This window comes from Eutrigla gurnardus (assembly GCF_963514095.1).
Source record: "Eutrigla gurnardus genome assembly, chromosome: 11".
Classification (NCBI taxonomy): domain Eukaryota; kingdom Metazoa; phylum Chordata; class Actinopteri; order Perciformes; family Triglidae; genus Eutrigla; species Eutrigla gurnardus.
The window spans coordinates 16111591-16244683 of record NC_139925.1 but is presented as its reverse complement, the minus strand read 5'-3'; the positions used below and the strand labels follow the sequence as shown (position 1 = coordinate 16244683).

Below are 133093 nucleotides of genomic sequence, written 5' to 3'. Positions count from 1 at the left end.
TGTACGAGGGTTTGAGATACTGCTAAATGGTCCAAGAAGCACTTTTTTAACGGCATAATGAGGTCTTTAAAGTCAGACTGAAAAAAGAAAGAAATGTCTGGACTGCTCAGAAGTGTAATGAAGGTGGTTCTTTGGTTGGGAACACATTCGTTACACAAAAAAGAAGAAAGGTCCACGTCACTGTTTTGGCAAAGAGTTGTCTGGGCCAAGCCCTCCTCTTCTGTCGACCTGTCACTGTAATAGTCCAAGAGAATAGAGTTGAAAGACAATGTCTACATTTGGATCACAAGTAGCCAGTTTACAAGCTAATTTTAAACCAATAAAAAGCTAAATAGCCATCACACAATAGCTCCAAGATAGCATTTACCTCATTTGCTTTCTTCACATGCGCTGTTTACCTGCTTTCATACAGAGCCCACTCAAAGGTGATTGGTCAATACTACTCGGGCTACAAATCAGAACACTTCCAGTACAATCTTGTCCCGTTGCATTCACATCCGTTTATAGAGATTAGCCTCCCTTCAAAGTTGTTCGTCACATCCAGCCTCATCGTTGTAACACCCAGCAGTTACAGAGAAACTTGATTATTAATTTAAAGTAATGTTTATGTTCGCCTGATGAATGTAAATCCAATATTCAATTTCCTAAAAAACAGCTATGTGCTGCGACCCCATGACAGTGGCGACAATGAACCAGAAGTAATAAAACCACTACATGTTAAAAACGCTCATGACAGAGGATCACACACCCACGTACAAGTGTTGGAGAGGTGCTGACCATTGAAGTAGAGGTGTGAACATTATTAAATTATTAAATATGTTTTTGTGTCATGGCTATTATTGTGTGACTATTTTTCTTCCAACCAATAAACAAGAACTGTTAAAGACTTTTATTCCCCACACTAAAGTCATCATTTCCTCATGGTTCGAAACACAGCCAATGACATCATGCTGCCTGGCAACAAATAAGTTATTTTGGAACTAACGTCCTCCACGGCATTAAACCAGACACATAGAAACAAGGCAAAAGTTGTCAAAGACGTGCTTGACATTCTTTGATTTCCCTGCATGCCGTGGCTAGTCTTCACTCATTTCCAGAGTGTTTTTGTAAAAGTGTCCTTGACCTTCTATATCCCCCGTCAGGTGGCCTGTGTGTGTGTGTGTGTGTGTGTGTTGCACTCAAGAGGGTCTCCATCAAACGTTGGTTTGTATCTTAATCATTATAATGAAGACTGCTGCCGCACTGGTAGAGCTGTTATGTCATTTTGCCATATAACATGGTGAGAAGCTTATCATGGTCCATATTGGTTTACACTAAACCAGCACACTGAAAGAGTTCCTTTGTCAAATTGTGACAGAGTCCTGTGTGTGATGTAAATGGAAAATGGGCCTGCATTTCTATAGTGCTTTTATAGTCTTTTCAGCCACTCAAGGCGCTTTACACTACATTCACTTACCCATTCACACACATTTACACGCCGATGGCAGAGGAGCCGCCTGCCCATCAGGCTCTAATCCAATCTAACTCATTCGCACACATTCACACGCCGACGCCTTCAGGGGCAATTTGGGGTATATGTATATAGTTGTATATGAGGACTGGAGGAGCTTGAAATCGAACCACCGATCTTCCAATTGGAGGAGCCACACAACCACCTGGTGCGGGGTGTGATATCTCTGCTGAGATCCTTGAGGCATGCCTGGTTTGGGAATCAGAGCATGACCTTTTAATCCAACTGGTTTTTAAAGTGTTTCATTGCAGCTTTGCTGCTGCCTATTGGTGGATCATTTAGCTGATTGATTTGAATCTTGTGGAACAAACTCCACAGTAGAGGGTCAGAGAGTAGATTTGCTTTAACTTTCCCAATATGTATTCAGTCCCTCTGAATGAGCTCTGTACATTAGAACCTGTGTACTTAAGCAGACAACTTTTGCGGATACAGCATCTTGATTTTATAATTTGAGCGACTCCTTGTTGTGTTAGATTTGCACATATTTTTCGTTGGGAGCAGCTGCCATGGCAAGGAGAGAATTCTTCCAGCCTCTGCTTTGCGGCATGCAGACAAGGTTGAAAACATACGGCTGGAGCAGCAAGCTGATGAGCCTGTTGAATTAACAACCTGGCACATTATGGGTATTGGCCACATGATCATCATCCTTCTGTTTGCACTTCTTTCTGGTATCAAGGGACTTTCCATTCTTTGTGTAATTTCTTCGGGTTTCGATCTATTCATTTTGTTGTTACGTTTAATCTTTGATGTTAATAATTTCAATGATTTATGTGAGAGGTTTTTCCCTGGTTGGGCACCCAACAGCTTCAGGGGAGGATCAGTGAGTGGAAGTGGGGGAGAATTACATCCGTTTTACAGTAATTTTCAAAGAAGATGTAGAATGGACACATAGACTATCCTAAATGTGTGTAAATGTGACCTTCTGACCTTTCCACCACCCTGAGTTTCTCCATACACGGACCTCTGTGGACTCTTTTGAAATTAATTTGTGATACATGAAGAACAAACTTAATTCATGACAGCATGTCATTCACAGTGCAGTTTCAATGCATTGAATAAAACGGTCTTGTTGTTTTGGGAGTCATTCAAATCCTGTCGTTTAGGTGTGAGGATGTTGGCGTTGGGTATAAATTGTGAGTGGTGAAATAGTCCAATATATATTCCAGAATTAATTGAAATAAAAAAATGTTCTGCTTATCACATACGCTACAACCCCATATGCAAAGCAACCTTACATGAACATGAGTGAGCACTATCTTTCAAACAAAACATAAGTCTCATGTCACATTTTCTTTTTTTTTATCTCATCCCATCTCTGCTGCCATTCCCCTTCGTGTCTGCCCTAAAAGACGAGGCAACAGCATGACAAATCACCTTCGAATTTCATCCTCGTCAGAGTTACGGCTCTCTCAGACAGATGGATAGAGGACGGCGGGGAGGCTGCGGAGCCTGTAGGCACTTGTCAGAAAGCAAACAGCGTTGTGAGTTACGACCGGACGGTTTGTCTCTCTGAGTGAAGGATTATCTCCATACGATGACACACTCATAAACAGTGCTGAGGTGCTGCAATCGATCTTAGATGCAGTGCCCTCTCAAATGAGGATACTGGGTGAGAGGAGGATTTACGCGGCTAATAATAGAGTAAACTAGATATATTTCCAGAGAAGGAATTCTGCACGTGGACTATTTATAATTACAGGACCCTATGATGTATCCCTTGTGGTTTAACGCCAAACCAGGCTTGGACTACCGGCACACCGCTGACCAGGCTGCACAGGAACACACACACACACATATATAAAGATAGTGTCATCTTTACACTCTCCTTTAGACTGCTGACAAATATCAGAGAAGGACATGATGTGTGTGTCTGTGTGTGTGTTGAGAGGAGGGAGTGGTGGCTGAAATAGGCACAAGGGACTTTATATTGATGATTTTATTTAGTATCACTGTGCCCATTGCAACAGCGTGATACTGCTGTTCCTTATTGAGTAGTGAGTCCGTCAGCTAAGGAATTACAGACTTAATCGCAGCACACAAATAAATGTAATAAAAACATATTGCTTTTCATGCCTGTTCATAACTTCATGGCAGAAATAGGTTCTTATAAATAAAGTTGTATGCAATGCTGTGTTGGAATCAACTGAAAATAGTATGTTGGTCAAGGTTTGGTAAAGACTATAGTTTTGCTTAGATGTTAATAAATAAATAATGAGGTAAACATGTCCTGTCTTCTGGCTTCAATTCGCTGCTTAACTTTCCAATATTTGATCACAAACACATCAATTTCACAAGTTTCTCAAAATGTTTTTGCTATTGCAAAATTAGTTTTTCCAGTAACCAGGGTTGCTTAGTTCAGGCAGAAAGGCCCAAAACCAAGAAAAAAAAGCATTTTTTAGATTAAGCCAGCTTTGTGTGATGGAACAAAGAAAGACAAAGACACCGGATATCTTGAACGTCATGTACAAAAATCTCACACACAGTAAAAGAATTGCCTTTTAACTGAGTACTTTATCTACAACAACCGTGACAGCACCATTACGTTCCTGTTAATAATTCCTTCAATCGTGTCACGGTCTTTCCTTCAAACACATTTACTGCTGGATGTAAAAAGTATTGTGCAGTAAAAGGTCTCCATCCAAAACAGTTTCCCATTTTACTGTCTATTTCAGTCACAAGGTCAGTTTCAAAAATAGCTCACAGCTTTGAATTCACTGTCAGAGAAACTGAAAAGTCAGAGGTGTACAGTGCGGGTGCAAATGTCTGAGTGGCAGCTCAGTTTCCATTTTAAAGCTCTAAAGTAAAGCAAAAAAGTAAAATGGAAAACAATGCTGTCTCTAGCATCGACTTGGGAAATAATGCACAAATGTGTCTTTCTGTTAAAGAGTTGTACAATTATAGGAAAAACACTTTCTGAGCTAGCCCTCACACAAGCAAAACTTATGCTGTTCAGAGAAGAAAATGAATTCTTGAGGAAAGCTTTTCTTGCATTACTCACCTGCAGTCCAAATTGTTCTGAATGTTAAGTAATGTTAAGGTGAAGATGCATGTGTAAGGGAGTAAGTAGTTTGTAAGTGTAAAATTGTACATATTATATAGCTATGTTGTTGCATATGTAGTTTCTTTTTCCATTTAGTGTAATATCTTTAAATGTTATTTTATTTGCTTTATTGACTGCAATACTCTGATTCTGATAGTTTGGGATGTTTTGATAAAGTGTAGTTTTGTTGGTGTTAAACAACGGCTTCAATTCATCAAGACTTTTTATTGTTTTTTGTTAGTCTTCGTCCACCGTGGAGGCATGCAAGACGTTTTATTCAAGGATTCAAGGAACGGGGTGAGAAATTGATATTCTGATGTTCATTTTGTGGATGAAGTATTGCTTTAAACACAAGTTTGTTAAGTGTTCATAATTATTTTTGACATAGACATGTTACTATCCGATGCCTTACATTATCTGCATTACTGCTTGTAGATCTGCATGTTGCCATTTTTATTCTACTTCATACAGTCATCTCATCAATTTACAAAAAAAAAAAAAAACGTCATTTGTCATCACTGTCGGAACATGTACTGTACATCGCTATGAGAAGTGTCATAGTTTGACAGCAAACAGCAGGTCTAAAAGCACCTGGCATGACGTTACCTGCTGCCGGCTCTCAGTCAAACTGTCAGGCATCCCGCTGACCTTTGACCTTGATCTGTGATTGGCTGCACTGCAGTGAGAGGATGTTTCAAAGTGTGACTATTTATTTCCCAACCACCATGAACCTGTCTCCTCACAGTGATATCACCCTGCATTTCTGTGGCCACAAGCCCGGTCTGATGACACGCAACAGAAGACAGTCTATATTTGAGAAAATGAATCACTCCGAGGTCAATAGAAAGTAAAAACTGCTTTACAAAAAAGGACATCAATGTGTGTGCGCTATCCTTCTGCAACTGATCACCACCAAATTTATTTCTCTAAAATTACATTCATATTTGTATAATTCCTCAGAGTTTACTAGCCGTTTAAAGAAAGAGAACATTACAATTTAGCTCTATAAAGTAAGTAGGCTGATTTTGGGACAGTTTTCAAATACAAATCTATTTACAATTTTGTTTAGGAAACAGCTGAATGTTGTTGAGCTGAGTCTTTGCTTTTGTTATTAAATGCTTCAGTTAAATTTGCAGCCTATATTTTCTGATTTGTTGTTTGTTGTGTCTTTGCGATATAATTTGGTGTCATGATTGTTAATGACATCATTCTCAGCTGGACTGGATGGAACGTACCAACAGAGTAAACTTCTTAAATTACTCCAAGCATAGTTGTATATCTGTAAAATGAAAAGTTGAAACAGTTTCTAGTTATGGTGATCAATAATATCATGCTGATTGTTTAGGGCAAGTTAACAGTCAGACAATCAGAAACAAAACCTCACTTTAATAAGACTAACCAAACTGTCCATCGGTATGCCACGTTGCCCGTGTTCATTGCTGTGGTGGGTTGTGTATCGTAGGTTAAAGGTGATCCAGATGTAGCTCTGCGGCACATGAGTTTCAGGGATATCGTTCATCCCATTAAATTCAGGCAGCCTCACAAGTGTGAGGCAGAGTGACACCTCTTACCTCACCCCCATCTCTACATGGTGACATAGTGAAGCCGGCAGCACTCCTAACTGGGCAGGGGTGGTGGTGGGAGGGACTGGGTATAGAGATGGAGATGGGGGGTCTCGGTAGCACTGAACGTGCCAAATGAGCACATGAAGACAGTAATGTGATCTGAGTTGAGTGACGGGACCGTTATTATTTCTGCAGGGGTTTGACAGGGCTATATAAGCAGAGGCAGGGGCTCCGGCTGCAGACAGAAGAGACAGACAGAGACACTGACCATCACAGCAGAAGACCAGCGGACTTAACTTGACGCCCATTTACCAACAGTGCTATTAAACTACTTCACATCAAGGACAAGGATGGGACTTCACAGTGTTGAGGAACTGGTAAGATCTCCTGCTTAAATGTAAATGATAGTAATTATAATGAGCAATGCGCCTGAAAAACACATGAAAAACATTTAAAATTAGGAAACTTAAGAGTTATTTTTTTAATTGAAATGATTGCATTATTTTCTCACTAAGATTTAATTCTTAAAGGTTTAAAGATGTTTTGAACCAAGAAAATTTTCTTTGAGAAGATGAGTTCCTCACATACAGTACAACGATGTAGAATTGTATGGAAAATAATGATATTGATGATCCACTATGAACCGATTATGCTTAGAATAAGTTGATTGTGGACTCTGCTTTTAAAGCGATTATTTCCATATTGTTGTCGTTTACATGTAAGTCATGTATCAGTTCCTGTGACTTTCTCGATCTGTCTTACTACTCAACATTGGACATCATGGAAAACAAATCGATAGTGCTGCGAGAACAAATAAAACAGGACTGAAGTGAGACTTTTGGATGTGACTTCAGAACACCTGGAAACGAAAACCAGCTAATCAGGACCCATAATCTGTAAAATCAACTCAGAATTACCTCAATTATAAACGCATATTAAATCACTTAATGTCATTGCTTATTTATCTTTTACTTTGAAAAGCTTAGGGGATGGGCTCTTTAATTACAACTTAAAAGTTCTTATAAAGATAAGAATCTCATTCATTTCTTTCACACACCATTGTCGTTGGCACACATTTCCCTTTAATATCTTCCCTAAAGATTAAAAGATAAACAGACAGATTCACACAGGCTATAATCAGTTTGAATGATTACATGAGCAATAATTGGACATTTAAACGGAACATAAAAGGTTGTAACACATTAAGAGCAGAAGCATGTTCGGGTGTGTGTGTGTGTTGGATCTTTGTGTGTTTACATTCCACGGTAGCAGCAGGACGTGGCTCTACTGCTGAATGCTGAGAGCAGCTCATGTGTTTAACACAAAACAACCTGAACTTAGATGAAGACATGAGTGTGGGAACCTTTTTTTCTCAAACTCATTTTCAAAACTGTATAGGCTTTCCCTAACTCAAAGTGCAAAGAAGTTCACTGAACTTTCAAAGAACAACATGCTCACAATCTCACAGTCTTTGTGTAGCCTACTCTGAAGAGACGGCTGCATCATTTTATATCTGGTTCCATTCAGGTCTCATGTGTAGCCTACCTGTGTAACAATTCAGGCTTAACATCTCCATCTTCTCTCTCCCTTAGGTGTCCGGTAAGAGGTCAGAGGGCCGAGAGGGGGACGACTTTCAAGGGGGCGTGTACGAGGCGGCTGTCAATCAAGAGAAGCAGGATGGCCGCAGGTCCCACAGGGAGCTGGTGGGCGGCGGTCTGTCAGAGGAGAGCGACAGTGGCAGCGAACAGGAAGAAGTCAGTGTGGCAGCCCTCAATGTAAGAACACATAAAACAAATACCTGCTGTCACCAGTGATTATAAGTGGTAAAACACTAATTATTATGTTATTACTGGATCAATATTATTGATACATTAGCCTGTAACAAGAAGCTACATGCATTTAGAGTAAAACATTCCATATGAGTACCTGTAGAGGGAGGGAGGAGGAAGAAATGAACACAATAAAAGCACAAGTGCTTAAAATGTGTTACATTCCCCCACTAAGTAGTTAGTTATAGTTAGTTACATTGGCATGTCTGACCCACATGGACTTGCAGGCAGATGTTTGTCTCTGGTACTTCCTGTGAGTTTGTCTCTTGGTCCATGCTGCCACCTAAAGGCACTGGGAGTGTAACGCATCTTTCTTCATCACTATATACTGAGGTATATACTCAGTGAAACTCATGATTAATTTGATAAAATTAGTTTGAACATTTATCAGAGAAGAAATCTTATCTGTTAGGTCACTTTCAGTATCGTATTAAGTTAAGTTGTCAGCGTGAATCATTGCTACATATTTCTTTGTGATCATTCATTATGAAGAAACCATTAAGGACCAAAGTTCAGCTGAATGAATGGATCATAATGGAGATTTAAAAAAAGAGAAATAAAAGAAGAGTACTATTTTTAGTACAATTGTTAGGTTGTGGATCTCAGCCTGGATATTTCCATTATGTACTCATACTTGATTTCAGCTGGTAATAACGTACTTTACTCAATCCCATTAATCTAAAGTTCCTTCTGTCCTTGTTGTTGTGTGCTGAAGCCCTCTGTCTTGTCTCTGCCCTGTCAGATGGATAAAAGTGGCAGGCTGAAGTTGGAGACTGTGGACGACCTATTCAACATCCTGCAGCTGAGGAAGAGGAGAAGGGAGAGGAAGGCTCCCATCCATAAGAAACAACAGCCAGAGCCTGAGACCGTGGTAAGATTATATTCTTTGTTTTAATGAGCGATATCTCATTTACCAACTCTGCAAACAATAATTTCACTTCATCTTTTATAAGAGGAACATGCTTTTATGCTTATTATTATATTATTATTTTGTTCGGGGTATGTATTTTATTTATAACCAAAATTATACAGTTTAGACAGTGGCCATCTCTGTGTAAATGATCACTGAGGCTTTAACCGACCCATGTGCACTGTTCCTTTACATGCAGTTTACATGTATTCCTTTGCCTTGCAGCCAGCGACTGTAGATGACCAACTGTTTCTGACAGCAGCCATGGAGAACAAACTGCCTGTGGTGGAGAAGTACCTGGCTGATGGAGGAAACCCCAATGCAGCCGACCATGTGAGTGTCACAGTAATGTCTGTGTTTAAGGGTAGAAACAGGCTGAATGTGTACAAATCACAACATGTCATCAAACTTTCATGAAAACATTCTTGAGGCAGCCGAGGCTACTGATACAAATAGTATGAAACAGAACCATTATATAGGTGTATGGAACTCTTTTAAAGGATGTATGTAATAATATTTAATTACACTTTATGTTTTGCTGTCTTAAAGAGTAAAGAAACTGTTTTTGATCTATTAAATGTCCAGTTCCAGAGAACAGCGCTGCACAAAGCCTCGTTTAAAGGACATGTGGAGGTCATGAAAAGACTCCTGGAGGCTGGAGCTGCCATCGAGAGAAAAGACAAGGTGAGAGATTTAAAACTTTCATCTGAAATCTCTTATATACCACACACACACACACACACACACACACACTCACACTGTCAGTCTAAGAGTTCGATGTGTGTGTGTGCTTTTCAGCTAGAGGCCACAGCAGTCCACTGGGCGTGCAGAGGAGGCAGCCTGCCGGCCCTGCAGCTCCTCCTCGACCAGGGATCCAAGTTCACCTACAGAGACAAGGTTGGTACACACACACACACTGGGTTGGCAATGTGCTGGTAAACGAAATCCCTTACTCTGGCAGCATCTGGTGGTGGAGATATTAAAAAAAAAAAACCTGGGTCTGATGATTTATATCTTCACTAGTGCACAGAAATAATCCATATTGGGCCTTTTATCTTTAAGTGACATTTGTAGGCATTTTTCCTGTATGAGAAAACTGAAACCCTCTCCTCTCCTCAGTTGAACAGCACTCCTCTTCATGTTGCTGTGCGGACGGGACACTGCGAGTGTGCCGAGCATCTAATTCACTGTGGAGCAGACGTCAACGCCAAAGACAGAGTAAGGACTCAGACTTGACACAAGGCAGAGCTCAGTTATTTACTTCTGTTAAATCGTTCACATGAAGTTTGAGCTCAGCAGATACTTATGCTGAATATCCGGTTTCCTCCCCAACTGAAGGACGGAGACACGCCCATGCACGATGCTGTGAGAATAAACAGATTCAAGATGATTAAACTGTTGATGATGTACGGGGCAAGTCTCAACACCAAAAACTGTGTAAGTACTGAGCAATCACTTGGCATAGCTCCCCTAACCCTCTGAAACTAAGTCACTAACTAAGTCCATTAGCCTTTTGAACGCTCATGTTTTCCATTAAACTTTCTATGGATAATCAATGGTCCCTTGAAGCCCTTCACATTATAGAGTGTACAAGAAGTAGCCGTATTTTTAAACAGTTACTGTTAATGTCAAGTACCAGTTTTTACAGTCCTGTTAATTCACTTCCTTTATATCTTCCTGTGCAGGATGGCAAAACTCCCCTGGAGACCCTGTATTCATGGCAGAACGGTGCCAAAAGTCTCCTGTGTAACTTCAGCCAGGAGACGTCCAACGAGTAGAACCCACCACATTCCAGTCAAAGCCAGAATCAGTCATGAGACTCAGCCACAGTATACACTGGCTTATCAGGAAAAAATGTCTATTTTTCTAGCCATTCTAGTCATTTCCAAGGTTTGGTTCATGACGCATGCAAGTTTAGCAAGGCTGTGCCAAGTGTTTTACCTTTTGACTGACAGATATCAACGCCCTATTATTATGAAAGCCGAAGTTATTTGGGCCGTTTGTGCTCTGCCAAATACATAATGGCACAACAGTCCAAGTCATTAAGTTGATTTCCTGTCATTGTTTGCCAGGAAAACATTTTCTCGCCTTACTTGTTCATCAGGAGGAAACCAAAAGGAGCCTTTGATCAGCAATGTGAATTCTAATCAGGTCGTTAATAATAGATAAATTGATCGCCAAATATTGCAGGACAATGTCTCGGCTAGCAACGTGAAGCTATTATTCTTTATTTTTTTCTTAATTTTTACTTTACTTAGCTGAATTGATGTCACCAATACTGCATCGAGAAGATGGATTTATTGATTAATGAAAACTGTCAGCAATCGATTCATTGGGTATGATTGATTTGGTTTATATCTGTACCATATACTAAATAACCGAGTGACTGTTATGCTGTAGTTGTTTTGATTATTTGTTTATGGTTAGATTTGAACAAATTATAAACCATTAGAATTATTGATTTTCATTTAATTAAGTAATGGGAACTGGGACATAGTGATTTTGTTTCTACATCACCTGGTTTCCTCACAGTCCCATTGGATCAACAATCTGTGGATTGATTCCAGTTTAAAACTGAAGTATTTCTTTGTGTATCGAGTTCAACATCTCGAGCTCAAGCTCAGTGTGAAAAGAAATGGGAGGAGCTGAGCCTTCCTTTTGCTGGCACATTTTGTGTTTTTATACTTAAACATTCAAAGGTGTTTAACCAAGTGTTTTGGTCCTACGCATTATAAGATTTAGATACGAGAAAGGGTGAAGAAAGTTTTTGGATCAGGATTGGAAGAATCTCTCCACGTACACTTGCTTTTTTGATGTTGGTGATTGACACTTTGCATATACTATATTTAGTTTCTCTGGAGAAGAGCAAATACCTAGACTGCAGAACTACACCAGGCATTTCCCCCTGCAGCATTAAGATTTAAGTTGCAGTCTATTCAACTGGGTTCCAAACAACGTATCAAAGGAGATACAAAAGGTGACACAGGCAACCATTGTGACCCTGACATCCCAGCTGCTGGCCCTTTTTTTTTATGTCTGAGGAATGTAGTTGCTCCTCTTTCCAGACAGACACACAGACACAGACGCACACACACACACGCACACACTTACAGAGAGAGTGTGCTAGGGAAGACGATGAAAGTCAGTGTTGGTTAAGAGGATGTTTAACAGGTGTTTATGTGGATAGGTGACAGGTTATCAGATTTATTTATTCTTATTATTAAAAATGTTTGTACATGTTGCCTTATATTTATGGATTGGTGTAAATAAACTAATTTTGAATTTAAACTTTCTTTTATTTTGAAAGAGAGAGAGAGAGAGAGAGAGCGAGAGAGAGAGAGAGAGAGAGAGATCTAATGTACAGAGTGAACACAGTTAGCCAACATGGCTACCAAAATAAACTATGTTCTCACTAAGATCTCCATTTTCCATTTCCTCACTTAGGCCAAGTAATATGAGATAATTGTGTGATTTTAAAACAATCAATCATGTGTGCTCTCGGTTTAAACTTGTGGAGTGAAAGGGCAAGAGACCGAGCCTGTGTTGTAAATGTCATTATAAATGTAGATTTTTTTTACACAGAGAGCATTAATTACCTACTACCTACCTACTAATTAAGTCATTTAATTAGCTTTTTTCTCTCCTTATGCTCTTCATGTGTACAAGTTGAAAGACAAAGCAACAGCAAGTCTTTGGAATGCTCACACTGGAAGGGCAACATTTCCAGCCACCAGAGTCAGTGTTGGTTAACAGGAAGTTCAGGTGTTTATGTGGATAGGTGACAGGTTATCAGATTTGTTTATTCTTATTGTTAAAGATGTTTGTACATGTGTGATGTAGCATAGCCAGAGAGTCAATGATAGAACAGTCAAAACAGCCGATCGAGCTGAAAATTGGGGATGAGTCTGCGATACCAGCTTACTAACCCCAAGAACGACCGTTTGGTAGTGGTGAAGCTTGTAGATATAAAAATGATTAGAAGTTAATCACACTGGAAATTGTAGGTTTCATAAATTACATGTCTCATAATCATGGAGGCTTTTTACAATCATGTAGGTTTTCCATAATCATGTATGTTTTATAATCATGTAATGTGTTTGATATTAATCTATCCTGTCATCCTCAGACAGCGGCTGGAAAGTCACAATCAGCAAAGGCACTGCCATGAGACACTTATTGTAGAGCACAGACGCAGCCGAATAGAGGAAGTTCATGAACTTATACACTTTCCATGAACGCATTTAATCGCATTAGAGGAACAAAAACAGCAGACGCTTACACACATGAAGTCATCAATTATAAGTTGCCTGAGACAGACAGGGGAAGACATATGATGTGTGGTAGACGCGCATTAGTATTTTCGTTGCAGAAATACCAGTCTGAGCCAGACAGGGGGGGGGGCACATAATGTATGGTAGACGCGCATTAGTGTTTTCTTTGCAGGACCCGAGGATGGAGAGGATGAAGTCAGCGAGCAGGGAGAGGCCTCAACTCTCGGGACTCTCACTGCATCCATCATCTCAAAGACCAAAAGAGGAACCTCTCGGAGGAGGGAGCATCAATTCAATAATACACATCTGCACGCATAAGCATGACACATAAGCCCTGCCTTTGTAACAATATATAGTCTGGAGCAGACAGAATAGGACCAGAACATTTTGCCTCTGGTACCGAGCACTGTGTTGCACACAGCAGCTCTTAGCTAGAGAAGAAATTTTCTCCAGACGTCTGTTCATCTGATGTCCATCTGCAAATAAATGCCTGCAGTAATGGCGCACTAAAGAACCAACGACTCCGCTGTCTTCGTGATCCTCCTGCAGAATCTGAACAACGCAATATAGACTCTGTGAGGTCCTTCTGATTGACTAACTTGTGAACAAAATTCCTACAAGCTCTTTGGGTGTTTGGTAGTGGTGAAGCTGCAAACGCCTCGACTTTCCCCACCTGAGGACGAATGCTGCCTCCACCAATCACATACCCCAGGTACTGAACCTCAGGCTTGGCAATGTGGCACTTCCTGCCATTGATGGTGAGCCCAGCACCCTTGATGCATTGATAACCATCGGCCAGATGCTGCACATGCTCATCCCAGGTCCGGCTGAAAATGACGATGTCATTTATGTAGGCAGCTGCATAGTCCTCTGCTCCTCTCAACATTTCATCCACCAACCTTTGAAAAGTTGCTGGGGCTCCGTGTAACCCAAAGGGCATCATTCTAAATCTATACAGGCCACTTGGTACTCTGAAAGTTGTCAAGTCTTTGGAAGAGTCTGTTAATGGTACTTGTCAATATCCTTTGCACAAATCAAGAGTCGTTAGGAAATTTACATCTCCTAAGTGCTCAACCAGTTCGTCGACTCTAGGCATAGGATACGGATCAAACGCTGACACTGCATTCAACTTTGAGAAATTCACACAAAATCTCAACTTTGGGTAATCCTTCATAGGGACTAACACCACTGGGCTGCACCACTCACTGCGGGAAGGCTCGATCCCAGTAGCAAGCATCTCCTGCACTTCCTGCTTCAACTCCGAAACAAGTCTGGCTGGAATGCAGCAGTTGGTGTCCCTAATTGGCTGCTGTTCTGGGACATGAAGACGGATCTGATGTTGAATAAGGTGTGTTTGACCTGGTTTCAAACTGAATAGTTCTCTTACCATGTGGGCCTGCACCTCCTGGCATTCATCTGATGTAAGATGACTTAAGATTTGACAGATCAGTCAGTTATTTTACATTTCTTTGGTAGTGTCGGCATTTTCTTCACTGCCCTCTACCAGCCTGGAGCCACCACTGCCAGCATCAATGATAGAACGGCAGATTTCTTAGGTTCCAGTGAGTGCCATGTTTATTTACAGTGTTTGCAACCAAATACATGTGTAAATGATACAAAAGTAATAAAAAAGTAAAAAGTAAAAAAAAATTAAATACCAAAAAATCTAATTTCACCAAGTGTTTATGGCAGCACGGCCTAGTGATGCCTTGACTTGCGTTGAGAAGTCGGGGCGTGCATCAAGTACTTCGTCTCCGCCCCGAGCGATGCTCCGTGCCAAGATCTGACGTTGCGTGTGACAGTCGAGGCCTCATCTCGGGTTACTGCTCCGCGGTATGGGTTTACAATTTCGACATTTCGACTATAAAGATGCTTCGTACACAAATACAAACTTGTGGGTTTTTGTCAGTAGTTGGAGACAGTTTGATCGTATTTGGTTGTGTAGAAGAAAATGTGTTACCTTACATTTCTTATTTGTTCCTCATATAATGTTCCTTCCTCTCGGGAACATCAAATGTCCTGCTGAGCTGTTTCTATTGAATTTAACCCTTGCCGTCTTGATGAAAAGACTCTTTGTTCTTTCCCTCTTCCTGAACTGTCTCCGTAACATTTGTCTCAAATACATGGATCAAGGCCCGATGAGTGACCCCTGTAGTGATATCGTCTAGCTCTCCCGAGAACAGTTACACCTTGTAGACATCAACAGATGTCTCTTCCTCTGCAGAGAGACATGTGTTGAATCAATGCAAATCCACTCATGACGCCGTCCCTTTTGTTTTCCCGAATGTTCTGCATAAATCCACCTCGGCCAGGCCATTCGGGAGACTGGATCTTCATGGATACACTGTGAATTTCTTTTCTCCACTGTCAGTGATTAAACCTCATTTGAACCAGCTAAAGAATTGGACCTGAAGAGTTTTCTTCTACAGTTGTTTGCGGCATCTCTTTGCGACTCATTAGTACTAAGGAGTTTAGTAAGACGAGAAAGTTCTCACCTCCCTTGGAACATTTTGAGCAAATTTTTCCCAATAAGGTTTGGCTATTCACATCTGCCATTCATTTTGAAGTTTGGTAAGTAGTAGGCCTAGTCTTATATAATGTAATGTGGTCTTTTGTATTGGTTGTTTTTGTCTGTATAGGTGCTTGGATACAATAATAACACCTCTTCTATGTTGAGGCATTACCGTGCTCTTCATGAGAGAAAGGAGACACCCTCAAAAACTGCTGGGACTTGTACAGATGTGGTCTTGGTCATTTTTCTAGGGGTGATGCATTAGCCTATAGGCAGTAGTAAGCAGTAACTTAATGGAGCAGCCCTCTTATATATAAGAGGGCTGCTCCATTAAGTTACTGCTTCACTTCACTTCACTTCAATTGTTTTGTGTCTTTTGCCCAGCTTCCAGGAAAAGGGAACTGGATGATGCCTTGGTGGACATGGTAGTGAAGGATTACCGGCCTTTTACTGTGGTCAATGACCAAGGATTCAGGGGGTTGGTCAAATTGCTTGACCCTACATATGTTCTGCCCACCAGACAGGTAGGCTTGTATACTGTATTATTATGCTATCATTCATAAACCTACATTAAATATCACTTCAAATGTCATGCGAAAATGTGTTCTTGTTTTCACAGGCTTGAAATGCCATGGTGGAGCAACGATACAAACAAGGCAAAAGGGAGGCCAAGGCACGTTTTCTGCAGGCTACTGCTGTCAGCCTTGCATCTGACATGTGGACTTCATTGAGCATGGAGGCCTATCTGGCAGTGACCTGCCATTATATTGTGGATGGTGTGATGAACACCGCGCTGCTAGGGGTTCAGCACTTCCCTAATTGCCATACAGCCTGTAAATTGGCTGAAGCTAAGGGTGCCATTATGGAGAAGTGGGGCATTAGGCACAAGGTGTGTATTCCAGCGCCTGAGCCTTTGGTACAGTGTGGGAGTGGGCATAGTGGATCCAGATGGCATGGCAGACAAGGTGGTCATGGACATAGTGGATCCGGGGAGCATGGTAGAAAGTGGGGTGGGAGTGGGCATAGTGGATCCGGAAGGCATGGCAGATACTGCAGTTGGGCCAGGCAGTGGTGGTGATTGTGACACTGACTGTACAGAGGAGGAGGAAGAGGGGGAAATATTCTCCTTTATGTTTGGCTCACCCATGTTGCCGCTAGTGGGTCTTGAATCCATTCATAAATGGGATGAAAGATTAGCAACACATCCACCAGCGAATGGCGGAGCTAGAGAAAAGTGAAATGCATGTGCCCTTCTGTAACTTTCCACTTTGTGCAACCCAGTCATAGATGACCTGGAAAGAGAGAAGACACTTTCCATTGTTTTATATTCATTGCATCCATGTCAGACCATATCAAAGAATACCAAACATATTCTTTTGGACTGATGAGAAAATTTTACGTTTATAGTAAATAAATAAATACGTCATAACAAGACCTAGTTTGGATAACAATTGATTTATGGATTTTTTGGAAGCTTAAAATGCCATTTTTTCATAACATTCATAGCAGTTCTTATAAAAAGGATAATCTTCCATCATTACTTTTTGTAACTGTACAACTTGTGGACCTGGTGCTTTCTTTTTAACCCAGGTTAAAAGGTTAGAATATTAGCTACAATACACAATACTTGCAATGGTGATAAGATAAAAAATGCAATCTTTTTTTTTTAACCCATGCAGGATAAGAAATTCCCTCTCTAAGCATGGTGTCAAATCAACAAATGAAAATCTTCAACTCCAATCAGTGCATAGATTTAAACACAGCCCATATACGTTGAGGAATACAATTTTATTCTTGAATTTTCACACAAATGAACAAGCCCAAAGATGCTTACCACTGCCCAGCAACCTGAGTAAATGTCCTCAGCATCTCAGAAAGGATTGAGATGCTTGTTTTGGGTCAAGGCAGTGTTTATAAAAAGGGAGGAACCGTTCTCCCGTGGATGCAGGCAGAAGGTTAACAATCTCGCCGGGGCCTCCATTCATTTGAATGAATAACATTCATGACACCAACTCATATATTTGATTAACTTTATCTTCACACTTCACTAACTTCACATCTTAACAGCTTGTGCTAATCATTGGCTCTGATGCCTCAGTCTGAGCGTCATTTTCCTTTAATATTTTCAATCTCATTATATTCTGTGGCTCCATTTGTTGGTGTTATTGGTTGTGGTGAGTGCTTCGTCTTCACTTTGAGCACATCCCACTTCTCGGCAAGCAGGCCTTTGTTGAAAACCACAGAGGCCAGGAAGGAGAATAACAAGATGGCAGCAATGGCAGATAGCATGGACATGGTCCTAACTGGAGAGAACTGAACATAAACCCCATCCTCAAGAGTGCATCCTGGGAAGTGTATGACTGGTGCTAACCCCAGTGATGGATCTCCACTGAGCAGTCTGAACACAGTTCCCACTAAGCAGCCCATAAAAGCCCCGTAACCATTGGAGATGTTGAAGAAGAGGACGCAGACGAGTTGAGGGAAGATTATGACGTTGCACACTTCAGCAGAAATGAACAAGAACGTTAAGATGCTGTATTTCAGGTTGGTGAGTGATGTACCTACTAAGCCCACTACCAACACAGAAGCTCGGATAACCCACTGAATCTCTCTGTCTGATGCCTGAAGAAGAAAACAGAGCAGAAGTCTTCTTCAGGTTCACAGCAAATGATTGAGACTGTCCCTCATACCATGTTATTCCATTGATACTCTCTTGTAGGCCTACTACGTTTCATAAGAAACACTACACCTTCCAAAAGCAGAGTATAACAGTCAATTGTCTTTTTTTCTGACGTACTAAATTGAAAGAAAACGTGCAGTTTTCACCTGAGGTCTCAGGATATTCTTGTATATGTTGGAGGTGAAGACAGAAGCTGCAGAAAGCAGATAAGAGTCAGCCGATGACATCACAGCTGCAGCCACACATCCAGTACCGATAATGGAGACAAAGGACGGGGTGAGATACTGTAGGACGATGGGCAGAACTAAAGCTGATTCCCCACGTTCATATGGAGTCGGAGAACCATAGGAAGTCAAGTTCCAGTCTGAGGCATAGACACAAAGGAAGGAAAGATTACATTAGCTGATGTGATCTTTTAGCCAAGACACAACATTCGAATCACTACAAGCAGAAATAATGACCGAAAGAGCTTCAAATATCGATATGATATATGAGATAACCCTGGGCATCAGACCCATTGTATGAGGGTCGGACAAGTCCCATCCAATTTTTAAAATCCTTACTTTGGACCCCCCACTTTTTCCGTGTCAAAAGTCAGCACATCGACAGATCCACTCGATGCTATTTTCAGTAAATTGTCAAATCCACCTCCTCATTAAGAGTAAGCTTGAAATCCCTTAAATTCCATTATTTACATTTCACTTCCCTTCCTAACTTGTATTCCATTTAGCTTTTTCATTGGTAGTTCCCAAACCATTGAAAAATTCCATAACACGTTTTCGCTGCTTCCTGTCTGATTCCATGTCAGATCTCAATGAGAAGCCACACAGACCACCGCTAATGATGCCTTACCACAAGCTTGGTATTAACCTAAATGTTGTTTTTTTTTTTGTTGGCCTGTTGCTGATAGACTTGATTTTCTACTCTTACAAAGTCTCTGGCTGACAGCAGCCTCACTTTTCCACAGACATTCATTTGAAAAAATGAAATTGCATGCCTAGATCCTCTGAAAAGAATCAGTTTATGTAGTTTTAGCTTTTTACTATTGAAATATGAGATCTGACAGGGCTCAACCACTTTCTCCGGATATAGAATTACAAAATATACCCATATTTTTTTCTTATGCTTTAGCCAGATAAAAGAATCAAACCACATGTTAAAATGTATCAGAATACACGGAATGACATCTATTATTGTTAAATTGTCCCAGCCCCTTTTTTTGGCTTCCAACACCCATGGAGAAAACCAAAATCATAAATTAAACACAATTAAAAGATCAGAATATCAGATTTCACAGTTTAGCACCATATGTAGACGCTGGTCATACCCGTGGATGCAGCAACTGCACCAAACAGTATTGGTGGTATCCAAAATACAAGTATGAAGAAAGCAGCAACACAGCAAGTGAGCTTGGCTGTGGATGAGGAAGAAGCTGACAAGGTCTTCTGGTGAATGCACGGACATCCCAGACTCCCCAGTGCCTTAATAATAAAACCATTGGTAAGTTAATTCAGTCACTAATGTGGCATCCCCATGGGGTAAATGCTGCAACTAAAGTCAGACGATGGTTAGTTTCTCCTATATATATAACTTTATTTCACAGACTCCAAGTCCAACAATTGACTCAAACAAGAAAACATAGACAAACAATATAGACAGCACACATTCTGTCCACACACAAACTAAAAACAGTACAGTTGTTTAGACCAGTATTTCCAAAACATGGAATTGTATTTCGTGTCACTCTGAGTTGGGTCAGTCATAGACATTATAATTCCATTTTTTGATCGATACAGTCTGCAGATAAATTTATAAATAAAATTTCTTAACAAAGCATTGAATGTGGGGACATTACTGGACACAAACAAATGGCTGGCACTTTCCCACCGTGGATACTTTAGCAAGATACGAAGGGCGTCATTATACGCAACCTTGATCTTGTTCATCTTACCTTTACTATAATTGCACCAGAGGTGTGCTGTATATAATGGTGTACAATAGGCTCTAAAGAGAGCAATTTTAACATCCTTTGAGCACATGTGAAATTTACGAGCGATCATGTTTGCTTGCGCATACAGTTTACAGCATTGCCGTTGCCGACATCATCATCACAGAGATCATCTCGAATAATATGTCCCAGGTATTTAATCTTGGTGACAACATTGAGTGACTGCTCAGACAGACAAAAAGAGGGAAACTTTCGCTTTTGGTCCTCCTTAGTTCTAGCTATCATAACCACACTCTTTTTGGGATTAAATTTGATATCGTATTGCACACCATATTCAGTACACACTCTCAATAGTTTCTGTAAACCAGCACTATAGGGTGACAGAACGACTAAGTCGTCCGCATACATCAAATGATTGATGAGCCGATTCCCCACCATACATCCAGTCTTGCATTTTTGTAGTCTCTGTGACAGACCATCCATATACAGATTAAAAAGGACCGGTGACAATATCCCCCCCTGTCTAACTCCATTGGTGACAGGAAAGCTGGGTGACACCGCCTTGCCCCATCTGACCTTCATGGTTTGTTTAGTGTACCAATAGTACAAAATACGTATCAAATAGGGGGGGACCCCTCGCTCTTGTAACACAGTGAATAACTTGCCGTGGTTGATACGGTCAAAAGCTGTAGTTGCATCTAGAAAACACATAAACACTGTTGTATTGTTTATTATTATTATTCGGAAGATGGCAAATGACTCTGCTGTCCTGACATTGGTCGGGAGTTCGTTCCACCACTGAGGCGCCAGAACAGAGAAGAGTCTGGACTTTGCTGAGCGATATTTGTTTGATTTCAGCGATGGTGGTACCAGCCGGCCAGCTGAAGTAGAGGAGCGGAGTGCTCGCTTCGGGGCATGAGGTTTGACCAGTGTTTGAAGGTAGGCAGGTGCCGTTCCATTGATGGCCCTGAAGGCCAGTGTCATCGTCTTGAATTGGATGCGTGCTGCAACAGGGAGCCAGTGGAGGTCACGGAGGAGGGGGGTCACGTGGGAGAATTTGGGTAGATTGAAGATAAGGCGTGCTGCAGTGTTCTGGATACGCTGCAATGGTTTAATCGCATAGGCCGGGAGTCCGGCCAGTAGAGAGTTGCAGTAGTCAAGGCGGGAGATGACCAGTGCTTGGACCAAGAGCTGCGTTGCATCCTTTGTGAGGAAGGTCCGAATCCTGCGGATATTGTAGAGGGCAAATCTGCAGGATCGGGCCACAGCAGTGATGTTGGGGGTGCAGGATAGTTGGTCATTGAGGATTACACCCAGGTTCCTCGCAGTTGAGGAAGGACATACTGTGATGCCCTCAACAGTGACCGACAGGTCCATGCAAGGGCAATCTTTCCCTGGGATGAAGAGGAGTTCGGTTTTATTCAGGTTAAGCTTGAGGTGATGTGCAGTTGTCCAGACAGAGATGTCAGCCAGACAGTCCGAGATGCGAGTTGCAATGTGAGCGTCAGAGGACGGGGGAAAAGAGAGGAACAGCTGGGTGTCATCAGCGTAGCAATGGTAGGAGAATCCATGCGATGTGATAACAGAACCTAGAGATCTGGTGTATAGTGAGAACAGAAGCGGTCCTAATACTGAGCCTTGAGGGACACCCGTGTCCAGAGAGCAGGGTTTGGACATAGAGCCATTCCATGTGACCTGAAAGGTGCGGTTTGTCAGGTATGATGTAAACCAGGTGAGAGCAGAGTCGGTTATGCCAAGTTCAGCCAGAGTGGAGAGGATATTCTGAGAGCTTTGCCCAGTCTATTTTTCCACAGTCCTGCTTATCAGAGCTGGTCAGCTCTGGTAAACTCTCCAGATCTAGTGTTATGGAGACTGGGATATGGTCTGCTACAGTTAGCTTGTACAAAATCATAGCATATACAGTGATCGAGCCAAGATGTTGTATGCCAGGCTTCACTAATATATGTATAGCTGTCTGTTGGTAGCAAGATTTTACTAGAAAGCATTAATTTACAGTCATGACAAAACTCAGTCAAATGCTGCCCGAATAGGGACTTATCATCAGACACATCGGCATTCATATCACCCATGACAAAAACACATGTACATTCACTGTCTTTAATAAAAGAGCTAATGAAAGCTAGTCTGTTAAGATATTCATTTTCATTCTGGTAAGATTCATAGGGAGTATAAACATTTAGAATAATAAAGGTGTTCCTCTCATGTGCAACTTTAACTGCAATTGCCCAATCAACCTCAAGCCGAATCACAGAGATCAGTGGGTCATATTTCTTATGCCACAGAATGGCCCCCCCCCCTGGTATTCTGCCACGCAATATGCCCATACTTAAATCCGTTGTTGACTCCCCAACCCCATAGAAGTCATTGTGCACAGAGTTAAGTTTGTCCAGCTCTTGTTTGGGTAGCATAGTCTCTTGTATATGTGGCGAGGTGGAGTGGTGAGTTGTGGTGTGTGGTTGCCAACAACGCCACCTGGGGAGTTTCGCCCCAGGAAATAGTTACTGTTTTTTTTATAAAAATGAAAAAGGTCACGCAGGCTCGAATCACCACAGGGGAGAGTTCAGGTATCAAAAGAATAATAATTTATTGTCACAATATTATTTCTATAAAACTTCAATAGTTGCCAAAATATTTCACATTCACAAAAGACTGGGCCAAAGAAAGGGGAATGGACCGGGCTGGGCCAGCCACGGCGACCCTAAACCAAACCAAGGGGAAGGAGAAACAAACCAAGAAAATAATATCACCCGTGACACTGCATACACACGCAATGGAGAAGTGAAGAAGCCACCACCAGGGATTGGGCCGCCGCGCTGGACTACAGCACCTGTCCACAGGGAGAGAGGGAAAAATTAAGATGGCCACAGTCTAGCTGACCTCCCCACACACACACCAAAAACAATTAGAGATTATTTATCATACAAAACCAAATTAAACATAATGAAGTCTTCTTAAAATATCCAAATACAAATTAGAGGAAAACAATTAAACAATTATCAAACCCGCCCCCCCCAAAAAAGGAAAACAAGAAAAACAAAGAAATAAATTGTTAAATGTCTCCGAGGTCACTATCGTCGGCAACAACCATCATTTAATCAAAACCATGTAATCGAGCCAAACAAAACAGCAGCAAACATCATGGTGGCCGATGACCGGAACACACCAGGACGCAGGATAGTGTGCAGAACTAGGAGAGTGGGGGCTGCTGGTTACAGCGCCCCGCTGTAAAGCAAGAGAGAGACAGTGTCACAACTAGCGCAATGATGTAAAACTGCAACAGCAGACAATTAGAGCAGCCTACCTCTGAGCTCTACTGCACCCAACACGCGCCCACCAGAACCGCTCGCTCCCTCCGGCTCACCGCCGCTCCGAGCACTGCAACGGAGCGGGAGGATGAAGCCCCAGGGCCAATAAAAGTAAAACACCAAACAATAACTAACACGGCATGCTTACCTTAGTGATATGACGGGGAGACTCGGGCATGCACGCCAGCCCACTCACCGAACGCGCCGCACAGCAGAGGCCGAGAGGGAGAACAGCGACCAAACACACCTGTCCCAATCACACACACAGCGTCGCTCCACCAGCTCGCCGCCGCTCCGAGCACTGCAACGGAGCGAAAGGATGAGGCCTCAGACCCAATAACAGCAAACACAAACCAGCAAATACGCAGAATTCCTACCTTAATGATACGACGGGAAGACACAAACAAGCACGCCGGCCAGCTCACCGGACGCACCGCACAGCAGAAGCAGAGAGGGAAAATGTCGACCAACACAGCTGTTTTAATCACCTAACAGTGCCGTCCCCCCATTAACCTGCGCCAGGCTGACACAGCGCCATGCAGTGACCAGGAGGGAGATAACTCACCCGGTCACATATACATAAAATATCAAACCTCTCAAAGAGTGTGTCAATAACAATACGTCGCGCCTTATCCCCAGCCCCTTGTCCAAGACGCAGGCCACGCGAGTTGTATGCCACGACTTTCATAGTTCATTCAAACAGTTCATTGCTCGTTTACCTCCCTTACTGGAGACATAGTGATCTTAGCTGGCCCGGTTGCATTAGCCTTCTGTAGTTCATAATACCGCCGGACCAGAGCCCCCTCGGGCCAGAGCTCAGGAGTGTACATTTCATTAATGTCCTTACACTCTGCGGTCACTTTAAAAGAGCTAAACCGGCTACGGACACTGACAATTTTCTGGCAGGTGACATCTCTACTGAGCTTCGATTTAAGATACTCAGAGAGCGTCTCTGCATCCAGATCTGGGGAGAATCTTGTAGCAAAGACACTCACCATTTTAGTCTTTATAACTTTTATGGTACTCACAGCTCCAGTGCCAATGATGATAGATATAGGTCCAGCTCTCTTTCTTCCAGTGACATCAGATCCTGCAGTAGTATTCTGTATCTTCTGCCGCGGCCGACTTTTTTTCACAACTTTACTCCACCGCGGAGAGCACAAGTATTGATGTATACATTTACATCAATACTTGTTCAAGATAAGAGGCTCTGCCTATAACATGTCTGATTCTTTATAAACCCCTAAAACCAGTCCACTATTAAATATAATATTTAATATAATTCAGAAGATATCTATCAATACTGGAGTTAATTGGTTTTCATATACAACGCACTGTTGCTTTCTTACAAAGAACAAGAAATCATCAATCATTATCCAGGTCTTTTCCAGCCGCGGTGTACCAATCCAGGGAGCGTGTAAGGTGTTGTTCATCAATGTCTGACGAATGTCCGAGCAGTTAGGGCTCATCAAAGCAAAGGGAAGACAGAGCCACTGCAGAGACAAATACAAATGTAAATGATGAACACTCCATTTTTAAGATGTACTTAGCAGTTGGGTAAGAATGTTCCCAATAAACCCAATAAAAAACTAAAAATGCAGAAAACTCACCAAACTGAGGAATACGAGGATAAGTTGTATAATATCTGTGTAGGCCACAGAGTAGAGACCTCCCAGCAGTGTGTAGGCAACAGCAACGGCAGCAGAGATCCAGATGCACACAGGGAAGGCCAAATCCAGGATCACAGTCATGGTTCCGCCTGTCAAACACATTGTATCAGTAACACTTAATCATCTTGAATTTCCCTCAGGATCAATAATCTGTCTGTCTGTCTGTCGTTCTGTCTTTGTGTGAATATTACCAGTTCATATTCATTACAGTACATCATATCTAGACAGAGTAGATAGAAATTTGCATCCATGTATACAAAAATGGAAGTGCTTGTGAAAATACTGTACCTAAACCAATCAGAATTGAGGCCAAAGTCATCACATCAGCACAAAGTGAAGCAAGGGACAGTCCAGCTGACATTATTGTTCCATACTTGGCATGGAAAGGGTCCATCAATGTCACATATTTCCTTTCTCTCATTGGCTTTGCAAACACCAAGCCAGCTTAATTTAATAGACGACAGAATTAATCACAATAAAAAAAAACATGAAAGGGGGAAAAGGCAAAACAAAAGTGTGTTATTTTCTCAAAGTACAGTCATATAATGTAGTGTACAGTTCAACAAGAGGATGTTTTGTTATGAAGTCATTGTTATTCCTACACAGCAATTCCTGACTTTTGATCATGGATTGACAGGCAATATTTTTTTGGTTACACATGCAAACATACATTATCCTATATGTAATTTCAAACTCTTACCAATAATAAAAGCTGTGCTGTATGCTGTTATCATCACGATTGTCCAGGTTAGTCCCATAGAGGGCGTGTACACCATCTCAGTTGTGCCAACAATAAAGCCTCCTCCAACCCACGTAGCTACAGGATGAATGAACACACGGCAAATCATTTAGTGGACAAACAACCACACTTTGGACAGAGGACAAATGTTTGGGTGATATTTAATTATCATGGATAAACTTTCAGTGGGACCGTGAGGCTTGACTGACTGTCATGTTCACTCCACACCCTATTGTGCCACCTGAACTGAAAAGGTTTCTCGGATGAGTGGCAAAATATTAATAACTGTTCTGAAAGTTCTTGTGTACGGACCTTTACAAGTAATAGTTGCAGTCTGCAACATTTGTTTGATTATATTCACTGAAACCAACACTATGCTCCGATAAAACAACATAAAACATCCGGTTTTAGAAGAAAAAGCGCGCCTCTACGTGCACCTATAGCATGTTGTTTGTTTTGCAAAAATCCACCGCGCCTGTATAATCCTGTCCATTCAGTGCAGTTTGTGCACACGTCACAGATCCCACCTACCCCCTCACGCATGTTACAATATCACAGGCACACGCCTCAAGCTAGGCATACGCTAAATGACGTTAGCAATTGCTATCTATGAGTAAGTTAGCCAGCCTACCTCTGTGTAGCGTGTACTCCATGCCGTTTATCGCAGTCAGTCATAAGCCAGCATCGGCATGAAAGTTGTCTGTGTCACAACATCCACAATAAAGGTGAAAGATTACCTGTTCCAGGGCTCTCAGGTTTTTAAATTAGTTCAGAGTGAGCGTGCAATGACCGTGCAAAGCCTTCGCGTCTTGAGAGAAGGGGTGCCGCCTCCCGAAAGCTCTCGAAAATCTTTTAAACTGACCGTTGTCGATCTAAAATACAAACAGATTCAGCAACTGCATAGCTTATTTCTCGCATAAAATGTTTTCAGAAACACATTTCGGTGAACTATTTGCGTAAAATGAGATAACTTTTTTTAATTATCCCGGTAATTTGTCTGTGTGAGAAATACTAGATGTGGCATGTGAGCGTGTAAACAGGTTGAAATGCGCGAGACTTGAGAGCCCTGCAGTTCAACAGAAACTCTGCTGTATCAGCATCGCTCTTCAGATTCATATCTTCACAGAGCTTTTGCCACCGTTCAAATGATGACCCGAGGTTTACATGGCTACTATTTAAATTTAATAGTAGCCATGCGGACCGGATGGCTACTATTTAGTCAATTTTGGCTCAATTGACAAATCTTTCAAATCCTAGACCAGAGCTTTAATACTGTCCGTTAAGACGATATGCAAATAACTTACTTGTGTTGGCATTAAGCTAGGCTAACACTGTAGCGGCTACGTACACTGAACATAACGTCATCTCAGCCTGAATACCGCAGTGAAATGCAAGCTGCATTGATTATTGCATTGAAAGATTTTTATTTGTATATACAGTATACCGTTTTTCTCTCAGAAATATGCTCGTTGCCTGTAACAGGAGGACTTTGTGTTCATAGAAAGTAATATCTACTTGTGACAAAGAAAAGCCTTTTCTTTAATGAAATATTAGAGAAGGTAATTAACCTGTTGATTTTCTTTAATGATTATCACAAAAGTAGGAAGTGACTAGCAATTTTTTTTCATTCATTTTTTTAAAATCATGCATGGAAATGTATCGTTTCGAATCATGAGGTCCCCTCTACTGAAATTATTTAAAACTATTCTTATCCTTTACAATTTATGTTCTTAGTTGTAGTGTTATTCATTTTGACTCCTGTAATTTTACTGCTGCTTTTCAAAAGTTGAGTTTGCACTGAGACATAGAATTTCAATACTGGTAATGAATGGCAATGCTTGCATTGTAGGTAGCCTAGATGACAATAGAAATCTTGAAATTGAATCTTGAACCTTTTCGGTTCCACAACTCTGCTTTAGAAGATGAAATAACCTCAAGGGTGACCTGGTTTTCACATCCCCCTTTCCTTTAGAATTACCTACCGCTGACTCAACTTGTAGAATATATATAATTTGGCAGTGAGTCTATACAAACAGCCAGGCAGTAGATATGCAACACCTACCTTGTGAATAACTTTAAATTCTTAATAATCACAAATTTGCAATTCACCATTCCCATCATAGTTTGGTCAGCTATGGTCTCCTCACCTGTCATTGTGAAGATCCCCACCATTAGGTTAATATTGCGGTTCCCCAGCAGAGCCATCTCCATTCTAGTGGCTGCACTTTTTTTCTGTTCCCTTTTGGACTTGAAAGAAGCCCAGATGCCAGTCCCAAAGATCATCAGGTAGAAAACCACCATCGCTATCACTCCTGGGATGTTAACAGCCATGATGAATGTTGACTGAACTGATGTTCAACTGACTGAGTAGCCTAACTGAGAGAGTTGCTCAGAGGAAAACAGGAACAGGTACTTCCTGATGCCCTCTAGTGAAAATGCATGCAAGTAACACCTACATTACACCTGAATTTCTTTCTCCCTTTAACTTTCTTAATAACGTCACTGTAAAAAAAGATTCAGTGGTGCTGCCCATACTACTATATTTTAAAACTTATAAGTCTTCCACTAAATACATTGTCTATATGCATTTGATTAATTTGCACATAAGTAAAAACAAATTATTTTCTAAAATTAACTTTTTTAATTTACCATAAATTGGTATAACAAAACTTAAAAATGCTCATGGTAAAACATTACGGTAATGATCCGCCCACATGTGCATGCAGTCAGCCTCCTTGTCTGAGCGTCTGTTCGTGGCCTCTCTTACAAGAACCCTGCGGCACCTATATGGTTGTGCTGGCCACAGAGTGGGACATTCACGCTGCCCACTCTGTTCACACTGCCCACTCGGTTCAAGCTGCCAGTGGAGCGGGCCGTTTGCGCTGTGGACACAATGGGCCTCTCCAGCGAAGAGGTGCACTACCACCATCCTGCGAACCTGGAGGAGGCCGCGATCACCCTTGTGGAGGACCATCAGCTGTTCAGCCCAGAGACCAAGCAGCATGGGGGCACATTCCCCCGGCAGCCACCTGTCTGGTTCCTGCCCCCGCCTCAACGCACGTGGCTTCATCCAGCCCAGATCCCAGCAGCTGCAGATGCTGTGCCGGGCCCACATGAGGGTCTGATGCTGGGGCAAGAACAATTAACTACAAGGATAAAAAGCATATTAAGCAAATTTCTCACTGAGTGGCAAGGTTCCTTTTTAGTTACATGGCCAGTGGGTGATGCCGACTATGAGGTAGTGCGCTCGGACAGGGGTGGGGCAATGCAGATTTATCACTTCAATGTCTTCAAAGCATGGAGAGAGCCAGTGTCTCTCTGGTGATTACGGTGATGGAGAGAGATGAGCTAGGGACTGAGGTGCCAAAAACCACCAATCCTGCCTCACTAACTTGTGATGACCATCTCTCACCGTCCCAGAAAGCAGATGTAGCCGCGTTGCAACAGCGTTTTGCTGATGTGTTCTCCCTGCCCGGACGCTCAAAACTCACCCAGGCATAACGCCACGTTCACGGCACTAAGGATTACCTGAACACATGAGAAAAGTGGTTCAGGAGTCTATGCTGGAGTTATTTGTTAGTAGTGTAATAGTTCAGTTCTGTGTGGATGATCGCAAGATGGGACCAGCAGGTAGAAAACCACCATTGCTATCACTCCTGAGATGTTAACTCCTGGGATGCTGACTGAGCCATGTTGGATGCTGACTAAACTGATGTTCACTGAGTTGACTGAGTGACAGACTGACTGATTTACTGACTCAAAAGAGATGCTCAAAGGGAAATAGGAAAAATAGAATCATCCCCCCTTACGCACACACTTGCAGGCCTACTGTCTGATCTCTTTATCCACTGCCCTTTATTTTGGCAAACAATCTCTTGGTTTGACATGTTCGCTGCCTTCAGAAACATGGACAACAGGACTTCTTTAAAAAGAGGAAAGTAAGTGGTGGTAGTAATGTGAATCACTTCATTTCAAGTCTAGATAACAGGAAGTGAAGGCTGGGGCTCAACACCTGGAGGAAGGAAATCAGACCTTACTCTTCCTCTTCAGCTTTCTGTGTCTCCGTTCTCAAACTCCCTTTGAATCGGTAAAACAACAGCTGCGACCTCAGAGTTATACTTATACCCGATGTTGATCTGTTTTCTGACACGGCCATAATCTGTCAGCGGGAAATTCTCCCAGATGCATATTTATGTGTGCTGTATGATGACATAGTAGTAGGACATCCTGGTATCTTTGACATTTGATTTACGATGGACATACCAAATCATTTTCATGCATACTATAGTATGGGCATTGAAATGCATAGGGTGTGTGTCCCTAAATAGAATTATGGAAAGAGGAGCCCCTTCCATATGCAAAATATCTGGTAAATTCAAACGTTTTATAGACTAAGCAAGTCACACAAAAAAGCAGCTTGAGTGAAGACAACAAACAGGTCTGCTGGCATTCCTAGATGCATGTCGGCTGATCTAGAATCAGTAGCTATCAGACAGAACCTGTTTATGCATAGAAGAGTCTGGTGTGGTCTGCTGCCATGCCAAATGCTCTTTAGACTCTCTTTACGCTCAACTCTCTTGCTCATTGCTTCCTTTTATTTTTATTTTTGTTACCACATTGCAGTCCTGAAATGTTTTAATCCTGGTTAAACCATGTAAAGCACTTGTAACTTTGTTTTGAAAGTTAGGGTACGCTATAGGGGAATACACATTCTTGAAGGCTAACAGTCAAAGTGTCCCCCTCAAACACCTATACCTTTTTAGAACCTTTTAATCAGTCCTCATGAAGAATGAACATGTGCAACTTGTTAACAAAGACATCTTATTTTAAATCCAAATTATTTGTCTTTTGGATTCAATGTAACATTTCAGCAGGTCAAATCCCACCAGCAGAAGGGTTGACATTTAAACAGCTGAATCATTTTTTTTCTGATTGCTAAATGACAGCAGGCACAACTGAAGTCACATGTGCAAAACTCTAACCACAGTTCATGTGGACCAAAGTCTTCATAACGGGATGATTTCAGTCTTTCAAACACTGATAATTGTAACTTCAGCTGAAAGCCTAGGCAGGTGAAGTTACAATAAAATGAAAATGTAATGTGAAAGAATTGCACTGTTTTATTTAAAGAAAATATTGATTTGTGTGATGTCCCTCAAACGATTCAATAAAGATGAAAAGTGTGGTGGTAGTGTTTTTCCTCTCAGTGCGTTCTGAGTGACAGTGTGTGTGTCGTCTCCATGATGATTGTTCACAGTGTTCGCTGCACTGAGCCTGCAGGTGATACTGTTTAACTCAGATGACTGTTGGCAATGAAGACTGTGGTTAGAATTTTGCACATCCTGTATTTTGGAGATGGGATACATCATATGGCAGAGCAAAAATGCAGTCTGGAAAATAGAAACTTATCCATAATCACGAAGTTAATTAGGCATGATCTGATGCAAAATAGAATAGGCTACTTTAGAAGGGACACACATGTGTTGTCGAAGTACACAAAGGTGTCTGAAAGAATATGTATCACCCTATAACTTTTGCGAGGAAATAAAAATTGTCCCGATTATTATGCATGATCTTAAGTTTTGACAAAGTAAAATACTAAAGACGCGTCTACAACTAAACAGTTACCGCAAACACATCGAAGTTAGTTTTAAGTTGGATATTCGACGGATATTCACTCCGGTTCCAGCCGCGACTTTACTGAGGTTTACCCAGTGTTGGCAGCAGGAGAACGGCCCCAGTGCCTCGCGCTAAAGCCCTGATTATGCTTCCACGTAGGCAACAGCAACGCAACGGCCACGCAGTTGCTTGGAGACCGTGATGGTTCTGCGTTGGGTTTACGTGTCGAAATGCAATTCAATGCCACACCGGTAAAAAGCGCTATGTTTTTTGTAAAGACTGACCGACCGACCGAGACTCTTGACATATATCGTCGTTAGCCTCGTTATAGCGTATTTGTTTACTTTCCGCCTTTAAACATCCACAATTTTTCAGAACTTGGTGTTTTATTTCTTTGTGCAAAAGCGACGAGGTGCAAACAATAAAACGAGGTGAAAACAATACAAGTAGCCTTTTAAAAGTTTAAATGGCGGTGTTTATAAGTGGAAACCGGAAAGCGGTCTCCAGCGGATGTAGTTAGCGGACCAATCACAGCCAATGCCGCTGCGTTGGTGTTGCGTCGCCTCGACGCGCGTCTAGGATTTTTGGGAGGTGCACGTGAGGCCGTTGCGTTGGATGTAAGGGGGGTCCGCGTTGTGTCGACGCGGAAGCATAACTTGGGCTTGGAAAATGATTTAGGGACCGTCCTTAAATTACTTCCCAAAAATATATGAATACAAAATGATTGCATTTTTATCAATAGCTTCCCCATCATGTGACCCAGTGACTCCAAACCAGTATCCAATTGTATTTCTAAACTGATCAAATAAGACACACCACTTTTTATGCTATGTTAGTGCTTTGTGTATTTTTTATGAATATTAATATGCAGAAATTGTCTTATTTTTTCAATAACTTCAACGTCATGTGACCCAGTGACTCCAAACCAGTATCCAATTGTATTCCTAAACTGATAGAATAAGACACACCACATTTTATGCTATTTTAGTGCTTTGTCTATTTTGTATGAATATTAAAAAATAAGATATTAATATTATCTTATTTTTTTCAATAACTTCCACATCATGTGACCCAGTGACTCCAAACCAGTATCCAATTGTATTCCTAAACTGACAGAATAAGACACATCACTTTTTATGCTATGTTAGTGCTTTGTCTATTTTGTATGAATATTAAAAAATAAGATATTAATATTATCTTATTTTTTTCAATAACTTCCACATCATCTGACCCAGTGACTCCAAACCAGTATCCAATTGTATTCCTAAACTGATAGAATGAGACACACCGCTTTTTATGCTATGTTAGTGCTTTGTGTATTTTTTATGAATATTAATATGCAGAAATTGTCTTATTTGTTCAATAACTTCGACGTCATGTGACCCAGTGACCCCAAACCAGTATACAATTGTATACCAAACTGATCAAATAAGGCACACCACTGTTTATGCTATTTTTGTGCTTCGTTTATTTTTTATGAATATTAATATGCAGAAATTATCTTATTGTTTTAATAACTTCCACATCACGTAACCCAGTGACTCCAAACCAGTATCAATTGTATTCCTAAACTGATCAAATAAGACACACCACTTTTTATGCTATGTTAGTGCTGTGTGTATTTTTTATGAATATTAATATGCAGAAATTATCTTATTTTTTCAATAACTTCGACGTCATGTGACCCAGTGACCCCAAACCAGTATCCAATTGTATTACCAAACTGATCAAATAAGGCACACCACTGTTTATGCTATTTTTGAGCTTCGTTTATTTTTTATGAATATTAATATGCAGAATATCCACATCATCTGACCCAGTGACTCCAAACCAGTCTCACATTGTATTCCTGAACTGAATAGATAAGACACACCACTTTCTTAAGCTATTTTAATGCTTCGTCTATTTACTAACTGCAGGGGTAGTTCACATGTGCCTTTTCAAGTTGTTGTTTTTCCCCACAGCATTGAACACTCTACGTTTCAAAGAAACACTATTTGCACAAGATACATCCCCAGTCTCCTTTCTTGGCCTTTTCATAACTGTTGCTCTCCATTGCCAAACACTTGGCATGAAACCATCATTGACAGTCATCACACTGGACCTGTTAAAGTGTAGAAAAAACAAAACATTTTATTTTAATTTTGCTATCAGTGTGTTTACATGCTTGTGTCAGTTGGCTTTCCCTTAGCTGGACTCAAGTGTACTTGTTATGTCTACATAACAATTCTACATTGGAACTGCTGCTTCACAACAACTCACCCAGTCTGTAATGGGAGGTCCAGATCCCGGAGGCCTCATGGCTGCACACATTGCACAACAAGTGTGCTCATCAAAGACTGAAACAAAATAATTGATTTATTTATTTACATAGCATATTGTACTATAGCCTATGTGTGCTTTACAGTATATGTACCTGATGCCTTTAGGATTTCGAGAGCCAGATCTCTCCTCTCCTTTTTCATGGCCTGTTTTGATGTCTCAAATTTAAGATCTGGGATCTGAGGGAATGCCTCCATCACTGCTTTTGCCATCTAAACAAACAACACTTCTGTGGGTGTTTCTCCATTTGATAATAATTACACAGATACTGACAACAAACATGGGGAACACAGTATTAAAGACATCGACCTGTGAGTAGTGCCTCCCAAAACATTTAACAGATTTGTAACTTGTCTTCAGATTGCATTTTACATTTGCCTAAATGTTCTGAAATGTAATGATCTTTCACACATGACATTTCGTACATGACATAATGAATACAAAATCTCCTTCGCTTACCTTAACAACAATGACACCGCAGCTACTGCCATCCTGTTGAACTGGATGGCTCATAACTCCCCCTTTCCACCTAACATCCACCCAGGGCCCTAGTTTCGTAGACCAGGCGCAGTCAGCTTTCAGCGCACCTCGCGCAGGCACACCTCCCGTCTCGCCCACCGGCGCAAGTGGGAAAGAGGGAGGAGACGAGGCGGGGACTGGGATTAATACAGCTGATTCAGATCTTCACCAATCAAATGAGCTCCTCTCCTCTCCTTTAATGCGTTAGGGGAGGTTCAGTGCAAGTTCCGTCACTTGACAACCCGATGACAGAAGCAGCGCCGCCGCTCCCACCACGCGCATCACGCGCTGTGCGCGCGTATCATAATAATAACAATGCCGATATTATAAAAAACAGGAGAGAGAGAGGGAGATGTTTTGGTCCGAGAGGCTGAGTTTCCGTTACGCGTGCAATCCGCCTTTGATCTGACGTCAGATTTGACGGGACAATCTATATAGATATAAATTCACGTGTTGATTCAATTAGTTGCATTAAATAGTGTTTGTTGTGATTATTTATTGTATTTAAATGTGCCTGGAACTGTGGAAACCTGCCTGTGAGGTCTCGGTGACGTGTGCGCACTGCGGGCCGTCAGCCAAACTTCCACTCCGCCAGCTGTGATTGCATTGAATGAATGGACTTTATTTACGCCTTGCGCCTTGCGCCGAAAGTAGACCAGGTTGGAGCTGGCGAGCTTTCAGCGCAGTCTCGGCGAGGCTTTTTGCCACGAAACTTCCGCTACGCCAAGCTGAATCTGTGACGCCTCCCCCTGCTGCGCCGCCACACCCATCTTGGCGCAGGCGACCCACCAAACTGCCAAACTGACCGTGCGCAAGGCTGCGCGGGTCGAAACTTGCATTGCGCCGGCTCCGCCACACTGAGCCGCCCTGCGCTGCGCCACGAAACTAGGGCCCCCAGTCTGCTTTGCCATGGCGTGTCCTCCTCATCCTTAAGTATTCCCTAAATAAGGTTAATTTTAATACACTTTAAATTGTGATTTTGTTACATGTGGTACCACTAGTGAATAACCAATGTTTGATGGACTGGAGCAAATCAGCCATAAATGTTACTGACTGAATACTGACCTCTACACTTCAATTACCATATTCTTATTACAGCAGTCAGTATTGTTTGTGAATATTAATGTAAATGACTGTTATTCACTTTAAACATTTAGATGTATTTGTATAAGAATTTTCAAAACTAGCTAAAAAGTTGATTTACTGTATTCTTTTAGCAGCATGTTTAGAGTCCTCAAGCTCTGATGACAATGCTGCTGGATCCATCAGAAATACTGTGCTCTGCTCTGATTGGTGGGCTCCAGCCCTGGTTGCTTAGCTACCAAAGCCTGCCCCCAGCAAGCCTGACTGTGATTAATGTTTTACTGTTGCTCACATGTGATAACATCATTAGGGCACTATTCACACAACTCAACTGGGAACCGTAGGGTCGCCGGTTCGAGTCACTGGACCAAGAATGGAGAGGTGCCAGTTCACCTCCTGGGCAATGCCGAGGTGCCGTTAAGCATCCAGCTTAATTACACTTTTGCATATATTCAGCTTTTTTAATATTGGTTTCAAATATTAAGCTTTTTCATACTTTTGCACATATGCAGCTTTTTAAATATTCTTTTCAGCTATACAGCTTTTCATAATTTTGCACATATTCAGCTTTTTAAATATTCTCTTCAGCTATACAGCTTTTTCAAACTTTTCACATATTCAGCTCTTTGAATATTATAAAAAATAAGATAATATTAATATCTTATTTTTTAATATTCATACAAAATAGACAAAGCACTAAAATAGCATAAAATGTGGTGTGTCTTATTCTATCAGTTTAGGAATACAATTGGATACTGGTTTGGAGTCACTGGGTCACATGACGTTGAAGTTATTGAAAAAATAAGACAATTTCTGCATATTAATATTCATAAAAAATACACAAAGCACTAACATAGCATAAAAAGTGGTGTGTCTTATTTGATCAGTTTAGGAATACAATTGGATAGTGGTTTGGAGTCACTGGGTCACGTGATGTGGAAGTTATTAAAACAATAAGATAATTTCTGCATATTAATATTCATAAAAAATACACAAAGCAATAACATAGCATAAAAAGTGGTGTGTCTTATTTGATCAGTTTAGGAATACAATTGGATACTGGTTTGGAGTCACTGGGTCACGTGATGTGGAAGTTATTGAAAAAATAAGACAATTTCTGCATATTAATATTCATAAAAAATACACAAAACACTAACATAGCATAACAAGTGGTGTGTCTTATTTGATCAGTTTAGGAATACAATTGGATACTGGTTTGGAGTCACTGGGTCACGTGATGTGGAAGTTATTAAAACAATAAGATAATTTCTGCATATTAATATTCATAAAAAATAAACGAAGCACAAAAATAGCATAAACAGTGGTGTGCCTTATTTGATCAGTTTGGTAATACAATTGTATACTGGTTTGGGGTCACTGGGTCACATGACGTCGAAGTTATTGAAAAAATAAGATAATTTCTGCATATTAATATTCATAAAAGATACACAAAGCAATAACATAGCATAAAAAGTGGTGTGTCTTATTTGTTCAGTTTAGGAATACAATTGGATACTGGTTTGGAGTCACTTGGTCACATGATGTGGAAGTTATTGAAAAAATAAGATAATTTCTGCATATTAATATTCATAAAAAATACACAAAGCAATAACATAGCATAAAAAGTGGTGTGTCTTATTTGATCAGTTTAGGAATACAATTGGATACTGGTTTGGAGTCACTGGGTCACATTATGTGGAAGTTATTGAAAAAATAAGATAATATTAATATCTTATTTTTTAATATTCATACAAAATAGACAAAGCACTAAAATAGCATAACATGTGGTGTGTCTTATTCTATCAGTTTAGGAATACAATTGGATACTGGTTTGGAGTCACTGGGTCACATGACGTTGAAGTTATTGAAAAAATAAGAACATTTCTGCATATTAATATTCATAAAAAATACACAAAGCACTAACATAGCATAACAAGTGGCGTGTCTTATTTGATCAGTTTAGAAATACAATTGGATACTGGTTTGGAGTCACGGGGTCACATGATGTGGAAGTTATTGAAAAAACAAGATAATTTCTGCATATTAATATTCATAAAAAATACACAAAGCACTAACATAGCATAAAACGTGGTGTGTCTTATTTGACCAGTTTAGGAATACAATTGGATACTGGTTTGGAGTCACTGGGTCACGTGATGTGGAAGTTATTGAAAAAATATGATAATTTCTGCATATTAATATTCATAAAAAATACACAAAGCAATAACATAGCATAAAAAGTGGTGTGTCTCATTTGATCAGTTTAGGAATACAATTGGATACTGGTTTGGAGTCACTGGGTCACGTGATGTGGAAGTTATTGAAAAAATATGATAATTTCTGCATATTAATATTCATAAAAAATACACAAAGCACAGAAATAAAATAAAATGTGGTGTGTCTTATTTGATCAGTTTAGAAATACAATTGGATACTGGTTTGGAGTCACTGGGTCACATGATGTGGAAGTTATTGAAAAAATATGATAATTTCTGCATATTAAAATTCATAAAAAATACACAAAGCATTAACATAGCATAAAAAGTGGTGTGTCTTATTTGACCAGTTTAGGAATACAATTGGATACTGGTTTGGAGTCACTGGGTCACGTGATGTGGAAGTTATTGAAAAAATAAGATAATTTCTGCATATTAATATTCATAAAAAATACACAAAGCAATAACATAGCATAAAAAGTGGTGTGTCTTATTTGATCAGTTTAGGAATACAATTGGATAGTGGTTTGGAGTCACTGGGTCACGTGATGTGGAAGTTATTAAAACAATAAGATAATTTCTGCATATTAATATTCATAAAAAATACACAAAGCAATAACATAGCATAAAAAGTGGTGTGTCTTATTTGATCAGTTTAGGAATACAATTGGATACTGGTTTGGAGTCACTGGGTCACGTGATGTGGAAGTTATTGAAAAAATAAGACAATTTCTGCATATTAATATTCATAAAAAATACACAAAGCAATAACATAGCATAAAAAGTGGTGTGTCTTATTTGATCAGTTTAGGAATACAATTGGATAGTGGTTTGGAGTCACTGGGTCACGTGATGTGGAAGTTATTAAAACAATAAGATAATTTCTGCATATTAATATTCATAAAAAATAAACGAAGCACAAAAATAGCATAAACAGTGGTGTGCCTTATTTGATCAGTTTGGTAATACAATTGTATACTGGTTTGGGGTCACTGGGTCACATGACGTCGAAGTTATTGAAAAAATAAGATAATTTCTGCATATTAATATTCATAAAAGATACACAAAGCAATAACATAGCATAAAAAGTGGTGTGTCTTATTTGTTCAGTTTAGGAATACAATTGGATACTGGTTTGGAGTCACTTGGTCACATGATGTGGAAGTTATTGAAAAAATAAGATCATTTCTGCATATTAATATTCATAAAAAATACACAAAGCAATAACATAGCATAAAAAGTGGTGTGTCTTATTTGATCAGTTTAGGAATACAATTGGATACTGGTTTGGAGTCACTGGGTCACATTATGTGGAAGTTATTGAAAAAAATAAGATAATATTAATATCTTATTTTTTAATATTCATACAAAATAGACAAAGCACTAAAATAGCATAACATGTGGTGTGTCTTATTCTATCAGTTTAGGAATACAATTGGATACTGGTTTGGAGTCACTGGGTCACATGACGTTGAAGTTATTGAAAAAATAAGAACATTTCTGCATATTAATATTCATAAAAAATACACAAAGCACTAACATAGCATAACAAGTGGCGTGTCTTATTTGATCAGTTTAGAAATACAATTGGATACTGGTTTGGAGTCACGGGGTCACATGATGTGGAAGTTATTGAAAAAACAAGATAATTTCTGCATATTAATATTCATAAAAAATACACAAAGCACTAACATAGCATAAAACGTGGTGTGTCTTATTTGACCAGTTTAGGAATACAATTGGATACTGGTTTGGAGTCACTGGGTCACGTGATGTGGAAGTTATTGAAAAAATATGATAATTTCTGCATATTAATATTCATAAAAAATACACAAAGCAATAACATAGCATAAAAAGTGGTGTGTCTCATTTGATCAGTTTAGGAATACAATTGGATACTGGTTTGGAGTCACTGGGTCACGTGATGTGGAAGTTATTGAAAAAATAAGATAATTTCTGCATATTAATATTCATAAAAAATACACAAAGCAATAACATAGCATAAAAAGTGGTGTGTCTTATTTGATCAGTTTAGGAATACAATTGGATAGTGGTTTGGAGTCACTGGGTCACGTGATGTGGAAGTTATTAAAACAATAAGATAATTTCTGCATATTAATATTCATAAAAAATACACAAAGCAATAACATAGCATAAAAAGTGGTGTGTCTTATTTGATCAGTTTAGGAATACAATTGGATACTGGTTTGGAGTCACTGGGTCACGTGATGTGGAAGTTATTGAAAAAATAAGACAATTTCTGCATATTAATATTCATAAAAAATACACAAAGCAATAACATAGCATAAAAAGTGGTGTGTCTTATTTGATCAGTTTAGGAATACAATTGGATAGTGGTTTGGAGTCACTGGGTCACGTGATGTGGAAGTTATTAAAACAATAAGATCATTTCTGCATATTAATATTCATAAAAAATACACAAAGCAATAACATAGCATAAAAAGTGGTGTGTCTTATTTGATCAGTTTAGGAATACAATTGGATACTGGTTTGGAGTCACTGGGTCACGTGATGTGGAAGCTATTGAAAAAATAAGACAATTTCTGCATATTAATATTCATAAAAAATACACAAAGCAATAACATAGCATAAAAAGTGGTGTGTCTTATTTGATCAGTTTAGGAATACAATTGGATAGTGGTTTGGAGTCACTGGGTCACGTGATGTGGAAGTTATTAAAACAATAAGATAATTTCTGCATATTAATATTCATAAAAAATACACAAAGCAATAACATAGCATAAAAAGTGGTGTGTCTTATTTGATCAGTTTAGGAATACAATTGGATACTGGTTTGGAGTCACTGGGTCACATGATGGGGAAGCTATTGATAAAAATGCAATCATTTTGTATTCGTATATTTATGGGAAGTAATTTAAGGACGGTCCCTAAATCATTTTCCAACGACTTAGCGCGAGGCACTGGGGCCGTTCTCCTGCTGCCAACACTGGGCAAACCTCAGTAAAGTCGCGGCTGGAACCGGAGTGAATATCCAACTTAAAACTAACTAACTTCACCGCGGTTAATTACCGCGCTATTGGACATTTACATGAGATGGCCTGATTTCCAACCACAAAAGTAACAATTGAATGCAACACAGAAAGGACGCATGTGCAGTGTCTGCTTGAATCCGATTGGTCTGTTTCAAATTCAGACCGCGGCTGTGTTGTTGTCTTTAGTTAACTAGCACACAAAAGAGTATTTTTTCCGTCTCACCTAATGTCACAAATATAAATGTCAGGTAAGCGTTTTGTTTACTCATATTCCAGTTGTTATATCATCATTTAGTTCTTTTCAGAAAAGTAAACGGACTTTTTAAACTACGTTACTACTAACATTTGACAGGTGCGGCTGCTCAGCTGAAAAAATCCTGCTAACGTTAAGCTAGCCGCCTAGCTAGTTTGCTAGCTTGATCGAGAAACGATTAACGTTAGTGAACGACATTTGAAACGATTTTAAACCTTTGTAAGGAAACGCTTTAAACTCATGTATACCGTATGTACACTAACGCAAATAACGTTAACAACACTTTTCTCTGATGCGTTACCGTTCCACCACAATCAGTTGCAGCGAGCGTTACGTTAAGTATGTGGACCAACTGTTGGTTAACGTAGCCGATTTAAGAGTTGCCTATTGAATAACTTGTTCGCCGAAGTCAGGGTAAGCCACTGGCACTTTGATCAAAGTGTCGACATCCAGTGCTGATGTTCAAGTGTCGCAAGAGGGTGACGTAACTAAACGTAACTGTCCGTTTATTTAGTCTTGTTGATCTGTTTTGGTTTACTCTATTGTTCTTGTTTAATTGTTTTAGGATGATGGAATCGTGCCTGAACAACACGGCTGACCGACGGGAACAGGTAGAGGGCGACGATTTGAAGAGGGATCTCTCATCAGAATTCAGCACCTTACCAGACCCACAGGTAAACCTGTAAATGACAGCGAAAATCACATCATACCATCAATACTCCCATTTAGATGATGGGTATAATACTCTGACATACCTTAACAAAGCATAAGTGTTGTACCTATACTGTTTTACAGTAAAATTTGCAAACCGGTTTTCATCATTTATGCACAAGCTTTAACTGGCCAAACAATCTTTACTCCAGTAATCTGAAATCAGTCCTTGCCGAATCGCCAACTACTGAATCGTTAATCGAATCGCTGTGAAGCCAAGCATTCACACCCCAATTTCGTTGATAAGTACCAAATTTGTGTTACCCAGATAGTTACCCTGATACCTCTTATTAATGAGATACTCTGGAACACAGCAAACAAAGAGACGAGAAATGAGAACCTATTTTTTTTTTTTCATGTTTAGAGCCTTTTGCCTTTCACTTTCCTTTTGCCGGTTTTAATTCAAATTTGATGTGTCCAGCATTCCAGCATTGAGGAGAGAGAACACCTCCGGGTCTACCTCCGCATCCGACCCTTCAGCTTGGCAGAGAGTGATAATGGAGAGTCACAGGTAAGAGAAAAATAAATAAAGTAAAAGAGTAAATGAAGTACTTCACAGGCAGGGAGTTGATCAGACACAAATATCAGTGTGCTTGTTTTTGTGGTTGTCAAAACTCTGTTCATGGTTTTCATTCAGACAATTCTACTGACTTCAAGACACTACCAAAATCAGGCTTGCTTTACAGGTTAATTGTACTGCCTTATTCTTTTGTTTTTAACAGGACTGTGTTACCATTGAGTCCCCTGACACAGTGTTGTTGAAGCCCCCCAGTTTGTCCCTCTCAGCGAGGCTTAGCACTGAAAAATCCCTTCCTCAGACTGGACAGCGCTTCCAGTTCTCACAGGTTGGTGTTTCCTGGCAGATAAGAGAGCCACACATGTTTATTGATATGTATTGATATGCTGATTAAATTTAAATAAGGAATTCCTTTTGAATATATATATTGTCACTTCCATGCAATGCAAATTTTCATCTACCTCCATTGATTTTTTTTCTTAAAAACAAGGATAAAGTTAAGGAAATGTTGCAAAATCCTGACTTAAATTAAGGAGTGTTTTCATAATTTTCCTCAAAGTTCCTCAACTCAAACTCTTTCCCTCCCTTCAAAAGGTTTATAGTCCCGAGACAACACAGAAAGAGCTCTTTCAAGGAACAATAAAGGATTTGGTGAAAGATGTTCTAGAAGGGGAAAACTCTCTGGTGTTTACTTATGGAGTCACCAACGCTGGGAAGACCTTCACATTCTTAGGTGTGTTCCACTCTCTCATACATTTATGAAATGCTGCTATATAAATTATGGTAAAGATTTAGAGAGATGGAGTTCGGAATGTTATCTGTCTCAGGAGGAAGTTCTTTTTAGATCAGATGCAGGAGAACTGGTTTGTTTTAATGAGTTCCCTGCAGCTTTTGCTACCACACCCTGTATGTCACAGCTCATGTTATGTCTTATCAGTGTAATAGCTTCATGGAGTTATATGATTATCATTTGAGCTGAAGCTGTATGACCACTGTTTCAATGTTCAGATCTCACATCTATGTGTCATTCAGCTCAAATAGGCGTCATAACGTTGTTATTGTATATCCTGCCTTTTTTACTCGGTTTCAAGTAATCTTGTTGGACTGGCAATGCCTCAGTTCAAACCACTTATCTAGCTTGCATTGCTACCTGGCTAGCTGCCGGGAGACTACAGGCTTGCCAGTAGCAATGTTCTTTTCTATGCACTGTAGTTATTTCATTTTCAATCTTAAAAAAAAAACCCCACTAAGAATATTACATTTTGCATTTCTTGTATTCTTCTTGTCCAGCTGTAGGGCTTAGGCGTATGTCTAACAATGTGACCCTACCAGCTGCTGTCTGTCCATGCATTATCATTGCTCTTATGACAATGCATGCACCTGTGTCTGAGGAAGGAATGACCCTATTGTATTGTGTATACATGTTATTGTCTTGAAATGTAATGATGATAGAAGCACAATATGGATTTTCTTTGGGCAGATAGCAATAACCAAAAGTTAACCACTTCTCATGGCCAATACTGTTATGATAACCGATACTCAAAAGATGTTTATAACTTGTAGTTTATTATGCACTTACATTGCTAATGTGAACACAACAAAAACAAAGAATACCTCTGACTTCTCAAAGGTTAATTTATTTTTTCTGCTAAAGAATATAAAGCAATCCAACAATGTCATTCCAGGTCCAGATGCTGATGCCGGTATCCTGCCAAGGTCTCTTGATGTCATTTTCAGCAGTATTGCTGAGCGGGTTTTCGATGGGATGAGCCTCAAACCTCACCGCTGCCGAGACTTCACAAGGCTCACCAGGGAGCAGCAGGATGAGGAAGTGGCGTTCAAGAGAAACTTCTTCAGACAACTTAAAGAGGTAACTTGTCTGTCCAAGGCTGCTGCGGAGGTTTAGACAAACAAGAGAGCAGAAGAACTGGCAGTATGTTAGCAGAGCAGCAGCTCCGGTCCTCAATGGGTATCTACGCAGGATTCATTCAGGCACAGTACAGCTCTGAGTTCGTCACTCGTGTTTTTGCAGCACTTAGAACCCAATACACTTAAACTGCGTATGCTTCAAATATGTAGCTCAGGAGATGTTTGATTGGCTTAGAAATGTGTTTTAATGTCTCTTTGATACATTTTTAACATTTTCATCTTTACTTTAGAGTGAGAAGAACAATGCCACCATGTTGAACTTGACCAATAAGACCCTCCTCGAAGGCAAGATCTATTATTGCTTGTTTTCTGCAATTTTTTTTTATTTTTATTATGTTGCATTATGTTAATGCAGGGCAATGGTTTTTAACCTTTGTCTCTGCTGCAGGCTCCTCTGTGCTGGACACGACCTTTGCAGCAGAGGACAAAATCAACCTGGATGTGGAAGCACACACTAAGTTCTCTGTCTGGGTTTCTTTCTGTGAAATCTACAATGAGAACATTCATGACCTCCTGGAGGTGGTACCGTTTGGGGCCCTGAGAAGGACCGCACTGCGCCTGTCACAGGACATCAAGGGCAACTCCTTTGTCAAAGGTTTGAAGGGTCTGGTGGGGGTAGCTGAAATGAGTAGTACTTCAATGTTCTAAATTAAACAAATCCTTTTCCCTCAATGTTCATGCCATTTTATCTCTAGTGGTACATCTTTCAGATTATTTTGTAAATATTTTAAAATGAATATGTTCATTTAAGGATTGTTGAGAAAGTATAGGAGTAAATGCCCTGTTGCAAATGTTCGAACTAAGAGCATGAAATCTCTTGGGAATAGAAATATTGGCACCATTTCCTGCCAGTTTCTTATGAATCTCCTCTTTTTTTGTACATTTGTATTAAGATCTGCGTTGGGTTCAGGTAAATAGTGCAGAAGAGGCCTACAAAGTGATGAAGCTGGGCAAGAGGAACCAAAGCTTCTCCTCCACCCGACTCAACCAGCTCTCCAGCAGGAGGTGAGGACGATGCAGCATTTAACAGATATTCAGATTTAAAGTTGTACTCTGTAAGATTTGAGATTTGTTGCTTCTAGTGGCCTCTTTGGCAGTAGATGTAACTGCAGGCGAGTGTCTGGGACCTCAACTCCCAGAGTCCCTTAACACTGAATGCCGAAGTTAAATAAGCATTTATTCCTACATCACATCTAATGGGTCAGGACCACTCAAGATCCTTTTCCTATCTTAAATAATCTTATCTCACTTCTTCTTTTATCACTGGTGGTTGTAGTCTTACTGAAATGAACACAACATGTAGTCAGTGAAGTATTACTTTTGTCCACTTTAAAAACTGTTGTATGCATTTTATTTCTCTATGTTTTTGTGCTTATTTCTTCTGGTAATCAGAGTTAATGGAATCTATGCTAATTCTTACTCACTCTTACTTTGTCTTTCTGCAGTCACAGTATTTTCTCCATTCGCATATTGAGGATTGAAGATATTGGGACTCCGAGAGTACATGCAGTCAGCGAGTGAGTGATAGTTTGGATTTCCCTGGATTACTGTATAGAAACTGTGAAACAATGAAGCATTGAAAATGTGTGCTAACTATAATCTAATTAAGGAAACATTAAGGAAAAGCTTGGCAGTGATAAGCATCGATGTTCAACGTCTGCATTTTGTGTCAGACTTATCATGTCTTCTATGTGGACAAAATGTGTTTGTCATCAGGTTGTGTCTGTGTGACTTGGCCGGCTCAGAGCGATGTGCTAAGACCCAGAATAAAGGAGAACGCCTGAAAGAAGCTGGAAACATCAACACCTCACTGCTCATCCTGGGGAAATGCATCAATGCACTACGACACAATCAGCAGGCCAAGTGAGATGATTACCTGTCCATCAGTTTCTCTCTGTGTTCTATTGATTTCTGATTTTTTTAACTAAAACAACTTTCTAGAATATGAATTGGTTGACACCAAACTCTTTAGAGCTTCTTTTAATCCTCCTTTTACCACACTGGTTTGGTTTACTGTGTATTATCACACTTTTCAACTCCAGCAACAACAAGAAAAGAGAAACCCTATTGTATACAGCACATGCAACTAGGGAAAATCGAGGCAGGTGTTTTTCTAGTGAAGGAGTTTCTGGAGACTAAACCAGAACTAAAACGAGAATGAATATACAGTATATCCAACTTCAGGAGGAATATAAAGTTTCCGAGTGTCCGCTGGACTTGATTAATTGGAAACTGTTTGCTGAGATGTTTGCAGACAACTTACTTAAATTGTAATATGTGGTTGTTGCTTGTTTTATTTCTTCAAACCCCCAATGGCCAAAAATTGATTCAGGAAATTCTGCACAATTTATCCAGCACAAACCGTTCAGAATGCACAGATATCAATGCCAACTAAAGTGTTCCCTTCCTCAGGCTGCTTCAGCATGTTCCCTTCAGGGAAAGCAAGCTGACCCACTACCTGCAGGGCTTCTTCTGTGGTCGAGGTAAAGCCTGTATGATCGTCAACATCAGCCAGTGTGCCTCCATGTATGATGAGACGCTCAACGTCCTCAAATTCTCTGCTGTGGCACAGAAGGTACACGTACATTTTCATCTTCTCTTTTTCTGTGCTTTGCGCTCAGTGTGTTCCCCCTTATTTATCCAGCTGCACACCTTGCCAACACATGCACAGAGCTGGAAAATGTAATCGAGAGTTACATGGGCATTAGGACCATATTTGAATTGCCAAACTGCTTCATCAGTTTAAGGAAATGCCCAAAATGCATTAATGCCCTCGCATCTAAGAAAACATCATGACACGGTAGTATTAATTGTTAGATTATAATTTTTGTTAATCTCTTGTCTGTGTCCAGGTTGTGGTTCTGTCCACCAGGCACCCTCCCATCAAGCCCAAGAGGTCAGCCAATGAGGTATCCTTCAGCATTAACAATGCTGAGAGGAAGGCTCTGCAGGGCAGCAGGAGGAGCTCCCTGATTGGCTGGGAAAGTAGCCTGGAGGATGTACAGGTAGGGTCAATCACATCACAGCAGGAAGCTCTTGCTTTCCTGTATTACAGTTCATAAAATATTTTAATGCTTCAGTTGAAATTTTACATTTATCACTCGATACATTTTCTCAACAATATACTTTTTTTTTTTTTTCAGGAACACCATGATGATCAGTATGCAGAAGACAACAGCCTGATGGAGGACACAATGGATCACATTGAAGAAGGCAGCGATGAAAGTCATGATAAAATTCTCATCAGTGAAAGGACACACCAGGTCAGTCCCCTTACCAATCACCGATCCCATCGGCTATTGGTCTGATGACTGATGGCCTGAGGATCTATATCTGGGTTTCCATGGTAGCCAGCCGATATTCAGGTCAAGACTTCCTTTTCTGTGCACTGCTCATTGTTTACGGTCTGAATAATAATTTGAGATGCGAGACAGTTGGTTCAGAGTTTGCATTTCGACCAATGCATTCCACCTTGTTTGCTCTCCACACGTACCGTGATTGATAAATACAACTCGGACTAAAAACGGAAACCAGAACACTTTCTATACCAAAGTCTTGACAGGTCTTAAAGGAATAGTTGGTATTATTTGAATAGGGTGGGGTTGTATGACTTATCCATAGTCAGTGTTACTGTTGCTTTAGGGCCTGGGCACAGGTGCCCCCCGTGGCACGGCCTGTGGCTCCTCCCAGCGTGAATGGGCCCCAACGACAGCCCATCCACTGGTACAACGGTGCTCCTACAGGCTGTTCAGATTCAGCTCCCGTCGTTACGTAACGAAAGGAGTCATTTGCACAGGCCGACCTCCTCTGTACGATGATATGAGATATCCGAGAAGGGGCTTTTCGCACCACAGCGCGGAGGGAACTCTGACAGCTGTGTGGAATTGAGGAAAAACAGTATAATATGGGATCTTTAATACATTCAGTAGTCTTTCATAAAGGAACATTTCTTTTTGATGTTAAAACTTTATTTTTGTGTGCTCCTTTTCTCAGAGGCAGGTCGCGCTGTTGAACCAGCTGCAGATGCAGCTGAAGAAGGAGCGAGCAGAGAGCCTACTCATGGAGGCGCGAGTGAGAGAGGAAATCAGTAGAGAGTTTTCAGAGCTCTTCTCTGAGATGCAGAATGACTATAAGTGAGACATTTTGTACATATATTTATATTCATATATGATGCGACGGCGACCAGGAAGTCATGTTTTGTGTGTGTGTGTGTGTGTGTGTGTGTCAGTGACCGCCTGGCGAGGGAGAGAGAAATCTTGGAGGAGCGAGCAGAAAGGAGGCTGGAGATCTTCAAAGACCTCATAGACAAAATGGCAAGCTCTGGACCCAGTCAAGATGCACGAGCCATGGTAACTCTCACTCATCTCTCACTTCCTTCACTCACTTTGTGTGTTTTTGTTTGCTTGTATGTGATAACTAAAGCATGAATAAAAAGTCATGATGATGATGCCTATCAAATTACATCTTCGTGAAAAGATAACCACACACACTTTATCCTACCAATTTTCAGTAACAGAGTTGCCTTAATTATTGAGCTTACCATTAAAATGATTTCTGTTGGAACAACTTTACTCGTTGTGAAAGGTCATTGCAATGTTTCTAAAATGACATACAAAGTCAACAAAGTTATTTGATCTCTTTTGACATTCAATATTTGTTACCCAAGCACAAATTTGTATAGTGTATATACCTACTCAAGCAAGTGGGGTTAAGCATCTTGTTCCAGGATAGTCTGACGAGCGTGTGGTTGAAACAGCCCACATCGAGTTGTTCTCATTGTGGTGAAGTGGATACTAATCTCCCTGACTGATTCCTCTGATGTTTCATCCCTCCTTCAGGACACGTCTCTGGACTCCTACTCCTCCGAATTATCAGGCATAAAGAATGCTGCTGAGGCTGCTCTTAAATGTGTCGGGGCTCAAGAAGACATGGGAGACGCTGAAGACAAGCTGGCGAGGATGGTGTTTGATCTGAATAGGCACCAACAGAAAGTCCAAGAGCAGATGGCTCACAAACAAAATGGTAAAGTAATTTAAAAAAATTATGAATCCATCAATTTCTTAATCTGTGTGAAAGGGAGATGGAGGCGGAAAGTATAAAAACTGAGTTCTGCTCCATTTACTTGAAGTTTGCAGGGTCTAGAGGACTTATTCTCAGATATGTTTATATTTCAGACATTCACCAGAATTACTTCTTGGCCTCCATGGGTGTTTTCTGTTAGACCCAGCACACACTTAAGGATCGCCTATATCACAATAATGTTCCTCATGTAAAAGTAGATCCAAAGAGAACTATTTTACAATGCAGTCTGCAGATTTATCCAGACCTTTTCTGTTAATTTGAGGGGGGGTATTTTGTAATTTTTGTAAAACCAAATTAACGATTCCACCACACAGTGCAGCGTATTTCAGATGCAACCCGGAAGCATCTATCAATTTTTTATTTTCTTGCTCTGATGTAATCAAATTCTGGTTGCCTTATAAGGATACATATGTGTGTGGTACTTGTTCTAAAATATAGTTGGATAGTTAAAATAAGTAAACGTTTTTTGTTCATTAAGAAGAAAAATAGGACGCCTTCATCACTAGAGTATAGTTTTTGAGGGTAATTGTATTTTGTTTAATACTTAAAGTTTTTATGCATACATTGGTGCCTTTGCCGAGGATAAATGTCATGGCTAGGATGCTCCTGTTTTTGTCATCTTTTTCAAGTTAGGGCACAGTTGCATACCTGAGACATGTCTCATCTGGCCTACTTTTCAAACCCTGTTTCATAGCTTTATTTTTGTGTTATTTACTAGGTGAAGCCGGTGGAGTAGAGGATGAAGAGAAAAGGAGGCTTCTCTTTCAGCTCCAGGAGAAGTCGTCAGAGACTGCCCAACTGGAGAAACAAGTTGAAGACCTGCAGAAGGTGAGCTCCCAGAGGTGCTACTTATTTATTGCGGACGGGAGTTTAGAGAGAGCAACTGCAGTAGATTGAATTAAACCATTGAGAGCTTTAAAAACAAAAAGTACAATTTTTAAATCAATCATGAACTTTACTGGAAGCCAGTGCAGTTGGGCCAAGACAGGAGTGATGTGGTCCTGTTTGTTAGTCCCTCTGACTAGCCTTGCTGCTGCATTCTGGACCATTTGCAGTCTGGAAATGCTAGCCAGCTTGTTATTTTTTTTCAGTTTTTCTTCTTAATGGGACACTAGAAAGTATGAAATGATCACACATGATCTAGGGTTTATGATGTCCAATGTCTTTTTCCGTTAATGAGTTCAAATACACAAAACCCCTTATAGCTAGTGGCTATGTGCTTATAATCAACTGTAAAACGTGTTCATTTCTGTTTTCAGTGACACGCTCCCCAACCCTGTTAAGTTCATTCAGTAATGTTTAAACTAAAAAAATAAAAAATGTATATAATCATTACTCTTATAACCCAATAGGCATTGGCTGTCCTTGAGAAGGAGAAGAGAGGCAGAGAAGACACCCTTGCTGCTTTGGAGTACCAGACTATCGGAAGAGAAGAGGCATTGGCATCCTTAGAGGAAGAAAGGAAAGCCAAGGAGGAGGCCCTTGCCACACTATCGTCCCTTAAAGAAGAGAGAGAAGCCAACAAGAAAGCCATGGCAGCCCTTGAAGCTGAGAGTACAGCCAGGAAGGATTCCATTGCAGCAGCTGTTGCTCTAGATCTAGCGATTAGCAGCAAAGATGAGACTCAGTCTGTTCTGGAGGTCAAAAGAAAGGAAATCTGCAGGCTAGTTGAAGAGGGAGAAAAAAGGCAACGGGAATGTGATGCACTCCGACAAGAAGTCAGAGAGTTGACTTCCAGACTGGAAGCTACACAGCACCAGGTGAGCCACAGGATGATTTTTCACAACTATTAATCCACCATTCAACAAATGGGGATGTAGCTGAAAATCAGCATTACATTTTCAATGATTGATGAAACAATGTTGCCTCGTAATAGACTCATTATGTACTGTGTTTATTCTACAATATATGTTTGAAAGCTCTCAAATTTGATTTTTTGGCTTTGGCTGAAAATGAGACGAGCTTTTTAGTGGTGTTTGTCTCAAAGTTGTTGAGCATTTGCCTTGGAATAATGGTTGTGTTTCATTAAATGGTCTAACATAGAAACATCTTTGGATATTCCCACAGGTGACCAGGAAGACGGAGAGAGCTGAACAAGCATCGTCCGATGGTGTTGATTTTCAGCTCAGAGAAGAAATGTTGGATCTTAGGAAGAATCTGGCCGAGGAAAAGGAGAAAAATGAGAGCAAGCAGGGACAAATACTGGAGCTGGAGCATGAGCTAGGACTGGCAAAGGAACAGTTAGCACACAAAAAACAGATCTCAGACCAGCAGCTGGAACAGTTAAGAGAGGACTGGAATCGACAGGAGGCAGCTTCAAAACAGATAGTTGCAGAGCTGAGAGAGAAGATTCAGGAGCAAGAAGAGATGTCACAGCAACCATTGGGTGAACTCGGGTCCAACCTTGAATGCCAAGAACATACATCCAAAGAAGAAGTACAACAGCTGAGAGCAAAACTTGATGAAAAAACACAGGCCGCTGAAAAGCTGACAGAGGAGCTCAATGAGAAGCTGCGAGAAAGAGAAGCGACATCACAGCAGCATTTGGAGGAGTTAAAACACAAACTGAGAGAACAAAAAGCAACCTCCGACAAACTTTCAGATGATCTCCGGCAAAAGCTCAGTGAGCAGGAGCAAACTACAGAGCTGCTGAAGGCTGAATTAGATGAAGCCAAGTTTAAATGTTCAAACAATTCCTCTCCTGATGCTGATCTCATGAGGTTGAACGCTGATCTCCAGGCTGAAATTGCATCCCTGAAGTCAAAGGTTTCCAACATGGAAGAAACTCTCAGCAAAAATCAGCCTACCTCTTCAGAATTGGAGGGAATACGAAAAGAAAATGAAATACAGGTGGGGGAGAAGCTAGCAGAGACGGTGTCTGCAGAGAGAGAGGCAGAACTGCAGAAAAAGTTGCTGGAAAAAGAGGCACAGGTAACATCCCTGCAGAAAAGCCTGCACAAGGCGCAGGAGCAGCAGGAAGAGGTGGAGAGCCAGGCAGTCCAGGAGGCTCGGCGCAGAGAGGTGGAAAGACGCAGGGAGTTGCTGGCTGTCGCACATGAGGCCATCGCCCAGAAAGACGCAGATCTGGAGAAGAAAGCAGAGGAGATCAACAGGTAACCCATCTAATCCTTTGCATTTCAGAGCGGCATATTGCATCTTGAACATTTGTGTGAGGATTGGACCCTAATTTTGTAAATTGTGGACCCCATTTAAATAATTGTTTGTCTTTTAACAAAACTTGCAGTTTAAAAATACTGAAAGTGGCTCTGCTCACTTTGTACAGTTTAACCTATCAGCTCTGTCAGCCCTTGCCTTGAAGCAGACTGCCACTTGCATAATCGCCAAGCCTGGTTTTTCAAAGCCCGGCCATGTAAAACTCCCATCCCCGACTTTCCGAATCATCTCACCATCTCATCATCATCACCATTCCAGATTATGAAATTTTGGTTTTTCGTTGAATCAAATCTCAACATCCACATCCACATTGGACTGGAGCCGCTGCGAAGAGGAGTGACCTCGGTGCATGGGGCGCCACTGAGCTATCCTGGTGCCCCCATTACACTGTTTTTAAGTTATATTCTCTCTCCTAGTCAATTACAATGCACCGGAGTGATCACTGTCCAAAAGCAAAAGCAATCCCTCATTATCTTTTTAATATTTTATATCAAAATGAATTTCTCATGAAATAGGCAAGATGTGGAATTTTTTAAAGTTCGCTGCTCCTCTTTTAACAAGTTTTGTTACAATGATAACTTTTTAGGAGACTTGTATGTTTGCTTTCTGAGAGCTGTATTACATTTTAGATATGTCTTTGACAATTTGAGTATGTTGTCCTGGAGTTGTTTATTATCCCTCCTGTCTGAGATTATTGCCCTTGAGGTTTACAGAAAACCAATGAACCGTGAGGAGTAGGCTATATTACCTTGTCTTGTGGTTCTGTAAAAACGATATTATTCTGTCATAAGAAATACAGTTTCTGTATTACCTTGCCTTTCATCTCTCCACAAGTGCTATCGTCCAGGGAGAGTTGTATTATTCCACCAACCACTGTTTTAAAGGAGTTAGTTCTCGACCACAATGTACTATCCTGTCCTGTTTCTTGGTTGCAGTTCATTATTATCTTGTCTCATTCTTCCAGACTAAAAGAAAATGCCAAACAGGACTTGGACAAAGTCAAGAGCCTCAGCCTGGACCTTCAGAGGAAAGAGGATGACACTTCGGACATGCGAGAGAAACTAGCCGACTACAAGAAGCAGATTCAGCAGGTCCAGAAGGAGGTACACATATATTTTTTTACATTTCTTTTTTTTTTTCTTTAAACAGCAGACAGCTTAAATTATTTTTATCTGTAATGTTGTGTAAATTTCTGTTTACAACTTTTTCCCCCCTGAAGATTTCTGCCATGAGAGAAGAGGAAAAGGTTTTGAGGCAGAAGCTGACTGACTCGGAGAAAGCCAAGAAGCAGCTTCAGTCTGACGTAGCAAACAGAGACAGAACCATTCAGCAACTCAAAGTGGTAAAATAATCCGTCACTTTTTTCACCAACCAACCCAAATCTCTGAATTCTGTTTGCCCTGGCAGCGCAGCGCTGTTTTTATGTTGTGTGCCAGAATGCAAACCAACAGATTATCCTTTAGCTCCATCCATACGGGGATATTCATTTACCATCTTTATCCCCTCTTTCTATGCTCTAGGAACAATCATCTGACACCAAGTCTGACCAGACGCTCTACCAGAAGGCCTGCAAAGGTAAACGACGTTTCTCTTTGTGTGTGCTTCAGAAAAAGCATTTTGTCATATTTGTGTAAAGCAATCTGCCCAAAACCCCATGGCCACTCTTACAGGGCTGGAACAGATGATTATTGCCAATATTGACCTATCTTTTATTTTTCTGAGATTAATCATTTGGTGTAAAACAACATTAAAAACGAACAATGCTTTGGCTGGGTTGGTTCTTGTCAATTTGTAGACCTTGAAGCCAGGGAGCATGTGATCGAAGACATGCGGTTGGCTCTGATGGAGCAGGAGGAGACGCAGGACCAGATGGAGCAGGTCTTAGAGGACAAACTTAACCTCATCCAGGAGCTCTCCAGTGGTAAGTGTCTGAAAAATCAAAGCGAGAACATGATGTTGCACAATAAAACAACAACTGGGAATTGATCAGTGAAGACAAAGTTATATAAATAGAATTTTAAAATGTAGTTTGTTTGTTCTTTAAATGCAGGTATCCATTTAGATGAAGCAAGTTTTTTATTCAGTGTCTTGCTCTGTGGTTTTAACCATTTCAGAGGTGGAGAAATTGAAAGGGATGTTGCTGAAGCAGGGCCATCGTGGAAAAGACACACACCATGAAGGTGACAGCTCATCAGACCTTGAATTGGCCAAAAGGGAAACTGCCCAGGCTCAGGAAAGCTTGAAGGTAATGAAATGTTTCAAATCTTGAATTAGAAAGTGGAACCAGAAATGTGTGTGTTTTTGCCAATGTGTGTCTGTGATTTTCAGTCATTCACAGAGTTGGCACATCTTTATTTCTATGCCGTGAAATATTCAAACATAAATCCTAATGAAAGACGAATGAAAATAAACCTTTTGTGTACAGCTGTGTGCGGAGAAACAACAGGCGGAACGCAAAAAGTGGCTGGAGGAGAAGCTGTTCCTGATTGGCCAAGCTAAAGAGGCAGAGGAAAAGAGGAACCAGGAAATGAGGAAGTTTGCAGAAGACAGGGAGCGCTACACTCGACAGCAGAGCCAGTTGGTAGGAAAAGGATAATATACAAACCAATGAAACAACTAAAAAGTAATGAGACTGATAACCGTTTAACCAAGCCTCACAATATAGAGCTGATCCAAAATGACTCCCAATAAACCATTTTGATTTCATTTACCTTATATGTTCGCCTCTCTTTTGTTAGTAGTCTAAGATTAGAAAGTTTCTTCATTTTTAATTCATCCAACAGGTTTCTTTTATTGATGTTTTAATGATCATAACAACCTCACTGGTGTTCGAACATGTATTTTTCTCTCTCTCTCTTCCTAAGTTGCACACATACAGTGCATTACCAGCTTCTCCACCACATATTTAGCATCTTCTTTCTGTCTTTGTCAGGAGTCCTTGTCATCCCAGCTTGCTGAGAAGGAACAGATCATGGAGAAGTGGAGGAAGGAGAGAGACACTCTGGTAGCAGCTTTGGAGGTCCAGCTTCAGAAGCTTCTCTCCAGCCAAGCAGAGAAAGACAAACTCATTCAACAGCTACACCAAAATAACACCCAGCCACCACAAGAGGTCAGTATAACATAAAGATGATAATGGCTAGAGACACCACACACTGAAGATGTAAGCTGCCAGAAATGGCTAATACTGACCCTGAGAATATGGGTGCTTCAGTTTAAGGGACACAAGAGATGCTGTGGAAGAGCAAGGATTATATGTGTTGGTAATTGCAGTAATAGTGTCTCAAATACCATCCCTCTTGCGTATGAAGTCCTGAGGCTTCAGTAACAAAAACAAAAAATAGCTGCTCTCCTCTTTTTGAGACATCACTACAGTAGTATGTTTCACCTCTATGAACACTCCAGTCGATGATGTCAAAGCAATTTGTTCCCATCATCTGTCAAGGCAAAACACCTGCTGTGAAATTATTGATCAGAGTTTGGCCAGAGGTGAAACTTCAGAGTATGAACCACTTCAACAGTTTTCTGTCCCATTTCATTCAGTTTTGAGTCACCATTTAGATTGAAGTATCAGGAGAGTAGACCCCTGAAACTGTTTAGGGAAAGAAACTAAAAGGCACCTACTCAGCAACTGAAATCCTGCAGAGGGAAGTAAAGGGCAGAATTTGAACCCAGTTTGTAACAAAATCCAACACATTAAGATAATGTATAATGTCCCTTTTTTGTTATCAGCAAATACAATTTAAATCTGTAAGATCAAGCATTGTCTCAAAAATGTAATCTCAATTTGAAGGAGATTTTGAACCAAATGTATGCACCGAGATTCATTTTTCCAACCAGTGGTTTAGAAGGACACTTTATTACTCTGAGATAAAGCTACATTTTGTTCAATTGTTGGCCACTTAAATTTGTCTTTCAGTAGAGTTTAAAGATAACAATGAAATTCTCATTATTGGTTATTTACAAAAGTCCAGTTATACATGTTCTTATCTAATTTCTTTTTTGATAATGGTTTTAAACTCTGGATAATAAATATCCTTAGTGTACATGAACTTCCTCTTACAGAGTGGTGCTGGTGGCGTTGTTGTGGCAGAGCTGCAGGCTGCTCTTTCCAAAAAAGAAGCAGAAATCCTTCAACTGAAGGAAGACTTGAAAGTCTCAAAGGCTAAACAGGAGGGCCTTGTCACACAGGTCAGTCTTAAAGGAATACTCCACCCAAAATATGATATATTTTTAGTGTCGTATAACCAACCCTGTTTTGCTTGAAATGTGTCTGATTTAAAGATTTGAGGTTTAATCTTCACAAAGAATAGAAGCAGTGGTTATCTTTAACGTATGCCTCTTAGGGAATCTGAATACATTACAGTAAGCACTGAATTATCGTTGTTTTGGCTTTTAATTCTGATTTGTTTTTCTTTTCAATTTTTTTATTCGCCCTGTGACAGAATAAAAGTAATGACAGCCCTGCTACATCGATTTGGAAACCCCAGAGTGAAAGCATAACCAGGAAGGCAGGAGAGAGAAGAGATACCAGAGCATCAATCAGCAGTCAGGTAAGCATGAGACATGATATGGGTATGGAAAAGATGGGTGCTATACTTCTTAAACCAAGTCAGAAACTTGAATAATGGTTTCCCAGATTCAGGTGGAGCACAAGTTACACATTTAATCCATGAACATATTTTAATCCACGTCTAAAAGCAACACGACATTGTGTTTGTATGACGTAACAGAACTGGCTTATGAAAAAGGCATCTCTTATTCACAGTGATGCTTCAGATTGTTGACATAATGCTAGTCTGACGTAGTCCCTGGGCATCACCTTTTGGTCTGCACATTATCTCAAATCAATTGGTGGGAGATATTTCATTTTAATTTTTACAAGATACACAGGTACATAAGCATTTTAGAGGTTGCCAGTTTTGAGTGGGAAGTCAACATTTCACAGCCTGGACCTTTCCGGATGCCGTCTTCCTCAGCAACATTCCACAGGTGTGGAAACTTTGGCGGTTGTGGTGGCTGACCTCAACACCTTGTAGTAATGGACAGACAAGCCTGTATGCTCGGACCTAGACACATTTCTTTCATGAGTGACCATGAAATTACCTTTAACCTTAAAATAATTTGTGGCCCCACAGGGCTCAGCTGGCTATCCATCAGTGCTAGAATCCTCTGAGATTTCCACAGAAAACGGCAGGACGAGCCGCTTCCCCCGGCCGGAGCTTGAGATCTCGTTCAGCCCTCTGCAGCCAAACCGCATGGCTCTGCGACGTCAGGGAGAGGAGAACGCCGTCACTGTTAAAATCAGCCGCTCAGCACGCAAGAGGAAGAGCGGTGACATGGAAAAGGTAAGATTGGTTTGAATCAATTGGAGATTCTCATGTTTTTTTGCCCTTCATGGATGCATTTTGTATCATCTGTGTCCAACTACAAAAAAAGGTGCGTGTGAAAACATCCCACTTTAAGAACCTGCGTTTGTACACCATTTTCCCCTCTAGGTTTCCTAAAAATAATTCCTGCCTAGATAACAAAAAAAAACAACAACTGTGCAACATGAGCCTCCAAGATGGACTTTTTCAGTTATTTTAAGAGATGAAGGTTCATTTTTTTTCACACGTTCTGTTGAGAAAATGCTACTGTGAAACCTTTCCCTCAGCTACTATCAAGTGCAGGATTGTCTTCTGGTACAGAACAGACGTTTTTATTTAGTTAAAAAAACAAATATTCTTATTATTTGTTTACCAAAGCACATTCAAAGGTAGATGAATCAGTATTTGTTGAAACTATTGACCTCAGCAAGAGTGTTTAGAATGTAAATTAATGAATGAATTGCGTAATCAGTCAAAACAATCCTTGTTTACCTTTGACATCTCTAGTTTGTAGTCACATCATTTTATTCAGCTATCCAGTCTGTCACCCCCATCTGCTCCGTTCAGCCCACTGATGTGGTGGAGAGGGAGAGAGGGGGGGGGGAGAGAGAGGGAGGGAGGGAGAGATCAGGAAGGTATGAAAATATAAAAGGAAACCAGTTTTGGATACTGCTCAGAGCTGGCAGATGGTTTACTTTGATTTGATATTGAAGGGAGTGACTGAGTTTAGGGTCATTTGTAAAACTAAAGCTCTTTGGTGTCTAAATAAAATATTAAAGGCCATATTTTTTCCTCATATGCATATGCTTGATTAAACCATGTTCAAATGTAAAAACATACAAATAATAATAATAAATAATAATACTATTTTTATAATAATAATAATAAATAATAATAATAATAAAAATACTTGCACGTATGTACCATCCATACATGGGTGAGAAAAAATCTCATTATTCATAAATGCCACGTAATGAAAGAGAAGACTCACTTTAGTGATGGCACACACAAACCTCTCTTCACTCTCTCACCCCCCCCCCCCCCCCCCCCCCCGAGAGAACATATTAAACAAGCATCCCACTCAGAGAAACACAAGGTCACGTAGAGTTCACTTGTCACATCACTGTTCCTCTGTCACTGTCTGTAAAGGTTAACACTGGTTGCAGCTTCTGTGACTCCTCTGGTTCAGAAATCACTCACTGTTTTTCTTTTTATCTCTTTGGCAAGCATCTTGAAAACCTACTGAAAAAAATAATTGTGTTGACAGGTGTCAAATACTAGATTGTACAAAGGCATCATGTTATCTCATTGACTTTATTATTTTAGAATGTTCAATTTTCAAATATGAAAAACGAGGTATCTAAGCAAATAGCAGGCAGGGCATATAAACCAGTCAGTGTTTTCCTGCTGTCTATTACATAGTAAAGCCCACTAATATAATTTAATTATTGTAGATTCACAGTGTTGGCTGCACCTTGCTCAACTTGTAAACACTGATTTTCCCCTGGTTTCCACATAATCCCAATTGGCAATGTGACTGAGAAGTACTGATGAAGTTACTTTAATAGCAAATGCAATAGAAGCCATCAAGCCAATGTTGTGCCATTATGAAATGATGACATAAAGGACAAAAAAGAGGCTGTTTTGCTCAATATTAACTGTTGAGATGACCTTTGACAAGTGTAGCATCTTTTAGGTCGTGACTTGATAAAAACTTCAGTGTTCAGGCCAGTATTCATTTCATATGGTCTAAATGAACAGTGCTTCCAACAGTAATCCTACAAATATTTTTTTGTTTTGCATATTTTAATGTTCTGAGATATAGCATCAAAAGAACACTCAAAAACCTATTTGAATGCAGTAACATTGCCCAGTGTACACACTTCAACACTGTACACTAGCATATCCTTTCTTATATTGGCCAAAACAGACAAAATATACGAAGGCATTTATTTTTGTCAGGGTTTAATATTTGTGTAAATATACATAATACATTTTTAACAAAGACGCTTTAAGTTCAAGAAAATCCTATTCTTAGTATAAGTATTAGTTTATTTAAAAGGGGACAGTGCAATTTCATAAAACATTTTACCATGTTACACATGGTTAAAAAAGCCAGGATTAGCCAGAAGGCTAGTTTTCATCTGTAGTCCCCTGGCCATGATGTAAAAAAGGTAATTCTGGAGTTGGCAGTTGTTTTATATCTTGATGTTTTGTTGTAAATTATAGCAAATAGTCTCCTGATGATGCGTTGTTATCCCCAGTGTACAAGTACAACACTGTTTAATGAGCAAGTTCTACACCTGCTCTATGACAATACTAAGCCCCACCTTTTTATGTTGAGGTGGTTATGGTGCCATCCCATTTTAGTGCAGCTTCATCGGTTTGACACCCATGCTCAGGGACATTTCAGTATTTTGGCAGCAATTATCACTCCTTCGGTGACAACAACAAGCTTTGTTGCATAACATTTTCTCACCAAGGGTGTTGGTAGGAATGCTATGCAAATCAGACTATATGTAGGCGTTAACCATTTAAAAAAAACAAAACTGATAGCTACCTATTTTTTGTAAACCACTATAGCCTACCCATTTTGATCTGTAGATTGTTGATACAAAATGCTGTCAGCCTTGCTCTCTAGCGCAGTGTGTAAAAATCTAAGTCTAAATAAAATCAAGTCTAAAATTAGCAAAAAAGTGATTAAACTCTATGAATGTGTCATTTAAGAATACGTAAATAGCATGACTAGACATTCATTGTCCTGAAAATTGGGCCTACAGAAACATTTAGGTCGGTATTGAGGTTAGTATCGACTCAATATTTGCATGTCGATTGAAAAGAATGTTCATATGTACTATATCATAGTGGATCATAGATAATGACAATAAGTACAGTAATAAAAACACATTTTTAAATAAGGATGTTCCTAAGGTCTAAAGTTTAAATGGAAGTTTAAGCGTAGAGTAGTTTTCCTTCCTGAAAGGAAAAATGACTTAACCCTTTTAGATTAACATATTTTGCCCCTATTTGAAAAATATAAAAAATCTTTTTCTTCATATGTTAATATCAAAATCCAATGTTTATTCTTCCTGGGGAAAAAAAACATTCATGGTTACATCAGCTAGTACCAACCACTTTCAACCACAATCGTATCATGACATCTATCCATCAATCAATCTAAAACTTCGGTTCTGCACAGGGCTAGTGAAGGTCGTCGGCTCATCTTTTCAATCAAATCAAATTCCTTGCAACGTTATGGTCCCGCCTGCCAATTCTTTCTTACTCGGAAATATGTCACCTGGGAGCTAGATACGCTTGAAATGCTGACTTACTTTCGACTCTCAGAAAAAAAACTCAAATGAATTACAATTTAATGTGTTAGGTGGCATATTATCGATCTGCCTATATACTGGGGCAAAAGCTCCTTAGCTGGAACATATTGGGCCACGTAAAAAGTACTCCCCCGGTGTAACTAGGTTTCTTGTCACTCAGTCTCCTTGTACTCTGCTGGTGTAGCGACATTTACTCTTTTGATACCAGCGGGGGGAGTATTTATTCAGGGATGAAATCTCTGCGATGAAACCACAAAGTAATTCCACTAATGACTGTGGTTCTGCTGACTGATCTGTGTTCCAAAGAGACAACTGGAACAGAAACAATTGTGAAAATCCCACAAAAAGATGTAGATGTTTGTCTTGTGGAGGGCCTCTACAGCACATCCAAAGTGATGTGATGTCAGATTTTATTCTGGGGATCTGGGGCACTTCAGTCAACATTTATGAACATGAACACATCCCTTTGAAAAGGAAGTATAAACATACTGAGATGAGAAGACCGGAGAAGCAGACACATTCTCTGAGTAAGAAGATGTTTTTGTTGTCCATAACTGTACAACAATGACATAACAATACCTAAACCTAAAATGTGGACTTCCACACATGCAGTCATTTTGTAAAATTGTGGGGGGGGAAAAAAAACTATACCTCTATTCCTGCTGCTGCAATGACCCAGTTTCCACTTGGAAAGGAATGGAGCCTACCTCACCCGAACTATGAGAAAATGATACAGAGGGGTTTAAAGAGTTAAGAGCCCAAGGTACATGGGAGCATCAACACATCAGTGACCCTGTCAGCCTTTATAACAAACCAATAAAGGAGGCTAACATCTAGTACCCAACAACAGAAGAAAAGAGACCATTAGGTATAGAGAAAGGGCAATGGGGAGCCTAAAACCATGAGAGAAATTTGCCAACATACATTGAGGAAACAGTACTTGACGTTTTGAGCCAATTTCAACCATGACATGCTGAATTTGGTAACCATCGTCAATATTAATTGAATATAAACAGCATTGATATGTTTCATCAAAGTACAGTTTGTTATATTATTTAGTTTATAGATTAAAAAAAGCACATTAATGTCTGCAGCTGCTGTGTGAGGTTTAGAGGGGGGTAAATGTCAACCAGGAAGGAAGAAAGTAAAATGAAACAAGGCTAGGATGAAGGACCGATGGAGAAAGACAGCAGAGGGAATACAGCAGTGGACTGGAGAGGAGGGTAGGAAGAGGAAAAGAGAAGACAGTAAGTTGGAGAGAGAAGAGGGGTAACAGATGAAAGTGGCAGGTCAGCATGGATGGTGGGGGGCAGCGGAGGTAGTCTCACTGCTCAGCCGAAGTCTGTGTGAAAAGGGACAGCTGGTGTGGCAGAACACTGATGCTGTTGTGTTAAAGGTCACGCCTGTTTTGCTACCGCAATGCCGGCGTGATATCTGAATTCACACACTGGGGCGGCTGTTGTTTGGTTCCGTGTGGAAAAGCAAAGCAGGCATGACAACGGATATTTTTTTACAGCTATATTGCGGGATCTTTGGGTGAAAGGAGCTCAGAAAACGCAATGGCAACTGGTAAATATGGAGCAGAAGAAAATGCAAAACATCTTCCTCATTTTCACACTTTATCACAGTTTGTAAAGTGTATACTTATTTTACCATTGGAAAACCAGAGAAATGGATCATGAGGCAGCTCAGACATCATTAATGTTGAAAGGGGCCAGTTAATGTGGTTTGGGCATTTGATCAGGAAGTGATGCCTACCTGTAGAAGTTTTCTGGGCATGTCCAAATGTTACGAGGTATCGTGGTAGACCTAGAACACGCTGGAGAGATTATATATCTGGTCTGGCCTCGGAAAACCCCTGGGTCTCCCAAGAAGAGCTGCAGTGCATTGCTGGGGGGAGGGACATCTGGAATACACTGCTAAGCTTACTGTCTCTGTGTGCCGGCCCTGGATAAGATGAATACATACAGTTGGAAATCTTTACTGATATACATTATTTAATTTGTTGAGAACATGTGACTCAGTAGTATGTTTGGCCCCCGCGTGCCTGTATGCACTCAACGTGGGCATGCTACTGATGAGTCGGCGGATGGTGTTCTGGGGGATCTCCCAGACCTGGATCAGGGCATCAGTGAGCTCCTGGACAGTCTGTGGCAGTACTTATCAGCGTCCGATGTACCGATACATAAAGTCCTATAGGTGCTCATTTGGATTTTAGTCAGGGGAACATGAGGGCCAGTCAATGGCATCAATGCCTTTGTCGTCCAGGAACTGCCTACTGGAGGAGCTGGACTTCCTGTGAACCCGTATGGTCTGCAGGTACCGCCACATGCTCCAAGTAGTGACAAGTGCACAAGTGGAACACAAAACTAGAGATAATCAGTCAGGAAGGCGAGGGGGGGAAAGGAACTGTCTGTAGCCACCGCATCAATCCCATTCCCTTGTGGGGTTTGTGGGCTTGTCTTGCTTTTGTCTCTCCATTGCATCTGCTTTTGCACCAAAGCAGGTGAAACTGATTCACAATCACTTGTGCTTCCTAAATGGAATAATAATTGATATCCCTGAAGTTTAACTCTTTTATTATATTTTCTGACTAAATGACTAATAGTAATACAATCATAATTGAACCCATTTTGAAAAAGAACATTTATTTATTATATTAATATGTAGTACAAGGATATATAAAAACCTAGAGTGAGTGATATTTTGTGATCAAATGATTCAATCAAGTGATTGAGTGTAATGTGGAGGGGTAACTCGTCCCCAGGAAACCTGCATGCCCAGCACCAATCACAAGCAGATAATGGTTGAGATTAGCTGGTAAAAATGGTAAAGCAGCTAAAAGGTCACATATTGTTCCCATGTCTCTTGTTCTTTGTTTAGTTCTTTGAAAACTGAGCATGTGTAAAATATGTAGTTTATGTAAATTATATTAATTTACTCAAAGTCAATGTTGCTTCAGTGTAAGAGACATGCAGTATCCACTAGAGGGCATTCCAGATAATGTGAACAGCATATTTCTATCTCATCCCTTCACTCAATCTAGTTCTCTGAGGTTCTGTCATCCAGCAGGATCTTGGCCTAACCTTGATCCAACTGAGAGTCAGCGGGAACACGGGCAGAGAGCAGGTTCACCACTGATTAATGGGACACTCAATAGAGCCTCACAAAGGTCAGGGAGAGAGTGAGAGTCATAACATACAAACAGTGACGTCTTCAGAGCTTTAGTAGGATAGTAGATTTGCAATTTCTCAGCTCAGTCAACTAAAAACAACAACCCATCCATCTCACTCACTTCCACTCTTTAGCTCTTCATTAATTTGATGGAGAGTGTGTGTTTCTGTGTGGCTGTAATTGTGATCCATCACCATTGCATGCATTGGGCTGGGGACATGAGAATATCCTGCATTAAATCAACTCCTTTTCATCAAATGTGGCATTGAATATACTTGGAGCGATGGCATTTCTTCAGCACTTTAAGTTACACATTGAGTTTTTGGTTTTGTTTGCTGCTGTATCAGTGATTGTTGATAGATTATTCTTTTAATATGAGACCATATGGGCTGGACAGCTGGATATCACACGATATCAATAAAAAAAAAACGTATACAGTATAATGGGTGGAAAATTAGATATGCAAGTTAAAAGTCAAATACAACAGTCAGGGTAGTATAGCGGCAAAAATGATCTACTATTTAACCATATATTGTAGTAATGTCTACCTGAGCAGAAGCCACTCTCCAGTGTGTTATACGAGTGTTCACATAGCCATGCCGGACACGTGTGCTTTTAATGCATGTTATCTGCTTTCATGTGGCGGTTAAAGCTGATCACTTGTAACTTTTCTATGAGTGAGTCTGGCAAGAAAACATCATCTATTATATTAAATATTATTATAATTATAAGATTTCTTTCAATAAAAAAAGAATTCCATTAATTACCCCTGAACCTCTTGGTTGTATTTCAGGCTGCAGTTAGTGCTGGTGTTGTGTTGGATTATATCATAATGATAATATCATAATGTGTTGCTTTCATTCACCCTTAAAGCTCTGCTCTACGATTTGAAAGATTTGTCAATTGAGCCAAAATTGATCCAATAGTAGCCATCGGTCCGCATGGCTACTATTGGATCAATTTTCCGATCCAATCCTCGCTCACTCTCCTGCTCACGCCTCGTCCGACCCACTTCCGCATTTGAAACAACGAGCATACAAGACGCTTGTTGCCCTGAGCAGTTCAGGTATGGAGCAGGGCTCTCAAGTTTTTAACTGAGTTCAGGAAGTCCCAGGGTACTTTTTTCAAACCTATCAAATCGTAGACCATAACTTTAAGTGGGACAACAACATGATAATGACCTTAGCACTACAAAACAGAATATCACCTAATAATCCATTAAGGTGCTTAATTGCGGTATTTTTAAGTACAAATACTCTCGTCTTGTTGGGTCAAAAGATCAAACCTTAATGCTCCTGGAAACCATGCCAGCACTTACATCTTGAACAATCATCCACGGCTTCAGTCTTCATTATACATGTTTTCTTTTTCCGTTATGTTGCTCATTATAGCTGTTATGGCTTTCTCACAAAAGGCAAGTCTGTTACTCCTAATGTGCCCTCTGTGAACAACCCACAGTTTATATTAATATGAATCTTAAAACCCACAGAGCCTCTTGGTTTTGAACATTAAACATCAACGCAGCAGAGAGTAGTGGGACACTTGCCGTCCAACAGAGCTTGATAAAGAGACTCAACACCCCATGGTGGCACCAGTGGCACTTTATATCCAATCCCATCAGGACCTGGACTATATAAACTTTTAATGCTTCCTTCCAAAATGACATGAAACATTAAACCACGTCGGTGCTTCCATCTCGTTAGTGTCTGAATAAGTCATGAAGAAAATCTAGCTGAAAAGATACATGAGTTGTTACTTCTATATATTTTTGTGCACCACTTCTCTCAACAATGTTAGTGTTGTGACCAACTACTACGATGCTCCTCCCTCTGTTTATCAGATGGGTTTCTAGCTCTTAACGCCTGGAGGCAGTTCACCCTCAAATCTAGTGTCCTCAATGTAGTCTCTCTCTCTCTCTCCCCCTCCCTCCTGTTCTCTTGGAGTATGTCTCTCTACATGATCAATGTTTCTGATTGTGGTTTTTAGATGACCTAGCCTACTTATTCCACATATTTGGCAATAGGGGTGCAACAGATCGCAAAACTCATAGTTCACTTCGTATCGTGATTTTGAGTCACTGATTGGATCAATAGAACGTGTGTGTGTGTGTTTTACATGTTACGCTGAGTTAGGGAGGTTGAAATTATTTTTCTGGACAGTGGTCGAAAAAAAAAGAAACAAAAACATTCTGTATCGGCCGATACGTCTCATCAAAGAATGGCAACTCAAAACTGTGATATGATCAGAACCGTGAGATTGCTTTTTTCATTCCACCCCTACTAGATTCTCACCAAGTTGGTAAAATATTTAGAATTTAAATTGATTTAAATGTTCTTGTTGTTTTTAAGTCGGTGGTTTTGCGTAATGTTCTGTTCGTTTCTAACCAATCTTTCTTTTCTGAAGACTTACATTTTCAGGAGGAGTAAACGACGTGCAAAAAACCTGAGGTGTAGTACTATTTATTTATCTTTTTTAAATCAGCATAATTCATCCTCCCATACGCATAAGGAGACAAACACTCCTCATCACATTCATTGCATTCTTCATCATCATTTACGACATTAGTGTAGTTTTCACTCGCTATCAACACAACTAGCCTACTGAGTGGCGCGAGATTTGTTGGCGCTGTAGCAGGTTCAACTGTCACAAAGGCTAAGCAATCTTACTACACTGTCATATGGACATGACGGAGCTGCTCGACCGAAAGAGGTTCGTCACTGTACTGGCTTGAAAACTTGGAAGACGTCAGACGGGGACTTGCATTGTTTTGGCTGTGGGCTGCTGTTTAGGTTTAAGCAATCGTTGCTATGTTGTAACAAAGTCATACATATGGACATAGCGGCTTCAATGATTTATTATGGACATGACAACTGCATTGCTCGATCATTGCTCGATCATTTCTTTAAAAAACGTTTTTGTTTCTGCGGTGAGTGGGAGTGAGTGATTTCGCCACACTATTTGAGCTAAACGAGCGCTGTCTTGTCTCGTAAGGACCCAACGTGTGTTGCATAGGTCTTGGAATTATTTTCTGAGGCCCAGAAAAGCAGATAAAACTTGCCCCTATGGGTTAGCGTTGGAGCTATTCTGGAAGGCTGGCAGGCAGGTACACATCTCGGGCTAGGTCAAGTCAATTTTGTCGGGTTTTTTGCTTGTAATAAGTCGGGATGACCCTGGGGATAACAAAAATGGGGTAAAGCCCCCCCCCCCCCCCCCCCCCGCGACCCTGAATACAGGATAAAGCGGTAGAAAATAGATGGATGGATGCTATGTATTGCAAAATGTGGTAAAAACTGATGATGGAGAAGATATTTAGAGTTAAAATGTCAGTAGGACATGCATCTCAATTAGAGATACTGCACACCTTTGACCATGTTCGCCATAACCATTACGCAAATCCCATTAACATTTAATTACATTGGAATTTTTACATGTGCTGCACCTTGCTTGTATTTCTGACTTGATTACATGGCCATTTGATTACTGGTGTTCATGACAGCACCTAAAAGCCTTGTTGAGGCAGATTACCTCTGTAAACAGCTGTTCCTTCTTTCTCTGTTTTCACCATGGTGACTAGAGCATATTTGTGTGGAGGGGGATAAGCAGAGCTTTGGTCTGCGATGTGCTGTGCTTGTAGCCACAGACTCTCGATGTTTTGGGGAGTACAATCTAGCTGTAGCCTGTTCTTCCCTCCTACAGGGAAGTCAGAGTTGAGAGCCACCGGGCAGTGCTCTTGTAAATTGTTGGGATTCAGTTTCTCGTTCAAGGACTCTTGAGCGGATAGCTCAGGGTTGAGGTGTCAAATTATTATTACAGGGTCGCTTGTATGACCACAGGCCCACACTGCTCCCAGCTACTTGTGGGGTCACTTCTGCAATCAGTTTGTCCTGTACAACTGCATTTACATAATATTCATTTCTTACAACTTCATATCATTTAATAATGAGGGTGTGAGTCTAAGTTGAATACCGGTATGTTAAAAAACCCCACCTATAACCACTTTTTTCCATATTGATAGTTTAGAGGGCAGATCCAAAGTATAAAGGAGGTCTACGATTGGCTGAAAGTTGGACCTCTATCTTGTGTAAATTTCAGGCTTGTACTGATATGGCTCAACAGTTAAAATGAAGCCACACAACAAGTACACCCAGAACCTGATATTTTATATATATAAATGAAATATCGGCAAAATGGAAAAAAACAATTGCGTGCAAGAGAAGTGTTCCTCTTTCTGCTTGTAAACAAAGTAGATACTTCCAATCTTGCCAATTGAGATGTATTTCAATGTAATTGCATTTTAAAAATCAATGAAATGATATTAATATTAATAATAATATTACCACACACAAACACAAATACAAACTCTTTTTGGGGAATCAGAATATGTTCTTAAAAATCTAGCGAGAGTACTTGCAGCACAGCTCTGCCTCTCACTATCTTCCCTGCATCTCTCTTTGTCCCCAGTCTTAATTCGCATTATCCCACGTCTCATTTACTTTCTCAACACGCTCCCTCTATTATCTCATATCTCTCTCTCTCTCTCTCTCTCTCTCTCTCTCTCTCTCTCTCTCTCTCTCTCTCTCTCTCTCTCTCTCTCTCTCATATGCACACTCGCGCATACATTTCATCTTGTTTACTTTCTCCACTCGCACACTCCAATTACGGTTTATCGCTATCACTTATCACTTCACTACTCATCCGTTTGCACTTCTTTCTTCCTCACATGTGCGCGCACACACACACACACACACACACACACACTCCAGCTTCCCTTTTTTATCTCTACCAATCTCTACTTCCGTACTTTCTCTCCATTCCTTCCTGGGATTATTTTTAAAAACGTCCTCTGAGTCACTGACTCCACAGGTTTTGACCCCTTTTTTTCAGCTTTTCAAAGTGGAGCATGTTTATAGCATTCACCACACCCACTCCACTGCCCGGTGGCCACTGCCTTATTCTCAATGGCTAGTTGTGAGTCAGTAGCGTTTTATTTACTACAGTACCAAAATATGTCCCAGACTTTGTTCAGCTGATGTCAATTGATGAAAAATTAAGATTTTGTTCTTTCTAACCTGCAAAGCCTGATAGTTTATTACACAGAACCATCCAAGAAGCCGTAATTTGGAACCTATTTGGAAAAGGGCACATACTTTCAAAAAATCCTTGGCAGATGATTGGATGAAATATTTTCCTTTACTGTTTCCTGAAAGCCAAAATCGTCCGTATTGACAGGGAACTGCAGAAAACATCACAGGCACTCATATTTTGTTTATCATTAATTAATTTTTTTTTTAAAAACACGGCAATAGTGCTCATCACTTACACAATCAATCTTCAGTTTTCCCTTTTGAACAAGATTCTGATGTATTTCTGAAAAACCCATGCAATATATTTTGAGTGGTGGCAGTTGAGCTTGTCAACTCTTTGAGCCCTTGTGGCAGGTAAATAACACTAAATTGTAGCTTGTTTTTCTCTTCTTGAAAATTATTCCGGCTGGTAAAATGGTAAAATTGGAATTGACTGGCGCTGGTCCACAAAGTGTCTGAATGCTTTTCTCCTGGTGTTTGCCTCATTTTGATGAGCGGTCCCATCTCCCTCAAACAGTCATGTCATTATGAAACATTTCACGGTTGTTGTCTTTTTGCCTCATTCTAACCTCTCTACCCGTCATCTACTTATATAATCCTCTGATGCTGATGACTCAGTACACACTCACTTTGTTTGTGTGTCTTCATTGTGTATTTCCTTGTGAATTTCCCTCCTGTGTGTGTGTTGATAGGAAGAGGTGGAGGCAGAGAACAGAAGGAACACGCGGACTAAACTGACGCCAAAGCTGACCCCACACCAAGAGGAGGTGACAACCATACACACACACACACACTAACACACACACACACACACACGAAAATGTACTCTGATACATTATACCGTGTATTAACATAAATAACTCGGTTAACGCCTCAATGTAACAAAACAAAAACTGCAAACCTGGAGTCGTCATAATCTTAAAAAAATGTTTTAGTTGTCATTGTGATTCGTACTACTGTTTATGATTATCATTTGCTAGCTGAGTTGCTTAGATATCAGGTTGCTAAAGTCAACTTGCAATGGTGAACGCACAACGGATGTGTACAGGTTCAAATGTGAACCACGAGGAAGATGTTTACAAGGGACAGTATGTCATACATCTTCGTTTTCGCTCCCAGTCATGTTTTCAATGTGCTTGTGCTGTAACCCCCATGCAGCTTTTTCCACTGTACATGCTGACTAACCACAGGTCACTGTCGTCTGTGATCAGATCGCTTCCCCAGCGTGTAGCCACAACTCCCAGAGCAGCATCCGCAGCAGAAAGGAAGGAACTCTGCAGAAGATAGGAGACTTCCTGCAGAGCTCCCCCACGCTGCTCGGCACTAAAGGTCAGTGTGTCAGTGTGTGACTCATAACTGTGGGAGACGTTTAACTTTTACCTTATTCTCTGTAGAAGAGAATAAGGAATTATGAAAGTAAATAGGTAGAGGTTGCACTTATCTCCTTTCTTCAAACATAAAGAAGAGTCTAATAAATATGAGGAAACGGCAAAATGACATACACCAGTGGAGGGTTAAACCAGTTTTTAATCAGCTGGTGACACATGCTGTATATCGACACCTCACCAATCATGTTTTCAGTGTGCTTGTATGTAAGCCACATGCAGCTTTTTAGGTATTGATTTCACATTATAAACTGTCATTTCAATAAAACCTAATGTTAAATAAACAATTTCACACAAAGCAGAAAAATGTGCTCTAGTTATTTAGATTTATTTAGATTATTTTATTTCTAGTTATTAAGTTTGTCTACTAATTATGAAATCATAAAAATCGTATCAACGATATTGTATTCACAGTATCAGAATCTGTATCAAAAATGTTGAAACGATTCCAAGCCCTATCTTTATTTACTTTGCGCTATTTAATTGCAGTGCTCTCTCTAAGACATGTTACAAACACGCACAAAAACAGGCTATGTTGTCATGGTAGCAAGCCTAAGTCATATAAAGAATTGTAGGCTCTGGCTCACACTGTAATTTTACTGGGTGAAATGTCCTAGAACACGTCTTCATTTATTTTATTTTTTCCCTCCATAGATCGGTTTTCCAAACAAATGTCAGATGCCCCAAATCGGGTTTTAAAATGTTGGTCAAAATGTGGTTAAAATTACCTTCAACATTCAAATTGTGACCAAAAAGAACTTGAATGTTTAACTACCCACGTACACATGTATAAACCTTCAGTCATATTTTCTGGTAGTATACGGGAGGCAAACGCAGGACCCAGATGGTGGTTATAGTTATACCAGCGTGCAGAAACAAAGTGTAAGGCACACAACGACAATCCTTCAAGTTTCTGCCGGATGTCATAAAGGGAAGGATAACGCAGGTTTGAAAAAGTAACAGGGCAAGGGCAGCACTAATGATGGCTGAGAGGAGAACGTTAAGACAGGGAACACATTGGAATCAACCGGAGTCATCGGAGTTTTATCCTCAGGGACCAGAAGTTTCACTCTGTCAATTAATTGTCACCCTGGGGTTTCAACACAAAGATGCTGTCGTCCGCCACCATCTGATCATCCCTCCACCTCTATCTTTTTCTTTCTGCTGCTTGCTGTTTCTTCTTCCTGTTCCTCATTGTATTTTATCTTCATTATTTCACTTCCTCCAACACCTCACTCTTTTCTTTCTTAAATGTTCCTTTTCTCTCCATCGCTCATTCCTTCCTTCCTTCCCCACCTCTCTGCCACATCTCTTTCTCCCCCTATCCTTTCTTTCTTATACCCTTCAGTCCCCCCTCTCTTTTTCTCACCTGAACAGTAAATTAAAGGATAAAACGTTATTTTATATTTCTGCCTATGAATCAGTGTCTGACAGTCAGTCTTTACAGTATGTATACTAATGCGATAAACTTCCGTTAAAATGATTTATTTGCCGTAAAATGTATACACACCTTAAGCATATTTAATATCATCAAATGGTTCACCAAGGTAAAATTAAGAAATTAAAAATATCGATCTAAATCTGACTAAAGTATCTATTCAGCATGTTCCTCCTGTCTAAATTATCTCGGTCTGTGCAGCCAAGAAGATGATGAGTCTGGTGAGCGGTCGAGGTGATGCAGACTCAGCTGCCTCCTCTTCCTCCCTCAGTCTGAGAGCCAAGAAAGGCAAAAGGAAACTCTACAGGCCTGAAATCTCCTCTCCGATGGACATGCCCTCACACCCAGTAAGTGTCAATTTAGATAAGCTTATTATGCCATCACATATACTTGTCCTAGTGCGCACACACAGTAACCCTAGAGTACAGCTGGGTATTCATTATTATCATGTATTGAATCATTACAGACCGCTAAATTAAACTAGTGAACAGTACTGATGGTTTCTGTCTGACAACAGTGTAGTGGTATGTAACATGTGTATAGTGTGGTGTTTATTTTTTCTCTTTTCCCTCCTGTTCAGTGTTTTAATATAGATTTATAAATCCAGTTATCGTTGATAAATGCTGTTGCAATGGAAGTCTGCATTTTTGTGAGAGCCACTCCATGTTCCTTGCGCCAGTGTGAGTCTGTTTACACTGGTGGAATGTAAGGACATGTTTTTTTGTGCATGTGTGTTTTCTCCACTTTGTCGAATACAAAAGTTTAAAACATATCTATAAAAGTGGATATGGCTACATTGAGAACATGATTGCCACATATACTACTCATAATAGCAAATCATTTAAATTGAAACATTATATATTAGAAAAGTATGGGCTGTAGTTGTGTGAGCGGGGAGTATTTATTTTATTTTAAAAATATTAAATGCTTCAAACAGGAGATCTACCTTTTTTGTGTAAATAATAATTTGTCAGAAGAATACATTTGTTTTACAATCTGTTTAGTTTTTCAGTATTTGCTGTATCAACACAGCTTAAATACATCATATGATATTCATTACACAGAACAAATAATTAATAATCCGGGACTCAGTTTCAATTTGATCCTATTTATACAACCCAATATCACAATTTTGCCTCAGAAGGCTTTTAAATCTGTAAGACACGCAACATCCTGAATCTCTGGACCATCGTATTAAATAAGGAAAATCTCACGTAAAAAAAGAGGCCGTCCAAGGCATGCTGCCACAGTACACATGCACTTTTATGCACATGATCCAGATGGTACCACCTCATTTTGATCCAGGAAAACCTCTGGTATGCTGTAAAAAAAAGTAAGTGTGTAAAAACAATAATCTGTAAATGGTCATTGCGACTGTTAGTTGGCCCCATAGTGTTATGGTTTTCTGGTGCCAAATCATTGCAGGCTGCTAAATTAACCCAATAAACAATACTGATGGCTTCTATCTGACAACAGTATAACAGAACATAACACCCATTTGAATAGTGCAGTGTTCAGCCAACCTACCGCTGCTGCAGTCTCGCCTCCTGCTCCGTTGGAAATGACCAGCATTCCACACTCATGCCAACTTTATAATCATCACCATCGGGATAATCAGTGCACTGCATGTTGCCATATAGTCATGTGATCACACTTATGCTCTAAAAAAGTACAGAAGGAAGATAGAGATGCACTTGCATAGTTTGTCATAAAAAATGTTATTTTATATCATAAAGAAATCCATATAAAAGTAATTTAAATCCGTCAAATATATATATATGTATATATATATATATATATATGTATATATATATATATATATATATGTATATATATATATATATATATATATATGTATATATATATATATATATATATATATATATATATATATATATATATATATATATATATATATATATATATATATATATATATATATGTATATATATATATATATATATATATATATATATATATATATATATGTATATATATATATATATATATATATATATATATGTATATATATATATATATATATATATATGTATATATATATATATATATATATATATATATGTATATATATATATATATATGTATAGTTGTGGGAAACACATTCTAGTGTCTTACTGAACAGTCTAAAGGTGTGTTCACTCCAAACATGAAACTGCTTTTCGCCTTGTGCTATTGCACACTCAGTCAACGAAAACCTGCAAATACCTGTTGTGGTGACATTTGTGTAACTTGCTTAGAAGATTCAGATTCTACTCCTGTCGAAGGTGAATCAGAAATAGACGGACTGGATCTGTAAAGTGAACTCTGGTCCAAACAACAAGTTCGCTGCTGTATTTCTGCCATATTACGTTATGTTAAGTGTTGATGGAGCAGCTACAGTAGCATAGCCTACCTCCGAACGATCCAAACTGCATTCAGAAAACAAGCATTTAATAATAATAATAATAATAATAATATAATAAATTTATTTTTATAAGCGCTTTTCCAAAAGCTCAAAGACACTTTACATACAATAAATGCAGTTAAGAACACAAGACATTCAATTAAAAGCAGCAAAGACAGTATAAAACATAGAAAACAATATAGAACACACACAGAAATTATGTATTAAAAGCTGATTTAAAAAGGTGTGTTTTTAACATGGTCTTGAATGTTGGGAGGTGAGTGCAGGTGCGGATGGGTTTGGGGAGTGAGTTCCAGAGGGAGGGGGCAGTGATGGAGAAGGCTCTGTCCCCCCAGGTTCGGTGCTTGGTCCGTGTGGGTGGTGACGGGATGTTTCCTTGGGATGAGCGGAGGTCGCGGGAGGGGGTGTGGTGATGGAGCAGGTCTGTGAGGTAGGGGGGGGCCAGGTTATTAAGTGCTTTGTGTGTGAGGAGGATGATTTTGAACTGTATGCGGTGAGTGATGGGCAGCCAGTGCAGGTCACGGAGGACGGGGGTGATGTGATCTCTGGAGCGGGTGTAGGTGAGCAGGCGTGCGGCTGAGTTCTGGATGTATTGCAGTTTATTGAGGAGTTTGGATGGTGAACCATAGAGGATGCTGTTGCAATAGTCCAGTCTGGATGTGATGAATGCATGGATGAGGGTTTCTGCAGCAGAGAAAGTGAGTGAGGGGCGGAGACGGGCAATGTTCTTGAGGTGGAAGAAGGCGGTCCTGGTGATGTGGTTGATGTGGAGGTCAAACCTTAGCTTACTGTCGAAGATGATTCCTAGGTTGCGGGTGTGGGATGAGGGGGACAAAGTGCAGTTATCAAAGGTGAGGGAGAAGTTGTGGCTGGCTTTAGTGCGGGATGTGGGGTCAATGATGATTATGTCCGATTTGTCACTGTTCAGTTGAAGATAGTTTGTTTGCATCCAAGATTTAATTTCTGTGAGACAGTTGCTGAGGGTGGAGTGGGTGTTGTTGGTGATGGCCTTGGTGGAGATGTACAGTTGGATATCGTCGGCGTAACAGTGAAAATGGAGTCCATGTTGACGGATGATCTGGCCAAGGGGGAGGATGTAGAGGATGAAGAGGAGGGGACCAAGCACCGACCCCTGGGGGACACCTTGTGACAGGGGAGCGGTGGTGGAGGTGCAGTTGTTGATGCTGATGAACTGTTGTCGGTTGGTGAGGTAGGAGTGAAACCAGGAGAGTGCTGTGCCAGTGATGTGGAGAGAGGATTCCAGACGGGAGAGCAGGATGGAGTGGTTGATGGTGTCGAAGGCTGCTGTGAGGTCGAGGAGGATGAGGATGGTGAGGTGTCCGGAGTCTGAGGAGAGGAGGAGGTCGTTGTTGACTTTCAGGAGGGCTGTCTCGGTGCTGTGTTTTGTGCGGAAACCAGATTGGAATGATTCAAACAGGTTATTGCAGGTGAGGTGGGTTGTGAGTTGTGAGGCGACGGCACGTTCCAGGATTTTTGACAGGAAGGGGAGATTGGAGATGGGGCGGAAGTTATTTGGGTTGTCAGGGTCCAGACCGGGTTTTTTTGATGATGGGAGTGATGGCAGCCAGTTTGAGGGTTTGGGGGACAGAACCAGAGCAGAGGGAGGCGTTAATGAAGTCAATGATGAGTGGGGAGATGACAGGGAGGCAGTCCTTGATGAGTTTGGAGGGTATGGGGTCCAGGTTGCAGGTGGAGGTTTTTATTCCGGTCATGATGGTTGTGAGTTGTGCTGGTGATACTGGAGAGAAGTGGGTCAGGTACTGGATAGTGGTGGCTGGGGAGGCAGGGAGGGAGGCAGGCGGGGAGATGGGAGGGATCCTGGAGGTGTTGAGGTTACTGTAAATGGTGCTGATTTTTGTTTGGAAGAATGATAGGAATGATTGGCACTTTTCAGTAGTGAATAATGAGGAGGTGTTGTCGTGAGGTTTGAGAAGGGAGTTGATGGTGGAGAACAGAGCCTTGGGGTTGTTGGAGCCAGAGTGGATGAGGTGGGAGTAGTGGGTGGTCCGGGCAGCGTTGAGTGCTTCTTTGTACTGTTGTAGGTGGTCGGTGTAGGCGAGAAGGTGAACTGTTAATCCGGTTTTCTTGCAGAGTCTTTCAAGTTGTCTTTTCCGGGTCTTCATTTGGCGGAGTGTGGGGGTGAACCAGGGGGCAGAGTGAGTGAAAGAAACTGTTTTTGTTTTGGCGGGGGCAAGCTGATCCAAGCAGGAGGAGAGTGTGCAGTTGTAGTAGTTAACCAGGTCAGTGGGGTCATCAGATGGTGGGCGGGGTGAAGCAGACAGACAATGGATGAGTGAGGTTGAGGTTATTTGCTTATCATCTTGCGGACAGACCCAACAAACCATGACTTCAGACTTTTAATAAGCAAGTTGCTTTCAACATTGTTTAGAATTTGGATCCAGTAACTTAAGTTGTCGGTGTTCTGATTGGCTTATGGGGTCTGTGCCTCTAATAACAAGCCTATACTAATACACTTTTTAACAATTTGTTTGTTGTAGATCATCAACAGAGAGCCAGAAGAGAAAGAGAGTGATCATCAGATCATTAAGAGGCGCCTTCGCTCCAGGATGGTGAAATAATGAAACTACTGGACACCCCTTTCTTTTCTTCCTTCTTTTTTTTTTTTTTTTTTTTTTGCTTAACAGCGTCTTAACAAAATGAAGCTGCTTAAAATACTTTTTCTGTGTAACAATGGCTAAGAAGTCTTAAAACATAACTTCTAACTAAGTTGTCGCATTTAAACAAAAATTAATTAAAAAAACGTTAATAGTTAAATACTGAGAATTTGGGAATTGAGCAAATATAGCTGTGTATATTTCAAAGTGGCCATTAAAGGAATAGTTGAACATTGTGGAAAGGATTCATTCGTTTTCTATTGAAATTTAATTTAAAAGATCAATAATACTCTTGTGGTCAGAGCGACGCCGGATCAAGGAAGCATAACCACAGGAAGCAGCTAGCTCAAAGCCACCTCCCAGCACCTCTAAAGCTCACTTGTACTTTTGTTTGTTTAGTCCATACACAAACACACATGTAGTATTTTGTGGTAATAATTGGTCCAACTACCAAAATGTTGAATTATTCCTTCACAATTCTGATACTGATAAATAATGTAATAATAATTTACAAGTAATCAATATTTACCATCAAATGACTCCAGAGTCGCTGCTTATACTCGTTAGCTAGTCAACACTATTGTATATCTTATACAGTTCATCGACAAAATATGCTTATATATAACTTTTTTTTCTTCCTACTTTGATGTACTTTTGATTGAAATGTCTTTTTTTACTTTATGTGAGTAAGCTCCAACGTTAACAATTTAGTGTCATTTTTCAGCATTAGATTTAAAAAAAAATGCTTCTGTTCACAAATTCTAAACCACAAATTGTTCTCAGCATTTTAACGGTTCATATAAGAAGTCAGATATTGAAATGCTGAAAGTCTCTGTAGTTTACTTTGGATAGAGTTATAAAACATCCACTTTTCTTACTACACCCTAAACTCCTAATGCACTTTATCTCCTTCCTCGAACAAACGTGTGACTGAACACTAAAGGCAAATGATGTAGGACAAAATGTTCCTACTGTGTACTTGTTTCTGAAACACATTCACCTGTTTGCTAAAAGCAATGTTGTTGGGACTTATAACTATATTCTGTTCTAGATGAAGGACTACTATATTTGTTTATTTTGTACTGTAAACTTTTGTTAAAGCTGCTCAAGTTTAAAAAATGTTCAAATGTGTTCTCACTCTTGATGTTTATTTTGTGAAATTGTGCACTTTCTGTCTTTTCACTTATTTTGAAAAACCTATTTCATACTAATCTCCTTTTTCAGACCTTCTTCTATAGGTCTTATCAGTCATTAACCAATTAAAAATACAAAACTGCTTCTCAGTTATAGAGATCTGCTGTCTTTCTTTGTCAGAGCCCAAAGTAGTGCTGCACAATGTATTGTTTCAGCATCGCCATTGTGATGTGGACTTGATGCCCAGTGCTCCCTCTCTCACTGTTGGGAGAGAAACCACTGTCAGCTGGCGGCAGTTGATATAATTGTTTACTATGGCAAAAAAAAAATTATAATTTCGTTTATCTACCCTCTTAAATTTAAGAGCACCAGATTAATAACTTTCACTAATGTTTCATGTGGCTATATATACTGTATATATATATATATATATATATATATACATTTCATTTTTTTTCTTACCCAATATCGTGCTGCCATGGCTGCCACGGCTTCTTTAAATCAGACAAGTACATTGCAAACAAAAAAAATATGCTTCGTGAAGCATTATTTTTTATGTTTGCAATTAAAGACACTTTTTGTGTTGAAGTGGGAAATAGCTTTTTGTGACAGCAAGAACCCCAGGTTGCTTGTGTCAGCAATGCACTGTTCCTGAGCTGCTGTGGTGTGTGGGCACAAATACAGAAAATATGTTTTCGTAAAGAAGTATTGAAAAGTGTTCAAGGAAACATACTTAATCAAGATGAGAGAAAAGTTGATGTAGTTGTTGACCAGAGAGGTCACCATCCTAGATTACAGGATACAATCTCACATTTAAATGTTTTTTTTCCTGGTGGAATCCTTTTCAAAGTGTGTGACTACTAGTTATTTTCTAACTAGTAATTAATAAACTGAATTATACCATTACAGTAGTGCTATATGAGGGCCAGACACGAGCCAAACTAGTTCATACATGTGTCGTCCGACCACGCTGGAAGTCAATAGTGTTTATTGTTGTTTTGAACAGCCAGTTTCTTAGGAGAGACGCACATTGTTTGTTTGATGGGGAATTCTGAAGCTCTTTTCTGTAATTTCTAAGCAGATTTATGGACGTTTTATGAATAAAACTGCTAAGAGAAGCTGAATAGTTACAAAATTGCCAGATTTGCAACAATGTTCACCTAACTAGTATCCTTATCTCCCCTTTAAAGGTCCCATATTATGAAAAACGGGTTTTCTCTGGTCTCTACACCTATAAACTGGTCCTCCCTGAGCCTGTCAACTCCCAGAATGAGCAAAACAAGCGACTCCTGCATGGTCTCTGCAGCCCACCCTCTGGTACAACGGCATTTCATAGGCTGTTCAGATTCAGCTCCTGTCGTTATGTAACAAAAGGAGTCATTTGCATAGGCCGGACTCGTCTGCACGATGATAGGAGATATCCGAGAGGGGGCGTTTCGCAACACAGTGGGGAGAGCGCAGCTCGACTTACCGGTTGTAGCGCTGGGTGATCCGGCTGGTGCTCCGTGAATAAATCCCGGTGCAGGTGAAGCTGGAGACGATGCTCCCTCTGTCTCACGCGGTCTGGTGCGTCTTCACTGCTGCCTCTGGTCGGACAGAACCCGGGGGCGCGTGTCCGACACAGCGCTGTGCACGACAGTCCAGGTCTGGTCTCTTGCGTTTCATTTTTAATGACAATGTGCCGGCTACGGTTCGTGGTTGGAAATTCAGGGCCACGGATGGGTTTGGGGCAATGCATATCGAATACAGTGTTGTTGGACCTCTGACAGCTGTGTGAAATTGATGAAAAACAGTATAATATGGGACCTTTAACTCTCCCATGGTTCCCCATCAGGCTTTTGGCGTTGTCCCGCTGAACGTCTATTAGAGACAATATCCAGCACGGAACGATGAGTCAAATTACACTTGAACAACAAAAATATTGGCATAATTGGTGAATAAATTATTTGGCATTAGATTATCACACCATGTAGATACCATGCTGTGGATTTGAATTTGTTTTTGTTTTTTTCTAGTTGAAAAAAATTTAAATCGGAGGCTCCTCGGTGAGCTGTGACAGGAGGCCTCAAGGGCAGCTCAAAATAATGAAATATCCAAGAATAAAGCCTTCAGTTTGTTCCAGCTTACGCAAGCAAGGATTTAAATTCAGTTCTTTCAAAGCATTAGTATTTTGTGGCGCTTTCATCTAATACAACCTTTTGCTCGCTCAAAGCCTACTTTAATGTGGGCTGTAATTTTCAGGCAATTTACTTCAATGAATCAGCGCTGCCTCACAGTAAGCAAATTGTCGTTATTACTGTCTGAACTGTTGCCCTCGTTACTTTCCAGGAAGACTACTTGAGATGGATGAAGAATCTCCTTAAGTTCATTTGCTTTGGATAACTATCAATGACATGTATATTTAGTCAGTGTTCAACATGAAGGGGGGGGGGTTCTAGCTGTGAAATGAGTGGAAACAAAAGGCGGTGTTGCTCATACACATTCTATGTGTTAGTGCGTGTGTGTTTGTATGTGTGTGTGTCTTTCTCACATCTGCGGCTGCTGATGTCAGAGATGTTCAGGCCATTTGTCCAAACACTGACTGTGTTAATAACTCATGCTGTTCCACACAGCAGTAGAGGGGCAGATTATCTGTAGGTGTTATTGTGTTTTGGAAGGCTTTTATTCGGTTGTGTGGAGCGTTTTTCCAAAAAGCAAGAGGCTCAAGCAGCAGGCTTTGAAGGATACATGAAGGTCTAAAATTGAGCCCAATTTAATTTTCTTTCTCAGTCATGCAATCTTCTTTCCTTTTTTATGATTTAATTTTTTTATCCTCAGCACCATCAGTATCTTGGTCTCATCAGATGTCCATTACCTTCTTCTACAGCAAACATGAAGGACAAATCAGTTGTTAATAATTGAATAATAAACTAAGAATTTTTGTCGTCTTTTATAGAAACAATGTGTAAAGTTGGCAGTTTCTCGTGACAAAAGAAGTCTTTTATCAAAAATTCTGTGTGAACATTGTATAATGGGGCTATATTTATATAAGCCCTGATATCCTCAGATATGCTGACTGTGTGCAAACACAAGCAGAAAGGAGTGAAGGGGCAAGGTCGTCTGTGTTAATATTTCAAGCTGCAATGTGCAACACTTTAAATTCAAGTAATTTGACACTTAACTGTACATTGTGCATGACAGCGTGCATACAGAACAGAGTGTAGTGTCACCTACCACTTTCTGAAGGGATGTTGTGAAGCCTGTGGGATCAACACTGATCTCAGTCTTTGTCAGTTAACTCAGAAAATATCAATTGAGACAAACAGGAGGCCTGAGTGGAGCTGAAGTAAGGCCAGCAAATGGCAAACAGCCTGACACTGAAAACGAAAAAATTTAGTCCTAGTATAGTATGCTATAAAAATGTCAGAAATAAGTACCAAACGTTTTTTTTCAGTATGTCAAACAATTATATATTTAAAAAGTAGTAGTCTAGTGACAGTAGTATAGAAAAATATAGATAAATATAAAATGGTCCCATGAAATGAAGTGAAAGTATAGACTGTCATAAAAAATCAATCGGTGTGGTATGTCATGACAATGGCATAGTATGTCATAAAATATGTAAAAGGTCACAGCATAGTAAGTTATTAAAAAAAGGTCTCGAAAATGAAAAGTAATAATTATCAAGATATAGTATGCCATAAAAATGAATAGGATATGTAATGGTGTAGAATGTCAATGTATAATGCTACAAAAATGTCATAAACGGTTGTAGTAAAATGTCTCAAAAATGTCTAGTAGCGAATGCCATGAATTTTTTATTTAAATTTTTTTTTAAGTTGAGTATATGTAATGACCCCTCCAATCCACCAGGGGTCTGTGTTCCTTTTCCTGGTTGCTTCTCTTAACAGGACTCTGGTTTCAGCTGATTAGACACACCTGAGCCTGGTGTTTACTCTGTATTTGGGCTACTATCCATTTGTTTGACATTGTCTGTTTTTTCTCACCATGAACACCAACTTGAGGACTGTCTGATAAGGAGATGATGCCAGTGTTTGGAAGTGGCCACATAAAAAAAAATAAAAAAATCAGAGAGCTTTGATAAAAAGAAGTGTTTATATGCATTATGTCGTGTTCTATATTATACCGGGTCGGAGCAAGGGGATATACCCACAATACTGGAGCCTTCAGCGAGGTCGACGAGATCTATATATATATATATATATATATATATATAGCACAAATAAACACACCCCTAAGTAGGCGTGCTGTAGGATATGACATAATGCCTATCCCCAACATTCATTGGATGCATGTATTAAACACACACCCCATGCATATGACGTGTCTTAGCACATCATCACAACATGATGCCTTATTATTACTACTCACAGCATTCATCCGACAAGTCATCAAGAGGAATGACTAGTGTTGGAGGATGAAGGAAATTCCCACACACTATCACACACCGCAGCTTTAACGTGAAACAAGCAACCGCCAAGAAACTGAGACATCAAGCACACACCTGATTATGGAGACTGTTGGGGTGAAGGGACTTATTTGCATGTAAATAATTATGGTATGAATGTGTTTTTTTTTTATGGCTGCGGTCTGCATTTTTCTGCTTCTGTGTCACATTGGTGCTACCAGAAACCATCCAAGCAGTAGAATGCAGACGCCATGTGTGTCAGATAGACTTTAAAGCAAAGACGCCATTAAGGGGAAGCATCGTACTCACCCCACGATGGAGGGAGGGAGAGAAAGAGCCACAGAGGGTAATGGGGAGAAAATACAAGGGAGATGGGCTGAAAATTCAATCAGGAGGAGCAGGTTGACAGAGAGTTTACAGAACAAAGAACATCCGAGACATGAGGATGGGGGTGAGCAAGGATGGCAGAGAAGGTTCAAATAGGGACGTATTTGCAACTGCATCTTCTTTCCCCCCATTTTTTTTTCTACCCAGGAACTCTTTCAGAGGATGGAGAGAAAGGAAAGGCAGTCATGTATTCTGTGAATGATGGAGAGGCTGCCATGATGCAATTTTAGCAATTGCTTCCCACACAGCTGGGCCCTTTATGCTGTCTGAACAGCCATTCCTTCCTGCGCAATCCATACAAACAGGGACGTGTGCATGCAGAGTTCAGTACACATTATACATTTCATTTATAACTTTTTCTTTGTACTCGGGTCCCAAATCAAGTCCCAAGTCAAGTTTGGAGGCCTAAACAAGTCATAAAGTGCTCTTCATCAAATGTAATGCCATTTGAACAACAGTAACTGCCGCCAACTACACTGCACTTAACAACACTTAAACTGAACGAGTAATAATAATAATAATAATAATAATAATAAATATCCGGGCTCTGGAATTAGGGGTCCACATTTTATAAACAAAACATTTAATCAAGACAATATCTGGCAAATTAATCAATGATGAAAATACTGTAATTGTTATGTGCAGCTCCAGTCCACTAATTAACAAGCAGCTGGTGTTGAAAGTACAACACAATAGCTGACTTAATGGAAAGTTGCTTCAAAAGAGACTTCTTCTGTGAAATCATTCACGTTGACCCACTCGGATCCTCTCGAGTATGAAACGTATTCAAGTCGTTTATTTGAGAATATAGTTTGTGTGACAAATAAAATGACGTGATGCGACACTGGTGTTTTCGCCAACTGCCACCGTATCCGACAGAGCGAAAGACAAGTTATGGAGTTATGGCTCTGCTACTCCCTGTTGTGCCAAACTATGCTGTTTGCTACAACAGGGATTTCCAGGCGAACACATTCTGTTTGAGAAGATTTCTGTCAGATTTAAGTTAAGTGGAAAGCTGATGCTTGCGCATTTTCGCACTCTCTAAAATATATCTGCAGAATAAACCAATGTCATAATATATAATGAATAATAATGCATAAAACATGACATTACCATTCAGATTGACAAAAATGAAAACATTAACAATTAACTAATTTAGTAGGAAAAGATCAGCCCTTAGTCTGCTGGATTAATGGGCTCTCTCCCCTTTCCTCTTTATAGAAGTTATCACAGTTTTAGTTATCTAACAATGCCATATTTTGCAATGGTTTTCTATTTCCAGCTCTGAACAAGTGAGGAAAAGAACAAAGTGGGTGGTTACCATGAGCAGTGATAATTACTGTGCCTGGAAAGACAGTAAATCCAAGGAGAAGAAGTCACAATACTTCCGCATCAATGCACAGATCGCCGAGTAGTGCGAGTACAAAATATGTGACTGCAATATAATTATTTGCTCAGCGGTGATTCAGATTTTCTATTATAAACCATTTAAATACACTCAGCAAGGTGACTCATTCATGTGTTTTAGGCCCCCACATCCTCTACTTGTCCTGAACATCCTTGTTATTTGTACCTGTCTCCCAACATGAGGTGCGATTTGCAGTAGGCATAATTTGCTGGTGATTAATGAGAGTAAAACTTAATCCATGTTCAATTTAATGGGCTTTCTGAAGTTGTTGAAGTCGACTCTTTTCTAAAGGTGGCTTGTGTGCATTATTATATGCAGAGAGGAAGAAAGGAGTCCGTTCTTTACATAGACACAAGCTGGTGAGGGATAAGGGCCAAAGAGGCATTTTAAGGTGTATTTGATACGCCAACGCCTGCGTCAAAGCACATTTATTTATAGCTTAACTTCAGCTAACAGGTCGTTTTTCAGATGCCTATGACATCAATTGAAAGAAGCGGACATCACACTGCCTCTGATGTGAAGCTGATCAAACACAAATGTTTGAATCGTGGGAGCAGAACGCTCTGAATGTATTTTATTTGAAAGTATTCTAACCTAAGAGCATCTTTATCCCTCACAGGAGATAAATCGTTGACATCCCTGCTCACATGCTGGTTTAGTCATTTTGCTTAAAAACCTTCTGTTTGAAAGTTTGACGTCTTTTTCATAACGCCAGTATAACATTGAATTGTTGATTCTTTGGCACGGCCAGTGATTATAAGATTATGATAATTTGTATCAAAAACATGTCCAAATCATTCTGTCATCTAAAGGACTAAGAGTTGCATGCTGTATTTTTAAAAATATCACATTTTGTTGATCTTTGTGCGTATCTGTGTGTGTACCATACAAGTTTATCTTTCATGTTTTATCTCTTCAACAACACATTCCTCAATCATTTCAATTAATGAGCTGCCCGTAGAGGAATGAGATGCTCTTAGATCTACTTCCTAGAACGCTTAGAAGTATTTGTGTTTTGTTCCACAATCCCTGCAGTCATTTCCCTCCCGTGTTTTGTTTTTCCTTTACATTTTTTGCCCCTGCTGTTGCCTGATGGGCGTGGCCACACACTCTGTCCCTCTGCTCATCAGCGCTTGAGGAGGCACAGCTGGTAATCATCACCTCATCACCATCTACATATATACTCTACTCCTGCAGTCAGTCCTCCGAGGATTGTTCCTTCCACATGCTGTATAGAGCTCGCTGTCTCCCCAGCAAATTTGTGACTGCATCAAACCGTTTGAAAGGCTTGATGTACCTGTTTGTTAATCCTCACCTGAGCTCTGTTCGCCTCCAGCTCCTGTCTCTCCGCTGCCAAACAATTCAGCATCTTTGCTTCTCTCTCCTCTCATCGTCTCCAGCCTCTGAACCTACCACTCGCAAAGCGTCCACCATCTTCCTGGGTTCCCCCGACCTCACGGGAACCCACGGAACCACAAGCGCTCTCCCTTAAATAATTAATAAAAGTGTTTCCTGCTTTAAACTTCCCAGCTTGCTTGAGTTAATCCTTACAATTTGTACAACATTGAGTCCAACTGGCCTAAACGTTTATCATCTGGTACCAGATTTAATTAAAACAAAGCATGAACAGGTTTTGCAAACCTTTTCACACAATGGACAAATGCTTTAACACACTCAACGGTGCATTTAAAGACACAGACAAAGCTTCCATCTGGACTAAATTGTCCCTAAAACCTCAAGGTCCTGCAAAAACCTTTCATCTTCACCCAACTGGATTACTACAGCAGCAGGATAGAGCCAGAAAACACAGACTATAAAAGCAGCTTTAAGGGGTGATTCACATCCATATTGGGTAAATTTAGTAGTGTAGACAACACGGCAGATAATAAAGATAATTTATTATGCTCTGAAGCGCAAGAGAAAACAAAAATACTGTATCACTGTCAAGTGCATATAAAGCATTCTGACTGCACTGGGTCTGCGTTAAGTTGGCACAGACCACATCCAAGGCCTGTGACACTTTGGTCACCATGGTTATTCACATTCATGACCACATCCACCTCTGGCCTTCCCAGCTTAATCACTTTTGCATGTAATGCAGACGTCAAGTCACGGCAAGAAATAATCTGACACAGCCGACACCTGGCAAAACATAAATGTGTGTGAATGTGATTTGAAGGTCGCAGACGCAGATCCAGATTTGATAACAGATGCGATGAGAAATCAGATACGACAATTGGACAGGAATCAGTAAAAGTGATGCACAATTGCCTGCCGTAAAGTGGCGTACAATGGGTTATTAGATACAGAGGGTTGATTTGTCCTCCAAATTCAGGGGAAAGAAGACTGCATGTGATGATTTCTCAGCTGCAACTAGAGAAGCTTTTATAGCTGGGCCTTGCTGACCAGTTACCACATACTCTATTTGGAAATGTGGACTGTGAGAGGCGTTAACTTAAAGAGCGACACAGCGCAAACTCTCATGTTCTGGCAGCTCAATGTTGTCCTTTGGTACCACAGTTCAAATTACATTTGTGTCACATGAAAAGCCACCGCCGTACAGGAGTAAACAGGCCTTGTGGGAGGCCTGAGTGGGACCGAAAAGCCTCCTTCAGCGCCGATGTTTCCATGCTGCTCTCTAACAGGCGATGTGACTGCAGAGATGGGGGGAGAGGTGCTTGACAAGCCCATTAGAATCCAATTATTTTTGAAATATTTAAAAAAACAATGTCAGGAGTTTGACTCAAATTGTATCTTTCACAGGACAGTTGCCAGCAGTCATTTGAATAGTTATCCTCCAAAACAATGTATCTTTCTCTCTGCTAAAAAAAAACCCTATGCTTTCAATCACACCACTTTTGTTATTTCCATGTCGGAAAACAATATCCTACTCAGGGGAAAGATAGATATTTAAATAAGGCACCCTTCTCTTGTAGCATCCGTTTTGTTTTGGGAGATCTCCTCCATTCAAAGTGGCAAACATGAGCAGTTCTGCATTATTTATGCTCTCAGGTGGCGAAGTTGGCAGTAAGCGATGATTATAGTCCCCAGGTGCAGATGATTGTTTCTCTACCACAACCCAGACCTGGATTTTGGCTGCACTGAATGGGCTGGCTGCTTGTGTGCGCGCTTGTGCATGTAGATCCCTATTATTCCACCCGTCAAATCTTTGACTACAGACAAACCGGCCACATTAAAATGGTTTATTGATGAAATGTCTGTCAGTGGCCTCATGTTTGAATTTGAGTGTGAGAACGCATATATTGTAAATCCTTAAGAGCTGACACACAACCAGGCCACACTAAATTGGCTTATTGTTAATGCGGTCTGGCTGTGTATGTGATTGTGTGTGTATTATGTCATTGGTATTATTATTAGTGTGTGTGTGTGTGTGTGTCCATCCATCCATTTTCTACCGCTTATCCTGTATCAGGGTCACGGGGGGCTGGAGCCGATCCCAGCTGTCATTGGGCGAAGGCAGGGTACACCCTGGACAGGACGCCAGTCTATCACAGGGCCGACATGTAGAGACAAACAACCATTCACACTCACATTCACACCTACGGGCAATTTAGAGTAATCAATTAACCTATCCCCATCCTGCATGTCTTTGGACTGTGGGAGGAAGCCGGAGAACCCGGAGAGAACCCACGCTTACACGGGGAGAACATGCAAACTCCACACAGAAGGAACCCGGGCCGACCCGGGGATCGAACCCGGGACCCTCTTGCTGTGAGGCGAGAGTGCTAACCACTACACCACCGTGCAGCCCTGTGTGTGTGTGTCATTTGGGGATATATATATATATATCACATTGATTTCCACCACAAAGACCAAATGGGGACAATTGCACATCCCCATAATGGAAATAATTTGATTTTAGGGTGTAGATTTTGTGTGTGTGTGTGTGTGTGTGTGTGTGTGTGTGTGTGTGTGTGTGTCACTCACGTTTTTTCCCCATTATTGACCCAACAGATGTGGCTGGGAAAGAAGTGCAAACATCCTAATCAAGGACTGAATGTGCACAGGTACGATCAGAGGTCATATGACCTCTGAAAAAGTTAAGGAAACTAAATCCAGCCTGAAGCCCAAATAATCTTGTAGATCATTTGGGATGGAATTTTGAGTGTAGAGATTACAGATTTGGATTAAGAACACAGAGGGCCCGTAAAATGATCCCACAAGGGCTCTGGGATAAAGCTACTTTATCCCAGAACCATCCCTAAACCACTGTTTACAGATAGATTAAAGTGTGGTCATGGCTGAAATGTCTTTATATGTAGAAAAACTGTAATTTCTTAATTGTAATTCCCTGACAAATTAAGACTCCCATGTAATGCTACCTAGAAAATGCATGTGACACCTTCAGTTATTTCCTTCAGTTATTTTCACTTCTGACTACTGTGAAGCTGTCTGTTTGCATAACTCAGCCAATAGTGGAGTCCTTGAATGTCGGTCAGTCTGAACCTGATGTGAACTGCGAGTCGTCGAATTCAGAAGATCTGAATCGGCTTTAGCACTTAAGGGCAGGAGACAAAGAGAGAGCCTCCGTCACATTCCATTTTCCCCCTGGCTTCATTTCCCCCTCTGAGCTCTCCCCCCCAAAACCTCCCCATCACTCGACCCAACATTCACCATGTGTCGAGAGAATGTGTGTGTGCGCACCTTAAGTGTGTGTTCTGAGCTTGTCCCTGCAGCATTTACCAGCCTACCTGAATTCAACTTGTTCTTAGAGCTCAGAAAATGCAGCTAAATATCATCAGATTTCCATCACATTGCTTTGTAAATCCCTAAAACTTTATAGATTACGAGCGAATGGAGTCATTCTGAAAACTTTGTGAGACTGATGTTATCGTCCTTTTGGAATTATAAAAAAGCTCACTTATATCTGGAGACGTATTCTTTCTAGGTGTAACTTTCAATATTCGATATTCATGCCAATACAATTTATGAGGAGCTGAAACTAGATTTCTAAGTATCAATACTGAAATATTTCAGTTATTATAAAGGTAGTACGTTAGAGATACATGTGTTAAAAAGTGACTCAAACAAATAACAATTTATTCAGGATTTTGTCACATCTTGAGAAAAAACTTTGGGTTATTTCCCAAATTTTGTCAGTGACAAAAAGGAAGAAGACAACACATACATTTAAAATTACAACCAGATATTTGTTTTGTATCTCAATATATTTTGGAAGTTTGGATAAGATTTAATTCTCTGACTCATTAAGTCCACACCATCTGAAAGACAAACTGGATCTCTGAAATCTCTCTCTCCATCTTACGGTTTCAAAGGTTAGGTAACAAGATTTATTCATCTTGTTAATTTGTTTAGACAGGGAAAAATCTAGTAATGTAAAATGTGTTAATGTGTTACCTCGACTATCAGGGTGCTACATCTGTTTTCACAACCAGAATTTTTGGCTGCTTTAAAGATTTGTATGTGATAATTGACTCTAAATGTTTCCATATTATAATGTAAGATCGGTGGCCTACAAATTTCAACGACTGGCTGATGCTTTTATCCTATTGAATCAATTGCATCATTTAATTCACCGCAATAAATATATTTTTATTATTTAAGTATGAAGTTGAAGACAAAGTGGAAAGGATTATTGATGTCACCGCTACAAATCAGAAAACAAGCATCACTTGATTCTTGATGGTATTAAAGCACCATCAATGTGTTGTGATTCATCAAATATCTGGTTATAAACCAGTTAAATCCTGAAATAGGGTGAGTGACATTTGAGAAATTAAGTATATTTTACAGTTTAAACAGCATTCAAAGATTTCTGAGAGTGTCAGCTGGAACATTTCCTTCCCCACATCCATACGTTTCTCATACTCCCAAGAGCATGCTGGACACTCTTTATGGATGAAAGCTGATGGGAATGGAGGTCATGGAGAGTTAAACAGCAGTACGGCTGCCCTGAAGCATTGTGGTCATCGGCAGATGAAGGTCGACATGAAATGAGTGTTCTGATGGGACCATAGAAATCTGAACCAAACCTGAGCTCATCCTCACAATATCTAACGGAGGCAGGGAGCTTGTGTTTTGCTTCCTGTGGGCACACGGTAATACCTCAGTAGAGCCTGTATCCTGCAGCCATAGAGTCCTGCTTGTAGGGTAGCAGCTGATGATTAAATAGTGTCCAACTCATCCACATAGTGATGTGGCAGGTTCTTTTAAATAATGTCACAAACCGACTTTGGTGGAAAACGCACTACGTGTCCTTTAAATTTTCACAATAAAAGCATCCTGCTGGTTGGTCCATCAAAATATGAGCTGCAGGAAATGTTCCATCAGTAACTTATATGCTCTGCTCTGATATGGCTGAAAGTAATCAGTAAACTAAAGTTTAGCTTCAGATATCACCTTTTTTAAATTAATTTTCAGCGATTTGATAAAGAACAGGTGGTGCCCCTGATTAGAAGTCTTGAATAGAATTTGGTTTAGCTGCATCTCAAATCTCGACTACCGGCCTGGTTTTATCCAGAGCATCTCACAGCATCAAGCTTGTTTATGGCCTTTGCTGAAAAATTTCAACCGCAACAAAGTTCAAAGTCAGTCTGCCATGGCAGAAAGTAGAACCACCAACTCAGACAAAGCAGGCCAGCATCATCAGTCAACTTTAATGAGAGCAGCATTGCCATAAAAGTTTTGTACATGGCAGCCAGAAAAAAACAAAAAGCAAGGGAGAAGCAGATAGATCTGCGTCAAATTTGTGATGACATCCATGTTTGTTCCTTGCAGCTCATCGTTTGTCTCGCCTGGATTTGTTTTTGTATCCGCTTAATCGTTAGTCCCTGCAGAGTTTTCACATCAGTGCACACAATAGTGGGGTAACCTTGACAACATTTATTTGGGCACAGAGTTCACTTTGATGGATTACTTTACTCCAGAGTTTCTAGTGTGGAAACAATTGGTTGCATGAGAGGAAGAGAAATACATTCAAAATCTAAATATGTGTGCAGCGTGGAGGTGGGTTGTTATTCAAACTTCTTCAGTCCAGGTCGATTTTGATTATGCATTCATCTTTTTCTTTGCTTAGCGCAGGACTTCAGCGCGGTCTTCGCCCCCCGTGCACGGTGTGCTTTTGCAGCATAAAGCTAAATGTATAACTTCTCATTCTTTAAAATGTAACCCTTGAGAGTCAGTCAATTCAAATGCTTAACATGTTTTATTTACAGTAAATGTATTATTTGTATATGATGTAGAGAAAAACTGAGAAAACCATATGGCTTTCACACAGCGTCTCGTTTATGTCACATTTTGATCACAAAACTGTGAATTATTACTATTTCTACAGCACAAAATTGAGATATCACTTTACATATACATATATTTTTCTCTGTTTCTGCTGCTGTGATAGTGAAACATATTTTTTTTAGATCTTGAGCTGTTTCTACAATAATTTGTACATTTTCTATCAACTTTTCTATATTAGTTAAATGTATAATACTCACTAAAAAATATCTGTTTGTCATTCTGACAAGTAACCTCTCATGTTCAAGAGTGAATGTAAAGCAAATAAGGAGATCCGTCAACAAAACATATAACTTAAGTGCTGTTTGCATCTCATCTCTTCCCAACACTCAACATCGGTTTTATCTTCTACATTTTCCAACCTTAACCAAGTAGATTTAGCTGCTTAAATCAGGTATTAATTATTGCAGATCAAGTAAATCATATGTGTGACAGTATGGTTTGTTTTGGAAAGTAAGCTATAGCTCACATATTACGACAGTGTAGACAGAGCACTTTAACATAAGTTTTCACATTTGTGAAATTATCTCTTTCGAGGCCCCCTCATTGGCTGCACGGCCCCAAACAACTGCTCGGTTAAATGCTCTGGGTTGTCCATTGCAGAAAAATTAAATCTAACAAAAACTAAACTCACAAACTTTAATAGCCAATTCCAATGCAATGTCTGATTCCCCACCCACACTGCCCTTCACGAGTGCTTAGGCCGGTATAGAAACTTCAGCCTTTGTTTGGTGCATCAGTGTTGCAGCCCACACATATAACCTAACACATGAGATACCGCAGCGTTTCTGTACCATACTCCATGTTCACTCGTCTAACACGTCATATTTATCAGTTACATTCTGACAAACATCTTGTTTTCACACAGTCAAAGCAGTAAGAAGTGTGCCTGCTCATTGTTCAACACTGTTTACATCACAGTTTCTTTTGCAATTAATTTGCGGGTCATCTGCAGACTTTTTGTAAAAGGATGATTTCCTATCATCGACATGCAACTCTATCGTTTAATACACGTTAAATATGAAAACTGGGTCCACAATATTGTTCTCTATTCTATTTTAAATTCTCAGCTTAGTGTCTCATATGTGCTGAGGATGCAAACAGGACTTCAATTTTTGTGTGTGTGTGTGTGCACTGTCCCTGTTTAAAAAAATACAATTACAATGTTCCCCAAGGAATTTGGCTGTTTTTAATTCAACATCCATCTTTACAATGGAGGAAAAATACGTTTTTTCCAGCCTGCTTAAAAAACTCTAAGCAGCTCAAAATCTGAGGTTCTGAGCACACTCTACTCCTCTTTTGGAAGACCAAATGTTAATGTGATTCAGTGCACTCCATCACTGCAATTTTCATTGAACTCTGCCCTGACCTTTTTTCTGTCTCTGACCTTGAACAGTACAGGCTGCTGGCGTGAATTAAAAGGTGTCATACGCTGCTTCAAGTGCATTACGGGGTGAAAAGGCATAATTTTACACTTACAGAACATCACACTGTAAAGGTGTTACATCCTTATGGAATAAATCAATAGTATGTCTTGCCTTTGGCGAAGCATGGCCATCTGTTCAGAGGGATAATGCACAAACCGGTGCACCCTCCATCATCACAACGAGTGTGGCGGCAGGAAAGAGTAAAACAAACTACACAGTTAGTCGTGATCAGACAGTCAGTTAAAAGGGATACACATGCACAGTGGCGGCAACCTCCAGTTCTGTAAAGTGAAGCCAAAGCTGAAGTGCTTTAAACTTGCATTCTTTGTGATGGCCATCAGGGGGCGACTCCCCTGGTTGCAAGAACAAGTCAGATGGTATAGGAGTCAATGATAAAATACTTGAGTAATACAGATTGATGTTTATTGAGTAAATTATGGTCCCATTTAGATGATAAAGCAGGATGTGCTTTAGGACGTGGCTCCCTTGTGACTGACAGGTCGCTACCACCGTTGTCCAAGAGGTAGTTGTCCATGTTTTCAGTCTAAACTTCTCAGTCACCAAAAATATCTTCTTCAGCATTCAGTTCTGAGCTCCACCATCCCAAAGACAGACAAAAACCAAGTGGGCACAGATATACATATGCTAGACAAATCGCTTTTGAATTATGTCCATTGGAGATAGGATTTCTAGGATGAAGGGAAAACACATTGTAAATATGAAATACTGATATGTGTGAAAAAAACGACACTAAAAGAGAAAGTAATATAGGTAATCTACTAATAATAATTAAATAAAAATGACAATTCTTCAGCCCCACTAGTCTTTCAGCTGCAATGTAAGCTACACCAAAAGTGATGATTTATCTTTTCTTATGCAGGTAGAGACTGCACATGTTTCTCTTTCCTGTCACTGGATCAGCTGATCATTTTGCCCAAAACTCCTGCTGTAAACTGTCCTGCAGAGAGACTATAGTAGTGCATCCTGATCACTCTTGCAGTCATCCATGACCTCGATCACATCTAAAGGTGACTATGGCTTTCTTTTCACAATGTCTATTTGGGCATCGACAAGTACTCCTATTGATATTGGTGGGAATCATGGACCACAATCACACCTGTGTATACTACATCCTACATCTTCAAATGTCTTGTTTTGTCCAACCAAATCAAATCATTAAAAATGATGTAAACTGTCACACTTGAGAGACTGGAAATGAATAGTTTGGGCGCTTGTGGAATGATGAATTATCCTTTTTTGTCGATCAGCCACTCAGTTCATAAAGGGTAGAAGTTCAGGATGGAGTTTCCTGGAGGATCTGTGCAGGATATTGTGCTCCTTGAGTTTTAAGAAGAGATGTAGTGAATGATAATTAGTTTGGACTAGAATGCTGGAGGTTGATGAAAATATATTCATGCATTTATTATTCATTTCATTTGAGCTTCATTTATCCAGGTTAGCTCCATTGAGTTCACAAATATATTTTCCAATAGAGACTGGGCAAAAACAGCCCCAGCAGCATATTTAATTAGAGACAGAGCAATGACAAACACGTTTTCCCTGAAGTCACAGTGTAGAACAGAGCAGGAAGTGAGGCAAGGCGAGTGGAACTGTCGACAGTCAAATAATCATTATCCTATAATGACACATTCGGAGTCAAAGAAGAACGTTAATATCACATTTTATGACTTCCTCTATTTAATAATATGCGCATTTCAACCAGAATGGCATGTACTGCATTACAGTTTTTTCCCTCTTATTTATATGCCCGTATAATGTGGACACCCTGCATGAATGCTATATTATGAGAGCCTTTCTGCCTTATCATAATGCTTCAGTCAGGGAAAATTCCAAACCTTTGCCGTCTATGCTTAATAAAAAAACGGTTAAGCAACGTGATTTGTCAGACGGCCCAATCTTGGAGGATCATCGATTCAAAGAAAAGTCCCCTTACATGTAAGTGCTAGTAATAATTCAGAGGTACAAATGTTGCGGTGCTTGTAATAAATAAATGCTGACAGATTTATAAATGATAAAAACAATAGTTAGTCATTCAAAAGTTTATGTTGTGACTTTGTGCTTTGTTGCATGAATAGTTGGAAGTTGGAATCGGAAGATCGGTGGTTCGATTCCTGGCACTTTCAGTCCACATACCGAAGTGTCCTTGGGCAAGATTCTGAACCCCAGATAGCCCCGAAGGCTGCCATCGTCGTTTGAATGTGGGTGAATGAGTTGGATTATATTAGATCATGATTATTCAAAAAGAGAAACGCAGCACCGTACTTTACATGCTATGCAAATTCGTGTTTTTAGACTTTATTATGTGAGAGCTGCAGAGTTTTAGCTCATTGTGTCAAAACTTTAAACCTTTCTAGCTCCTGTGGTTCATCCGGCATCGAGCCCTGTTTCACACAATATTTGTCATTTCCTCTCTGTTCTGCTCTGTCACTACATATATGACTGTTAATAATTTCTGTTATTACCTGCTGCGCCTGCTATAGCCGGATTCCCCCCAAAGGGATGACTATAACTAATCTACTTTATTGATATTTTTCCAGTAGCTTCATATAATCCCAACAAACTGCTCTGAGCCCACTCCCGCTACTTATACAGTTTGCAGTTTGTCATTCCCAGAGGCTTTCGGATTTACAGATAGAGTGTGTGTTTGTGTGTGTTTCCTTATCTGACTGTCTTTGTGTAAACCATTCATACTTGTGGTCTTGTCTGTGCCCTTGAAGGAAAGGCAGCGCTTCAGATCTATTAGGATGATTTCCAATACATCCATTACAGTAGAGAGTTTAAGCTCTACATGAGTTTGATATGAATGCCATCCCCAGTACAGGTCGGTTATGGTTAACTTGTATGTACACTGATTCATAGTAGAGATGGTCTGCTGTTTGAAACACCTTCACAAACTTGATCACAACTGGATCATTTCCTTGTCAATGTTCCCTTGAACTAGACACCCCTGATGATATATGAAGATTACAGCTATGCCAATTCTGGCAAGAAATACAATATCTCTTCTGTCACAATGTACGAAGGATTCTGGATTTACAGCTTAAATCCTGACTGGGAAAGACTGTCATAAAGGACAGTCTTATAAAGATGGACAGAATGGGAAGATTCCTAGTAATTCAAAGATTCTTCAGGGAACCTAGGTTAACCAGAGCAATAGATAGCAGCACCAATATTTGCAATGGAAAATATAGTGTCAGTAGTGGCTCCCTAAAAGAATATAGTCCCTTGGTGTATATACTTTATATACACTGCTCAAAAAATGCACCTAGTCACCATAGTATAACACTAAGTGAGTTACACTTCAGGGGTATCAATCTGTCCATTTAGGAAGCACACGTTATCGTGAAACAATTTCACCTGCATTGGTGCAAATGAAAGTGACAACAGGTGCAATGGAGAGACAAAAGCAAGACAATGGTTTTTATGTGGTGGCCATGGATTGTTCCTCTCTCCTTCTCCTCCCTGACTGATTCTTCTCTAGGTCCCTGCCAGTGTCACCAAACTGTCAGAAACAGACTCCATGAGGGTGGCATGAGGGCCCAAAATCCTCTAGTGGGACCTGGTCTCACAGCCCAGCCCTGTGCAGCTCGATTGGCTTTTCGCCAGAGTATTGGAAGGTCTGCCATGGAAGGTCCCATTCTCTTCACAGATGATAGCAGGTACAATCAGAGCACATGTGACAGGTGTGAAAGAGTGGTTTTGTAGTTCTAATGAGACTACAAATTTGACCTGCTTTACGGCAAGCGTTACAAAAGCCGGTAGGTGGAGGCTCTGCGTAGAGATCAGTGGGAGAACACCCAGCAGGTGCGTGGAAGATACCTTGCAGCTTGGTAGTTTTTAAATTGGCGTCATGGCAGAGTCTGCAAAGAAAAGGAGGAGTATAATGTCCGATGAGGCGAAGAAAAGAAAACGGGAGCATGACAAAGAAAGAGCTCGTACGAGAGTGAATATCAGACCGGCTCACACTCGTTGGCGAGAGTTAAAGGAGGCTACAAAATGCAAGACGGATGGTGACTTGGCTTTGTTGCTGCTGGACTTATAAATAATACAAATGATTTTTTTTCCAGCAGTGTGCATCTGTGTACAATACATTGTTGATTATTTTATTGGCTCATGTTAGGTAAGGCGTTAGCTATTGTGCTAATATATATGGCTCATGTTAGCTAATCTTAGCTAAGGCGTTAGCTACTCTACCTTGTCACTGGATATTGTTCAAATCGTTCATCGTTTCCAGAGCCGGTTCTGCATACAAACAAATAACGTGCGTGTGACGGTAGGCTGCGGTAGGCTAAATCATTTACGACGGCAGTAATGGACAATTCCCTTCCAATCTGTAGGGGGACCGAAGAGGAAAAGTTCTTAAGTGTTGCTTTAAGATCTGCTTGGTAACATGCTCCAGAGCTTTCTTTGTTCTTTGTAAGTTCTCCTATATAGATACGAAGTTATTAATCATTTGCTGTTTAATTCAATATTTGCTTTTTTCATGTTCCTTTTCTCGCATTAAGAATGTTTTTTCAATTTTTATTTATTTGAGTTTCACAGAGTTTGGGAAAAGCATTGTAAGAAAGCAAGCTGACGAAGACGAATAAGTAATCAGCGTTTTTACTTCCACATCCATGTCATCACTAACTTCATCGTTAACAAATATATTCATACCTGAGCCAACAACGTGCAGTGGGATGGATGCTAAAAATGCATTCACTGTACTTGATGGGGGCACCTGAGATCAAAGTGGCCACCAAATAGCAAACTTTCTTTAAATTATATTCACAGGACAACATAGCTAACCTTGAAAGAGCTTTAACATGGTGAAGTAGCAAAGATGGGGAGCGTAGAGTGCAGAACTTGTACAGCCTGCGGGGAGAAAGCTGTAATGAAATCTAGACTCAATGCAGCACTGAACTCAAGATGAAGGTTAAGTCCGAGTGTAAATCCATTTGCACCCTGACCTGTGCCCGTGCACCACAAGCCACGCTTCAGGATGTTGAGGTATTGTACTATATGTTTTTAAATGTTCAAACTAGAATGTAATGACAAAGCCTGAGCGTGATTCATGTACTGAGTAGTAGAAATAAATACTTAATACTTTTTTGTAATGAGTTCCTCCCTCATTGTAAATCTTACAACATGGACTGAAAGAACAAAAAAATATATTATTTTTTGCATGTTTTGTTGCATGTTTGCAGCATGGCTATGCATTCATTATTGTTAATTATTAACTTTTAGATGAATAATACAGCTAAAAATGGGATCATATTTCAACGTTCTACAAATCTCTCTCTAAAGCAGTGACTTCATCGAAACTATAAATCTTGGGTGGAAAACTATAAACTGGTTTGAACTTCAAATATTATAATCATTATTTTAAAAGTGTAATTTTGACATCAACCTAAAATTACATTATGATTTTGGAAAATATCATATCATTATGATGACTTCATCCACATTGCAGCAGCTCTAGACTGGAGGCACATGGTAACTATCTTGTACTTAACCACCCAAACTAATTTGCAATTAACAGGCTGCATATTCCTTACAAGCAGAATCTGCAGTAGCTGTAAATGTACTTTTCTTTGCTTTAACCATTAGCGCCGACATCATCATAAGCAAATAACCCCAAATTAGGTATTTTTTGCTTCCAGTGGGCATGTTGTTGGCATGCTAGAATTGTGTTCTGATAGATTCAAATCTACCCTTTCATAAAGACTGCAATGTTTCCCTTTAATTTAGGAAGCATCTGTATGGAGAATGTGTACTTGTTGTGATAATATTGGAAATAACAATGTTTTATTACTTTGTCGTAAATGATTTATGATAGAATAAATCTATTCCGTTATTCCTCCTAAACCTCCATATGCTGTAGTGTTGCCCATGCCCATGCTCTGTGTGTGTTGTGTCATTGACACTGAATGTCCTTGTTAAAAGTATCAGCTCTAAGGCACAAAACGGAAGAGAAACTTCTCCTCTCATTATAGCAGGTCTTGTCTTTCAGGCTGCCGCTAAATTCATTATTCATGTTTTTTTTACCAGTAATTAATCTCACATATATCACTTTTCCCCCTATGCAATCATATTATAGGATCCCCTGCTTATTACAAACGCCAGCATGTTTGTGAACATTGTGATGCGCCAGTCATTCCTCTTTAAAAAACCTTTAAAATATGACACCAACAACTGATTACTCAGCTAAATGGCAAAGGGAACACCTCTGCACTCCTTCCATCATATACTGAAGCAAAAACTGCTGAATTATGCCTGAAGTGCACACAATATACAATGCTGAGTGAATGCCTATTTATTTTCAGTGCTCTCCTGGCTGCTGCTTTTGAACTGTGGAACACAATCAGACTGAATGTTTCATCCAGACATTACTCTTCAGGGATTCAAGAGGACAAGATAAAAGTCATGCAGTGTGATTTATTTTCAGGGCGAAAAGTTTGAGTTGGAATCCCAGAGCCACGGGATTCTTGCCATCCTCACATTGCCCAAGCTCTAGCAATGTCTGTGAGTCTGTGAGTGTTTTCAGAGCGCAGGTGGCTTCTACAGAACGGCTGTCACAGTCCTTCTCAAGCGTTTGGGTACTGAAAGTAGCAGGGACACCATATCTCATTGCCACATGCTGCATGATGACATCCCACGTTTTTTGTAACTACATGCAGGAAGTGAAATAGACCAAATAGATGAAAGTTACTATGACATTATTCAATTATTATGTAATTGGCCGGGAGCTATCCACCACTTCAACTATATTTATACCACAAAGCCTTGAGGGACACCCGTGACCCGGTGGGGAACTGTACTTTCCGATAGTGAGGTTGTGTGGTGTTGGTTGGAAACACCTGCATGTTGCTTGACATCATTCCCAGATCCATTTTCTTCATTTATGATACACAAATGATATATAATATTTTCATTTGGATGGATTTTTTTATGTCATTTTATTATGTTGTTTATTCTCAGTTGCACAGACCTGCCCTCTTCCTGTATTTTCTTTTTTCTTTTCATGTTCATGTGTTCAGAACATTTGACAGAATCTTGTGTAGGCTAGCATCCGCTAGCATCCACTCTAATACTCATTTAGCCAGAAAGGAAAGGCTAACTTTGAATGTTGTGTTTACAACTGCAACAAACTATAAAATTAAAAAAGATGTAAATAATCAAATATAAAAAACAACAAATATACAGTGAACCAGAGGATCTAAGGTCTCAGTTGAACCTGAAAAAACTGTGTGTAGTAGGAAAAATTGAAGTAAGAGAAAGTCTCGGTTCAACCGTGTCTCTTAAATGAAGTTTAAACAAACAAACGCTACAAATCTATGCAGTTTGGTTGAGGCACCAACAAAAATCTACTTGGTTAGGTTTGGTAAAAAACATCATAATATGGAACAAAAGTTCTTCATTATATTTAGGCCTAAAAGTACTTATCTATGGTTAGGCAACAAAAGTACTGTGTTATTGTTTTGGCAGTATTGGTTCACACGGTGACACGAACAGAAGTCTTTTTTTTTCTTCTGCAGACTAGTTGGAAACAAATTTGTGATAAGTCATTTGAATTGTGAAATTAATTACATAGGCTAAGGTGTTTGTCAATTTGAAAGATAATTTCAAGAGGTAAGACATGTCACATTTTGTTGTATAAGTGTTGAAGACTGTGAAAATATGTAATTGGAAAGACTCCAACCCTCAAATTGTGGAAGTGATTTCTCTCACTGAAGCTATGTGCCTGTGTGTTTCACTAACCACAGCTCTCACTCATTCTTTGGCTTCCCAGCTGATAAAAGGAGTCTGGATGAAACCAATCAGGTAAGATGTGTGCAAGTTACATAGCTAGCTAGTTGGCCAAGGTAATGACCAAGGTAATGTTGGTAAGGTACACTGTGCAGAGTACAAGATGTATTTCAGTTTCACAGAACACTAAATGATGCAACAACAACCAATGACAAACTGCAACTTTTTTGACTTGCAATATTACCCTTTAAAGTGACAAACATCATGTTTAATTCATGGTACAATTAAAACTGACTTAGCCTCTCTATTGTGTGATAGTGGTGCATAAAAGGGCATGCCATGTTCTCTTTCCTGGCTTTGAGCCATCAAGAAATACAGCACTTTCATTAAATTTGCTCCTCAGGTGGCCATATCCCAGCTACTGTGCCTTGCCTACGTCTTCTGTCTTCATCACATGTCTGGGGTCTGCTACAGGCATCAATCAACACACATGAAATTACTAGATGCTCCACTGGGACCAGTGTGTGTTGCACTTAAGGGATTGCTGGAAAGCATGACAACATTAGCTTACAACCTTCCAGAACAGCACAACCACAAGACGTGTCAAAACTTTTTTTTCATTTAACGTCACAACTAGTTACACCACATCAGAGACGAATCGTTGACACTGACTGCGCAGGTTCCACTTGGCTCAAACTATGGAAAAGTGTCTTTAAAAGAGGGAAAGTTTGAGCTGCTGCCAGATGGTCAGCACAGCCTTCTGTTCTCAACAGCACCATGATGCGATCACTGCTTTATTGTAAAAAAAAAAAAAAAGAAAGAAAAAGGGCTTTAAACCAACATGGCAACCATCAAAGAAATTTCTTGTGAGCGGTGAGTGTGTGTGTGTGTGTGTGCTTATGAGTTCTGCAGCTGTCTGGATTAATAAAATCTGTTTTGGCTAGACTGCTGAATCTAATGAAAAGTTGTTACAGCCCTAGTGCTATGGATGTGTTTTGTGTTGTTTTCTTTGTCCCCTTCAGGTGACACCCTCATCCTCCCCCTCCTCCGCGTCGTTGTGTGGACCGACACACCTGAGGCTACTTGCCACTTAGGCAAACCAGTAAGTTGCCAGTGGGCTGGGGTGTGACCGTGAGCTACGACCTATGGCCGACAGTTTTTCTTAGGACAATAGCATACTAGCTAATTAGCTGAATTAGTGTTTTTGCTGGCTTAAATAAAGCAGTTTTTGAGTTACCGTTACCCATTGTTTCTCTCCCCTCCTTTACACCCGGTTTATTATTTAACTGTTACTCCCTTCATCCCCTAGCCATACGGGGACGGGGATGTTCACTACATAGCACTTTGGACTGTAAATCCAGGCTGTTGCCACCGTACAAAAAGCTGTTAATGCTGGGATGACATTTGAGACCTATGAACCTCTGCAGATAAATCACAATAAAGTCACACTTCGGTCTGGAAAAAGCACCAAGGAAAAAGTTTTAAAAAATTTATATTTTTCCCTCATCGATGCCCTGTCATTTTAAAATACTAATACTGACTTTGAACAGGTTCCAAGACTGGAAGTATCAGGATGCACAAATATATGCACAAATATATCTAAACACATCAAGCAAGATGGGGGAGTCATTGCAATATCATGAGTTATTCATATCAAATACTTTTTCTGACATTATGTTATATTTTCAAGGGCCATTAATAAGAACTCAGTGCACCATGACAGTAAATCAAAGAAGAGAAAATAATACTTCACACACTGCAAGACATCAGAACAGTGTGAGCGGTGAGGTGGCAAGAAGGTTAGAGGCACTAGAACAGGGCCATTCAACTATATTGTTCTGGGGGGCCACATTTTCAGATAGCTGAGGGACCGGGGGCCAGACCCGCTCGACTCCTTTCTGCGTACCATTTCTAACACACACTCCAGATATTACACTTGTTTTTCTTCAAAGCGGGATAATAACACTCTTTGTCCTTCACCCTGGAAGCTTGGGTATGTTTTAAAATGGGGTACCAAATATGAGGCATACTGAAAAAAAATGTAATTTAAAACAGATTTCCAGGAATTCTCCACCACCTAAACTTTTTTGTGAAAGTTGAGAAACAGCCACCTGCAGTTGTGTTGATGAGTTAGATTGAAGATGCTGCGAAAACAAAGTACGCATCAAGAATGGTTTATTGACGGAAAGTTTATGGGCAAGAGAGAAACAGAGCGCTCACGTAACCATGGTAACTCACAGTCAATCCTGCGTGTGCATGATGTAAGAGGAGAGGCAGAGATGCTGACTGTTACTCTGATCAACAAGGGAATGAATTACAATATAATAGATTTGTGTTATTTTCTCCTTTCACCCTGATGGTCTGAATAACTTGCTTCCGCTCCACCTCGTCTGTCTGTGTCAGACTGTTTTATATCCATGACAGCGCACAGATCAAAGATGTAGAAAAGCCTCTTTCCACGCTGCAATGTTATCAGTTATGCATTTGTTTGTCACTGCGTGAGAAAATGAAGGATTTATTGTGGCAAAATATCTGTTATCTGCAGTATTTGTTTTCTCTTCGGGTTTTAAATTTAATTTATTTGTAAACAGAACTGTTAAGCTTGATTGGTGGGCTGGATGTAGCCGGTGGGTCACTAGTTGTATAGGCCTTTACTAGAAATGAAAACTCCTCAAAGTGAAAAGAATGAGCATGATAATGAAAAATAGAAATGTGTGCCCCAGGCAAACAAAGTTGTATGAAGACATTGCAATGATTTCTTAAATTTAAATATGTTATAATTAAGGAATATTAGGAGAATATGAATTGAAATAAGGATATCTGGGGATGGTGTATCTTGGACTTTCTAATAAATAAAGGGAACTGAATTTGACATTATTTACATGTTTTTAGAGAAAACAAATTGTGGAGCATCTGCTAAAATGACAACTATTTTGAAGATTTATTTAAAATCAGATCAATAGTCTTTGCCACATTCAAAATCACAAGCCCTCGAATCTATGCAACAAAACATGTTGTTAGTCAGTGCCTTGTTTTCCTGATTTGATGTTTTTTAATGGGTCCCCCCCCCCCCCCCAGAAAAATTAAGTAATTTAAATGTTTAATCCACTACTGTGCACCATCTTCTGCACATCAGTTCAACATTTAAACGCTAATATGTACAGAATTTCAATACATCTGCTTTATGCAGTCAGACTCACTGACTTTGTTAAAAACATGTAAGTCAAAACTTCCACACTTACAGTGATGGATTACATTCATCAACTCTGCAGCAGGTCTCTGAACACACGCTCTTTAAAAGAATGGGACCTTGTGACTACAAAAAAAAAAAAAAAAAGTAGAGCGTCTCACTGGTGAAGTGTGAGCTCAGCCTTTTCATGGACATCACAATAAAATATATTTCACTCAATATCTTTTCATTTAAATTAATTTATTTGTGCCCTGGGTTCTGTTTGTTTTCTCTGCTGAATCTGAATGTAAGCTCTTTTTTCATTCCTCCGACTACCTGAAGCCCATATTGGAGTGGAGCTCCAGAACAAGCCAGAATAATGAAGTTATTAATTTGATTACATTTGATTGTCTTGAAAAAGGAAAAAAAGAATGGGGGTGTGTTATAATTGACCTTTTCCTTGCCCCTTTTAATGTCCCGAAAGATTGTGGTGTAATTCATAGTTTTTGAAGAGGATGCTTGTGAAAACCATCAAACCTCCCTTTGAACTTTGAGCTCATATTTTACTAATACCTATATTATATCATATAGACATGTAATATGGTTGTATTATGGTATAATATATGGTCGTATGGAGATGTTGTCAGGTGCAGTGTTTTCAACAAGAACATCTTTCATAATCAATATAATTCATACACACTACACTTCCAGAGAGTATGGACTTTAGTCGTCGCATTGATTTATACACAGAAAGACCTTAACATCACAGGATGAGACACTCGCCCGGATTAACAGTGAAATTTACTTCACAAAAAAAACACTAAGAAGGAATAGAGGAGACACTTCCACAAGTACTTCAGAGGTCAAGAAAACAGTCCCTTTGAAAATCAGAGGGAGGATGAAACTTGAGCTCATGTGGATAAAGAATAAAGTCTTTGAAGGAGCAGAAATTTCCTCGTGAGTCATTTGACTAGACTAGAAAGAAAAGAATAAGAAACATGCCAAGGCCATTTCCCCCCTGCTCTTTCTCTTTGTAGTCCACCGTCTCTGATCCGGCAAGATGTAATTTCTTGCTCTCTAACCCAAGCTTTAAGGATGAGTTGGTTTGCGAAGCTCCGCAGTCAGTCTGTCTCACTGCATCTGAGCCTCAGATCTCTAAAGTAACCAGCAACTCATTAATGGAGTGTCTCCAGACGTGCTTATCGGCGCATGCACCGACATAAGTATGCAATGTCACACACAACACACACAGTGTCAATAATTAGATGCATCCATACTAATTAAATGCACGGTCGCACACACACATATACACCAAAGTACTTTGTGTAAATTCACAACTGCTATATTGCATGTTTAGACAAGAGCATGTAATCATGCATCAGCAAATGCAGGAATATTACAAAGGCTGGCATGAAATTGCATGTTTGCAGAAATTCGAAACACAAAAAAGAGCAGCCTAGTTAATAAGGCGACAGTGTTCTATCTGCATTCTCTCTTTGTGGACTTGATGTAACTTCTAATTAATCACGTTACCACTAATTAATCATTTGCCATGGCTGAACAGCCACTGCAAGTCAAACTGCTAAATCTCTGAAGTGCACACCACTTTTTGTCTGGAATGGAGTTATTTCTGGGTTATAGAAAGGTTTTATTTTGACGATAGATGGATTGTTCTTAGAATTTACAATATAATGCGCTAGAAAGATTAGGACATAATGAGACTGACACGAAATGGGATTGGAATTGCGGCGTGCAGTATTCGGATAGTTGAGTAAAAGCAGAAAAAAAAAAACTAAATGTCACAAAGCAATGACGTACAATGCATTCACAAAACATTTTGTAAGGTGAATTATTATTTTATTCAATGCAAAAACGCTTGCCCTTTTTGTTTAATGTAGTGAATAATGCATGATAAATTAAACACATTTTATATGCCTTTTATTAGAACACATAACATGTCTGTCTTGAAGTCTTGGACCTGTCTTTGATTCAGGCCTTGTTGGACTTGTCAGAATTGTCTTGTTCTCGACTGCCAAGTTGTTCCTGGCGGCCGATTCGGGATTCAGTTGTACAGAATGTTGCTTGATTCTACCAACATGCTGTGTGGGGAAAATAAACATGCAATGGACCGACATTCTATGCATTGCTGAACTATTTCTGTCCATCAAAACTCCCTAATCACTAGATTAGCTTCTGAAAGACACTATTGCCCTTTATGGTCTTAAACAAGACCCCAATTGACTCAATTAAGTTGGGCCTGCTGTCAAAACTATTATTCCGTACAATACTTGAGTTAATGTACTTAGCTTTGTCCCACCACTGGACTGAATGAGCCATTTTACAGGGGACATAAGTTTATATTACCCCATAAGCACATGATGATTATAGTACCTGCCTTATGTGTGCAAAAAGTTCATTGGACGCCGGATGAATAGCATCACTCAGCATCTGCTGGGATTTCTGCCAGCAGACACATGAACAGGAGGAGACACATTCTATGTTGTTGCAGTATCAAAAGGTTGTACAGTGATCATATGTTTTTGATCCACCTCTAATACTATAATTTCACCCCTGGGACCTTTCTAGGATTTGTGGAAATTGAGGGCTAACCCTGGATCTCTGTACAAGGGTCAGGGGGAATCCTCCCCTGGGAAATTTGTTTCATATTTAAAGCTCTATTTTGATTCTTTTTCTTAAGGACTCCAGGACCTTTTTTACATTAAAAGTATGTGTATTTCCGCACCACAAAAACATTTTTTTTTTTTACTTTCCAGATAAATTATGATTTGTGATAATTCATTTCATGTTAGTTTACACTTCGCCTCCACTACATCTCAGAGGGAAATATTGTACGTTTGACTGCACCACATTTACCTGACAGCTTTAGTTACAGATTCACAGATTCAGAGTAATAATACACAATGTAAAGATGATGCATTATGATGCATTTAACTTGCAGTGTATGAAGTTAAATGAGCAGTGTTGCGCACAATATCATGTTAATTTTTGCTACTTCTCCTGGGTAATTCCACCATGTAAGTTACAAACATATCGCCCATGTTATGTCTTGTCAGCAGTGTAAAATTATTGCAATAGTATTTTTTTTAACTCATATGCCAGAGGGAAGCTAATGTTCATAAGATTAAAATCGTTCATCCACATTCAAGTCAGCAAACATCTCAAATAGCTCCATATGTCTTCCTTTCCACAGGAAACAAATCTTAGCTTTAGCACTCATATATTCTTGACAGAAATCAATTGCTGAGGCAACAACTTTCTTCTCCTCCCTCATGTGAGATATGAAGCCTAGTAGTCAAACGTCAGCACCGCGGACGTCTCCAAGCGTGAATTTGATGAACACAAGTCAAGTCTGATCTCTTCTTTTAGCCCCTCTGTCTTTGCCCTGTTTTCCCCCTCTCATTTCTCTCTGAAGGAAGCACTGAGGGAGAGACATCCATGGGGAATAAAAGGACTAAAAGTCCAATCACATCCTTTTCAACTGTAGACTTTTCACAAGGGGTTTGTCTCAACATCAGGGTGGAACTTTTTTCAACCATGGTACAAGGCTATGCTCCTATAATATCAACTACACGTTTCAGGGCCTGAATGTACTGTTGAATGTGAAAGACCTGAGCATGAAAGTGTGAGAGCCCCATTGTGCCTCAAACTCATTCATTTCCATTCAAACCACAGAGTATAGAGGTATATATACCGGCCCCTCGGTTTTACCCATCCAATGACATTCAGATTTAACTTTCACATATAATTCCAGATATGATCAGTCTTGCTTGTATTGTTTATATCATCACATTCAAGAGTTTATTAAATGAACGTGAGGACCAAATTCTCATTAGCTGTTTGTCCCCCCTTGGCCTCTTCTTGCCGGCTGTGGGCGTGGCTACTCACTCTCTCTCCTGCTCAGTGCTTAAGTGGACACACCTGCTTCTCATTGGCCTCATCACTGCCAGTAGGCTATATATACCCTGGTTCAGTCATCTTCACTAGGTTGTTACATCCACTTGTGGTACAGAGCTCTATGTCCCTGTTTATGCTTACGGGCAAAAAACACAGTCACATCTGAGCATCATCACAACCTTCCTCATCCTGCTTTTACTGTCTGACACTGTGTCCCAATTCAGGGTCTGCAGCCTTCGGAGGACCCAGCCTTCGCGGTCTACGGAGGCGACACCTTCGGAGACTCCTCCGAAGGCTGGGTCAACCGTCGGTAAATGGGACGGTCTAACCTACGGAGCATTTCCTGATTGCGTCGCGACGTCATCACTTCTGCCGGCCAAGCCCAGGAAAAACACCGGTCAAAACAAAATACGACAGACGAACATGATGGAGAGTTTTTAATATATATATATATATATATATTTTTTTTCTTTTAATTTAATTTAATTTTCATTTTTTTGAGCAAGAGGAGAGGCGGCTGCGGCGACACCGGCGGCTTGTTTATCTCCGGCTGGGAGAGCCGTGGGGAGGTAACGTTAAAGCCGTTATTTTAACCCATATTAATGTTCATACATAGTTAGCGTAGTACGTGGTAATTAATATACCCGTTAATAAATGATACCGCTAAGTGACGAGCCATATTAAGTATAAATTGACATGGATAATGTCATTTAACCATAAGACTTAATACAGGGTTAGTACATGTGCTTAAAATGTAAAATCTTTGAAAATGCTGTAATTTTAATGCTGTTTTTCAAGGTCTGAAAAGTGCTTGAATTTAAGTCTAAATCCTTGGCTTATAAAGTGATTAAATTGAATAGTAAAATGTGTACGAGCCCTGTAAATAACCCCGATTTAATTCAATATTTTATTCTTGCCTCTCTTTTAAACATTTTAGTGACATGGCATCCGTCGATTGCATCAGCCCTGCAAACCCCGATGATGGACGATGTGGTGGACAGTGGAGACATGCATCCCACACCCCCACCTTCCAGATGATGTCCCACTCAGAGCCAGAAGAGTCCAGGGTCCTTATTGTGGCATCCCATCCAGTCCAGCAGCACCACCAGGGACTCCTGCTCAGTCAATACTGTATATATGTTCTCTGTAAATAGTTATTTCTGCTGATCTTTTGTAAATAGTTCTACATGTTAAGAACACCCACTTGTCAATAGTTATTGTAACTTTGTAAATATTTGTTAATTACACAAAAAATAAATTATTTTGTCACTGAAAAGCAGTTCAAAAGTTGACTTTAGTTGTAAATAAGAAATGGAACAGATAATGTTACAGGTTATAATATTTTAATTTAACTATATACAATATTTGGAAAAGAAAATGGAACAATACAATATTTTTAATTAACAATTTATATTACAAATCAACACAGAACTTAATCGAACAGAAAAAAAACATCCACCACCCCCCAAAAAATTCAATGCCGTCTCAACCTCTTCAATAAACTAAAAAGTCTCTCCATTCTCTCTCTCTCTCTCTCTCTCTCTCTCTCTCTCTCTCTCTCTCTCTCTCTCTCTCTCTCTCTCTCTCTCTCTCTCTCTCTCTCTCTCTCTCTCTCTCTCTCTCTCTCTCTCTCTCTCTCTCTCTCTCTCTCTCTCTCTCTCCTTTCCTCGCTCTCCCTCTGTAACTTCATGTCCTCCCTGATCAAATCCAGCAAGTCATCTGTTTTCCTCTTTCTTTCTTGCTGCTGTCGGTGGCCCTGTGTTCTTGGCCTCAACAGGTGGTCGTTCTCATCCCGGACCCGGAGTTTGATCAAATCCTCAGTCTGCTCCTTGCTCTCTACAACAAAACGACATGTAAAGCACATTTACCGTTATGTCAACATGCAAAATCATTGTACGATATAATAACGATATTACCAGTAATAATGATCCTAAGGTTAGCTCTGTATTAAATCCAAACGTTTACAGTTTTACAGCCTAGAAATACAGCGGGGCTCACAACCCATCATTAACGTTATATATTTAGCTGCGAGAGGAGCGGACTGTAGCCTACACAACTTACAACGAGAACAAATGAACTTAACAGCTCCACGGTTATAATAACTTAACTTACCATCGGAGCTTGTAACATTTGAAAGTGAAGAGTTTTAGGCTTACGTTACGTTTAAAGGCTAACGTTAACTGAGCTCCTCGTATCAATAGCCTTAAGCTACATCACGTAGCTGGCCCTACATTCCGGTGGCTACACGTATTAGCATTATTAACTTCACGCATTTTAACACTCAAATGTGTTTTAAGGCCCCTTGAACGTCCGACGTTAAGCAAAAACCCGTTACTTACATTTAAATGTGTATTCGGCACTGCTGCCGGTGCCGGAGCTGCTGCCGTCTTTCGCCGCCATTGTTGGTTGAACAGCGGCGCGCAAAGCATCTTGGGATATGGGAGGCCGCGAAGGATAGTAGCGGTGCATCCTCCGAATACGGGGGAAAGGAGGACACATTTGTCGGCCGCATTTGGAGGAGCCTTCGAATTTAGACGAATTGGGACAGCCTTCGCGCAGCTCTGTGACGTAAGCGGCCTTCAAATGCAGCCTCCGAAGGCTGCAGACCCTGAATTGGGACACAGCTAGTGTCTGTTTCAGTATTTAGGTTCTCCCTGGTGTTGAATCACAACACGCTGGTTAGCAGATAATTCAAATGAGAAGACACTGCTGATTAGAGGGTTTTCCGTTAAAATGCTGTTAGTGACCTGAGGTTCCAATCTGAACAGTAATCTATGTCCTTAAGTTAGTTTGCAATTCCCTGCAACAAAAACTCCCCAAATAACATATTTCGTTGTGCTGTCTATTAAACTTTGGTGAACAAAATGTATGAATTTGAGTTCCATCAGTAGTTTCATTCCTCCTGTAACCTCAGTGTTTTGCTCTGAACTAAGCCTATAAGGTGGTGAAGGTACTAAACAGACCTATGACAAAGCCTTTCTGCCCAGGTTATCTACTAACCGTCAGCCAACTCTTTTGATCAAATGTCACGATGCAGTTTGGGACAAGGTTTGGTTTAGTTTCAGAGGCCAGTAAAAGAGATTTCCATCCAGTCACCTCCAGACAAAATATCGCAGCGTCCTCTTGGCAAAGGTTCTTTCTAAGCCATGCACTGGCCTTAAGCTCCAGCTGGTGCTGGAACACAGTTGAGTGTAGCAACACTCGGCCACTAAAGTCGGCCCAGATGCGATCAAGAGGTGGGTTGGAGAGCTTAGACCATCATGTCACTTTGGAAATGTACTAAGGTTTCAGCCAACAGACACAAAAAAAACATCAAATTCATTATGTTACTACTGCAACCCACAATCTAGTAAGGGCAAGCAATTTCAAGGTTGAAATAGTTCTCATTTGATTGGTTGCATTTACACCTCTGAGTAAAGAAGGAATTATACAAATATGAAGGGAGCAGTATTTTGATGATGATCATGCATTGTAAAGCTAATTCATAACTCTGCAGCATGAAAAGAGGACACAGAGCACACGGATCAGACATATAACGAGCAGCAGCAATTATTTAGACCATCAGGGTGAAATTGAGAAATATTCACGAATCAATTATATTGTTTCCATGCATGCTGATCAGAGTAATCTCATTCAGCGTCTATACCCCTGAGAATAACGTGCAGCCCCCGTTACCTTGAAATGTAGAATATGTTCCTGAAACAATATAGTTGAATAGCCCTGACATGTTGTAAACAATAGATTGGGCATCTGGACGATTATTCTATCAACCATTGGGTGACACATCTCTGGTTATTTTTTAAGGGGGGTGGGAGTCTCTAATAGTCTGCCTCCGAAAAACAAGTGCCAGCTGCTGCTTGGAGAGCTTGTGGAATGGCAATCGCCAGTTGTTGAGCTGAAGGCAAGCAGTAACCAGTGTTGTCAGGTGTACGATAATTATCGTATTTGTACGATAATTTTGTCCTCTGTACGATGTACGATCAATAATCCCAAAAAAGGCCAAATATACGATAATTTGACCATTCCGTGAAATCGGTTGTAATGAGCCTGTCGCAACTGTCTGTCAGAGTTTTTTGTGAACCCTGAAGGCATCTGTTTCCATGTGACAAGTTTCCAGGCTTGAAATTGGCTGGAAATTCCAGCCAATCGTGCTTTTCTAAATGTGAGCTACGAGTGACGTGTATGCGTTTGCCTCAGAACAATGGCTGAATAGTCCGTCGGCCCGCCCCATGAGTGAGGAAAAGAAAAAAAAAAAGAAATGAAGAAGAAGCAGAGCCGGTCTGGAAGAAGAAGCGCTGAAAATGAGTGAACATGTTAGACGCTATTCAACACTAGAGTGACTATAGCGCATCAATAGACTTGTTATTTATGACGCGTGTACAATAATATCCCTCAAAATACAATAATTTTATGTCTCTGGTACGATAATCCTACATTTCTCACCTGGCAACACTGGCAGTAACAAAATTGTAACATATTGCCCAACTCAAGCCCTGTTCTGTAGACTTTGTCTGCTAAATTCGACCAAAAGTCATTTGTTTTCACAGTGGAAGTCTATAGAAATATTTCTAATGAAATTCACATCAGGCAGAGGCATTTACATACCCAGCACCACCACAAACTGTGACTCATATCAGAGAAACGACAGAACCCCTTTGTCCTGCATGTATTCCTTCTTGGAGTGCCTGAGGAGCGAGTGGGTGAATGCACCTTAAAATTTACATGAACAAATAAAGTCTGTATGGTGACAGAGGAAAAAGAAAAGAAAGAAAAGGGGGAAAACTTTTCAAATCGACCTTGGGAGACTGTCATGACATTTTGATGAAGGTCTTTTGCTCAGAGAGGTACTAAAACTCAGAGACAGAGGGATGATCCTTTGCAGGACTCGAGCCTCGGGGCCGAGAGCCCACCAGGCAGGCACAGGAAAATGTTAGAGGACTGCCGTATGTGAGCTGAATGAAATGTGCCTTGTTTTCGAAGACTCATGATAATAATATAATACTAATATCTAGCCACAAGCTGCCGAGATATTCTTCGAAAACGTGCAGGTTTTAGAGGTATATGGTCATTAATACAGCAAAGAAGCCAAAAAATAGGAGATACCAATCTAACGTTGGTTTCATCCTTTTCCCCAGCTTCGTTTTCACGGCTCTGTGAGGCTGAGCATCACTGCTGGGAGCAGCTCGGTGCGCTGGGGAAGAGAAATACAGACTCATAATATGTCTCTATCAGATACAACATGTCCCCAATGGTCATGAAAGGATGTATCATTCTGTTTCTGTGTCTCACCTTATCTCTGAATCACATGCACACACACTTTCTCTTCAAACCATTTCTGGGCCAATGCGCTCATTCATGTTTGTCTAAATTACTTTTATGGTGTTTTGCTGTGCTTGCTCCCAGAAAGCATTGGATAAAAGGAAATGAGAGACAACAGGAAGGACACATTAATGAAACACCAATTCTACCAACCCACCAAATGTTGTTCTCAAATTTAAGACTTTAAAATGTATTTGAATATTTATCAGTTTCTTTCTCAAAATCCGCATGAACCACTCCTTAGATCGGCATAAGTAAGATCCATCACACAGCATCTATTTAAACAGAAAATACATCACTTTTGAGGCTGACCATTTGCCAACAAGCAATTTGGTCGATGCCTCATTGCACCGTTTTCCGATATGCAGCCCTACTTGAAACATGCCAATATAACCTCTTAGATTAGATGAAAGCCTTCAAAAAGGATAGGCTACTATTGCAAGATAGCTTCACTTTAATTATGCAAATGTCCTAAAACCATCTGACAACCTAATGTGGAAAATAGAGAGTCAGATGGATTTCAGAAGGTAAATCGATAAGTACAATTATCCGTACTATAAGGATTTTACTGAAAACAACTGAACAAGGGAAACAAACAGCAAAGAATTGTAAGAATTATGGAAGTTGAGTTTGTCATGTTGCTGCATAATGACAACTCTCAGCAGTGCTGGCACGATGTAACACTAAATTGGAAATTAGAAATAGAATAGAATGGAAAAAGACACAGAGTGGGATTGTTGTTTCGAAAAGCACGGACTTATGTCAGTTTGACCCGTCTGTGTTTCAATTTTAGTACTATTATTGTTAAATTTACATCAGTCACTCCCAAATACTGCGTCGGGACCCACAGGTGAATCGCAGGAGATTTTATTTGCAGTGCTAACACGTTATTTCAATCAATTATATCTGCAGTACACTTTTCAGCTACTTGAGGGAGTTGAAAGTTCATATTGATCTCATAATTGTAGCCTGAACCAAATGGGGGAAAAGGTTTGTGACCACCACAGGAAAAGATGCAAACGCAGTCAACGTGTTTCTCTGATGGTGAATGTTTACTGTTTAAAAAAAAAAAAGCCTTTTAAGTCAACCATAAAGCATCACCTGAGCAAGACTGAGCACTGGCATCAAGGAGGCAATGCTGAGGCGTCAAGAGAGACTGATGAGACCTCAACATCAACAACACTGAAGATGTGAGGCAGGCGATCAACAATGTCAATGGCGAGAAAAGCAGAAGCTGTGCTGTGCGTGTGTGTGCGTGTGTGTGCGTGTGTGTGTGTGTGTGTGTGTGTGTGCGTGTGTGTGTGTGTGCATGTGTGTGCGCGTGTGGCCACGTTGTCAGCTGTCAAGTGAATATAAGTAAAGCTGCTGGGCCTGATAACATCCCTGGTCGTGTACTAAGGATATGTGCCAACCACTTAAGTGATGTCAAGAGAGTGTTCCTATACCTGCTTCAAGACAGCCTCCACCGTCCTTGTACCTGAAACGTGTGCATTGTCCAGTCTAAAGGACTCCCACCCTGTGGAACTCACCCCCATTCTAATGAAGTGCTTTCTTCAGCACATCAAAAACAATATCCCGGCCAGCATGGACAGAGCCAACAGATCCACAAAGGTTGATATTAGTGACAAGCGGTGGCTGCAGAGAGCCCAAAGGAGATTAAAAGAGAATACCCACCCCAGGCACAGCCCGTTCACCCTGCAGGCGTCTGGCAAGAATTACACATCAGCTTCTTTCCCCCCTCCACATAAAATACAGCATTGTTGTACGTGTGTATTTTCACATTTTATGGGACTTAAAAACTGTATTTCATTGAGCAATCCTGTTGACATTAAACATGACATTAAATAAACCGTGTGACAATGTCATCCACCAGCTGTCGTGGATTGGATGAATGGACCAACTGACGTCAGTGTCCTCGGACATCGATGCTAATTGATTTACGCAAATACAACATTTTATGAAAGCATGCAAACACACACACACACCTCTGCATACACAATCTCTACTCGTAGTGCAGACACTTGCAAATGCCTCAGTGTTTCTAGGTCAGTTGTAAGGAAAGTGCTATGGATGGACGGACAGATGGATGATGGATGATTCACTTGGTTTGACGTTTGCACTACACTGATGATCAGCTAAGAAGGCCACCAAAACCAGATGCGCATCATATGAAGTTTAATATGCATCTCTATGGGCAATATATAAAAACATTCTGTTTCAAGATGTCATGCCCAACAAAACGGACCACATATTAGCCAACAAGAGCTGTGACTCGAGCTGTTTTGGTCATCTTGAGCATGCGAGTAGATACTTGTATGTTTTTAGATTGGGTTAAAATTGTGTGTGCCAGTATACAAATATGCTTGAAAGTTACTAGTCCGCAGAAAGACAACTCAATGATGTTTGAATCAATGATGCATGAAAGTGGAGAAGCTTATGCAAGTGTGACCAATGTGCAATGCCCGAGTTGGCTCATCCTCAGAGTCAAACACTAAATGTATAAATACTATATGGAGCAATGCATGTTGCCCTTCGATGAGAGCAAAGCTCTCTCACTTCTTCATAAAACAGCCAAAAGTAGTAATGAGTGTGACTGTATGTGCAGGGGGAGCTTGGGGATTAAAATAAAAAATAAAATAACTTTTAAAGCAAACAACATGCACTGCAATCACAGCTAAAACATTACCGTTTCACACTTGAACGAATTGATGCAGTAGAGGCTTACTGGGAAAGTGGCTGCTTACTGTCCCAGACAGGCGAACTGGGGTATAATTTGCATCAGGTCATCGACTTGTTCAGACCGATTCAGCTCATTAGTGTAAACATGAGTATTATAACACTGAGGGCCTAAAGGATTATGTGTGTGCCAAACAACAAATACAAATAACAAGTACATTAGTTCAACTGCTACGTTAAATGACCTCCCATTCAATACGAATGCAAACAAACAATCCTACATCACTGACAATCATGCAGGAAAGCAATGGAACATTTTTTTCTCATTTCATGTGATGATAAATGGAATCCCAAAGGCCGAAATGTTAAATCCAGATTACTCGTTCTATTACTCTGGGGTCCTATTGTTTTACATATTTGTACTGAAAATAAACTAAACTAACTGAGCTCCTCTGTGAGCCAACAACTTATGGTTGTTTCTCCGTACATTATTTTGCTGTTGATCAGCTGATGAGTATAATTTGTTTAATTGTTGCATCAGGAAGGATAAATGGCTGGGTGTCCAGCATATTTAGCCCATGAATCATCTTTGACCCCTCTGTTTTACCCTCCTCCCCATCACCTGGACCTAATAAATTGAGGACCATCACGGTGGACCCCGAACATCTAATGCGACACCATGTTTTGACCCGACTGATCCTTCAACATTGGTCCCAGATGTTGCATCGTGTCTCCCAGGAGCGATCAGTTGGAGAATTATCTCAGTTTGGCCGGTTTTTGTTCTCCAAGGGAGCTCAGCTGTGGAGCAGTCTGCTGTGCAATGAAGCCTGATAGTGAAGTGGAACATGGGTAATGAATGTTTTTCTCAGTTAGAAGAGGAAATGTTCTCACACTCTGGCAAAAAAAGTTTGATCAGTGCTTTGTAATGATAACAGAACTGCTTTTAAATCTATTTATCTACCAAAGTCAGACTTTTTAATTAAATTTCACACCTACTCAAAAAGATAGCCACTTTACAAACCAATTAATTGCATCATCCTGCTATGATGTTTAATATATATCATAATTATCTTAATTCTGGTAAACACTTATTTTTCAATCAATCAAAGGCTTTTTTCAAAAACTGGTGAGTCAATTCTAAATCTGTTTACATCGTACTTTCTAACTTTCTTGCATTAATTGTGAGTTTATTAATAACACATATAAATACACATACACACAACTTAAAATGCAAAAAGAATACGTTCTTAAAGCCAAAATAATATGCCATGGGAAAATGTTGTAATAAATGACCAACAACTCAAAATTATAATTTGGTGACAAATTAAAGCGAAAACCTGAATAAATATGTGCAGAAACAAAAAGCATGCATTTTCTTCCATAGGCTCGAGCGGTCACATAATGAGTAAGACAATGATGTGAATCTGAGGATGTGTGAAGTAGTGTGATCATAAAGAGGTCAAATAGATGTATATTCCATAGAGTTCAAGGTCACGGAAAGAAAGTGCATAGCATAAATTGTAGCAGCCAGAATCATATGCTATAGCACCTATGGGAGATTTTAGAGCAATAATGTTAAACAGCGTTCTCTGCAACCATCATCAAAACAGCAAATAAAACAATAAATGAGAATAAGAAAGCTGTTCTTGGGCTCGTGGTGGAACAACACCTTACTAAGGCTCTTTATGTTTGTTTATCTTTAAACTTGTCATCTATCTGCTTGCTATAAAACTTTGAATTAGTGGGTCTCAAAATCTACATAGGAAAATAAGCTATCAGAAAGTAGAGGCCTGCTGGGGGAGGAATGGAAGTACAGAATGTCCTAGATGGGCCTGGATGCCAGATATGCTGATATTAGCGTACATATAACTCGTGTCAGCATCAGCATCAGCATCAGCATCAGCGATGCACACCAGCAAACTCCACAAGCAACCTGTCACAGCACTTGATCCAAAAACATGTCCAATCAGAGCATCGTCTCCTTATGGGAATACCTGTCTAAGAGACTATGTACACAGGGAAATTAAGAGAATGTGTTGGGTTATGTAATGAAAGGGTTGATGATGATGATGATGATGATGATGATGATGAATACTTTATTTCAGACTCAGAGGGTCCATATAAATACATAAAATACATTAAAAGACAGAGACAGTACAAATACAAGTCAACACATTAATATACATGCAAGCAACTGTTCCAGTGTTTCCACAGTCCAGATGTGTACCTTGTATCAAGTTTAATGTTAGTGAGAGCAATTATTAGACTATTTTTTGACTCTAGAAGTCGACACATAAATGTATACATAAGATTCCTCAACACAGCATGGAAGGTGGGAACATTACTATTAACAAATAAAGTGCTTGCACTTGTCCATCTTGGCAGCTTAAGGAGGATCCTGAATGCATCATTATATGTAGCTTCTTTAGCTTTGCTGTGGTATATTTACACCAGAGATGAGCTGTGTAAAGAGGAGTACAGTAGGCTCTGAAGAGACTAACTTTAACGTCATCCGTGCACATATGGAATCTGCGGGCCAGCATATTGGCCTGAGCATAGAGCTTACAGCACTGACGCTGGATGTCATCATCATCACACAGATCCTCATTGATGATGTGACCCAAATACCGTAGTCTCTTAACAACATCTAAAGGGCGGTCAGACAGTAGAAATGAGGGAAACTTTTGCTTCTGATCCTCCTTAGTTTTAGCAATCAGAATAACACTCTTCTTAGGGTTAAACATAATGTCGTACTGGGCTCCATAGCTTGAGCACACTTTAAGTAATTGCTGTAGCCCAGCACTGTATGGAGACATGATGACCAGATCATCAGCATATACGAGATGGTTAATGAGACTATCACCTACCATACATCCAGTCTTGCATTGACTAAGCTTCATGGAGAGATCATCCATGTAAATATTGAAGAGGACAGGTGACAAGATGCTACCCTGTCTCACCCCATTAGTTACATGAAAGGGTGCAGATATACTACTGCCCCATCTGATTTGCATGGTCTGTTGCGTGTACCAGAACTGCAGGATCCTTATCAAGTAAAGTGGGACACCACGCTCTTGGAGTTTGGAAAACAGTTTGCCATGATTGACTCTATCAAATGCTTTTGACGCATCTAGGAAACACATAAACATGGTGGAGTTCTGCCATCTGTATTTACTAATGATTTATTTTAGAGCATACACACACTGATCCGTACCAAGCTTGCTTTTAAAACCAAACTGGTTGTCAGTGGTTCCTACATACTCACTAAGCCGATCTAAAATAATTCTTTCTAGCACTTTAGAAATTATGCTAGCTAGAGCAATAGGCCTGTAGTTATCTATGCTGGAGATTTTTCCAGTTTTGTCTTTAATCACAGGCACAAACAGTACAGACAACATAGAGTCAGGCAGTATGCCATGCATTAATAACCCAGTGAAACACATAGCAAGCGAGACATGTAATCTATGACAGGCATGTTTTAGATGTTCTGCTGATATCTGATCAAGACCACATGCTTTGTTCATGGACAATTTCTCAATGGCATAGTACACATCATCAGATCTAATAAACACACCGTTGTTAAAAAGAACATTTCCAGCATAAAATGTCTCGCTCTTAACACAATTAAAAAGATTACTATAATGTTTGCTCCAGAGTTCTGCAATATTTTCAGGTCCAGTGACCCCAGCAACACTAGACGGCAAAGGCATCTTACTGTTATTAATAAACTTAACTTCTTTCCAGAAGTCATTGGCATTATTCTGCTGAAGCTTTTTGGCCATGGCGTTCGCCCTCATAGCCTGCTTGTTTCTTTTAATAAAACGCACAGCATACTTGAATCGTGCATTTGCCTATTTTTTACACTCAACCTCAGGGCCATGTCTAGCTCTCCCTGATAACACCTAGGTTTTAAAAGCTTCTTTGGCTTCTGCATGGAGCTCAGCCACATATTCATTCCATCCTGGTCTGGAATTATGTTGTTTACGTCTTTTGTTGCAGAAAGGTTTACCACTACTGATAAGACAGTTTACAATATTCTCATACATTATACAGAGACCTTTACTATGATTCTGGTCATTACAGTTAATGTCATCACATAGGATAGCAGATGGTATATCAACATTACTAAGACAATTATCCGTCAATAACTTGTAATGCCAGAGATCCTTTTCTGACATCCTTGCCCAGTCTAGTTTCTCACTTAGATCATGGCTATCAAGGCTGGACAGTTCAGGTAGGCTCTCAACATTTAACATCAATGAAACAGGTACATGATCGGTTGTGGCCATCTCATACATTATTTCCATCTTCTCTAAACAGTCATGAGCATCAGCTGTACATACACAGTGATCCAGCCAGGATGTTGTATGCCATGCTTCACTTGTGTATGTGTAGCTATCTACAGGCAAAAGCACCTTGCTGGAGAGAACCAGCTTGCTGTCTTCACAGAACTGCACTAAGTGTTGGCCAAACAAGGATTTCTTGTCTGAGATATCAGCATTCATGTCACCCACAATAAATATACAAGTATATGCATTTTCCTTAATAAACGAGCTTATGAAACCAAGCCTGTTTATATATTCATCCTCATTTGTATTACATTCATAAGGAGTATACACATTTAAGATAACAAAAGCTTTATCATTATGTACAATTTTGATGGCAATGCCCCAGTCAATCTCAAGCCTAATAACCGTGATCAGTGGATCGTATTTCTTGTGCCAAAGTATGGCCACTCCCCCAGGAATTCTGCCCCTCAGGATACCGGTGCTTAGATCTGTTGTAGACTCCCCTGCTCCATGGAAGTCATTATTAACAGAGTTTAGTTGATCTAAATCCTGCTTTGCTGAAAACGTTTCTTGTATGCACAAAATGTCAGTGTTCTCCAAGAGCTTGTCAATTACGATTCGCTGCGCTTTGTCCACTGCCCCATGTCCGAGGCGCAGGCCACGCGAGTTGTATGACACAACTCTAATACCCGTCATAGTAGACACAGACATATCTAAATTTCAGTCCCGTTCTCAGATGCCACTTTCCTTGCAAACTCATCCACTGGGCCTGCAGCACCCCTGGGTTTGCGCGCCTCAAAGAAGCGCCTCACAAAAGTCCCCTCTGGCCACAGCTGCGGTTCATACATTTCACCCACCTCTCTGCATATGGCGGTTACTTTGAATGAGCCGAAGCGTGCATGTACAGTGTCTATCTTTTCACAAGTGACATCACGGCCTAGTTTTTCTTTCAGGTAAATAGCTAGTGTGTCCGGCTCCAAGTCAGGCGAGAAGCGTGTAGCGAAAACACTCACCGACTTTGTTGTTATGGCTTGTATGCTCCCCCCAGCACAAGATCCAACAATCCCGGTTGTCTTCTTCTCTCTGGAGGGGTTCAGGTGGGGTTTGGACTGCGTAGTAGATTTCTCAGTGGCATATTTTAATTGGCGACCCTCCTTCACAACACGGGTCCATTTAGGTGATATTGCAATGCCATTGTCGCCCGTGGCTCCCTTTGCTGCGCTTCTCCCGCCAGGTGCAAGTGTAGCACAGTCTGAACTCCGGCTAGATGTCTCCTCGCTGCCGCCGGCCTGGTTCACCTCACACGCCCGTGGAGTAGCCGCAGTCAGTCCGCTCGAATCAGGCTTTTCGATCGCACACAGACGTTGTCTTATATCCACCGTTACCGCACGTAGATCCTCACAGGCACTTGTCTGAGTAGACATAGCCTGCTTCATAACTGTGACCTCCGCGCTAAGATGTTCAATTCTGCTAAACAGGCAGGACACATCCAGACTATTAAAAGTCACTGGCGGAAGTTCGTCGAGGTAATGAGACACGAAATGAGGGATGTTTTCACCAACCTCATTAAGCAGTTTCAAACAGCTTTTGACATTGTTAGCGTCTTTTAGTGCCCCTTTGTGTATCACGCTGTGCGCTGGGTGCTTGGGCAGAGTTCAAACAGCACCTTCTTGGAGTTCTCAATCCACTCAGATCCGAAGTGGTTCACAGCCATTAACACAATGTCATCTTGACTCAGGGTTTTCCCACTGGCAGTTGTGTATATGTCAGGTTTTGTTCGGATTCTCACGCCACCAGCGGCACCTCTACCTACCGCTGCTGCCATTTTGGTTGTTGCTTATGTTTAAATTAGAGGCAGTCACTATCATAAGTCAGACCAAATCAAACAAAATGCCAGTTACAGTTAAGCTTGTAAATGGATTTTCTTTTTTCACTCGGCGGCGAGCTCCGGGCGTTGGCAGCACAGGGGAGGCAGGGCGCCCTTTGGGTGCTATTCTTTTGCACACAATGCAATTTTTCTCATCAGCAGACTAGAAACTTTCTTAGATAACACAAGGGATTGAACTCTCATCAACCCTGCCAGCTTTAAGAAGCTTAACAACGAGGCTCTTAACCTGTATACCGACTGGAATGTTGGCTTCTGCAAAGGAGAGTGAACACGTATTCTTTTTTTAAGAGTTTAGATTTACAGACAATGACAAGTATCTCAGTTTTGCTCCAGTTGACTTCCAGGTAGTTGTTTGGCTATCTGTATATCTTGGAGACAAGCAGTGAGGGTATAGGAGGTGAGAGGAGAATTGGGCTTCATGGATACACAGAGATGTGTCTTATCAGCAGTAAAAGGAAAATGAATACCATATTGAAGCAAACAATGTTGTCAAGAGGGAAGAGGTTAATAATGAACTTCATGGTAGACAATGGAGTTTTCTGCCTGGTAATTCTAAGTCTGTACAAAAGGTGGTCCTGTCTGCAAGGTAGGAGGCAATCCACTGATACCATTGCCACAGTCTGCAACACTAGCCAGATGATCCTTGAGGAGCTGATGGCTCAAAGGCTGCAGTGAGGTCAATGAGGAAAAGGATGGACAATCAGTAATCAACTGCAATGAGGAGTTTGTTGCTGTGATTTTAACCAGGACTGTTTCTGTGCTGTTTGGAGCAGAAGCCAGATTAGAATTGTTCAAAGAGATTATTGTTATCAAGTAGATCTGAAGTTGATATGAAACTACCCCCTTTTAAAAGTAGAGTTGTTTGGTCAATGATGTCTAAACCAGGTTTTTATCAAAGCTGGTCTGATTATAGCAACTTTCAATGAAGAAATAAATGTGTACCAGTGAACAGGAGGGCAGAGTGAATAGTAGAGTAGAGAGTGGAGGTTATCAGGGAAATAACAGATGCTTTAACTAGAACTGTAGCGATTGGATCCAGGTGATATGTATAATAACTTTTCGGTTAGAAGATTGGAGCTGTGTAGGAAATTTTCATAGCTCTTGCTGTTGGTAAGTCAGCCTGCATGATGTTTGCAGAGGGCAGCTGCTCATGATTTTTTTGCAGTTGAAAAACATCATATAAACAGAGCATTGTTTGAGCAAACTTTTCACTGTAAGAGTTTTAGTGTTCCCTTCACCTGTTCTGATGATATTTGTGAAATAGGAGGTCTTAGCCAACAGAAGACCATTTTCAAACATAAAACCTTGAGCTGACTAAGTTCTCTGTGCAACATGACAGCCCATGTTTTCAGAGGGAATGCAGAAGATAAACTATTGTTGTAGTCTATTAGATCTAGGAGTGAGGGTTGGAAACAGGAATGGGATTCGAGGTAATTAAACTGGGGAGATTGTATAGACATGATACAATGTACCATTGATTTACCAACCTGCAGTTTGGTGCTTTATGGACTGAGATGGGTAGTTTAGCTGAGATAATGTTATATGGTGTGATGTCGAAACAACAAAGTAGGTCAAGGACATGGGCCTTGGTGTGGGTTGTAAAGTTGATACATAGCATTACATCGAAGCACTCGAACATTCCTTTAAGATTTCTGGTGTACATGTGCGAATATTCTGGGCCTAAACATCTAAAAGGAGGCATCCAGTAGGATCCTGCAGATGCCACCTCTAATGTGATGGAGCAGCGGCTTTTCTTCATTCTTTCTGTCACCACCCCATTGAATTTGAAACTTCAAGGGACGGTTTCAATGGTAGCTGAATACTAAGCAAATATGAATTAAATGGTAAATGAAAACTGCAGGCTATTTTTTGTTCAAAGGAATAAATAGTGTGGTACTGAATCAATGTGGAAATGTACATAATGCTGAATTTTTAATTTGACCCTTTATAGTGAAGTAATTTCATCCCCCTCTGTGTTTCTTAGCCAGCCTTTATTGAGGAGCGTCCTTGGACATCAATAACAGTAAACCAATGTTTACCCATAATGTATGGCTCAGTCATATCGCACAACAAAACCTGTATCAGTTTCCCAGACTTTTCGTTTCTTCACTTTTCTTGGTACAATTAACAAGGGAATTAATACATGTAATGGTAAATGGCCTCATTTATATAGCGCTTTTATCCAAAGCGCTTTACAGGAATGACTGACATTCACCTATTCATACACACTTTCACACACCAAGGTCGGAGTCAACCACGCAGGGTGACAGCCAGCTCGTCAGGAGCAATTATGGTGAGGTGTCTCACTCAGGGACACCAGGCACTCAGCTAGGAGGAGCCGGGGATCGAACCGGCAATCTTGCAGTTACCAGCCAACCCGCTCTACCTCCTGAGCTAAACCCCCCATTACTTGTGCAAATGTAAAACGACAATTTCAATCGGGGATGTGAGAATTGATTTAATATCTAATGGCTTTAATTGAAAAGTAATACTAAAGGCACAAAAACAAGAGAAAAATAAAGACTAATTTTATCATTCAGATCTTGTGATTCTGCTATTCATTCCTCCAAATGAGAAAACTGTTTCAATCATCTTCTGAAAACAATAGATGATTACACTGTTTGCAATTTGCGTCCCTTTTTTGCACATCCGACATCATCCATTTTCATCAAGCTATTGTTGTCAGAGACTAAACTTGGTCTGTCTCTCTCAGCCTCCTTTCAATCACCTTTAATACATTTCTAACTTCATTGACTTCATTAGTTTGTTCATTAATTTGATTCACACTTTTAATTATACAATTTTTGTTCCTGAAAAGGTCCAAAAATAATGTCCAGTTCATTAAATTCTATTACATTTTGATTCTATAGTTTGCAGCTACTTGTTGGTTTTTCTCGACAAAAGCATCCTGGTAGTAACAACCACAGTTACAGAGAAGCAGCATGATAGTATGAAAAGGGTAATGTACTGCTCAGCAAAGGCAATTATATTTCATTATTTAGGATTAGGTTTATTTATGGCTCATAAGGTCTAGCTCAGTCGGAGCTACAGTTCAAAGTTGCTGCATGGTTTTGAGGTCAGAGCTCTGTGCAGAACAGTCAAGTACAGATATTCCTATACTGAACTGGGAAAAACATTGTTATATGGAGGCTGTGGGGGGCAACCCGGTCTCACTCCCACGGTTGGTCAGTGCCCCTCAGCGTCTGCATCCACCTGCATCGTTATTAGATGGTCAGTGATGTAGTATAAAGATGAGACAGGTGCATGGGTCAAACAAACACATCCAGGAGACCACGTGAAGCTAAAAGTAAACAATGACATTGTGTTAGATGACTTACATGAGTTACTGAGCAGTGACGTCAGTCATTAGTCACACGGTGAAGATGTGATTTGTTACTCATGCTTTTTTCCTAAACTTAACTTAATAGCTAGTCTTGTTGCCTACACCTAACTTTCTGTGAAGAGGGAAGTTTATTTTGAAAAGACATGTAAGGAGTAGAAACTGACACGACATCAGGAGGGTAAGAGTGTCATCTGAAGCTTAGGGCCACTGACCAGGCGTCAGTATTTGACGAGTTGAAAGGTTACAAGGACCTGTTGGAAGTACATAATTGTCTAAAATATCAGTATTAAGATTACCTTATCTGGGACTAAGGCAGTTTTCACAGACCAGGAAAGTCCTCAGAACAAAAGCAGACAAAAGTGCAAAATGTCCACATACTTTTGGCCATATAATATGACAGAAAGGGGTGGGTCTTTAGCTTGTCAGTGACTGGCAGGACAGTCGGCAAAGGGGATGAGTCAGTTACTTAACCCTCAGTTTTAATTCAATTTATCTTGATGAACTTACTTTCAGTCCTGTCCTTGAGTTCTTAAAGTGGATTTGTGACCTTTGCGAACAAAGTGTCAGAGCATGTACGGAGTTAATTGTCAAGTAAATACAGATTTACTGCCTAATGTCATGAAAAGAGCTCAGTATGTCCAGCGGAGTTGCTTATCAATCATTGAAGACTCGATGCTCTTTTACTGCTGATTCAAATGAGACACATGAGACACTATCTAAAAAATGAAACCTGGAAGCTTGTCAAGAAATAATCATTTAAAAACACACACACGTCAGCCAGGTCAAAGTGCTGCACACTGAACACCAGCTAAATGTGTGCTTGGATTTACTCTTACTGGCTCGTTTGTTCAAATTTGTTGCATTTCATCCAGACTTCACTTAGTCTTTATTTGAGCCCCTACTGGCTACAGGTCCAGGATCTGGACTGAGGCAGAGGTTGCTGTAACATGCAATGCTGAGAGGGAATGACAGCATGGAGATTTTGTTTTTCCTTTAAACTGACAAAATGCTGTTTTCTTTTTTTATAAATATTCCTTCTTTTTAAATTCCTTCATAAAGAACCCACCACGTGTAAGGTAAACATATGAAGGAAAATGTATATAAAATAACATGAGAGTACATGTTCAATTCCCTGAATAAAGTACAATTGAGGCAATATTCACACATTCAAATCATTTGTCTCTTACATCTCAGGATGAATATTCAAAATGCATAGTTTTGGGGTAAGAGAGTCCTCTTTACCAATAATCTATTTCATCAAAGAGAGCATCCACTGACAAAAGCAGATTATCTTTTGACATGCAGTGTGAAAAAAAAAACATGCATGTGTCTGGAATAATTTTAAATGGTTCAACACAAAAATATGTTGGACGTATACTGCTTTATACATTTTACAGACTAAAACATTTTTAATCAGATAATTTTTTACAAGTAGGCTCACTTGAATAGGTTTTATTATTTTATTTTATTTATTTATTTAATTCGGGCATGTCAATTAAATCTTTGTTCAAATAATACAATACACATGGCCGAAAGGGAAAGCGGGAGAAGTGTCAGGCCTGGGCTCGGAAACATGGGAGGTGAGGACCCAAATGCAGGAGGCCGGGCATGAGGGCGACCCAGCGGACGGAGTCGCTCAGGAGGCCGGGCATGAGGGCGACCTAGCGGGCGTAGCATGGATGTGGCTGCAGCCTGGACTGGTAGCTTGGACGTGCGGGCCTCCGCTGGAACTGGTGACGGACAGGCCTCCAACTGGACTGGTGACGGACGGACCCCCGTCAGAACCGGTATGGGTTGGGCATGGGGGGGCTCGCTTCCTTGTGCCGCACCTCCTCCTCGAGGCCGGCAACCGACGAGCCAACTGCCGGTTAGCCAGCTGGATGCTCTTTGGCCCTCCCAGGGCCAGGCGAGTACCCCAAAACGGGTTCGGGCAGGGGCTGGGAAGCTGTGCTGTGGCTGAGGCATGGTCTGGTGGCATGGCTGTGACTGCGGCATGAGCTGCTAGCATGGCTGTGACTGAGACATGGGCTGGTGGCTTAGCTGCAGCTGAGGTTTGAAAAAAAGAGTCTGCTTGCAGCAATTTGGTGAGCCCTGCTAGACGGATTGGTCAGGAAGTCCTGAACCCAACGTATAATTTCATGTCCATTGACTGCTGGGTCCTCTTTTGGTCGGTTCATTCTGTCAGGCATGGGCTCGGAAACATGGGAGGTGAGGACCCAAATGCAGTTCAAAAGAAGATTTTATTTAAATAATAAACTAAATACAAAACAAGAACTAAGACAAAAACAAAGTATCAACCAAAGAAGACCTCAAGGGCAAAAACGACAGTCAAAGAAACACTTACGAAAAAAGAACCAAACACGAAGGGACACGGGAGGCAGGACGAGGTACAAAAATCCAAAGACAAGACGTGGTACAAAAAAATCCACAGACAAGACGTGGTGCAGCATGCAAGGAGTGACAAAAATGGCGACAGTGACAATGAACCGACAACGAGACAGGGGAAACACACAGACTATATACACAGGGAGGCAGGGAGCTGACGAGGAACAGGTTAAACACATTAGGGCAGGCATGGTAATCAACACGAGAGGGTGGGGGAGTCAAGACAGCGGAAACAACAAGGACCAGGAAGTACGAGACAGGAAATCACACTGAGGACAAAATTACAAAATAAAACCAGGAAATCAAAACCAGGGAAACACAGAACATGACAAAAACACAGATCATGACAAGAAGCCAAGGCTTATCTAGTCCCGCCCCCATTACCCACAGGATAAAATCGTCATCATAATACTATCTTATCTTTTGCAATTTCCATTTGACATAACATTTTCTTTTACTTGTGACATTTGACATAACATGTTACAGCAGTAGGTGGTCCAGTGCATACAGATTACGTGTGTGTCTGCACACGTGTCCATATTTGTTCGTCATGAGTGAACAACAGTCTCATCTTATAGCATGTAACAAAGTCTGAAGTGGGTCCAGTCGACAGAGAACAAAAAAGTCCAGTGTAGTTATTATTTGTTGGGATGGTGTGGGAGCCCTTTTTTTTCTGCCATTTTTATTTTATTCATCAATCTCCTCTGCAGCTTTCGCCGCCAATAACTTCGCCATTTCCTCCCGATTAGTGGCCACTTCAACTCGCATCGAACTGCGGAAATGTCAGAGCGCATCCCGACCACAGCAGTCCGAGTAGTGGCGTTGTCCGTCCTCGCACTGGTCAGCTCCACATCCAGTGCGGCAAGGCAGATGACTCTCCACTTTCCCCAACCATCCATGATGTAGCCGGACATAAAGGTCCCGTCCGGGCACGTAGGTTCACCAGAACCCGCACGCCGTGTTGAGAACACTCTGTCGATGGCATTCAGTGACCAGTTCAGCAACTCGTGGACTGTTGGATTAACAGTCACGGTTGGTATTCATACCTAATTTATCTCCACATTGTTGATACTCCCTGCTACGTACAACTGACATCGGACCATACAACTTTCTCAGATTCAACTTATTGTTTGGGTACAGAATGTTCATTTGTTATGCTCCCATCCCGTCACAACACCATGTCTCATGCAATAGTCTGTACCAGTCAACGGTTGAATTTACATACTTCTTCTTAAAGCCACTTAGTGTTGCTGATTTTTGTACTTCTTCTTCTAACACATTCAGATATTCCCATCAGTCTTTCAGTCCGTGTAAGAACCGTTGAACTTTGCTGTGCTGTAGTTATGGAGTGTTTGTGAGCCATACCTTAGTTATCGTATTTCTCCAGCTCATCCTTACTCCTGATCTGGACTACTTTGACTTCTTCTGCTGATGCTCCCTTTGTTTTGATGTAGATTCTGCAGTTTGCCGTCCAGGTGTGTTGTATCTTGCCATCCTTCCTCAGTTGACGAGCTGTTCTGGCGATGTCTGCGTTCTTTTTGGTGAGGTTCTCGTTGATGTAGACGTCTGAGCCTTTGAGCTTCCTGCCCTGCTTCAGCAGTGCAGTCTTGAATTTTCTGTTGGTGAATTTCAGCACAACAGCTCGAGTTGCAGACTCTCTCCTTCTGGGTAAGAGGTGACATACTTCGACGTTGTCGAAATTCACCTTGATGTCTTTGCCAGTCAGGAACTCAGCCACCTGCATCTCCACAGATTTGATCTCAGATTCATTAGGCTCTGAGGCTGCATCAACCGCAACCGCCCTTGTGTAGGTTGGAGGCCTGATTTTGAGGCCAGTCACAATCACCTCATTCAGTTTACCCTGTTGGTCCAGCTCCTCCACTCTGTTCCCCAGCTCCTTTATCAACTTGTCTTTCTCCGCAGTCTCCTCCCGGAGTTGTTTGACTTCAGCCATCAACTTTTGGAGAGGTTCCATCTTTTTCTTCATGTCTTTCAGCTCCGCCAACAGCCGTTCTTCAGCCCTCTTTTCATTCTTCACCAGTTCTTCCTTCATTGCCTCCAGGCTTTCCTTCATTGCCTCCAGGCTTTCGGTCAATAAGTCCAATTTAGAGTCAGTTTCAGCGTAGTTTTTCTTCTGCGGCATTGTCACACTTTTATTTTAAGAACAAGTTATCTCAAAAAACTTGTTTTGTCTCAGCGCGCTCTCTGCAGCTGCTGCTGCTGCTGCAGCTGCTGCGGTTTCAGGCCACCCTTGCACTGGTTCTCTTGCAATATATATTAAACAGGAAAAGGACTGTACATTTCGGTGTATTCATTAATGAATACAAGCAGACAGATATATATGAACTCCACACATCCTTAGCTATCAAAGCTGCTGTGTTGTTCTCTTCCCTTTCTCCAACAGTGTCGCATCAATTCTTGGCTGAGCTGGTTCTGCTAGTTCCCTAGCAGATGTTAGCATTTCAGGGTGAAACCGGCTAAAGTGGTTTCTCATGTTTGTGGTATTCCCTCCGTATTTCATTCTTGTGTGACAGGATTTACACAAAGTGTGTCTTTTGTGCTTCCCGTTTTTTTGTAAAATCAGAAATGTGCCCAGAAGTCTGCTTTTAAAATACTGGCTGTGATTTGAATCACTTGCTCTCGTGTTTGGCCTTTTGCACTGGAACATGGAACTCGGATGAGACCAATGACGAGACGTTACCAGGAAGTGATATTGAACTTTTTAACTTTATTGTCCAGGCGCAGTCTAATCGATCATGGTCCGTCACTGCATCAATGCAGACTCGTCCACATCCGCATCGAGATGCAGCGTAGAAACGATTGATCTCAACACCCCTACTGGATTCTGAACCTGCTTCTCGTCCACCGATGAGACACTCCAGCTTCACAAAGACTTAAACCAATTGCACATTCGGGCTTTCTTTGTCAACTCTCAAAGTCAATGCACCATTGAACAATTGACCAATGTGCTTTGGTTTGTGAGATACACTCGTTGTTTCCTTCTGGCAAAAGGAAACGGTATTTCTCAGATGCATTCGGAGGAGCCTCTGAAGTGAGAGACAGTCCTCGTCAGCTCGATTTGATGCAGTCAATGTAGAAATGCAACACACGGCAGTCTTCCTTCCTACCTGTGATTTTAAAAGTAACGTATCATGTAATTTCAATATGTGCTTCAATATGGGACTAATTGACGTTAATCATGATTAATCATGCACTTGATTAACAGCCTTTGTGTGGGCACATTCGTTATATCCGTTGCAACATAATGACGTTGTCTGGCAGTCCTTCTGCACCAGATGGGTAAAGTGTCAGGTTGAGGAACAGTTGTTTTAATATCCAGTTTTCTCCTGCAGACATTAACACTCAGACAGCCTGATACATCTTAAGCAGAGATAAAGTTTTGTGGACGAGAGCCTGATTGTCTCTCGGGGTCTCAGACAAATGACTTTAGATCACAGGGCTGTGAAATACGTGAGTGTCTTGATGAATTGAGCTGTCTGCTTTCATTGATGACCTGCTCCAAATGACTTCAACTGTTACATACAAGAGTATTGTTGCTGATAGATTGATTCGCGAGAGACTCTGACTGGCTGCATACAATTTGAACACAATAGAGCTTGGTTGTGAATTCTTAAAGATGAATCATGGACTTATTATTAACAGGTAGCCTTAAGACTGCTAGTTCAAATGTATGCACCAGTTCGGCTATGAAGGAAGGATGAATTGAAGTTTGTATGGTTTTGAAACACTTTTGAGAAAATACGTAGGTAAATTTGAAGTGTTATTAAATAATTGTTAACAAATTTAAAACTCACAAACATGAGTTTGCGAGTTTCAATTCATCGTTGCAAGGACAGCCGGGTAAACAGAATTATGCCATTAGTGTTACAAAGTGATCTGCCAGGAATGCAAATTTGAATGGATATAATCGAGCCTGTATACTTTTTGCAATCACTGTATGTTTCTATACAAATTTATATTCCCAATTTTGTTACGATTGAAAAAGTTTTTTTTCCCCGGTTAAGAAAATGCTTTGTTTTAATAACACATGCTGGAGACCAGACAACACTACAAATCAGTGTGCTTAATCTCTGTCATGTGTAGACTCTATTTCTTCTCCTCTGTCTGTACAGATGTCCCCTTCTCTCTAAATCCATTTTGTTTGAAACACGCTGCCATAAAATGTTGACCATACAGAAATACATAATAAATGCTTTAAATAGGCACTTAAGTGGGCAGCTTTCAATATGCATCCCCATTTATGCTCTGTGAAGTCAACCAGCACATCATAGTGGATTTATAATAAGATCATGAATAAATCCTTTTAGAATAATTTGATATACCTGAACTGTGAGCCAAGGTTTCCTCATCCCGCCTTCCTCTGCTTTTGCTGTCATGTTAATCTTACTTTCATTAAGTTCATTTTAATTAGATTCCTCTAAGTTGTCATTCAGGGATATTTATCAGATCTTTTTTCTCCTTGTCTTTTGTTGTTGATTAGTTTACACTCATTCATTCTAGCCCACAGTACAGTGCTTTCATTTAAATTTAAATAATGTGATCCGTGGAATCAATTTGTCTCTGCCATGAAAGGGCTGTATGCAGGAGGTGAATAAAAACAGACAGTAGTCTCACAATGAAAAGAAAGGGTCAAGGATGGAGGTGTATGGGGATACTCATACTTGTAAATATGGAATAAGTCATTGATGATTTAATAAGGGAAGTGTCCAAAATGGTTTGAAAGTAGAAAGAAATACAGCTGATGGAAAAATTAGGAGATGTAGAGAGATGTATCCACCGGCTGTTACATAGTTTTGCTTTTCCAAAACATGGTAATGCATACTACATCCATGTCAGCCTTGAGGAGGGCACCTTTTAGTATTATGAAAACAAATCGTACCATCTGGTTTTCAGCAGACGCTCTTTGTTGCTTGAGTTACAGTGTACGTTTTTGCAGCACACCTGTAATGCATTGCAGGAGGATTTAGGATTTTTCTTGTGAGTGATAACTGTTCACACAGGCTCTTGAAAAGATGCAATTTCTG

At 40.4% G+C, this 133093-nt stretch overlaps 3 protein-coding genes across 4 annotated transcripts; 2 read left to right on the top strand and 1 right to left on the bottom strand.

Annotated features, from left to right (window-relative positions):
- The first annotated feature begins 6334 nt into the window (after positions 1–6334).
- ankrd1a (ankyrin repeat domain 1a (cardiac muscle)) lies at positions 6335–10771 on the top strand. Its single transcript, XM_084020875.1, has 9 exons — positions 6335–6492; positions 7708–7890; positions 8687–8815; positions 9080–9187; positions 9440–9538; positions 9653–9751; positions 9974–10072; positions 10193–10291; positions 10540–10771. The coding sequence occupies exons 1-9, from the start codon at positions 6466–6468 to the stop codon at positions 10630–10632; spliced, it is 936 nt and encodes a 311-aa protein (XP_083877001.1). The 5' UTR covers positions 6335–6465; the 3' UTR covers positions 10633–10771.
- A 6824-nt stretch (positions 10772–17595) lies between these two features.
- Positions 17596–28383, bottom strand: LOC311020490 (high-affinity choline transporter 1-like). Its single transcript, XM_084020539.1, has 8 exons — positions 28148–28383; positions 25962–26078; positions 25550–25705; positions 25202–25350; positions 24941–25084; positions 19645–19798; positions 18464–18681; positions 17596–18259 (listed from the first exon to the last, which is right to left on the bottom strand). Exons 1-8 carry the CDS (start codon positions 28329–28331, stop codon positions 17744–17746), a joined length of 1638 nt encoding a protein of 545 aa, XP_083876665.1. The 5' UTR covers positions 28332–28383; the 3' UTR covers positions 17596–17743.
- A 12546-nt stretch (positions 28384–40929) lies between these two features.
- kif20ba (kinesin family member 20Ba) lies at positions 40930–78566 on the top strand. 2 transcript variants are annotated; one of them, XM_084020521.1, is made up of 34 exons: positions 40930–41021; positions 41592–41700; positions 42159–42248; positions 42460–42582; positions 42849–42987; positions 43940–44124; positions 44414–44468; positions 44572–44778; positions 45077–45188; positions 45629–45700; positions 45900–46046; positions 46596–46758; positions 47036–47188; positions 47327–47446; positions 48177–48316; positions 48412–48532; positions 49022–49205; positions 49984–50093; positions 50618–51025; positions 51333–52378; positions 53404–53542; positions 53659–53781; positions 53960–54014; positions 54235–54360; positions 54554–54684; positions 54865–55020; positions 55372–55548; positions 56502–56627; positions 56882–56989; positions 57575–57784; positions 70088–70162; positions 70607–70724; positions 72420–72565; positions 77163–78566. In XM_084020521.1, the coding sequence occupies exons 2-34, from the start codon at positions 41593–41595 to the stop codon at positions 77241–77243; spliced, it is 5454 nt and encodes a 1817-aa protein (XP_083876647.1). In that variant the 5' UTR covers positions 40930–41021; position 41592; the 3' UTR covers positions 77244–78566. The 2 variants fall into 2 exon arrangements, with proteins under 2 accessions (XP_083876647.1, XP_083876648.1); XM_084020522.1 differs by lacking the exons at positions 70088–70162; positions 70607–70724; positions 72420–72565; positions 77163–78566 and adding an exon at positions 66715–67433.
- Positions 78567–133093: the final 54527 nt, after the last annotated feature.

Bases quoted from the DNA above. Each gene is read 5' to 3' on its own strand.
- ankrd1a (XM_084020875.1), top strand. From the start codon at position 6,466: ATGGGACTTCACAGTGTTGAGGAACTG. The intron at 7,891-8,686 runs GTAAGAACACAT...CTGCCCTGTCAG, and splicing joins TCAGTGTGGCAGCCCTCAAT to ATGGATAAAAGTGGCAGGCT. The intron at 10,073-10,192 runs GTAAGGACTCAG...CCCCAACTGAAG, and splicing joins ACGTCAACGCCAAAGACAGA to GACGGAGACACGCCCATGCA.
- LOC311020490 (XM_084020539.1), bottom strand. From the start codon at position 28,331: ATGGCTGTTAACATCCCAGGAGTGATAGCGATGGTGGTTTTCTACCTG. The intron at 25,351-25,549 runs GTACAGTATTTT...TGTGTTTGACAG, and splicing joins CTCAATTCTGATTGGTTTAG to GCGGAACCATGACTGTGATC. The intron at 19,799-24,940 runs GTAAGAAAGCAA...TTTATTATTAAG, and splicing joins TTGATGATTTCTTGTTCTTT to GCACTGGGGAGTCTGGGATG.
- kif20ba (XM_084020521.1), top strand. From the start codon at position 41,593: ATGATGGAATCGTGCCTGAACAACACGGCTGACCGACGGGAACAGGTA. The intron at 42,583-42,848 runs GTTGGTGTTTCC...TCCCTTCAAAAG, and splicing joins AGCGCTTCCAGTTCTCACAG to GTTTATAGTCCCGAGACAAC. The intron at 44,469-44,571 runs GCAAGATCTATT...TCTCTGCTGCAG, and splicing joins CAATAAGACCCTCCTCGAAG to GCTCCTCTGTGCTGGACACG.